The sequence below is a fragment of the Pinus tabuliformis genome, chromosome 2_1 (genome assembly GCF_031772625.1).
Source record: "Pinus tabuliformis cultivar Carrire ecotype Pingquan chromosome 2_1, CPIR1, whole genome shotgun sequence".
NCBI classification, from domain to species: domain Eukaryota; kingdom Viridiplantae; phylum Streptophyta; class Pinopsida; order Pinales; family Pinaceae; genus Pinus; species Pinus tabuliformis.
The window spans coordinates 184,431,728-184,554,495 of record NC_142299.1 but is presented as its reverse complement, the minus strand read 5'-3'; the positions used below and the strand labels follow the sequence as shown (position 1 = coordinate 184,554,495).

The 122,768-nt window shown below is 37.8% G+C and overlaps 1 protein-coding gene and 1 pseudogene across 4 annotated transcripts; both read left to right on the top strand.

Moving 5' to 3' along the window:
* The first annotated feature begins 33,724 nt into the window (after positions 1 to 33,724).
* On the top strand, positions 33,725 to 38,588 carry LOC149199340 (protein EDS1B-like). 4 transcript variants are annotated; one of them, XM_089402393.1, is made up of 5 exons: positions 33,725 to 33,933; positions 34,155 to 34,206; positions 34,317 to 34,641; positions 34,824 to 35,600; positions 37,447 to 38,588. In XM_089402393.1, the coding sequence occupies exons 3-5, from the start codon at positions 34,321 to 34,323 to the stop codon at positions 38,179 to 38,181; spliced, it is 1,833 nt and encodes a 610-aa protein (XP_089258519.1). In that variant the 5' UTR covers positions 33,725 to 33,933; positions 34,155 to 34,206; positions 34,317 to 34,320; the 3' UTR covers positions 38,182 to 38,588. The 4 variants fall into 4 exon arrangements, with proteins under 4 accessions (XP_089258519.1, XP_089258517.1, XP_089258518.1 ...); XM_089402391.1 differs by having other exon boundaries at positions 34,141 to 34,206; XM_089402392.1 differs by having other exon boundaries at positions 33,725 to 34,072.
* A 6,855-nt stretch (positions 38,589 to 45,443) lies between these two features.
* Positions 45,444 to 103,597, top strand: LOC149199339 (protein EDS1B-like; annotated as a pseudogene).
* The last annotated feature ends 19,171 nt before the right edge of the window (positions 103,598 to 122,768 follow it).

Below are 122,768 nucleotides of genomic sequence, written 5' to 3'. Positions count from 1 at the left end.
GAGCATGACCAAAGGACTAACAACTAAGAGCTAATCAATAAATGACACTCTGATCCAACAACAGAGAAATGAGTTGAGATTCATATGGGGTGTTTGAAGTGTAATGATGTTGACGCAAATCAACTTTACCACTCCAATACACATGTTCACTCATGATTGGTAGAAGACGTTAAAATGTATTTTAAAAACACCTTAAAAAGGTCTGATACCACGTATGGTATCATGTCACATCAAGCTGACCAACATGTTTTCAACCAACCGACATGTTACTCGAGTAGTTGGGGAAATAAAAAACACTTATGAATGATTAAGTAAAAGTGAATAAGAAGTGACAAGTGTAATTTTCAATGTGGAAATTAATAAGCGTTAATTTTTATTTATTTTTTAAAAGTCACCAACCTTTCATTCTACTTTATGTAAATATTACCTGATAATCAAGAGAAAATATTTGAGGATGAATTGGGAAATCATTTCAATTTATTGATAGAAAAATAAAAGATCATTTTTTTGTCCAAGCTATTACCAGTGGATCCAAGCATGCATGAGTTAAAGTTCCCTTTAAGGTCATCTTTATTTAATGAATTGTTGATTAAAGTTGTAGCTATGATATGCACATTACCAAATATTTTACTACTCTTAAATACCATGCATTTCCAACCCAACTGTGCAACAAGAACATCTCAAACTATGCATCAATGAATACAATAAGGGCTGCAATATCTAGTCAATACTATGAAATAATAAGCTATATCTACTTACATGGGAACATCAATGTATAAGTCCATAAAAACTCAAATTTCCCTTGATACCTTTTGTCACTATTAGTGTGAAAAATCCACTGAAAACAAAGAAATTGTTGAAGAGAGATATTTGTAAGAATACCTTTTTCTCTGTTTCTTCTGCATCATTCTATTTTGATTTCAAAGTGTTCTGCTCATCCTGACTTAGCGGATTTACAAAATTCATTTCCAAAACTGGCACTCGGGACTTCTGCTGAACCGACTGTTCAGTATTCAGTCCACTTCCAGGTGTTTGAAATTTCCCTGGCATATTTCCAGGAACAACACCATGCATACCCGACCAAGAAACCATGACTGCATGCAGTTCTAAGCCTATGTTATGTTAAAGTGCCATACCCAAGTTCACTTTTAATGGACCACAACCAACCAAAAAAATTAACCAAACAAACAAATATTCTTCCAGTGAATGGTACAACTATAAAAAATATGATAAACAATTACCAACTTTGAAGAAATCAAAATATAATTGCATCTATTTAGAAAAACAACTGATGCACAAACTTGTATTTACAAGACTTGAATACAAAATGAAATGAAAGTGTGAATTTCAACCACAGGTATTTTTTTAGAAAACTGTAGTAAAAATGAAAAATACCTGGGTTATGCTGCCAAGGCATTCCACTGAATGCAACTGAACATTGTGTAGTAGTTTTCACTTCAGCTCCAGACTTCAGTGCTTCATCAATCTGGATACCAGGAAGAAGCATTGGAGGAAGGGGACAACCTTCTCTATATCGTTCCATCAAATAGAGTGCAATGCAGAACTCCCTTAGAGAAAGCATAATGTCCCCATCCTAGTGAGACAAATCCCAAACCTGCTTTAAAGCCTCTACATGATGCACCCAAAAGAACACCAGAAATTAAAGTTAGGATAGTGTGATGGAAATGTCAGACAAAATTTCCTTCAAAGTCTCCATTAAAGATAGATCTTTATAGATATGTCAATGATAACATGGATTTCAATCCTCAAATGATGGAACCAGAATATCTAATGGCTAGCTATTATGATAACATTATTGATTGAAACATCATAAAACACATAATGAAATGAGCATTAAGAAATTCACAGGCCCACTAATTTATTCTTTCATACAAAATTGAGAACCTTTAGAAAAGTTTCGTGTGTCCACCAACATGTCTATATCAACCTTCAAAAATGTTACATTAAATTCAAATTTTAATAAGCCAACAACCATGAAGATATTGCGTAAACTCACATAACGACTTAATTAATCCAACACTTCAGTCAAATGACATAGAAATAATCATCAATTTTATATTCTCATTTGTCTCTTCAATACCTCTTGGAAGCTTCCAGCTCAGGAAAAGATCATGAGCTTGTTCACCAATGATTTTTCCATCCCTCTCGATGTCCACCTCAGAGAAAACCTTGGTATACTTTTGAGCATCAGACTGCATCATCCTTGGCCAAGACAGTTGGGCATTTCCTCCCAGGCTTGAAGTTGTTGCACCAACTCCAATAGATACCGACACAATTGATGTGCTTTGTGATTTATCTAGCTGATTCTGCTTAGCGAGAGTTGGAGCAGGTGCAACTGATGTTGGTAAAGAGCCATAGAAGATGAAGCATTGTTGACTGAATACAGAGGCTGGGAAGCTACAATCTATTTATATTGAGAGGGGGTAGCATAAAAACATCTCCACCGAAAATTGAATCTTAAGAAAAACCATTCCATCAACAGACAAGCCTTTAACATCATTTAGTCCTGCAGACAAGCTGGATTTTAATTTTTATGTTATCTTGCAGGGGTTTTGATGGTACTGATGGAATTAACCCTCCTTGAAAAATGGACATAATGATATTGAAACTAACTCCCATGGTCTACTCAGGAGTGGAAGTGGAAAATATTTGCTCAACTTTTCATGAATTTTACCAACTACACCACATCGGTCAATAGAAATACATCTTCAAATTCATAGTCATCTTCTTCGCTCCTAAGTGTCCTAAAATCTTGGATTTATGATCCCAATGCAATAACTGCAAATAAGTGATCTTCCCAAGAAACACAAAAAGAGGTTAACTTGTACCGAAATCCATCCTTTAGTAGGTAGTCAACGAACTCTTCATCAAGCAGTTTATCACAAGTTCTGCAAGACTACATAAACACACACAAAGTTTGGACATTGCCTAAATATTGTCAAGACTCAATCCGAATGTTGGTGGTTGCAATAAGAAATATGCCACTGTTTGTGCTTCCTTTCGAGTGCTTAATCACTATATTGAATTGCTGCAAATAAGTAATAACTAAGCATTGCTTTTGCAGTGAACCATCATCACCGTGTTGAAATCTCAATAGTCTTATCCCAAAGATACTTTTGTTCTTTCAATAAAAGAAGAACAGAATAAAAGATGAGATAGAAAACTAGATTATTTTTGGTACTATAAACAACATAAATTCATACCAGTGACAACTATTGTTGCGTCTTTTTCTCTGCAAGTTTAAAAGCCTTTGCGTATGTAGCTATTGTATTTTTCTATTTGCTTGCTTGTTTTTTCTTTGTTTCAAACCACTGACATGCATTTGCATGGGCTGAAAGTGCCAAGTCAGCTTCAACCTATAGAAATGTTAGGTCAAACAAGTGTCGATGTTCAAAAAATAAAGTATAGAATTAATATTACAATTTTAAAATGTAGATGCCATATCCAGTTTCTAAACACCATGACTATTTGCATGTTTCACTGATTTGATTACTTTCTATCAGAGTGTTCCTATAATGTGGTCATCCCTAGATTTGAAACTTGATAAAATCTCAAATTAACGAAGAAAGGAGAACAAAATTGACTTCGAGAGCACCCTCTTACATCACACAAGTTGAAATATTATTTATCTAAAATCTAAACCCAACAGATGTAATAATTCTAGTGCTTAGTTCTGTGAACTATATAGTTGTTATCACCTTCGCACATCCTAAGGTCCTCTAACCTCAAATATCTCATTAAGTACAAGAAGCCTAAATTAACAACCATTTGGTGAAAATAACAACATATACACATCAATTATGACGATACATCACCCCTCCTAGAATAACATTGCTACTATACAATACAAATAAAGGATTTCCTTCAATTTAATAGAATCTTTCTTGGTTCCATATGTAACAACAAAATGTCATCCCAAATTGAAGGAAATCCTTGATTTGTACTATATAGCAACAAAATTGAGGAAAAAAATAGGAAGCCTACAATTTCTTTCTTTGGAATCAATGATAACGATGTTAGATATTTATCTGAGTTGTATCCTTATCAATAGATTGAGTTTCAAAGGGATTGAAGTATTTATGATTTTATCTAAAGCCAAATGATTAAGGCAAGAAGGATTGGGAATGGTTTATTGCACAAGGTAGAAAGGAGGCTCCCTGTTTCACATAACTGTGGTTGTCCAAGGATGTCAAGATTATATTAGTAAAATCAAGAAAGATTGGGAATGGTTTATTGCACAAGGTAGAAAGGAGGCTCTCTGTTTGACATAACTGTGGTTGTCCAAGGATGTCAAGGTTATATTAGTAAAATCAATGATTGATGACAACAACTTTTATATGAAAAGGTGAATGGAGTACTGGAGGAGAACTAGTTATATGTTCTTATGGTGAGTTCCTTGCGAACCAACACGGGGCATAGGAGCTTAGCAAGACTTTCCACTATGCGTGGCTCTTACTGTCTATTGTGTTGGTAGCATGGGAGCTGCCAGAAGATAGTCAATTCCCTTCGGTCGCACCAAACCTACCAGCTGCAACGAAGTACGCTTCGGTATGGCTAGCCAAGGATTTGGAGCGCATCAAGGACAACAATATCTTCTGGATCTTGATGGAGATGAACATCCGCATGGCCATCAATCACAAACTGCAGTTGTCACCTACGGTGTTTGCCAACCTGCAAGGCTACGTGAAGTTTAAGGCAGATTTTCACCATGTGTCCATTAGGGCATGGAAGGACCCTGCGCAGACATGGTACGACTTACCTTACTTGGAAATAGACAATGCAATTGATGCAGTGCTTGATCGTTGGCTAGTAGAATGACGCACTACATCAGACTTGGCGGTGGGGGCGAGCAAGTCTGTCGCACAGCAAAAGAAGGAGGAGGCCAAGATCAAGATGGCATAGAAGAAGGAGGTCACTGACAAGGCCCAGGCAGAGGGCGATGCCACTCAGCAGACGAAGAAGAAAATAGGTGGCATAGAGTGGGCTTCTAACAAAGGCACGAGGTCACCTTCGCTCGAGAAGTCTAAGTTTCGGGTCTTAGCATAGGTAGAGGCTCTGTAGCTGAGTGCGTAGAGGCCTAGGGTGGAAGTCCAAAACTGAGTGTGCGGACCCCTGCAGCTGTGTGCGCAGGGTGAATAGAGTCTGTAATAGTCTGAAGATATCAATAAAGAGAAGTATTCTACAAATTTTGTGTATCTATTTCTTGTTAATGCATCTAGTTATATTGTGTTTTGGGTTTAATATATAATGTTCATGTGATGCGCAAATGTATGTGACTGTATTAGTTAATCAAACGCAAGTAAGAATATTTGTTTACGCAGCGGTAACTGTGATCATTTAATAATATAAGTAAGACTCTTAAGATAACTTGGGAATCTGTACAATACATTGTCGTAGTAGCAAAGTACCTATACCACAGGTTAGGGCTATGTGAAGGTCAATCGTATCCTTTCGCAGAGGTACCGAAGGGCGGAATAAAGGGCTAGACGGACAGAGCCCTAGAACTTGGTGACTTGTGCGAAAGTAGGAACAAAAGGTGTAAACAAACATCATGACCATCTCAGGGTCTGGAAACTTGGTTCCAGCATCCCCCCATACTGCTTCGAGTGATACTTCAGTCTACGCTCCACGGGTTGATGCTGAAAGTGCCAGTAGTGTAGGAATTTTTTTGGCTAACTAACGCTGAAATTGGGTCAGGCCCCACGCAACCAACAAAGGATAAGAGGTTTGAATGGACAGAGGAGTGTGAAACCAGTTTTGATTAGCTCAAGCAATTGCTGACACATGCACCAGTGTTAAATATTGAAGATCCAGATAAAGAGTTTGTAGTATGTATAAATTCTCGCAAGAGAGGACTTGGTGTAGTCCTTATGCAATATGGATAGGTGGAATTCTATGAGTCATAGAAACTTAATGAGCATGAGAAAAACTACCTGACATGTGATCTTGAGTTAGTAGTGATTATACATGCATTGAAGATGTGGAGGCACTATCTTCTTGGCAGAAGGTTTGTATTGATGAGTGATCATAGTGGTTCTACATGTCCTCGATTTACAAACCTTTGACAAGGTACAACCCTTCACGTTCACTTTTATTTCCTTTAAAAAAAATTAAACTAAATTATCGAGGATAAATTATGATGTAGTTCCAACACATCCATAATTACAAAGATAAGCTGGGGTCGTGGCCTTTGTTCAACTCACCCAAAATGGCACCATTCTTGACTATACGTCAAAACCAACTATTGTCGCAATTCCCTTTGCCCAATAAATATTAATGTCAATGAACCCCTGACTCCCTACTACTAAGAGGGCCCTGATACCAGGTTGGAGTCGATTCAAGGCTCACAAGGTCTATAAAATGTGAAGGGTCCATACCAACCTTGACTATGATCCCACCACATTAACTCTTGGTGCATAAATTGAAAATCCTACCTTAAGCATATTTTCTCGCTATTGAATTTCATTCTTAATAATGTGCTTAGTATTTGTAGAAAAGCCTCATCCTCGGAGCTAAGAAACACAAGGTTCCGCTTATCTGTTCTATTATATAACCACCATTATTCTAGTCAGCACACTCACTATTTTTCATTGATTTAAAAGGGACTAGCTTACATTATTAATTCACCTTACAAAAATTATGTTATTACAAAACTTTGATCCAAGGAATTTGAACTTCAAAACCTAACTTAAATCCAATGAAGTGACAAAAATTCGGCATACAGTAAATTACTCAAGGCAATAAACAAGAAAACAATTGGTTCCCTCCTTCTGGCCTTCGTGCCCGCGAAGCCTCTTAACACACACACACATGTATATAGACAACATTTAGCCAAACATTTTGTTTAATAGATTATACACATGACAACAACGACAACCTTTCTAATTTGGATAACAAAACCTTTTTCTAGAAGGGAATATTAACAAACAGAAAACTTGTCCCACAAAAGAGACACATCTATTAATAGTAAAATAAATAAACTTTCCTAGTCCCTCTGAGGACAAATTAACAAAACCAACTGTGATATATTTACAGACTTTTGATGTCAAGACAAGGAGTGGAGTGATGCTCCTGCATCAGTTTCCCAGAGAAAATCTTGTGTCTATTCTGTGTGATTTTATTTTGTTGTTCTCTATTTTCTGCATAACTTTTATTTGCATGCATGCACTATTTACAATGAAATGTACAAATATAGAAATCTAAGAAAATTGTAATAGTGTAGAATTTCATGTTTTAAATATATTATTAGATATGTTGTGATGAATTGCCGAGTGGAGAATCCATGACAATTTGTGGATCATTGTTGGAGTATCTCTAGAGAAAAATATGTTGAAATATGGCAACAAGAATATTCCAATTTAATTTGTCCTTGAATTAAATTGTGAATTAAAATCGAATTTAGTCTTAACAGCTACTTGGAAATAATTAATTAATTTATTTTAAATTAATTAGTTGGAGAAATTCAAGTTAGAAGTCCCTCTGAAGTCATGCAAGAGTTATCCCTTAAATTAAAGAGAAATGATTGAGTTAAATATTTGAGTTGAAATTAGTTAAATCAGTGTATTGAGTTAAGTCCAATTAAATTAGTTCCAAACTGTTTGAGGAACTAATAGTGAGTTAACAGTCAGTTGATGCATTAATGCACTCAACTAGTGCTACTCCAGTTAACTGAAGATTCCCTCATCAGAAACTCATGCATGTCTATTTTGAGAAAGACCTAGTTGAGATAAATGTTCAAGGAAAATGTACTATCAGTTGCATTTGTTTTCTCATGGAGAAAACACATGCATGTAGTCAAGGATTTATCCTTGAGGATTGTGAATTTTTGAAGAAGGGTTTTCCACTTGGTAACTGGGAATCATCCACAAAGAACAGTGCAAGGAAATAGGAGCTTGGAGGGCAGAGAGGAAGGATGGAGAGAAGCCAATATTGCCTGTGAACATCTGTGAGGATTGTACTGAGAGCTAGCTAGCTGTGAGAGCTAAGGATTTCCACCATGTATGATAATACAATAGTGTGGGGTTTTTAGCTGAGGCTTTCCCCAAAGTATTTTCATGTGTGTTGTGCCATTGATATTTCTTCTTCGGGTTATATTGTTCAGCTCGATCTTTAAGCTAATGGAAATTGATAGTAGAAGTAGGTTACAGTATTCTGCTTTGATTTATATTGCATTATCGGGTTAACATACCATCAAATTTTCTACATGGTATCAGACTTGGATTTTTAGAAATGTTCTACATGGTATTAGAGCTATGAACAATATATTGAGAAGAGAATTTGAAGTTTGAAGTTCGGGGTTGCAGGTGCAAATTGAATTCATGTCATACTTCAAGGTTGGCCAATGGCGATCTCTGGCTTCAGACTCGAGTATGCCTTGGAAGGTAGCTCGAATTACATAGCATGGAAAGATAGAATGGAGGCTCTATTAGAAGACAATGGCTTGAAGGAATTCATTGATCAAGAAATCCCAAAGCCAGCTTCAACTAATGCACAAGAATTGGCTGAGTGGAAGAAGTGTGTGGCAAAGGCGAGACAGATCATACTTGAGGGAGTTCAAGACCATATTGTCTCGAGTCTCCATGGGAAGGATACTCCATTTTCAATGTGGAATACATTGAAGGACCTCTACGAGAACAATAGCGACTAGAGGAAATTGGCACTCAAGGATAAGCTTCGAAGAATCAAGATGGAGAAGGGCGATACTATTTCCACATATTTGAACAAGCTCACCACCTATAGAGATGAGCTTGGAAGTGTGGGAATAACTACTGCCAATGATGATATGGTGAGCGTCGCTCTCCTTGGCCTTCGAAAGAGTTGGAATAGATACCAGGACTCTGTGAATGGAAGGGAGAAACTGTCATATTAGGAACGACTATGGTCAAATATTATGCAGGAGGAGATTAGGAGGAGCACACGAGATGGTTCTTCATCCAAGAATGATGATGAAGAAAATATGGCCTTAGCAAGGCAAGGAAAGGGAAGGGGAAGGCTTCCCATTTCAAATCGAATTCTTCTCATGGAGGGAAGAAGGGTGACATGTCTAAAGTAAGATGCTTTAATTGTCACAAGATGGGACATTATGCGACTAATTTCCCATCGAAGAAATCCAAGAAGGGATCCTTAGAAGGATTGGAAGGTGAGGCATTAGCCTCTTAGCTCGAAATGGACTTTACCCTCATCGCATGCATGGTGTCATCGATGGTGGGTTGTGTTTGGTATCTTGACATTGGAGCCTCATTCCACATGACCGGTGAAAAAAATTTATTCAGTGCCTTGGAGGAGAAAGACTTCAAGATGTGCATAGAGATGGGTGACGATGGAAGGTATAGTGTTTCAGGAGTGGGCTCTATTGCTTTTTAGAGGGAGCATGGAGCTCCTCTCACCTTGATAGATGTGATGTATGTTCCTGGACGGAAGAAGAACTTGGTATCAATCATGATGTTGGAGGACAAAGGCTACGATGTTGTCTTCCGTAAAGGAAAGGCATTCCTAAGACATATAGCCACGGGTCAGACCAAGAGGATAAGGAATCGGGTGAAGAATCTTTATAAACTAGAGGTAGATGATTGTGCAACATTGAGTACGAAAGAAAAATTGGTGCAAATCCAAGACATTGGCGAGTTGTGGCACATGTGGTTGGGCCATTTTCATCATGGGGCTTTGAAGATAACGCAACAAATATCTATAGGACTTCCCAAAGGTAAACTTGAGCAAGTTGACACATGCAAAGGTTGTACCTTAGGAAAGTACACCAAGTCTTCCTTTCATGATCGAGATAGTTGAGCAGAGGCTATCTTAGAGCGAGTTCATACTGATTTGTGTGGACCATTATCAACGGCATCCACAGTGAAGCAAAGGTATTATGTGATTTTCATTAATGACTATTCTCGTAAATGCTGGACTTATTTCATGCAGAAGAAGGACCAAACCTTCACAAATTTTTGTGAGTTCAAAGCTTTGGTCAAGAAAGACTCAAGGAAGAAGATCAAGACCTTGAGAAGTGACAACGATGGAGAATATGTCTCTCAAGAGTTTCAGGACTTCTGTGCAACAGAAGGAATTAAACGAGAGTTGACAACACCTCATAACCCATAGCAGAATGGAGTGGTCAAGAGGAAGAACATAACTATTGTAGGGGAAACACAGGCAATGATGCATGACCAAGGCCTACCACTTAACTTGTGGGCTGAGGCATGCAACACAATGGTCTATTTGCATAATAGAAGCCTGCATCGCATAGTTGGGATGAAGACACCAGAGGAAGCCTTCTCCGGTAAGAGACTAGATGTGGGTCACTTTTGGATCTTCAGCTCATCGGTATATTTCTATGTGACAAAGGATGCACGAAAGAAGCTTGAGCCAACAACAGAGCTGGGGATATTTGTGGGGTACACTGATACACCTCAAAACTATCGGGTGTACTTGCCTGCCAATCGGAGGATAGTGGTTCGCAGAGATATCAAGTTTGATGAGCAAAAGGCCATGCGAGTTTTCGTTGAGAGGGATCTCCAACTATAAGTTATGGAAGAACTGTTGGTTCCTAAGGAGGAGGAGCCTCAAACTGATGTGGAGCAGCCACGTGCAGAGGTTCCAAGAGTGGAGATAGCCACTCAAGCAGAGTCTTCTAGAGATAGACGGAAGCACACAATAGAAGCTGACAGATTGTTGGAGGATGTGAGAGATAATGTGGGAGCACCATATTCTTAGCACAGACAGAGGAGGTCACCTGAGAGGTGCACTTAATACATGGCCCTTGCTGGGGAATGTGTTGAGACCAAGCCATCTTCCTTTGATGAAGCAGTTCAACAACTGATTTGGGTTGATGCTATGATGGAGGAGTATGACTCCATAGTTCGTAACAGTGTTTGGGACGTGGTTTCGAGATTAGAGAACAAGTCAGTTGTGAGTTCCCGTTGGCTTTACAAGGTAAAGAAAGCTGCTGATGGTAGTGTGGAGAAGCATAAGGCAAGATTTGTTTCCTGTGGAATTTCACAAATCATGTTGCTGTAGTATATTTCGACAAAGGAGGAAGATGCTGAAATTTTGACAAAGGCATTGTCAAAGTGTAAATTTGAGTTCCATAGAGATAGGATCGGGGTGGCAGATAATCCCTTTATTGTTGAGAGGGAGTGTTGAAATATGGTAACAAGAATATTCCAATTTAATTTATCTTTGAACAAAATTTTGAATTAAAATCGAATTTAGTCTTAACAGCTACTTGGAAATAATTTATTTATTTATTTTAAATTAATTAGTTGGAGAAATTCAAGTTAGAAGTCCTTTTGAAGTCATGCAAGATTTATCCCTTAAATTAAGGAGATGAGATTGAGTTATATTTGATTTGTAATTAGTTAACTCAGTTTACTGAGTTAAGTCCAGTTAAATTAGTTCAAACAATTTGAGGAACTAATAGTGATTTAATAGTTAGTTGATGCATTAATGCACTCAACTAGTGCTACTCCAGTTAACTAAAGATTTCCTCATCAGAAACTCATGCATGTCTATTCTAAGAAAGATCCAGTTGAGATAAATGTTCAAGGACAATGTACTATCAGTTTCATGTGTTTTCTAAGTTTTAAATATAAAAATTATTCATATTTGTATACTAAATTGGCATATAGAAATCTAGTTGTTGAGGGGTATTCCATCTTGGTCATTAACACGATGACAAAGTTAAACCATGGAACCAAATGGGACAAGCTCTGCCATAGTTGGCGAACTGCTAGACTAATCCAAGGAATAGGAGAGATGATTCATAAGTTTCATTACATAATGGTCAATCATTTTAGATGAGGGAGAAATAAAGCAGTGGACTTCCCAACCAATTGGGGATGCAGTAACCAAAATGACCCTGTGGAAAAAATTTGGCCAATTCAAACCTAGGATGAATGGTACCGGGCCCTATAAGAAATCATGTTGTATGATCATAGACAAAGTTTTCAGCATGGCCAATCAGTGGGCCAAACCCCCGATCGATGTGTGAGCTAACAGATTATCACATTAGGATGGAGTTAATGGTTAGTACTACAAGGTATAGAACACAGGCCCCCACATGCTCGAGGAGATGGGTGTGGTGTTCCTTTGCAAGATGGAAATCATTGCATATAGGAGAGGTGGCAACAGGAGGAAGGGAAGTGTTGGATTTTGTAATTGCCCCAGAGAGAAGTCTAGTGAGTATCAGAGCGATTGTGGACAAGGAGATTGAAGCAGCGAGATGATTCTATGGCACCACGAGCAAAAAAAAATCCATCGACTGCACGTGAAGGATTATGGTTTACCTCACTATACAGGACTAGGCTAGAGAGACCATGGCACGACTTGCAAAAACCCAAGGCCGTAGTAAGAAACCTCGTGCGACAAGGCAAGACACTGAACCTAGACCTTCAAGTGGTCGAGAGGGTCAAAATTCTGTTGAATAGTTAATTAGTGAGGTGACAATTGCTTACTGAGAGGGAACCAATGAATAAATTCGAAATTTGTTAGAAGAATGGGAAGTAGAAGTGAAGCAGGAGAGTGAGACGGATACAGAATTGGAGGACTGGAGAGTCCTTGTCCCAGACCCTGGAAATACAAGAGGCATAATCACCCAATTCAAGCAGACCCTCTACTTATACTGGCTGATGAAAATCCTGCTAGGAAAGCCAATGGAGAAAATCTCGGTAGGCATGACAGTCATAGTTCAAGAAATGACAAATTACAAGCATGAATTTCAGAAGGCACAGTTCCAACTGCATAAACAAGATGTCCACCTTGGTCGAATTGAACAACGCTTGCCATGTATCTTGGTCTAGACACAGTTTCCTGGTACGAATGCCAAATATCCAACACCGATGGAATCAACATCAGCTAAACAACATGATTAGCATGCCTACTTTCTAATATTTTTGTTTATATATGCAGATAGATTTTAAATTTGTCTATGCAATTATATATGTATGTAGAACTCTAGAGTATGGAAGTGAACAAGAATCTGAAACTTATATTTCTTGGATAGAGAGACTTAAGATTTTTTTTTACTAGATGACATATAATGCAGATAGGTGGCCAACAAACTTGGTTTCCATATTGGTCAAGTCAAGGCCACCTAACTAGTTCTATGTGGTGTAAATTTTCTCTATAATTAATGAAAAATGAGGATCTACCAAGCTTAACAAAAAAAAATTGTATACTAAATTAGAAAATACAAATTTTGAAATTAACATTTCCATTCATATTAATATTAAAATAAGAAAGATTATTATCAAATATGAAAAAAACTCTTTGTTATTAAAAGACTTTGAAGAAGTTCAATGCGTCTTAAAAGCATGATTTACTTTCTTTTCCATTTTACGTCAACTATATTTGTTGATATGGAATGTTGTATGAGTTTCTCTCAAAGTATGGAGTGTATTTTCCATTTGCAAACTATTGAAATTAATATTAATATTTTTAGTTGTGCCATGGGGTTTTAGGACGTGAGGGCTTCTCTCGAGCCTTGTTGGCCCCTTGCATAAAAGTGAATAAGCTCCTGGAGGCACTGTTGCCTTATTGCAGAGTGTAGGGGGCTTTATGTGTTCTACAACAATGCAACTAAAATGTGTCCCAACAACCCCTTGATAACTATTGTAAACCCTCTGGTGAAGCTGAGTTCCTATAGGCCATTTGGGCATTATGTATTCTTGTCCATGATTAGTGGGATTTGGACTAGTAATCCTACAATAATATGGATTTGCAATTTTCTTGGTTTTGTTATCACAACTGAATTATTAATGGAGGGTGCTCAGAAACTTTGTCTTATACACAAGCATGGGGTTTTTTCACTCTTAAATATAAAATATTATTTATCTCTCAAATAAAATTCTACTGGAATTAATGTTACACATATTAAATTTCATAGAGCAGTTTTCTTATAAAACAATAAAGTACATTAGTTAAAGTATGTAACATTTTTCATATAAATGTTATAGTTTTTAAGGATAATGATCATTTAACTTATTTATCTGAATTAAAGTCTCCGTTGCAGTTCATTGTCAACAGCGGAAGCCAAAATAACCTCATTTCTGCAGAGGTCGTGAAGGGGTTGTGCCTAAAGACTACAACACATCCACAACTGTACACCATTGAGTGGATTCGCCAAGGATGAGATCTTCGCATTAGCCAATAGTACTTCCTTCCCTATAGCATCAAGCCCTTCACGTAAGAGGTACTGTGTGATGTTGCTCCTCTTGAAGTTTGTGATGTATTTTTAAGACAACCATAGTTGTGGAAGCGGCATGTTGTATATGAGTCTAGACCTCGCTCTGTGAATATTACATTGGCCAACAAGTTGTATAGGACACCTGAGGTAGATCTGCTTGCCACCATCTCATTGATCACTGCAAAGCAGTGTAGTAAGATCATTTCCCAGACCAGGAAATTTGTTTTCCTTGTGATTTTCCCTCAGGGAAAGGATAAGGTTGTGGCCACGACTTGTAAAGGACTAATATAACTAATGTGATGATAGACAAGACACTAACAACCAGGGATGGCCGACTGAAAAATAGGTCAAGAGACACTGCAGAGAGGTGGAATCAGGTTTACTTCCCTTGAACAAAAGCACGACTCAATGATGACCATGTGGTAGCATATGATGACTCTGTATAAGTTCGTCATGTATGAAGCACGAACGAACTCTCCATATGATTGGAAAAGATAACCAATTGCAGGAGAACTGACTCTATAAAAAGGTTAAGGTGTACCTAAGTCAATCAAAATCCCATTGAAATGGAGGAGATTCTTTGTTCAAGTGCTTTGTTCAAGGGCGACACGACTGACTCTAGCTGCCAATCAGTACAAGGGGAGGAACTATTTCCATCCCTTCTACATCTTTATTTGGGTATACTGCTAGCACATCCTTGTTTGGGTCTACTTCCATTCCGTCGACGAGTGGAAGTTCCCAAGCACATGCATCCAGTTTTGGATTCTTCCCTTTTGGAATGCCCTCTCAAGGTATTCCTTCAGTTCCATTAAGTGTACCATTAACATGCCCCTCTCCTTCAAAAAGTGTTGTCCTCAATGCTTGAGTAGTTCTTGATGCTTCTGTATAAAATTCTTGTCCTTCCATGTGAAAATTTCAATAGGTAAGTTCTTCCATTTGATAAGATTCTTTGAAATTGATCGATTTCGTAGTTGTCAACTTCTCGGTTCTGTAAATGCTTCAGGTTCCAATATGCTTTTTCCTTTCCTTGTCAAGTTCTGGCAATATTGTTGGAACTGGGATATTTAGAGACTTTTGAATGAGTTCCCACACTACTTCACCATTCTTCCATTCATACCTTCCTTTGTTTATCAAATTTGGTTGGATAGTTGTACCAACCTCTACCATTTCTGCAACCATATGTTCAATTTCACTCCTTTGGGCATATGGATATATATAAGGCTTGACGTTTGGAGGAACACATCCTGGAATAAAATGAATAGCATGATCATGATCACGAATACGTGGGAGACCTTTGGGAGTCTCAAATACTTTGGAATGATTGTCCAAGACTTTTTGGAGATCTGGAGAAATACATGATTTTGATGTGCGAATAGTTAGTGAACATAATTGTGCAATTACATCTAGTTGTTCTTTCTTTAGAAGCTTTTTCATTCTGTCAGAGTTGATTATATTTCTTGGTTTCCCTGTGATACCCCTTAATTTAACTTCCTTTCCTTCCGAAGAAAATTTCATAAAAAGTTCTTGAAAATTAGAAGTTGTTGTACCCAAGGATTATAGCCATTGGAATCCTAGTACAACATCAACACCACCCATTGGAACAGAAAACATTGGGCTATTCAATAAATATTCTCCCATGGATAGCTTGATATTATGGCACTTTCTAGAGCAATTTATGGTTCCTCCACTTACAACCATCACTTGACACTCTGGTGTTTGTTATAGACATATTTCGGCACTGCAAGCCCAAACTCATATGTCCATAAAATAAGGACTCCTTAAGTCCCTAAAAGTGTTGCTTCATACCCTAAAGGATCATGGTCAACTGATTACATCATTTCCCAGAAGTTCCACCTGAAAAACTACTTAGAATTGGCCAAAACTAGACCATACAGACTGCTCCATGGGCAAGGTGCGATGCATACTGACTGCATAACTGGCTAGGTACGATGCATACTCAAATGGTCTTCTGTGGGGTGTGATGAGCAAGAATAGACAAATGGCAGAGACAGTTTGCAAAGTGGATGATCATGGAATCTTCCAGAAACTTCTCTTGTGACACTTGCCTCTCTGAATTCTTCCAGGGATGAGTAAGAGATCATGAAATCTCGAAGTGGAACCAAGAACTATCAGTGGAATGACACTAATCAAAAACCCAGAGCTGACTCACACTCTTGCAAGACATCTATAAATGGATTCCTCATCTGAGAGATCTAGAGGCTGGAATTTTGTATTTTGTAAGGAAGTGTTGTTGGTTTGGTGAGAAGAGACATTGCATTGTTGGGTGATTTTCTTGTTCATGAGGTGAAGAGGGCTTCTAAAACTAGCAGGATGATGCTGGATTAGACAGTTGGGTTGTAATCCTCTCTTACATTACTATTAATAAAGTTCTTTGAGTTTTCTTCCATATAATATTGTATTTGTGAATCTTATTGTTTATGAATGCAATTTTATGGTCAATGTGTTTCTGATTCTACATTGTTTATGATGTTATATATAGATATGATTTGATAGTTTGCTGTTACCTTGACTCTACAGGTACTCTTTAAAGTGGGACAAGTAAGAGAGGAGTAGCAAATTCTATCAGGAAAAGGAGAAATCAAGACAAGATCAAAGTGGAAGATCCAGGTTGGTCCTCTTTTCTTCTCTTCCATCTATCACACTTAAAGGAACTCTTGAAAATCTTTCATTGTTTGTTTATAAGATAGCTACCCATCTTAGTGGGACTAGCAGCTCAAATCGACACTAGTTTTCCCCGAAACAAAATGGTGACTCCACTGGGGAATTAATAGTTTGTTTTGTTTGCTTTATAAACTACAGACGGAGCCTGAAGTTAGCTAGCTAGCCTTTGAAAAGCTTTTGCTATGCAATTGTGCAGTAGATAAACGTTGCTTCAGTCAATCTCCGGGTTGGTTTATGAACTGAACATCTAAATTACAAAGAATTCTAAGTGCCCTTGTGGTAGCTCAGAACCTCATCAGATCCTACCCTTATGCTTTGTGTTTACTATCCATCATTACTCAGCCTAAATCACTGAACTCAGCTACAAATTTTGAGCAAAAACCAAGCTCAGTTTCACTCCTTGGCCCATCGCACTGTCTGTAACTGTGCAACCTGGATGCATCGCACCTCCCGTGTGTTGCAGGTGAGATGCATCCTTGTTTCCCTGTGTTGCAAGTGCGATGATTGAGTGATACTGTTTTCTTCTCTGAAATTTTGTTTTTCCTCCTTGTTTTCAGTTTTATTCAGTAGTTTTATTGTTCATGATTAGTACCTTCTTGTTGAAAGCATCCTCCTTCACATTATTTCAACGTCCATCATTAAGGAATTGTAAATGTTTTTGTGTATTTGTCAATCATTTATAGTTTTCCTTTGTCGAAAGTGTGTTATAGCTCCAAATCCCACTCTTATGATTTGTGATGCTGCACTCATGGCCCAGGGCAACCCTTCCTTCCAGACCTGGTCCACAAATTTAAAAAACAATGTTTTATTCCCTATACGCGACTTTGCCCTGAGTTACACGCGTGTACACGCGGGTTTGTCATATCCAACCCGCGTATATCTATTAAAACATTTAAAAAATATATAATTTCCTCTTTTTCGGGCGGTGATCGCGGGTTTACCTGCTGGATCACCGGTTAGTGCCCGTAGCCCAACTGTTCCCAACCAACTCCTAACTAAACAACTACTTTGGAGAGGGTATACAAAGACATCAATGGGAAGGCCAAGGGGAGAGAGAAGAGAGCAAGATCATAATGCTGAGATTTTTCCCTTAGATCAGGTCTGAAGTCCCTAGTGCTTTCTGCACTTCCCCCATCTTGCATAGGAAACCCTTGTTTCCATGTATATTGGTGATCATTCATCCTTGATACCATCTTTGGAGTAGGACTTGGAAGGAGCTCTTGACGGAGGCTTGAGGCTGGAACGAATCCGGGAGGAAGCATGCTTGGAGCCTGCTGAAGGTGTTCAGGTGATATCTTTCCGATATTTGTACTTTATTTGCCTTTATTTATAAAGAAACACGTCTTTGTTCCCGAATAATCTTTCTTTATGCTTATGAAATTCTTGTGTTGAATTCTTGTAAAAGTGGTTACTTAAAGATTTTTATAACTAACTTTATAGCATGAAGATGATTTATACATAAATATTTGTACTAGTACTGTTGCGTTCTTTGGTTTGTTTGTCTTGCAGGTCAAAGAAAGAAGAAGGGAACTCCAAGGAGGGTTTGCACCCTAACGGTCTTCTCGAGCGTAGGACCATAGGTATGTGCCCTAAACCTTAAAGATTTGCTTAAAAGTAAAGATGATGGCTGTGTGTGTGTTTCTTTAAAATAGCAATTTTCAGTCTGGTAGAGTCTTAGCCCAAAGGACCCTAGGGGTACTTTCCCTTAAACCAAAGTGGCCTAATCGAATTGTCTTTTTTGATGCAAGTGTCGTAATTGTCATTCTGAATTAAAAGAAGAGTGTCGTAAAGTCTTCCTCTTCTAAATAGTTGATTGTACTTTTGTCATTTGTACTTGATTTGAAATTATTAGTATTTGAAGTGTCGAAAATATTTTTCAATTCGAAGTCGAAAAGTGTCATCTTAGTCTTCCTTTTGTTTTGAAAAGAAAATTGTTAGTACTGTCGCTTTGAAAGAAAATAGTTCAGATCTGTACTTAGCTTTCTTTTTGGCATTCACACATTAAGAAAGCGGAAAACAAATACATGCATGTGCATTTGCAAATTTTAACTGCATGCGAAATTTGATTTAGGAAAGTGCATTTAGTGTGTGCTCTATGCTCTCTATTGAAAGAAAAATCATTATCTTCTTTCCTTTGTAGCTAGGATTTTCATTGCTAAAAGAACATAAATGAGTACTGTTTATCATTTTAGATTGCATATTTAGGAATTTCACATCTACATCACACGGAGAACCTTGAAAGACAACCTTCTAAGCAAGATCAACTCTAAAATAAACCTCAATGAACATAAAAATGCTTTGGAGCCTAACGCAACACATCTAGAAGTCTAGGCTAGAGACGTGTTCCAACATCGTAAAACCTAGTAACTATTGTTTTCATCGAAGGTTGGGTGATTCCTCCGCTTTGATATGACAAGTGCCAGTACGGACTTGTGCTCCCCGTACCGTCGAGTATATATTGGGAGACTATACTAGGCTGATATCCTTTATCCTTAGGAAGTCGTGTCTGCCGCCATATCAATCGTAATTCACTGAACACAACATTTGGGAAGATTGATTGTCGTACATAAGTCCTTGGTAATTTCTCTATCATTTATCACCAAGTCAAAGTGTATTTAAAATTTATTTTAATCAGAATAACATCCATGTTCCTACGTTGATCTGAGGTTGAGATAATGGAGTCTACCAATCAAGGAATCCCCCTTGGAGGGAATCCTAGTCCTTTCTCCTCTTGGGGAGATATTGGTTCTCCATATATGGCTACATTGTCTCTTCCAGGAATAACAATTGGCCTTCCAGTATGGCTTTTCTCGACCTCTGTCATTCAAAACACCGCAATTCCTCAACAATCTAATTAGAAACCAGATGATACTGAAGTTACCCCATCGCATTGTACTTCGTTTGTTTCTCCTTCCCCTTCTTCCTCTCCACTTGGTGAAACTAGTGACACTAAAAACCAAGTAACTAAGAAGAAAAAGAAAGGGAAGGAGAAGAAGAATAAGCCAGCTAAACAAGGGAACGCTAATGCATAATCTGGTGAAAATCCGCACACTTAAGTTTCCAAACCAAAAAGTCCATGCATAATTTGCAAGGAGAGACATTACCATCGAGATTTCCCTTGCATCTTGTGAATCTTTAGAGAATGGTCTCCCCGTTTGCACCATTCGGTGTCATCAACCCCTGACAGTCAGGTTGACAGTACACCATCAACTAGTGAAAATGAAGTCAATCGACAGAAAGGAAAAGTTAGAGTTCCATGTAGGTTATGTGAGGGTAATCATACTATTCACCATTATCCTTTTCTGGATGAAGCCAAAAGAATTTTGGATAACCATCCTGCTTTACCGTAGCAACTTCCACCTGGATACAAGAAACTCTTGCCAAGTCCTTCACTAGTTGAAAACCTGATTGACATAACTCAATTGTCGATCAAATCACCTATCATTGAAAGTGAACCTTCTGAGTCCATACCGGATCAAAGTCAACTGGTTGAGATGGCAGTCAACCCAGTCTTGCCTTCAAAAAATCCGCCTTCAGATGATATAGTTTCCAAAGAGGATGAGAACGACACCGTTCAAGTTATTTTTGTCGATATAGAGTCTAATGAACTTGGGGGCAATCTGCCCATTCCTTCACAACAAGAAGAGACCCCCCTAGTTCATGAAACTTACTCAGACATTTATCAAGTACCTCCTCCAAGCAGTCTAGTCATTTTCTTTGATTGGATTCAACTAGCGAAACCTCGCCTTCCATCTAATGTACCATTCCAAATCATAGTACAAGTTTACAAAATGATCGTGTTTGGAACTATCATAGATGAAGGGGCTTCAGTGAGTATCCTTTCCTCAACTTCTTGGAAAGCGCTTGGTTTGCCATCACTTTTGCCTGAAATACAAAATTTGTCAGGCTTCAACAAAGGAACCAGTTGACCATTAGGGATCCTTCCAAAGTTGCCTATAACTTTGAGAAAGAAAACCGTTCATTTGAATGTGATGGTAGTCCAAGATCCACTAGATTACAATCTACTCCTTAGACATGATTATATATATAGCATGGAAGCCATTGTTTCCACATTCTTTCGAGTGATATATTTGCCACATGAAGGTAGACTGGTACAGCTTGTCGACCAACTTTCATTTCCTGGTTCAAACACAACTATAAATCAACCATCATCCCTAAATGGTCTCTTCACATCAACAATGTCTCTTCAACCTTCATCCCATCCACCTAATTACCACGAGTAGTTCAGTGAGTGTGATCAAGGTTAGGGGGCATGCACCCTAGCTTGCTTTAGCAGACGAACCCAGAGGAAAAGAGAGATTTTCTTGAAAGGTTACAATACTTGGATCGAATAACATTCCTGTATAGGTAATGTGATCAGTCTAACATGATTATTTCCTTTGTAAAATTGTGAATGGAAGCTCACAACATTCACCTTCATACGTTATGTGATTGGAAGCTCACAACAATCACCTTCATCTATTTTGATGGACAAAGCAAAGGAAGAGTTTTTGTCGGCTGACAGAAACAATCCTGCCTAACCACAGGAAATTCCATTTGGTAACCTAGAAACTCTCCTTTTACTGAAGACCTGGGGGCATGCAAACCTTTGCATGCAAGTGAAAAGCGACCTTTGATTTTCTTAGTTTGTAGGTTCTTAACCCTTTAACCCTGTAGCTCGGTCATTTCTAGCTTACATAAAAAGGTCATGAGCACATGTTATAGTAGTGATCAAGCTCATTAAAAAGAGACATTATCAAAAGATTGGTAGGAGCAATGTTCCCGCAAGGTTCAAGCTTGTTAAAAAGTCAACCTGCACTGAGCACATGTTGGCACAAGGTTCAAGCTCATTAAAAGTTAAGCCGCCTTTGGTAAATAACCTTTGTGATCGCTTTGCTATTTGCCATTTTTGAACTTTGGTTGTGTTCCTTTAGTCACCACCATTTCATTCGGTCGACCATACGCTTCCACTTGATTGTTTACCCTTTTGAGGAACATTTGTGAGGAGTGATTCTGATTGCCACCCTCTTCACACTGCCATGTTTTGAGAAGTTCCAAACTTACCTGGAACCAACTGCTACCCAGAAATACCACTCGTTCCTAAAAAACAAGCCTCTTTTAAACTCTTTTTAGACTCGTTAAATATAAAAAGATTGTCGAGCTATTGGCCTTTCCAGCTCATTAAAGTAAGGGGAATGCCATCCCTCTCATATATTTTAATCTTTTTGGACTTGAGAGATTATTAAACAAAAATATCAAGTGCTTGTCTTTGTCGGCTCGTTAAAACTATGGATGATATGTTGCTGGTTGGAAATGACAAAGAAATTATTCAAGACTTGAAGACCCAATTGTCCTCCAAATTCGACATGAAATACCTTGGAGCTGCAAACTACATTTTGCACATGGAAATTAAAAGAGAAAGGGCAAAGAGGAAGCTCTGGTAAAACCAGAGGAAGTATGTTGAGATAATACTACAGAGGTTTAATATGCAGGATAGTAAACTGGTGAAGGTTCTAATTCCTATAGGTGTAAAGTTATCTGCTGAACTGTGTCCCAAGACACAAGAAGAAGAAGAGGACATGTCCCGTGTTCCATATGCAAGTGTAGTTGGTAGCTTGATGTATGAAATGGTCTGTACTAGACTAGACATTGCACATGCAGTGGGAGTATTGAGTAGGTTTATGTCAAAACCAGGGAATGATCACTGAACAACAGTGAAGCGGGTTTTCAAGTATTTGCGTGGCACTAGTGATTATAGTTTGTGCTACCAAGGAAGATCGGGATTAGATAAAGTGTTGGATATTCGTGGCTTTGTTGATGCAGACTGGGCCGGAGATCTGGATCAGAGAAGATCTACAAGTGGGTATGTGTTTAGCCTATTTGGAGGTGCAGTCAGTTGCATGAGTAAGAAACAATCTGTAGTGGCACTATCAACTATAGAGGCAGAATACATGGAAGCCACTCTTGTAAGAAAGGAAGCATTTTAGTTGCAGAGATTGTGTTCAAGTATGGGGTTAGTACAGGGAGCTATAAGGATAGACTGTGATAGCCAAAGTGAAATTTTCTTGGCAAAGAACCCTGCTTACCATTCGAAGACAAAGCACATTGATGTTTAGTATCACTTTGTGAGGGATATGATAGAAGACAAAAAGGTGTTGCTGGTAAAGGTGGACACTTTGAATAATACTGCAGATGCATTGAAAAAATCTGTGAGCTCTGAGAAGTTCTCTTGGTGTAGAGAAATAATGGGCGTTGTAGGGCTGGATAAATGACTAAACTCTCTTGTGGCCCCCTGTGGAAAGAAAACAACAAGTGGAAGAATGTTGGGTTGTGTTATATTCTTTCCATGACTAGCCTACGTAGTTTACGGGGGGATTAGATGGGGGGCAGAGCCCCCCCTTGATTGCACTGATTACACAGTGGGTAGCCCCCCTCTACAGGGTTCGGGGTAGCACCCTAGGGAAAAAAAATTTTGGACCCTATATTAGGTTGGGTGGACCTACCTATGGTTTTGTGCATGGTTTTCGCACATGGCTTTGGACATGATGGTTTTCGGTCCATGGTATTGGATGCTTCAACATGTATAAATATGTATTGTAACATTGAAAGGAACATAATGAAAAATCAAGTTGGTAGTCCAAGTTTGGGATCCTAGGGAAAATCTCTGTGTATATGTGTTTTATGTGTTATTCTCTTGCATTGTTTATTTCCTATGTTTTAGAATTTTTATGCAGGTAATTTCTGTACGGGGTTAAAACCTAAATTTGAGCACAAAATAAGAAAGGGTGCAGAGCCGAGACATTGGTGATTTATGGTACAGTTGATTGGGCCATTTGCATCATGGGGCTTTGAAGATATTGCAAAAAATCTCTACTGGTCTTCCCAAAGGTACACCTAAGCAAGTTGATACATGCAAGGAGTGTACTTTGGGAAAATACACCAAGTCTTCTGTTCACGAAAGAGACAATCGAGCAGAGACTATTCTAGAGCGAGTCCATTCAGATGTGTGTGGACCATTCTCAAAAACATCCACGGCTAAACACAGGTATTACATTATATTTTTTGATGACTATTCTCGTAAATGTTGGATATTTTTCATGTAGAAAAAGGATCAAACTTTCACAAAGTTTTGTGAGTTTAAATCATTGGTGGAGAAAGAGTCGGGAAATAAGGTTAAATATCTATGGAGTGATAACGATGGTGAGTATGTCTCAAATGAGTTTAACAACGTCTGTGCAGTAGAAGGGATTAAACGGGAGTTGATGGAACCTAATAACCCTCAATAGAATAGGGTGACCAAGAGGAAGAACAGAAGCATAGAAGGGGCAACAAGGGTGATGTTGCATGATCAAGGCCTTCCACTAGACTTGTGGGTTGAGGCATGCAACACAATGGTTTATGTTCAAAATTGTAGCCCACATCAGATACTTGAGATGAAGACACCAGAGGAGGATTATTTCGATAAGAGGCTAGATGTTGGTCACTTTAGGATTTTTGGGTCATCGGTATATTTCCATGTGACGAAAGATGTCGGAAGAAGGTTGAGCCTATAACATAGTTGGGGATATTTGTGGGGTACATTGATACACCTCACAAATATCGGGTGTACTTTCCTACCAACAGGATGACAATGGTTCGCAGGGATGTCAGATTTGATGAGGACGAGGCCATGTGAGGTTCCCTTAAGAGGGAGCTTGAGCTACATGTGGATGAGGAGATTTTAGATCCTAAGGTTTAGGAGCCTCATATTGATGTGGAGCAACCACATGTATAGGATCTGGGAGTGGAGACATCCACTAAGGTAGAGTCTTCTAAAGATGGAAGAAAGAGCATGAGAGAGGCTGAGAGATTGTTGGATGATGCACGGGGTAATGTGGGAGCACCCACTTCTCAGCGTAGGTAGAGGAGGTCACTTGAGAGGTACACTAGATACATGACTCTTATGGGTGAATGTGTTGTGACAAAGCCATCTTCCTTTAAGGAAGTAGTGCAGTAGCCTGTTTGGGTTGATGCCATGGTGGAGGAGTATGACTCCATAGTTCATAACAGTGTTTAGGATGTGGTCTTGAGACCGAAGGACAAGTCAGTGGTGAGATCTCGTTGGATTTACAAGGTAAAGCAAGCTATAGATGGTAGTGTGGAGAAGCATAAGGTTAGATTTGTGGCCCGTGGATTTTCACAGGTAGAGGGGATTGATTATGATGAGACCTTTGCTCTTGTTGCAAGGTACTCGTCAATCAGATCTATATTGGCACTATCAGCACAGATGGGTTGGAAGATACATCAAATGGATGTGAATACAACCTTCCTTAATGGCATAATTGAGGAAGAGGTGTACATAGAGCAGCCTGAAGGTTTTCAGACCCTCGACCATGATTCACATGTGTGCTAGCTCAAGAGAGTTTTGTATGGGATGAAGCAAGAACCCTGTGCTTGGTACACCAGGATAGATAGCTACTTCACCAGGTTGGGCTTCCCGAAGAGTGAAGTGGATGCAAATATGTACCACATAATGGTGGAAGGTAAAATTTTGATCATTGTACTTTATGTTGATGATTTCATACTGACAGGTGATGATCAGTTGATCAAGTTGAGATGAAGGACATGGGGCTCGGAGATAGCGAGTTGTTTGTGTCTCAGGGAAAGTATGCCAATGAGATACTCAGGAGATTCCGCGTAGAGACTCCTATAGTAGGTAACTGGAGGAAGGAGGATGCTACTTCAGGGGAAGCAATGGAAACTACTATTTACAAGAAGCTTTTGGGTTCACTCATGTACTTGGTGAACACACGGACGTATATGTGCTATGTAGTTAACCAGATTAGAAAAGCGATGGTTAGGCCTACCAAGTTGTATTGGAAGGTGAAAAAGCATGTATTGAGATACCTCAGGGGCTCTTCTCAGTATGGACTATGGTATAAACGGATAGAGGGAGTGAAGCTTCAAGGCTTCACCGATGCAGATTGGGTAGGGAGTCCATCCAACAAGAAGAGCACATAATGAGGGATCTTTAGTATTAGGTCAAAGGTAGTTTCCTGGTACAACAAGAAATAGAGACCAGTTGCACTCAGTTCAGTAGAGGTAGAGTACATGGCTACGAGTCAGGAAACATGTGAGGGCATCTAAATGAGGAAGATTCTGGTTGGTTTGTTTGGTCAGCATATGGATCCAACTATGATTTACTGTGATAATCAGAGTTGTATCAAACTCTATGAAAATCCAGGTTTTCATGATCGGTTCAAACATATTGATATATGATATCATCATATCAGAGATTGTGTATTGAGGCGGATTATGTTGTTAGAGTATATTCCCGCGGAGGAGCAAGATGTTGACATTTTGATAAAGGTATTGTCAAGATGTAAATTCGAGTTTCACAAAGACAGGATCAGGGTAACTGATAATCCCTTTCTTGTTGAGAGGGAGTGTTGAGAAATGGCAACAAGAAATTCCAGTTTAATTTTTCCTTGAATTAAACTAAGAATTAAAATCAAATTCTATTCTCATAACAACTTGTAAATAGTTAATTAAGTTTCATTAACTTAGGAATTTCGAGTTGGAATTACTTTTGTAGTCATGTATATGTTATCCCTAAGTTTTAGGGGTCTAGTATGAGTTTAAATTGAGTTGGAAATTAGATCACTCATTTACTAAGTTAATTTCAGTTAAATTAGTTCCAAACTGTTTGAGGAACTAATAGAGAGTTAACATTCAGTTGGTGCACTTGTGCATCCACAAGTGTCACTTTAGTTAACTGAGGATTCCCTCATTAGTAACTCATGCACGTCATTTCTGAGAAAGACCGAGTTGAGATTAGAGTGCAGGGACAATGTACTATCAGTTGTATTATTTACTGGAGTGTAAATTTCATGCATGCATAAGAGATTGATCCTATGTTTGGATCCTATAGTTTTGGAAGCATGAATTCCCTTTATATATGGGCTATTCATCCTAGGAATTATGCAAGATATTAGGGCCTTGGAGAGCTACAAAATTGGCTAAGTGTTGGCCAAGAGTTAGCTTGTGACCTGAGATAGTTGAGCATACTTGTGAGGAATTGTTCTAGTAATAACAAGCTTTGTATCTTCACTCATATTTATGATATATGCAATATAGATAGTGGGGCTTTAAGTAGTGGCTTTCCCCATATATGTCTTGTGTTATGTGCCATTGATTTATCTTCTTCTTGTTCATATTGTTTTAATAGATCTATCGCCTTCCGTTGGTTGAAAGTAGAAGTAGATTCTTGTCCTGTGCTTTAGTACATTGCATGAGCTTATGAATCTACAAGTTTTTCTACAAGGAGTAGGTTAAGGGATGGAAGTTAAGATCCAACAAGTTAGGGAGGAAAGTTATATCTTAACAACCTAGAGGAGATTCCATCCACGAGGCACCCACGAGACTTCTAGAATAGAAGATTCTCATATTCTTTTTAGTTTTACCTTTGTTAAAACAATACTGCACCCCATGAACTGGAAAATGTGCAACAATGTCACAATACATCAGGTGTTTACAATGAACCAACCTAGTAGTGTCGCAATTAATAACGGTCCAACCTAGAACATCCTTTAAAATTAGGGGTTTTAAAGGCATTTTCACAAGATTATTATCTTCCTAAGTAAGTTTTCTCTTCTATCTTCTTCAGGGATTAATGGAAATTATGTTTCAGATGACCAAGGATAGGGGTATAACATTAATTTCTATGAATGCAACAAAATAATGTGTAACATATACCTATCAAAATTTGAATATATGTTGTGGCAGCTACCTCTATGGTTGTTCCATGTATAAGTGTCATTGATGGTTTTGAGTTTGATCAAACAAGAAGAAGCCAAGACATCTTGGAAGAGGTCAGATCCTGCTTCTAGCTTTCTAACACAACCCTTTTTTCTAAATATTTTTTCAAATTGAAATACCTCTCTAGGATACAAGATGCTGGGGAGATGAGAAGACTAAGATTCTTGATGGAGTTAAGAAAATGCATCTTATCTTTGGGCAATGAAGGGTCATATATTTTTGGAAGAAAATAAGTTTCTCACAAATCTGTGAGATGAAATTATATAACGAGAATTCCAAAAAAAAGAAAATATGTGAATTATGGATACCTCTTGAGAGTTCCAAATGATAACAAGACCTAACAATTAACCTTAGGCATCAAGAGCTATTGATTGACATCCTCAACCCCATTTGTCTATCAACTTGCATACAACTTCACAGGAAGTTATAATTTCCTGAAACATCAAGAAGGTTGGATGTTCCATGAGCCACTTTTCTTTGAGAACCATTTGCTTTCCCTTGCATTTGAGGCCTCCAATATTCTTTGATATTATCTTCATGGGGGAGATGAGTTGAGGGATAAACTTCTGAGATCAAATTTGTTCTACTTGAGTTGACAAGAATGCCACCTAGTTCTTCCAAATTTTGTTGATTTCTATTATAATATTTTTTCTTTTCATCCTTGTGTTGCTTTGTAGTCTTTTTCATAGGTTAGACATGAAACCCTAAAAGACTGGCACCAATTTTTCCTATTGAAACTTTTTGGGCTTAAATCCTTGATTTAGTAATGACTGTGCCTCGTATTTTGACTTAATGCTCTCAAAGGGAGATTGAGTCTTTATCTTTTCATCCCTTAGTAATTCTTGGGAGGTAGAGAGTGTCCAAATCCATTTCTTTTATTCCCTCATTATTGTGTGGTTACTTAGAATCTTTCCATGAGGTTTCTTAACGATCCAGATTCAGGGGTTTTGAGGAGGTAACTAGGGGAACCTTAGAGGATTCTTTGGGGTTACTAGTATCATGGATGTCTATTTGTAGGGGGGTGGGGTTTGGAGGAGGGGATGGGGATTCAATATTTTCAAGTGGTTCAAAGTTGTTTTTAGTAATAGGGTGTTTCCCAGATTTTGTTTATGGGAGTGGAGGCTTGGGTCAACAACAACAATTAGTCAGTCTAGAGAAGCCATCCTAAACTATAGATTGGCCTTAATGGAATGGTCTCGGGAACTAGCATGCATCAATTTCTATAGATATGCCTATATTTTGACATCTACATCAGTGGAACAAAATGTGTTCATAGTCCAAGGTTTGCTTCTAGATTTTGTCTTGATGGTAGAAATTAATCGACTTGAGAAATGGCTCTAGGATATTCATAGTTATGCATATGAAAGCGTAAGACATGTATATTTCTTGTTTATAGGCTTTTGAGACTTTGAAAAAATGGCCCAAATAATTTATGATGCTTGCTAATATTTCTTCGTCCCAAAATTCTCAAGGCAAGGAGTACATGCAGATCCAAATCAGGGCTACCGTAAAAAAATCTTTTTCAGGAACACATCTCTCCATCCAAAACCTAAGATATAATATTCCAAAGTTGAATAAGTATGGGTAATTTTTTAAAATCCTCATGGAATCATCCACATTGGCAAAGATTTTGGTGTAAAATCCTTTTTCCCAAACTCCAATTTGATCTGTCCTTTTGGATTCCTCTTGTGATGAATCTAGTAGGTGAGATATTTTTTCGAGGGCCACATGCCCAAGAATTTGTTTATTAAAAAATTATTTCTGATGTGTTGAATGTACTCAATTTGATTTGAATGCACCTCAAAATTTTGATTTGTGTCTTCTTTTGGAAGGAAACTTCTTGGAGGTCTTTAGCTAGTTGAAGCTTACCTTGAGGATCCTTGTTGCAAATATAAACTTCGATTTTTTGAAACCTCATCAAGTGAGCAGTAGTTTATTGAATGAAGCAATGGTCCCCTACAATAAATTTTCTATAGAGGGAGCTCCACTCTCTCCTACAACGTTGACCATGGCAACAAGAATTGCAGATGGTGTGAGTGGCGGGGAAGTCAACAAAAATGTAAGGAATGGTATTTTTCCTAAATGAAAGTAATGGTAACATTTGGTAGATAATGAATTTAATTAATCTTAAGGAAAGGTTGATTTTAGGTTTTCCGGGATGAAGCCTTAGGATATGGAGAATTTAATAAATAATTCCATTCATAAATAATTGTTGAAATTCCCATAAACTAAGTATTTTTCATAGTTAACTATACAATTTCCCATGGTTTAATGCTTCAATGCATGATAATCTTCATGAATTATGACATTTTCATTTCTAAGTAATGCTCCAAACCCCAATACTAATACTTCCTCCACTACTTAATATATAATTTCATTAATTTTAATTTCCTTCTAATCATCAGGAATTTTTAGGAATTTTAATGCTTGGCTTAGGATTAGGACAAACGCCAAGACTAGTTAGTATGTTCATTATTATAATTTCTACTTAGATCTAATAGATGGTTGGAGTGGTTTTCAAGGCATGGATATCTAATCACAATGAAATTGTTGTTCAAATAGAGGTAAAAATATAAGAATGCAATATAAATTTTCAAAATAAGAGTGCAATATAAAGTTTCAATATCTTCTATGTTTGTGGTTTTGATGAAAATATTATACTTCAAATATTATAATATCATTTCAAGAGTAGCTTAATATTTGAACCTACATTAGATAAGAGCTAATAGATTTGAAGTTTCATTAAAATAATTATTTTTTATGCCAATAATATTAACGTATTTTGCATATTATATATATTACTATTGTGGTTTATTATATTATATTAATGTAATTTAATAGTAAGAGATAATATTAAGGGTCATAATATTAATTATTTTGCACATTTAATTAGGCATTTAGATTTCTAGATAAAGTATGATGATTTGGTGAGGCTTCATAGCAAATAAATGACACAATGAATTAACAATATAAATGAAATCAACCTAGCGTTATTTCACCAATCTCCCTTTGTTAGCTAATTAACATGAGCATTAAAATTGAAATATGATAAATGAATAAAACTCATCCAGAGGAATGCTATTGTGGACCCGCTAAATCCAAATTACATGAAGATGTGAGTTGAAGCATGTCTTGAAGAGAGTGTTGCATTTTTCAAATGACTCTACACATGTAGTTCCATTTATTTAGAAAGTGAATTGAATCCAATCTCCAGATAATGCAGTTAATAATACCAATATAGTAACGTTATGGATCTGGGTGCCCTCTCGAATCATGATGCCCATAATTCCTCCCATGCCAACACAATCTAGAGCATTAATGGATGGGGTTGGGTGGTGATTCTCCTCTATAAACCTTGTAGATCACATTCAATGCAAAGGGGGAAGTCATGTTCAGACAAGGAATTGACATTCATACCTTCCTTGGAACATGGATTCAGATGTTATACCTCATAGGGACATTCATTCATGCACACAAACTGCTCTACGGATGATTGGTCTCTATTGCATTTAAATAGTAACAAAGGTTGAGGAGCTTGGCACATAGGGCATAGTTCTTTTTAACTAAACACTATGGTCCATGAACATGGACACACCAAGGGAGGAGGGCGAGAAGGGACCGATAGTCTCACTCTCCATTGCATGGCCAAGGGGTGGAACAATTGAATGAAGATTTTCCACAACATATTAGATGATTGGCTGCAACCATGGAAGCACAGACATTCAATAACACTTTTAATGGTCACTGGGCAATTAGGAACTTGCTTGGTTGTCATTTGAGGGATTAGAAAGAGGTGCTATGTTTCATGGCAAACATAACTACGAACATTCATTTCCATCTAGTCTAGGATCAGTCAACCCTGAGGGTCCTATCAAGCATTCTTGGAATTCGATTCCCTCCTCCACCCCCTCCTCTAGCTTCCTCTAATTCACTAGATAATTTAGATAATGTAAACTCTATCCATCAAGGAAAGAATCCTCCTAGCTTTGAACATCCAGGGTCTTAGAAAAAGAAGGAAAACCAACCAGGTAGTCTCGACTCTTCCGACCATGTGGAGAAGGAGCAAAATTCTTCCAACAAGACAATCATTGTAGACAATTTGAAAGAAAAGACATTGTAGTAGGAGGCCAACACCAACACAAATGGAATGTTTGTTGAGTGGGAATGACCTTCATAGTTACCAAAAGGCTATGATGACCCATTACAGTATCTCTATTAGCCTGACCAGGCTCGCTAAGAATCTCCAACGAAGGCATTCTCAGCCTTTGCTACTTTTCTATTTTTCTTGTGGTCGTTTGTTGTCGTTGGCTACCTAATTTTTGTTACTCTTATTTTTCCTATGATTATATGATGTCAAAAATTAGTCTTAGGACTCTAAGAGATACCATCTGGTTTCCCACTTAAGGGTAGATGGTCCCTCCCAAGCATGCTTTAGGATGAGAAGGTTTTTGTATCTAGAACATACTCATCTTGAACATAGTCCACTCATGCTTATCCATGCATGTACTGTATGTAAACTTTTGATAATCTAATGAAATTTTGCTTGCTTACAAAAAAACTACTAACATAGCAATGAATTTTTCAAAAGTGACACTTTAAATTCAATTAGAAGGTTTGATACAACATATGCCCTAAACATGTTAAAAATTAGCTTGGCCATGAACTGAATCATCCAACATATGAGAGCGAAAAGGTCATAAGGATGTTCTTAGATGAAATAACAAAAATTAAAGGTTAGAGTTGAACTAAATGAAATAGATAGCTATAGAATTGTTGCAAAATATGACAGTGTAAAATTAGGTTTGGAGAGCTAAATACAGATTTCACACCAATTCTCATCTAGACATGTGAGAAAAAATTAGATAAAAATATATTGATAAAAAGAACTTACAAAGAACAATAAAATGATTAAATGGACATAATGATATAATATAATTGAGCACAATCACACAAATGTCATGAATGATATAAACTACAGATTCACTTCTAATATCACTAGAATTAGTTAATATTTCTAATGAAAAGAAAGTCATCTATATAAGATCTTAGGAATGAAATTTATATTTAAATATATTTAATTGTTTTTATAAATTAATATATTTTTTTGGAATGCTATTTGGTGAAGTAATCATTCTAATTACAAATTTTGACATGATTATTAATAACATTATAAGAGAAAAATATTCACTTTTAAAAAATAATAATGAAATTTATGAAAATAAATAAAAAATAGGTACACATTGTTTATAAACATTTGGCAATATTTCATAAATTTGTAATTGAAATAACATTTACATTATTTGTAAAAAATATATTATTATTATGATAAAAATAAGATAAATAATAACTATAAGACAAATAACAAATACTAACAGCTTTGCAATAATACTTTTTTTTCCCATAAACTAAAATATTTGAAATCATTATCCTTATTTCCAGGAAATTCTTTCTGTTTCCATAATTTATTTGAAATCATTATCCTTATTTCCAGGAAATTCTTTCTGTTTGCATAATTTTTTTATGTTTAAAAGGAAAAAAGAAAATCTTTGACCGTATGGCCGCATAAGGGATAGGGTAACTCCTATTTCATAGACCATAGAAAAGTAATGCTCCCTGACATGTAAGGCAGATAGCTTTAGCCCTCTCTCCAGCCTTCTATCTCGATTTGCGTGCTGTCACTTTCTCTCTAACCTGCTATCTCGATTCGCGTGGTGTCACTCAGAAAGAGAAAACTATCTACCTTGCATATCAGGAAACATTTACTTTCTATGGTCTATGAAATAGGAGTCGCCTAAGCAATACAGCATACAATCCCTGTAGCATTGTGACTCATCTAAATATAAAATGGTTTCAGATTCTCCTATCATTTCCGCGACGGTTCTAATTAATGCAAAGTGATGTGGGTGTTCAAAGGTTTTTGGAAATTTAGAGGAAAAAAAAGATGCTTTCAAATCCCTAGTAATTTAAAATTTTAAATGTCCCATCAGGAGAAATCAGCGATTCGATTCTATCACATTTTGACGTTGCTTAATAAATCCGGTAGCCTAGTGAGTCTTGCACCGGAGTTTCCTGGGAGTTCACTTTTATAGAACCCAAATTTGACACGGCAAATTTGCTTGTCAGTTTTTTGCATACCCTCAATGTTTGGTCCCCTCATAAATACCCATTCTCCTCTCCCTGACGGCCATTAAAGTGCGGGAGGAGGAATATACATCTCACTGCGTTCGTTGCAGGGCTTCCACTTGAGAGTTGAGGTATGATACTCTTCAGACAAATGTATTGCTACATTAATTAGCTGACTGCTCCTCTGGTTTTCTGGACTGAGTCTTGCAGTGGAGTTTCCTGGGCATTCAGTTTTGTAGAACCCAAATTTTACACGGCAAATTTGCTTCTGTCAGTTTTCTACACCCTCAATAGTTAGTTTTCTTATAAAATAAGCACTTAGCTCCTTTCCCTCACAGCCATTGAAGTGCAGGAGCAGGAATATATATCTCACAGCGTTCATTGCAGGGTCTTCCAGATTTGAGGTATAATAATACTCTTCAGCTTTTGTTGTTATTGTTGGACAAATGTATTGCAAGATTCCTTAGCTGACTGCTCCAGTCGTTCGTTGGATTGTGTGTGTATATAATGTCAGAATAATGGCTGGATCAGTTTCTGTTTTCTCGGACGCCATGCTATTGGCTGCCTGCAAGTTATCTTGCAGTGTTTACATGAATGAAGGCCGTGATGAGCCCTCGTATGTGAGGTCTGACATGGGCGATACAGTTGTCTTTGCTTTCCGTGGCTCTCTTGAACCCCATGTCGTCACATCCACAGCAACCAAATTCGGAGAATGTCAAATTCATGATATTGGCTGTCTGGAGTGGATGAAAGATGGGAATAACCAGCCAGCATTAGTCCATGAGGGTTCTCTCACTCAATTCTTGCCCATTTGGAACAAATCTCCTCTTCAAGAAGAGGTTCTTCCATTTCCAGTTCTTTTATTGGAAATTCCGTACAATATTTGCGTTAGCGGAAGCATAAATACATAGATCACCTTAAACCAAAAGCCTAGCTTTCTTTTGGGGTTAAGTGGATCTATGCTAGCCTGAGAAGATTGGCCTTTCATGGATTCATTTTGTAATTTTGATTGTTGTTGCAGGTACGCCTAGCATATGGAAAGGGGAAGACCGTGGTGTTCACTGGTCACTCCATGGGAGGGGCTATTGCCTCTTTGGCCACGCTATGCATCTTGGATAAACAGCTGCAGCCCGGCAACCCTAAATCTATTTTCTGCATCACGTTTGGCTTCCCTCTGGTTGGCGATGAAGTTGTAGCACGAGCAGTTCGTCGAAAGAGTTGGGCGGATCAGTTCTGCCATGTGGTTTTAAGATGTGATGTCTTCTCTAGAATTTTGTTGGCCCCTTGCATGTCTGTGCGTCAGTCCTTGAAGGCAATGTTGCCGTATTTGGAGAGATCAATGGAAAGTGCGGGTGACTTTATTGGATCCACTGACACACCTATGGAAGAAGCCCTCCCAGAGGGCATTGCTGAGTTTGTCGGCACTGTACTCCAGCATTGTTCGGCTGTTGTAAATTACAGCAGCGCAGCGAAAATGAGTCCTAACAACCCCTTGCTAGCTTCTGTAAAACCTCTGGTGAAGCTGAGTCCCTATAGGCCATTTGGGCATTATGTATTCTTGTCCAGGACCGGTGGGATTTGGACGAAAAATCACTTTGCTGTATTGCCCATCCTGTATTATGCCCTGCAAACATTAGATGCTAATTCAGAGCACTTCATGTTGGAGCACGTTCTTTATAACCATGTCTTACCCAATGCTTTGCAAAACACAGTGAAGCTGGAGCTTTCGGATCTTCCTTTGTCAGACGCCGGCTCAAGAATGGCAACAGAAATGGAAGCTCTTGGGCTTGGAATTCAGGTAAGCCTTGTTGCATTCAATTTTTTTTCCCTTTAGTATCAATATAAAATAGTAACAACCCTATGATTTAAAATAGTAACAACCTTATGATTTAAAATAGTAATAATCTAGTCTGGGTAGCTCACTTGGTAATGGTAATTTTAGATATTTGAAATTATTGAAATTCAAAAGACTTTGGTAATGGTAATTTTAGATGGGTGAAATTGTTGAAGTTCAATAGATTCTGGTTCGAATCCCCTTAATCTTATTGTTGTGACTCTGGTTACCATGGAAAAGACCAATCATAGCCCAGAAATAAAACAAATCATAATCCTAAAAATTTAGTAATAGTTATGTCAAGCCAGCTACTAGATTCCTCCAGATTTAATAATAATAATATTAATTTACAGTTATCATTACAACTTAAAATAATAACTCCAATTTGCAAGCCAAACAAAATAACTTAATACAGTAACTCTCCAGTTTCCAAGCCTGATTTAAACCGCTATGATTTAAAATAGTAATAATCTTACTGTTCTGATTCCAACTGAGCTCATTAGAAGAGGCTGACATGCAAGTATTTAAAGTTCTTTAGGCTTTGTTAATAACCAAATTCTATTTTTAATGGATAAATTGAATTCAGTAAAACGGTTGTATTTTGTTTATTATATATGTTTTATTTATAATATTTTTTACTTTATTTAGCATGGAAAAGATGTTGTGTGTGAAGATTTAAATTAAAGTAATAAAATAAGAACTGATTTTTTATGGTATTGATTTATGTTATGAGTGTAGAATATAAATTTTTTTATTTGATAAAATTTAGATCCAAAATTAAAATGATTCACTATGAATTTTAATTTATGAAAAATGATTTGATAAATCCAGATTCAAAATTAAGATAACTCACTATTAATTTATGAAAGATGATTTACTAAAAATAGAAATATTACTTTTTTTACTATTAAGCGATAAGATTTTAAGATTTAAAAATTAAAATGAAGTGGAATTTGGGATATTGACTGTCATATAAAATAGGGGCATCTTTATCTCAATTGCGGATTCCTCATCGGACAAACATGGAAGCAACCATGTCCATCCAATTACCAAATATTCAAGAAATTGGCAATCGAGATAAACTCAAAAATAAAACAATAGTAATCGTATTTCTTCAATCAACTATAGATCTCCATACTAAGAATCCAGAGTGGCTCTCTAGCATATTCTGCTCCCTTTTCATTTGATTTAGTTTGGGTCACTTTTCAACATATTGTTGTACATTGTGTTAAGTTTCCATTTGATTTAGTTTGGGCTAGCTTCACAAAGTATTGGTGTACATTGGGCTTAACTTGTCTGAAATCAAGTTTACTATAGATTTTTCGGCGTAAATTATATGGCATTTCATTTGTCCACGCGTTTCGAACCAATCAGTGTGGTTTATAGTCAGGGCAAGTTGAATGAACAGATCTAGCTTTGCATATTAAATAAATAAAGCAGAACATCCAACGGGTAAATCTCATGACCTGGTCATTTATCTATTTAATAGGCAAAGCGAGATAACGGGTAAATCTCATGACCTGGTCATGAGATTTACCCGTTGGATGTTCTGCGTTATCTATTTAATAGGCAAAGCGAGATCTGTTCATTCAACTTTCCCTGAGATGAACCACACTGGTTGGTTCGAAACGCATGAAATGCCATGTGATTTACTCCCAAAAATCTATCGTAAACTTGATATAGATCACAGAAGCCTCAATTCAACAATTGTCTGAAATCATTTTATAATTATTATTGTTTTGAATGATTACAAGTAGTGTTATTGTATCTATTTCCAATATCCATATAAATGGGAAAAATATCTGTGCAGAATTGTCAAGCTAGACTTGCCCTGAACGCAGCAGAACAATTTCTGAAACAGCAGAGGGAGAACGTGTCTAAAGTGGAGAATGAATATCCAGCAAAGATGGAAATCGCTGTGAAAGCACTTGAAGATTATCGCAGCTCGTGTTTCAGAAATGGCACTGGATATTTGGACGCTTTCAAAAACAAACAGCGACGTGATCTAGACTTCCACGCAAATCTCAGGAGGCTGGAGCTTGCCGGCTGGTGGGACGAGATCATACTGAACATGTTTGATAAGGACGAATTACCCGATGATTTTCAGTGCAGTGAAGAGTGGCTAAGACGTGGCACTCACTACAGGCTACTGGTTGAGCCACTGGACATCGCAAATTATTATAGACTGGGAAAAAACGAGGACTCAGGATTCTACGGAAGGCCTCGTCGTTATAAAACTCTTGAAAATTGGTTGGAAGACAATGAAGAAAATAAGCAACTGCAACCACCCACGATGCTCACTCAGGACTCGTGTCTTTGGGCTTATGTGGAAGAAATTGCATGCTTAATGCATAAGAAGATTTATAACGATGAAAAAAGAACAGAATTGGAGAATCGTGTGAAGCCTTTGATTGAATCCCATGGTTTGTGCATGGAAGATCTTTGGACTGGCGAATCCACCTTCAAAAAAGTGGTCAATTGGTTGTGGCAGAACATGACTCCAGTGCAGCAAGAAACCTCTCCCTTCCGTTCTATTATTTATTAGAGCCCGCAGACAGCCCAGAAGAATTGATTGAATGATGAATGGTACATCTCGATACTAATAATTGGGAGTGGCCCTATGCCATTCTGCTTCGGCCCTATGCCATTCTGCTTCTGCTTCTTTTTCATTTGATTTAGTTTTGGGTCACTTGTGGAGTAGCCTTGTAGATTTTGTTGGGCTTTTCCATTTGATTTAGTACTGGGTTTTTTGTGGAGTGCTGGGCTTTTCTATTTGTTTCAGTTGTGTAGTATGGTAGTAGATTGGGCCTCCTCTACTTTACCATTTGTTTTAGTTTTGGAGTATTGTAGTAAATTGGGCCTAGACTCTATAAGTATTATTGGCACTGATTTGGTTTGATTTATTATATCTGTTTTTGATATTTATATAAATAAAATTATTTTTATGGAAAATATTGGATGAAGTTCACATTTTATTTTTATTTTTGAAGTTTATATTTTTTTTATTAATAATTAAGTGTATATAAATATTTATTTTGAATGAGGGTTTAATTATTGGTAAGAAGGTTGAAATTTATTTTCAAGTTTTTATGTCTTTTTCCATTCTAATTAAAATCATTAACTAAAACAAATGTCACGTAAAAAAAATGCTATATAAATTGATTTATTTATAACTTAAAAATCTATATAATAAAGAGGAGGAAAGTCTACATGGTTAAATTTTTTATTAAATGTTATATATATATATATATATATATGTTTTTTAATCATTAATAATAATAATAACTTTAAATCAAATAATAATTCAACTAATTTTCATGATTTTTAAAATTTTCCCATTTGAGATATATGATAAAATATCTCTTTTATTATTTGAGATATATGATAGATTTTCCTACTATATAAAGAAAAACGTTTTGATGTTTATTATTTAGATATTTATAGTGATTTAACTTATATAACTAGACTGGTTTTTATGTTTATGGAGTAATATTAAATTAAATGAAAACCATCAAATGACCAATTTTCAATAAGGATTTCCATTGTGAATGTGGTACTCTAATCAAGTTAGTTATATTTAAATTAAAGGGTTGTAATTTTTTTCTTGTAACTTTGCATCTAATCCATCATTTGTTGACATAATGCCCCCAACATTGTTGGAATTAGTAATTCCTACTTGTCTCAGTTGTGGTTCTTTCTATTTAGAGGAGTTTGTTCCTATTTTGTTTCCTATATTTGTCAGTGGTTGAGATATTCTCTCAACCAACAGATTATGTGTCCAATATAGTTTCCCTATCTTGAGACAATGCTTCATATATTTATTTGTAACATTATTTGATTAATGGAAGATATAGATTTTCTTATGGAAATCTAGCTTATGTGAGAGTTTGTGGTGTAGAGTCATGATGATGGTGTATTGTTTCACATACATTTATTAGTAAGAAAGTCTAGGATGTTTTGTAGTGGTCCTTGTAAAGTATGTACTTGATAACTCTATGAGATGGAGTGTGAAATGTAACCCTGATGAGTCATATGTATCCCCATAAAGTTCGTGGCAATCTTAAAACCACTTTGTAATTGTAGGTTTGTGGTCAGTCGGAAAGTATCCCCATAAAGTTCGTTGCAATCTTAAAACCACTTTGTAGTTATAGGTTTGTGGTCAGCCGGAAAACATTTTGCAGTATCGGTTGTGGTAAGCCAAAAACCATGTGTAAGAGTGAAGTGGACAATGATTCTTGTAGGCATGGTTTAGGGTCAGCAGACAAAACCCTTGGCATGGTTGAGGATGAACCGAGATAACCCTAGGCATGGTTGAGTCGGGTCTTTGGTGTGCCTTGGTGGCTGTGTTGAGCCTAGGTGGTTGAGTTGAGTTGTGGTTGTTGAGAGCCCTTGGTGGCATGATTGAAGGTGATCCGATAAAACCTAGAGCATGGTTATGGGTAATCCGCTAAAACCCATGATGATGATATTAGGGGGAGATTTGCAAGTACAGCTAATTTTATGCAGTTATAATGGTTGACAGACCCATGTATGCGAAGGGAATCCTAGTAGACTAGTAGTTGCAACAGTTAGCACCCATGCATTCTAGTGGATGGTTGCTCCTTTATATGGACATCAACATATTCTTTTGCTATGTTTGACCACAACTAGATTTTGCAGATTGATATCGAGACAAGTACTCATCAAGGGGGTGTGTTGGAATATGTAATTCCTACTTGTCTCAGTTGTGATTCTTTCTATCTAGAGGAGTATGTTCCTATTTTGTTTCCTATATTTGTGTGTGACTTAGATATTCTCTCAACCAATAGATTGGGTGTCCAAGATAGTTTCCCTATCTTGAGACAACACTTCATATATATTTATTTGTAACATTATTTGATTAATGGAAGATATAGATTTCCTTATGGAAATTTAACAAACATTACGAGGGATTTTAATAACTACTCTAGGACTTCTCCTTCTCAAGTGCTCAAGTGTCCAATTCTACAGAGAATGGAGTTTATCTGTTTTCGCACACTAATCCAGGTGGATATTGGTGGCCACCTGCCTATTCCACTTAGACCCTCACCATTGTTTCTTTCAGTTTTTCAGTTTCGTTAATTGTAGCATAGTGTTGACACCTAATCATCAGGATTAGGTGAACAACTGTAATTGATGTAAATAAATAATAGAAAAGATGAAGAGTCACTAGGAGATGAAATGAACAGTCTCTCCCTCATGTATATAATAAAGACCAACCTGAATGAATATCATGAATTGTTTTGAGGAGTTACCTCTTGGTCTGACATGGTATCAGAGCTAGCGCCATTTTTGGCTTCCCTCTGCTTTGTAACTCCCTATTCTGCCTATGCAGACTGACATCTCTCTCACTGTTATTCTGCTGATTCTACCTAGCCTGTCAGCTCTAACCCTACCTCCCATTCAAGAATAGAGTCGACTCCTAATTTTGAAACAGTTTCATTCACTGTGCACTGCTTGTCGATGAAATGGGCACTTCTTATCGATGAAATCGAGACTCCCGCCACAACCACTCTTGCCTCTGCCTTTAGATGGCCTCTGTAAGCATTGTGAATTTGCCATTGGGAAAATGACCACAACCATCACCGCATATCCCCGCAACAGGAAAAAGGACTATTCATTTCACGATTACATTGCGCTAGTACATGAGCGAACTCTTCCTTACCTAAAGACTCTACAGCGTTTGCATCAAGCATGACAATTTCGTTGCAAGAATGGCACCAAAAGCCTTCTTCCGTGCAAGAATTTCAAAGGAAATCGGATATTCTTTAGTGAAGCACGTTCTTCTAAAAGTCTGAGCTAGCAGATCATCAAAATCTGAATTGGGAAAACCGCCAGTTGTGACGTACTTTGAAAAAGTCTCAGCAACATTAGGCTTTCCACCCGAAGCTTTTGTGCTAGGGGTCTTCATTTCATCATTGCTCAGTTGATATGCAATGGCCTCCCTTGGAGATTGTATTGGAGGCAGTGGCACCGGGTCCCAACACGACTTAATACCAACCTTTGTGGCCATTAAGCCATTCAATTGATATGTTATTTCAATTGATACGCTACTCCAATGCTATTGTTGTCCAGAGCCTATGGGTGAGAGCCTCCTCTCCTGTGCAAATGGTATAATTATTTTTAGTGATTGTGAGTTGTTTCATTGTATATGTGTATGACATTGAATATTAGAGTTGGTGAATGGTGAATGCTATTATGCTGAATGATATTGTGGGGTATGGTATATTACAATTTTGTACAGTGTGTTGGTCGCTCTAATTGTTTTCACAATTCGAGCTCCACATAAATTGTCAACCCGAGAAGGTCTTTTTATTCCAAAGGTAATAGCGCACTGGATATGCTCAATTTCAAAAGCAGCTCGATGTCGTAGTAAAAGAAAGACACACATTCATCAATCTATCAATTTACAGTCTACTTAATTAACGCCGAAGTCAATTAAATTATAGCAGAAACGATTTCTCTGTTACAGCAAAGGAAAATAAATCTATAAGGGAAGAAATCATTCAACCATAGCAGGAACAGGACCCTATTCCTTGGTGGGAACTTCAGCACCTGCTGCCTGGCACTAATCACACTGTAAAAGAAGTAGCCTCAAGAGGTCAAGACCCTATTCCCAGGAACAGGAACCTTCAGCACTTGTCCTCTTGTTTCTAATCACACTGCAGGTAAAAGAAAGCAATCAATGGGAGCAAGACCCTATCCCTTCGTGCAGGGATTTTTAGCACATGCTCTCATCATCCACTCGTGCATTCAATACATGTAGCGCTAAGAAACAGAGTATCGCAAACCATGTAACTAGTGTTTCAGCAACAGAATTAAAGAAAATACAAATACATAAAGAAATAAACAACTACAGAAACAAAAGGGGTGGATCTTGTGAGGAAGGCGGGCCCTTTCCTTCTCACAAGATTCCCCAGGAGAAAGAATTAAACTGGAACGCTCAAAACAAGTCTTTATTCATCTGTCAAGAAACTGATACATTACAAAAAGGAGACTAGCTCCTGTCTCACACAATGCTGTTCTATGAATTACAGTTCGATCCCCTCTAATGATGATGTCTCCTCTTTTTAAAGAGGAGACATCATTTACAATTTACACAAGAGCGAATATCTCGACTCTGTTCAAAACAATACTATTCTGTTCTTTCTTAAAAAGAGATAATGTTACAACCGAGACAACAGAAGTGCTATCTTCAAGGTAATCCAGGTAACCGTATCTTCGGGCTGCTGCTATTATCCACAAAAAGTTCTTCCAGAATCGCAAATTACGCATAACGGGATTTGCGTGCTTGACGGCTGTTTCAGCAACTGAGTTAGCTGTTTCAGCATCGGGACTAGCTGTTTCAGCAACGGGACCAGCTGTTTCAGCAACGGAGTCCGCTGTTTCAGCAACGAAGTCAGCTGTTTCAGCAACGGCCGCTCGTTCCCAACAAGGCATATAACTTATCTGCGATCTTTGACTTGTGTTAGCAACAATGCACTTCAATAATTGATAAAATATAAGAGTATTATGGAATTAAATGTAAGACAGATTAACCATATAATAAAGAAGAGGTTTCTATATACCTTGGGATAAAGTGAATGAAAAAGACATTGAGGTTCATGGTTTTAAGAGTAAAGTGATGTCAAAATATATGGCAAAAATGGTACATAGTGGAGTCCTAACATCCCCCCCAGCTAAAAATGTTGCATGTCCTCAGGCAACCCCTCGTCTGAATCAGAGTCTGAGTACTGAGACTGAGCATGAAAATTACTCAAGCAGTAGCTGGAGAAGGTGGCATCTGTAGGAGCTCTGAATCCGTTGTTGTTCTGCAAATGTTTCCATGCCAAGGCTTCATCTCTGTTAGTCAACTGATACTGACACTGATATTTTTCTGAAGGTAGCCATAAGATTGGAAAACGGAAATGATACCCGATCCAATTTACTCCACAATGTTGAATGCAATTAATATACTTAGGGACCCTGGATAATGCAGCTTGAAGATTGAGAGGGTTAAAAGGATGATAATCCTGTCTTTCCTTACATGACTGTTCCCAAAACATAGTATTGGCCTTTAATGCAGCAGGGCTCTTCATTCTAATGTGCTCTTGACACTTAAAAAGAATTGAAGCCTGTAATTCCTGTATGTGCTCGTTCATTCCTGGCTTCTGCAAGAATTCATAATACTCTGCTACAAACATAGCTGGGCCTACAGGCTCTGGTCTAATCCACAGGAGTTTATTCTCCTCATTATGACTGCTTGCAGTGAACGCAGTCTGCCAAGTGAGCTGGTTAGACAGAAATGAAGCAAATGCCCTAATTTGTATATCGCCTGTAATTGGAATAAGATTAACTCTCCTATCCTCAGGAATGGCCTCATTATGAAGGTAGAGTTCGCACAGCAGATGCTGGTCACTTTCAGGGGCCTCCTTAAAGGTCTCAACAAATTTCTCTGAAGTCAGTAATTCATGTGGTCTGCCATATGCTATTGATTTTATTTGAAAATAAACTAGTCGTTCAGTAAGAAAGAGAGAGTAATTTACAGAGGGTTTACGTGTAACCATCAACTTCCGCACCAATGAAAACATCAAGGCTATCCGTTCCTTAGACTGTCTGGCTTCCTTCTTATATTCCCTGTGCTCTTGCAGTATTTGTTCCCAGCTATCCCAGTTAGTATATACATAGCTCTGCCATTGCAACTTATGCTGTCGTAATACTATATCCTGTTCTTCAGCATGTTTCTTCTTCCATCTGTTCAGTTGTTCCAATGGGTCCCATGGCGGAGTCTGTGTCTTTTTAACAGAAGTAGTGGGTTGGGACACTAATTCCTCTGTCTGTATGGCTGCCTCAGAGGTAATGCGTTGGGGCATTGTTTCTTCTGTCGGAATAGCTGCATCAGTAGTAGTGTGCTGGGGCAGTGTTTCTTCTGTCGGAATAGCTGCATCAGTAGTAGTATGCTGGGGCAGTGTTTCTTCTGTCGGAATAGCTGCATCAGTAGTAGTGTGCTGGGGCAGTGTTTCTTCTGTCGGAATAGCTGCATCAGTAGTAGTATGCTGGGGCAGTGTTTCTTCTGTCGGAATAGCTGCATCAATAGTAGAGTGCTGGGGCAGTGTTTCTTCTGTCGGAATGGCTGCATCAGTCCACAAAGGATGAGATATCTCTGGTTTGATTTCTTCTTCTTCTTGCACCATAGGGGGTCCTACTGGTTCTTGTGGAGCAGTAGGGCATTCCTCTTGTATTCCCTCTGTCATAATTGTTTCAGGGAGTGGAATTTCAACTACTTTATAGCCTGCATTTTGATAAATGGTGCCACACTCCTTGCACATATATTCCATACATGGCTCCCTGTTTTGCATTGAGGCTACATGTGCTAATGTATGGAGATTGAGTTCTTTTTCAAAAGCCTCTCGGGCCATGGCTAATTCAGCTCTGTAAGCTTCTACTTCAGACTTCAGGAACTCATTTTCCTGCAGTAGAGATGTCATAGTGTGTGGACCTTGTATGCTGATTGTTTCTGTTGGAATATTTTGTTGATGCACGGTGGTAGCTGGTTGTTGCACCACAATGGGTGGTTCCTGTGTTTCATCCACCGTGCCAGGAATGGATTCTTGTTCTCCAGTGACTAGATCTGATACCACACTGGGTAATCCTTGTGTTTCATCGGGAATGAATTCTTGTTCCTCAGCAACTAGTTCTGATACTACACTGGGTAGTCCTTGTGTTTCATCAGGAATGAATTCTTGTTCCTCAGCAACTAGTTCTGATACCATAGTGGGTAGACCTTGTGTTTCATCCATCGGGCCAGACATGGACTCTTGTGCCTCAGTGACTAGTTCTGGTACCACAGTGGGTGGTTCTTGTGTTTCATCCACTGGGTTAGGAATGGATTCCTGTGTCTCAGTCTCCGGTTCTGGTATTTCAGTCACTGGGCATTTCCCATTATCATCCTGCTTGTTGTATTCCTGTGCCTCAGTGACTGGTTCTTGTGGAGCAGTCACTGGGCATTTCCCACTATTATCCTGCTTGGTGTATTCTTGTGCCTCAGTGACTGGTTCTTGTGTTTCAGTCACTGGGCAAGTGACTGGTTCTTGTGGAGCAGTCACTTCTTGACCCACAAACAATGTCATATTATCCCGAGGCACTGGTTTTTGTGTGACAGTGCCTTCGGACGAGACAGGTTGGGAAGTTTGGGATGGGGATAAGGGTTTTAATAGAATAGTGGCAGGGTTAGGGAAAATGGAAGTGGATTTTGTCTCAACAGTCTTTGTCCTCTTCCTTTTTGATAGGAAGGCAGTAAAATCACTGCCTTTCCTCTTTTTCGAAAGGGAGGGCTTTTTCTTGGGGACAGGGTTTTCCGGAGGGGTAAGAATTTGGGATGTAGACCTTGTCCGTGGTCTGGAGCTTGTGACTGCTGGGGTTTTCCTCTTTTTCTTAACAGGTGAAGAAGGGGGTGTTAGAGAGTCGTCACTAGGGACAGGAATAGTAGAGGGTGTTAGCTCTGCTAACCGAGGCGAGCTCGGGGTTGGGTTGACTGGGGAATGCGGGGTTTCCTCCTGTTGTTCTTCATGAGGAATCTCTGGAATGTCATGAGGATTTTCAGACGGTTGGGACGTTTTCTCTTGCTGAGGAATTTCGACCGGCTGGGGAATTTCAGGTGGGGCTTGCAAAGGGACTTCGGGTAATTGGGGAATTTCTGGTGGGGCTTGCAGAGGGACTTCAGGTAATTGGGGAATTTCTGGTGGGGCTTGCAGAGGGACTTCAGGTGGGGCCTGCGGAGGGACTTCAGGTAGGGCCTGCAGAGGGGGATTTTGCTGAGCAAAACCCCTCTGTATTAGCAGCTGGCATAAGCGGTGATGGGTAAGGGATGACATTGGAGATTTGGCTCGTTTACAATAATACGACATGTTTTTAATACAACCAAGCAGATAATAAGGGATATTGATGAGTCTTCCATTCCTCAAATGATTCAGCAAAACAAAGTCATGATTGTACACTACCTGATAACGCCCCTCACATGTTAGGTAGTGTTTGACGAATTCTGCTACTGATGGCCATGGTTGAGGAAGTGAGTGCAGACTGACCCCGCGGCCTCTGGGTTCCACTTGCTCGTCCGGGCGCAGGAATTCTTGCTGCGCGTTAAGAACGACCTGCTTCCTGCTAAACCAGCGAATGCCCTCAGCTGGCAACCCTGATACCTGAACTATGTCATCCTCTGTCACTGAAATGCGAACCCCTCGGACCACTGAGAAATTGTCTTCAAGGTTTTGTGCAAACTCTAATACTTCTTCTGCGTTAAATTCTCCCAACCTTTCAAAATATGCTGTCCACCCCGCTTGTTGGAAGATCTGATACACTTCAGGGAACAACTGAAGAAGACTTATGGAGCCGGGCTCATTTCTAATGGCCGTCCCTCCCATGGCTGAAGCTTTGAGTTTTCCGCAGAGGCACAATACAGTATTCTCAGACCCTGATCGGACTAGTTGTTGCAACAAAGGCTGCGTAGTCTAAATGACGGCAAAAATGGATATGATAACCGGCGGCAGGTTGGTTCATGCGAAATAATTATTCCATTTTCGGAATTCCCCCCCCTACGTATGGTGTAATAATGATTGGACGTGGAAGGATATGCAATCATTATGAAATGAAATCCTCTCTTTTAATATGATTTAACCGAATTACATTAAAACCATATACCTTATACTTTACCTTTGATTAATAATTCGAAGTGTCGGTTGCAATAGCTTTAATGATCATAGAAGGGTCTGTGGATTGTTAGACGAAGGTGTAATTGAGTCTGGTATATGCCAAATATCGTGAAGAACCAGGAAGCTTTTATGAGAGCAAGGAGGGATACTGCTTTGATGATAACCAATTGCTGAGACTGTTGTTTAAGCAACTGAAGAATGAACGATACCTTGCTGAAACAGGTGTTTCAGCAATCGGGGGAAATCAATAATGCATTGCTGAAACAGGTGTTTCAGCAACGGAGGAAATCAATGATATGTTGCTGAGACAGGTGTTTCAGCAACGGAAAAAGCTGGTGTTACGTTGCTGAAACAGGTGTTTCAGCAACGGGAAAAATCAGAGAATTGGGATGACTGACTTAGGTCTGTGAATGGTAAGGGATTATTTCAGCAGTAAGGGGTGGGAAATACTGACTGAAGGAGGATATTTCAGGAATGGTGGGAGTGATAGAAATAATGTAAGTATGGGGGGATATAGCTTTTAGGAAAGGGGGTAAAATGATGGGAAGAAGCTTCTTGATTTAAAGCTTCAGATCTTCTCATGATGAATCTGTCCTCCTTATTGCTTTTCCAAAATCTGCAAAAATTCAATTGTAATATGCCAATCCTTGACAGGGATTATTAGTGCTAAATCTAATCTAATACTAAAAATACAGTGCAGAAAATTAAGTGCTGTGAGGAGCAGAAGACTCCCCTAGAAAAAGATAATGAATATCAGTCATGCAAGCAGTCTTGAAATCCTCTTTAGAAATAGGGCGCTCATATAAACGGAGCCTATGGCCATTGACTAGTAGAGGTGTTTTAGCAACATCAATTGTTACAAGTCTTACCGTTCCGTTTGGAAAGACATCATCTACTTCATATGGTCCAAGCCAACGTGTACGTAGCTTTCCCTGAAAATTTTCAAACCGAGAGTCATACAGCAAGGCCCAATTACCTTTTTGGAACTGCTTGTGTTTGATAATTTTGTCATGCCACTTCATCCTTTGTTGCTGAATCATGTTTGTTTGGTGAATGGCATCCAATCTCTTTTCATCCAACTCCAAAAGCTGCTGCAATCTAGCTGTCTGCACATCATTCAAATCAAGATTAACAACTAAGGCAGTCTTTAAAGTTTTAATTTCAAATTCCACAGGAAAAATAGCATTTTTACCATAAACCAATTCATAGGGAGAAAAACCTGTAGTGTTTCTCCAAGTAGTCCTGTAAGCCCATAATGCCTCAGGGAGCCTTTGGGACCAATCCTTTCGGTTGTCCTTCACTGTTTTAGTTAGAATGGCCTCTAAAACTTTGTTTGTGCTTTCCACCTGCCCATTGGCCTGGGGGTGGTATGGTGTAGTCATTCTATGTTGAATATGATATTTGTGAAGGGTAGATTTAAAACCATGAGAATTGAATGGAGGTCCTCCATCAGTAACTAGCTCTCTGGGAATTCCAAATCTAGTGAAAATGTCTTCAAACAAGAAGGCCAGAACAGCCTCTTCATTGGCTCTAATAAGTGCTTTGGCCTCCACCCACTTAGTCATATAGTCTGTACAGACTAATATATAGGTCCTTTGATTGGATGGAGGGTTAATGGGTCCTATGAAGTCCAAGGCCCATCTTTCAAATGGTTCAGAAACTACCTGGGGGTTTAATGGCATTTGGTCTCTATGATTGGGTTGACCCATTCTCTGGCAACTGTCACAAGCCCTTACATATTTCTTTGCATCCTTAAATAATGAGGGCCAATAGTAACCCATCCTCAGAATTTTATGCGCTGTTCTTTTATCAGCAAAATGGCCTCCACAAGGGCCATCATGACAAGCTTTCAATATGTCATACACTTCATCTTCTCTAATGCATCTTCGGATCTCCTGATCAAGCCCAGTATAGAAGAGACATCCGCTTATCCAACTGTACCTGGCACTTTGTTGAACAATTCTTCTCTTTTCTCTATATGACAGGTGTGCTGGTAGTTTTCCTGCAACCAAGTAATTAGCAATATCTGCATACCATGGAGAATGAGCAGAAACTGCAAACAAATATTCGTCAGGAAAACTATCATCTACTGGAATGTCATTGTCAGTTTTTAACCGTGAAAGAAAATCAGCCACCACATTTTCCTTACCAGGCCGATCTACAATTGTAATATCAAATTCCTGCAATAGTAATAGCCATCTGGTAACTCTAGCATTTGTGACAGATTTGTTCATTAAGTATTTAATAGCTGAATGATCCGTGTGCACAAAAGTAGGATAACCAGTAATATAGTGTCTGAATTTATTAATGGCATAGATTACTGCAAGGAACTCTTTCTCGGTAACTGTATAGTTAAGCTCAGCAGAGGTCATATTCTTACTGATAAAGTATATAGCATAAGGAAGATAATTTTCCTCTTGTCCCAAGACCGCTCCAATAGCAACATCTGAAGCATCAGAGGATATGTGAAATGGAAGATTCCAGTCAGGCCCCCTCAAAATAGGAGCAGTAGACAGCTGATGCTTCAGTTCTTCAAAAGCTTTTTGACAAGAATTAGTCCACTTGAATTCAGAATTTTTCATAAGCAATACAAACAATGGAGAAGCTATTTTAGAGAAATCTTTAATAAATCTCCTATAATAACCAGCATGTCCTAGAAAACTTCTCACATCAGTTTGAGTTTTAGGAACAGAAAGATTCTGAATGACTAATATTTTAGATGGATCCACCTGAATACCTAGAGCTGAAATAAAATGTCCAAGCACTATTCCCTCACTCATCATCATATGGCATTTTTCGGTACTTAAGGAGAGGTGAGCTTGTATACATCTTTCAAGTACTTTCTCAAGGTTTTGTAATGCCTCTTCGAAAGACACACCATAAGGGGTGAAATCATCCATAAATATTTCCATACAATCATTCAGCATATCAGAAAAAATTCCTATAACAGCTCTTTGAAAAGTTGCTGGTGCATTGCACAACCCAAATGGAAGAACTCTATAGGCGAAAGTTCCCCAGGGGCTGGTGAAAGTGGTCTTGTCTTGATCTTGGGGTGCAATTCTTATCTGATTATACCCACTGAATCCATCTAAAAAGGAAAAGAATTTCTTCCCTGCAAGACTGTCCAACACCTGATCAATGAAGGGTAAGGGAAAGTGATCTTTTTGAGTAGCCTTGTTTAAAGCTCTATAGTCGACACATACCCTCCATTTCCCGTTTTTCTTAGGAACAATTACTAATGGGGAAACCCATTCACTGTCAGATATGGGGTATATAAATCCTGCGTTAAGCAATTTTTGAAGTTCTTCTTTAATGTAAATTCTATGAGTACATAATTCAGAAGAAATACCTTTCATGTCCGTGTAATCCCAGGCGAATGCCTCCTTATATTCGTGTAATAACTTCATTAGTTGCTGTGTTTCAGCATCTGTTAGATCAGGATTTATGTTTAATGTCTTACCGGGTTCAATTTCAACTGCTATGCTCTTAGATGGGGTCGTGGTTAAAGTTTGAGATGAATCTTCAGGTTCAATCTTTTCTTGTACATCCGTTTCAAAAATTGCAGTTAATTGATTGTGTGTTTCAGCAATAACAGAAGAAGGTTCACAAATAAAATTATTGATTATCTCATCCTCTGTATTGTCTTTAAGAGTTAAAGCTTGTCCTATAGTTAGAATCGGCTGAACAGCATTATCATCATAATCCATCCATATAGAATCTTCATTATTAACTATTGGCGTAGCGTGAGGATAAAGAGTCAACTGTTTTGTTTCATAACCATTAGAAATCGTCATTGAACCAGATCTGCAACTAATAAATGCATCAGCTGTGGCCAGCCATGGCCTTCCTAGAATTAAGGGATGTCCCCCCAGCTTTGTTTTGGTCTGCAATACAACGAAATCAGTTGGATATTTCCAGGATTCAACTGAAATAAGCAGATCTTCAACAATTCCTTCTGGTTTAATTGTGGAACGGTCAACTAACTCTAAAATGGTGGGTGTATCTCTGATTGTGTTATTCAGCTGTAACAATTGTGAAGTTTCCAGAGTCATTATATTAATTGCTGCACCTAAGTCTACCAAAACTCGGGGAATCACTGCTTTACCAATCTGAACTGTAACAGTAGGATGGCCAGGATCACCATATTTTACAGGAGGGGCTTTTCCGGACATTAATGTAGACAAGTCTCCCATCACATGTACTGTAAGGGGATCCTTGGTTTTCCTACCAGGTTTCTTAACACAAATATCCCTTAATGTTTTGGCATAAATTGGTACATCTCTTAATGCTTGTAAAAGTGGAATTTTAATATACAAATTTTGCAATTCCCCCATAAAATTAAAAGCACGTGTTTCAGCTGTTTTGGTTAAAACCAAACGCTCGGGGAATGGCGGTTCTGTTAATTCAACGTTTTTGTTAGGAGGTGGTTGAGCTTCTTTTTGTTTTTTGGTTTCATTTTTATCTGAATCAGTTATGTCATCAATAATAGGCTCTACTATTCTTCCAGATCTCAAATGAGTATCATTACATTGCATAGACTGATTCTGAATATCAATGACTTGCACAGCCTTATTATTGGGGTTAGGATTTGGTTGTGCAGGTAGTTGGGGTCTCATTTAGTTGTTTGGTGGGGCATTTGATGGCAGAGAAAGTGATTGTTGGAATTGAGGCATTTGATTTGGGTATGGGAGTGATTGACTATTCCAACTTGGGTTCCAAGGATTGAAAGGAGGTGGTTGCTGTGGAGGCCAAGGAGTCCACATTGAAGGGTCAACAACGGGAGGGTTTTGCATTTGCATGGGTGGGAAATTCATTTGATTGAAAAGTGGATATTGCATTTGGTTGAAGGGGGGGTAGCTTGTTTGGCCAAAAGCAGAATAATTGTTCCAACGATTAAATGGCATACCAGAGTTCGTACCTTGCCCTTTAGGTTGCCATTGTCTTCTTTGAGTTAGCAGGTAGACTGCTTCAGCTTCTTCCTCCGTTGGCTGCAACGCTGCTTTTACTCCTGGTAGAGATGGATACTGTTCTGTCTCATGATCTTTCTCACAAAGGGTGCAAACTGGTACTTTATCTCTTGGACACTCCCTTAGTGGATGTTTGTCTCTACATTTCGGGCAATAGACAGCCAGAGTTGCTTCTGCTTCAGCCTGCTTCTTCTTAACCTGCAAAGTGTCAATCTGCGAAGCAAAGGAACTTAGCATTTCAGTTTTAAATTCTTCAAGTAAATTACCTATTTCTGCTCTTGTCGCTCCTCCATTGGCTGATTTATGCACCCTTGAATAGGTGGAATCTCTTATTCTGTTTCTTGCAGCTCCCCTAGAGCACCTTTTAGCAAGTTCACAAATCTCATCATATGATTCTTTAGATATATCTCCCTTAGCAAGCATATTTAACATATTTAAGCAATCATCCCTTAAACCTCTAAGTAATATTGTTTTACGAATTTCCTTACTTATATCCGGATGATCAGATCTCTGTGTGTTGTACTGCAATCTTTCTATGTAGTCCTCCAGACTCTCATCCAATTTTTGTGCCATATTGAATAGTTCATCCTTCTTCTCTCTCGTCCGACAGTAGTCTTGATATTTAAGCAGAAATCTTTGTTTCATCTGTTCCCACGTTGTGATTACCTGACTTCCAAGGCTCATGAACCATCTTAGGGCATTCCCTTTTAAGGTGGCTGGAAACAGTTTCAACTTTTGAGCATTAGTAACATAATCATAACTTCTGCATAAAATATCAAATTCAAAAAGAAATTCGTCAGGATCCTCAGTGGATAAACCGTGAAAGTTAGGTAGAGCAGACAATGGGATATTTTTCATTGTTCCTGCGGGGAGATCACTGATGGGAAATCCCAAGGTAGAGAGGGAATTTTCATCCTTTCTTTCCTCTTCAGGACCTGCATGTCCTCCTCCGAAGAGGAATGCATCATTGTTATCTTCCATCGTTGGCCCTCCTACTGCACTTTCTCGATCGTCAGAATTCTCTATTGGTTCTTCAATGTTTTCTACCGGTCGTCCAACGCTTTCTACTATTTCCTCAATGTGTTCCACTGATCTGCTAATACTTTCCTCTGACTCTTCAGCACTGACTGCTGGTTCTTCTGTATTTTCAGGACCCACAACTTCCTCTGTTCTGTAATCTGACTGAGGGGAACGCTGAAATTTTGATTTCCGAGAACTTAACCTTTGTGATGATTCAGCCTTTGATACAATCTCGTCAATAAACGTTTTTCGTCCTCCCCAGCCTTTGCCACCTGCGCAGTTATTTTTCTTCTGGTTTCCTCGTCCTCTCATGCAATCTGCACATTAAAAGAAAACAAATGAATGCTTGTTGAAATCTATAATTACCTTCCCCGGCAACGGCGCCAAAATGTTGGTCGCTCTAATTGTTTTCACAATTCGAGCTCCACATAAATTGTCAACCCGAGAAGGTCTTTTTATTCCAAAGGTAATAGCGCACTGGATATGCTCAATTTCAAAAGCAGCTCGATGTCGTAGTAAAAGAAAGACACACATTCATCAATCTATCAATTTACAGTCTACTTAATTAACGCCGAAGTCAATTAAATTATAGCAGAAACGATTTCTCTGTTACAACAAAGGAAAATAAATCTATAAGGGAAGAAATCATTCAACCATAGCAGGAACAGGACCCTATTCCTTGGTGGGAACTTCAGCACCTGCTGCCTGGCACTAATCACACTGTAAAAGAAGTAGCCTCAAGAGGTCAAGACCCTATTCCCAGGAACAGGAACCTTCAGCACTTGTCCTCTTGTTTCTAATCACACTGCAGGTAAAAGAAAGCAATCAATGGGAGCAAGACCCTATCCCTTCGTGCAGGGATCTTCAGCACATGCTCTCATCATCCACTCGTGCATTCAATACATGTAGCGCTAAGAAACAGAGTATCGCAAACCATGTAACTAGTGTTTCAGCAACAGAATTAAAGAAAATACAAATACATAAAGAAATAAACAACTACAGAAACAAAAGGGGTGGATCTTGTGAGGAAGGCGGGCCCTTTCCTTCTCACAAGATTCCCCAGGAGAAAGAATTAAACTGGAACGCTCAAAACAAGTCTTTATTCATCTGTCAAGAAACTGATACATTACAAAAAGGAGACTAGCTCCTGTCTCACACAATGCTGTTCTATGAATTACAGTTCGATCCCCTCTAATGATGATGTCTCCTCTTTTTAAAGAGGAGACATCATTTACAATTTACACAAGAGCGAATATCTCGATTCTGTTCAAAACAAGACTATTCTGTTCTTTCTTAAAAAGAGATACTGTTACAACCGAGACAACAGAAGTGCTATCTTCAAGGTAATCCAGGTAACCGTATCTTCGGGCTGCTGCTATTATCCACAAAAAGTTCTTCCAGAATCGCAAATTACGCATAACGGGATTTGCGTGCTTGACGGCTGTTTCAGCAACTGAGTTAGCTGTTTCAGCATCGGGACCAGCTGTTTCAGCAACGGGACCAGCTGTTTCAGCAACGGAGTCGGCTGTTTCAGCAACGAAGTCAGCTGTTTCAGCAACGGCCGCTCGTTCCCAACAAGGCATATAACTTATCTGCGATCTTTGACTTGTGTTAGCAACAATGCACTTCAATAATTGATAAAATATAAGAGTATTATGGAATTAAATGTAAGACAGATTAACCATATAATAAAGAAGAGGTTTCTATATACCTTGGGATAAAGTGAATGAAAAAGACATTGAGGTTCATGGTTTTAAGAGTAAAGTGATGTCAAAATATATGGCAAAAATGGTACATAGTGGAGTCCTAACACAGTGATACCTCTGTCTCCATATATTAGAATCAATTTTTTTTAGGAGTAAAATTTTGCAACAAAAGTATTTTTTTCCCACAGTACATAGATTTTACAATGCATTCAATCGTATCTATTGTGGGAGTAGTTCTCACTGGCAAGGAGAACTATCCTAAGTGGCCCTGGAAGATAAAACACACCCTCATTTTCAGTGAGTTGTGGAAAGGAGTGTGTGTTGGAGATGGAGACAAAGAGCTAGAATAGCCTACCTCAGATAAGGAGTTCGCCATTTGGGAAAATAAGAACAACAAAGCCTATGCATTAATTGCAGCATCTGTAAGTGAAGAGGTGGGTCGACATATTTCACCATTTTCAAATTCTTTCAAAACCTTACAAAAGCTGAAAGAACTCTATGACTCACACTCTACACTTGAAGTTGTTCAACTCACTATTAAACTCTTCACTCTTGAATTACAAAATAATAATCATCTTGCTCTTGCATCCGAAGTAAAATCTATAATGCATGATATCAAAGCCACTAAGGTTGAATTGGATATTCCTCTTATCACTTTTCTCAAGGCACTTTATCCTACTTACTCCAATTATCTTGAGTTATTGCAAGAAAATGGAAATCTCAAAGATATTACCTTTGACTCTCTTGTGAAAAAATTTACTGAAAGAGAGAAAGCTTTTGGAAAGAAGACAACCCCTAAATCTTCTAAAGAGGTTGTGTGCCTTGCTCATAAAGAAAAGAATCTTGCCCAAGATTCTTCCAAAAGAAGAGGTGGTCGAAGAGGAAGAGGAAGATATTTCAGAGGTAGAGGGGCAGACACTGTCAAGGAGAAAATTCAGATTTGCATTGCATACGCTGCAAAAGAAATGGATCACATGATGCGTCCACATGCAAGTTACCTTGGTACAAAATTGAGTAGCAAATAAACCAACCCAAAGGTAAAACTAATGACACAGACAAAGGTAAAGCACCTAAATCCACTCATTATGTTGTGGCACAATGTAATATTGGAGTAAATGAAGACTTATTTAATGCTTCACTTGCTTCTTGGAAAAATGATTGGTTGCTTGATTCAGGAGCAACTTGCCACATGACTCATAGAAAAGATTTTTTTGAAGAATTTACTGACAATGTTGATGGAGCAGTATAATTTGCAGACCAATCAAAACTCAAGCCATCAGGGCTTGGCACAATCAGGCTTAAATTGCCTAGTCTTCCGGACTTTCTTCTACATCATGTTCTATATCTCCCACAGTTGAAGAGAAACTTGCTATCTTTGGTCCACATCCACTAGCAAGGTCACTCTATTCATATGTTTGATGGCAAGCTTGAGGTGAGAAAAGCATCTGACCACTCACTTGTCATGAGGGGTATGGAAGAAGAAAGGCTTCTCAAGCTGCAGGGAACCTCTACTCGTGCACAACATTTCTCATACAATTCTCATTATGAAGAAGGTACACTTCCATCAAGTTTATTATAGCATGCTAGATTTGGACATTTGAACTATGATAGCCTCCACTTGTTGAATAAAAATGGTGTTACTAGTTTGCTTACAATTCCTAAGAAACTTAAGCAATGTGATGCTTGCATTCTAGGAAAGCATAGCAAACAGTGTTTTCATGATTCACATTCAAGAGCACCTAGAAAACTTGAACTCATTCATTCAGATTTATGTGGTCCAATGCATGTTCCTTCTGCAAATGGAAATAAATATATCATGAAATTTATTGATGACTACACCAGAATGTGTTGGGTTTATTTATTGAAGAACAAATCTGATGCTTTTCAAACATTCAAGAACTTTCATACATGGATTGAAAATGATGCACAGTCTCATATTGGCTCTATTCGCACTGACAAGGAACAATGAAAGCTACGTTGCATCCATAAAGAAGGAATTGAAGAAAGGTTTTGAAATGACTGATTTGGGCTATGTTCATTACTATCTTGGTATTAAAGTAACTCAACATCGGAAGTCCATATTCCTTTCTCAAAAGAAGTACATCGGAGATCTGTTGAACAGGTTTGGCATGACAGAATGCAATCCTCTTACTACTCCAATGGAACAAAACTTAAAGCTCACATCCATTGAAGGAAAAGAATTTGAGGATGCAACAAAGTATAGACAGCTTATAGGAAGTCTCAACTACCTAACTACTACCAGGCCAGACATTTCATTTGCTATTGGAATCCTCTCCAGGTTTATGAAAAAGCCTTATGAGGGACATTGGTCTGCCGCAAAAAGAGTTCTAAGGTACTTGAAGGGAACTCAAGATTTTGGAATCAAGTATACACAGGTGGGCAACTTCAGCTTGATTGGATACTCTGATTCAGACTTCGATGGAGACAAATAAACTGGGGTATCTACTTCAGGTTATGCTATGAGTCTTGGATCATGAACTGTCTCCTGGAGATCATGTAAACAATCAGTTCCAGCAGATTCCGCAATAGAGGCAGAATATGTGGCAGCAGCTGAGGCAACAAAAGAAATTGTGTGGCTCAGGAAAATTCTTGAAGATTTGTTGGTAAAACAAGTACAATCGACTCCACTCATGATTGACAATACCTCGGCAATAAAGTTGGCCAAGAACCCAAAGTTCCATGATCGAACGGAGTACATCAATACTAGATATCATTTGGTTCGACATCATGTTGAGGCCAAAACAATCCATCTCCACCATTGTTCCACTAATGAGCAAATTGCAGACATCTTCACCAAAGCGCTTGGAAGAGAAAATCTTGAAAGATTCAGAATGATGCTTGGACTCACCAACATCCCTTCAGATTAAGGGGGGGATGTTGACACCTAGTCATCAAGATTGGGTGAACAACTGTAATTGATGTAAATAAATAATAGAAAAGATGAAGAGCCATCGGGAGATGAGATGAATAGTCTCTCCCTCATGTATATAATAAAGACCAACCTGAATGAATATCATGAATTGTTTTGAGGAGTTACCTCCTGTTCTGAGACATAGTTTACTATATTGGCAGTTTTTCAGGTCCTAAACTTCCGGAGCCAATTTGAGGCCCTAAACGATGTTTTTTTGGCAAAATTCCTCAATGATTACATGGTTAATCACACCAGCAATTGTAGTCCTCAGAGAGATCTTTCCAACAAGGTATCATACGCATCAAACAAAGATAATATGACCAAGTTACAACCCCAGGATGTTGGTTGCCCAACTTACCCCAACAGGGCCCATAAACTCTTAGTGTTACATCTCCTCGGGTTATGGTTTTGGTTGTTTAGGGTTTTCTCTTATTGTTCAATAATATAAAATTAGGGTTCTTGTTTATTTACATCCAAGTCGCAATACTCTTCTCTCTCAATAATCTCTCATTCTTATTCTATTCTATCTGATTTGTCCTAATGATGGACCCCCTTTGGGGTTCGAAACGTTGGCAGAATGAACTAAAAACTGTGGATAATCCAGATCATGAATCAAAAAACTTCCACAGAAGCCTAAAATCTAAAATAGAAAGGCCCTTGAACCTCATTGTAACATAGTTCAGAGGCATGTAGCTGCCACATCTCTTCTCAGAGATAAGCTACCATCGCCCGAGCTATCTTATTTCCATTCTTTTTGTAAGCATAGTTCAATATTTTTCTATTAATGAGATGAAGTGTTTTTCTACTGCATCTCTATGTTGATGAGTATATCTGTAAGTTGTTGCATTCTTATTTAAGTTTGGATCAGTGGTAACAGAGAAGTCTACTCTTTCTCTGTTTTTCTTTGGATGTCCCCAACGAGATCAGGGTATAAGGATTTAGGGCTCGATAAGGGTATAAGGATTTAGGATCAGCCTTGCAAAACCCAACAACCTCCCATGGTGGAAGAAAAGAAAGATAAGGGGGTAGTATATCCTTTAAAAATGTTGCTCGAAGAATCCCTCGAGTGATAGAGGGATGCGATGATGGATAAATTTGCCAAGATCCTTCAACTGCTACCCACAGGTGATATATCTTCATCCAACAACCACTATGGAGGTGCCACTCCTTTTAAGGTACAATATAACTTCGATATTCCCATATTTGAAGGCCTCATAGAGGAAGACGCTGTAGATAAATGGTTAAATCTATTGGAAGGATATTTTTCAGTTCATGACTTTTCCAAACGGGAAAATATTACGTTTACACTTCTCAAAGCTGCCCCACACATCAAGGCCTAGTGGAAAACCTATTATGAACAAAAGGACGAGAGTGAACCCTCGCTATTTTCAGCTACACCCACTTGGAATTATTTCTGAGATGCCATCAAGGAACAATATTACCTTGTCAGGAGCTAAGAAGATAAATACATAAAATGGACCACACTATGGTAGGGAAGGGACCAAGATGTGTCTGAGTTCACAAATATTTTCCATACTCTTTTCACGAAGCGGGTATCAAGGATACTGAGCGGCATTTGGTGCTCAAGTACCATGACTGTCTACACATGTACATCCATGATGAGATGGAGTTCCTAGATATTTCCTCGCTCGGAACAACGTATTGGTACACTGTAAAGATTGAGAAGAAGTTTAAACTGAAGAAGTAGGACTTTTGATCTGTGAATCCAAAGCAAAGAAAAGGCACCCCCAAACCATAGAACAAGGGACCAAGCTAATGCAGGGCTACCTAGGACAACCCACTGAAGCCAAAGATAAAGAACAACACCACGAAGATGAAGAAGGATACGAGAAAATGGTGTGAGTTCCATAAGAGCTCCACTCACAATACAAGTGAGTGTCACACCAAGCAGTCACTGATGGCCAAGCTGAAGGCTTCCGAATCAGATGCAAGTTCCAACTCTGAATCAAAACCCGATAAGGGGACTGACAAAGGGAAGAAAATCATTAATGTGGAGCCCAGTGCCATCGTGGCCACCACAAAGATCCAAAAACTTGAGCCTAAAGATCCAGAGGAGGGGGAATGCCTCTTCCACTCATAGATGTGGGTGAAGGGTTCTCTACTGCAGTTCATTGTCAGCAGTAGGAGCCAAAAGAACCTCATTTCAGCAGAAGTCGTGAAGCGGTTAGGCCTAAAGACTACATTACATCCACAGCTGTACACCATCAAGTGGCTTCACCAAGGACAAGATCTTCGCGTCAACTAGCAGTGTCGCCTTCCGTATAGCATCAAGCCCTTCACGGATGAGGTATTGTGTGACATTTCTCCTCTTGAAGTTTCTGATGTATTGTTAGGAAAACCATAAATGTGGAAGCGACATGTTGTATATGAGTTTAGACCTCGCTCTATGATTATTACTTTAGATAATAAGTTGTACAGTATACCAAAGTTGGTGCCACCTACAACTATCTCTTTGATCACTGCAAAGCAATGCAGTAAGATCATTTCCCATGCCATGAAATTTTTTTTCCTTATGATTCACCCCAAAGGCAAGAAGAAGGTTGTGGCCACAGCTTCCAGACAGGGCTCCTCTACATAGCAGCAACAGATGGAGAAGGTCGTGGAGGAGTACAGGGACACTTTCACCTCACCCACACGAGTACCTCTGCACTGTGAGGTCAAGCACTCCATCAATCTGACCCTGGGCGCGCCGCTGTGCAATGGACCAATCTATCGACGCTTTATTCTAAAGAACGATGAGATCAGGAGGCAGATTCAGGAACTACTGCAAAAAGGGCACATAAGGCCAAGATCATCACCCTGTGGGAGCCCGATTGTATTGGTACAGAAAAAGGATGGGACCTAGAGGCTCTGTATTGGCTATCGGGCGCTGGACAAGATCATTGTCTAGAATAGGTACCCAATCCTGCGGATTGATGACCTTCTGGACCAGCTCAAGGGGGCCAAATATTTCAACAAAATTGACTTGAAATCAGGTAATCACCAGGTGCTTATCGAACCCTCTAATGTGTGGAAGGGTTGCCTTCAAATCCAAGGAGGGACTTTTTGAATGGTTGGTTGATCCAAAATGGATTCAGCATAGCCTCCAAATCAAAGGTATTCAAATACAGGTGAAAATGGAATAATGTTGAAGTGCTCATGAATACAAAGCCAACGGTGAAAATAACATGCAAATCCAAGTTCGGATAAGGAAAATAGAGGCAATTAAAGATTCATGTCAAAAGTCAATGCCTATGTCAGTAGGACATGTGGCAACCCAGGAAAGAGTCACAGGTTCTTGATGATGTCAGCGTAGAAGATGATGTGGCAGTCTGCGATTGGTTCATACCACAGGCGATGGGGATCAATGATCAAGAGCAGAGATCATCCGATCAAAGGAGATCAACGCATATCGCGTCGAAACATGCAAGTAGGTTATCCTGGAAAACGGACATGATAAAGTTATGAAAAAGAAGCTAAACTCTTTGAGTTCTAACAGGAGAGAGGTAAATGGTTTATCATGTACCTTCAAGGCAGGAAGCAGTTTTCGACCAAGAGCACGTGATTCCACTCAGCACTCAACACATAGCCTCTCGAAAACCACTTTCTCGCGTGCCTTCGGAGAATTAGTAAACGTGCTAGTTGGAGTGTGAGACAGCGCGACAGCCGTCGGATCCCACAGGACAGATCAATGGTGTGGAACATCCAGATCAGTTAATGAGCAAGACACAATAGCCGTCAGATGGTCTATTCTCGAGATCAATGCCGGGGAAAGGTCAGACAGTCGAGGTCCACCCCGTGCTTGCCGGTCATTTCATTTATAGTTTGTTTCCATTATAAACATATTGTTACACATTTATTGCAATTTGTAACTATATGTGTTATATAAACACCATAACACAAAAGAGTTGAGTGTGTTGTGAACCGTTCCAGGGGGTCTGGAGGTCATGGTGACCAAGTACGGTCGAATTTATACTCGTTTCAACTCAAAGATTCGAGCTAAACACAACAGTGAGATCCATTTACTAGGTTGATACTTCATTTTTAAGCTCACACCTGTAACAACTATTTAAAGAACATAATAAAGAGGTCAGCATTGGAAGCTAAAGGACGAGGAGACGTAGCCAAGAAGTCTGGTGAACTCCTTTATCAATTTTGGTTGTGTTGATGTGTTTGATTGTGTTTTTATAATTGTTTAAGTGTTTACGTTATTTGCAACCTTACTGATCCATTGCATTAAGTAACATAGGAAACTTCACACATAGTCTGTAATACCTTTTTCAATTTCGGATCAGGTGGTATCGGAGCTAAAGGCTTTCTATAGGTTTTAACCCCGTATAGAAATTACCTGCATACAAATTTTAAAACACATAAAATAAACAATGCGAGAGCATAACACATAAAACACATATATACACAAAGATTTTCCCCTGGATCCCAAAACCGAGACTACCAGCTTGATTTTTCATTATGTTCCTTTCAATATTACAATACATATTTATACATGCCGAAGCATCCAATACCATGGACCAAAAACCATCGCATCCAAAACCATTGACTAAAAACCATCGCGTCCAAAAAAATGTGTGAAAATGATGCACAAAATCATAGGTGGGTCTGCCCAACCTAACATAGGGTCCAAAACCAAAATTTTCCAGGGCGTTGGCCTGGACCCCATAAAGTGGGGTTACGGGTGCCCCTCAAATCCCCTGTGACCTCCTCCCCTCTAACCCCCGGTGAACTACATGGGCTAGTCGTGGAAAGAATATAACACAACCCAACATTCTCCCACTTGTTGTTTTCTTTCCACAGGGGGCCACAAGAGAGCTTAGTCATTTATCCAGCCCTACTGCCCATTGTTTCTCTACACTAAGAGAACTTTTCAGAGCTCACAGATTTTGTCAATGCATCTGCAATATTCTTAAAAGTGTCCACCTTTACCAACAACACCTTTTTGTCTTCTATCATATCCCTCACAAAGTGATACTGAACATCAATGTGTTTTGTCTTTGAATGATATGCAGGGTTCTTTGCCAAGAAAATTGCACTTTGGCAATCACAGTCTATCCTTATAGCTTCCTGTACTAACCCCACACTTGATCACAATCTCTGCAACCAAACTGCTTCCTTGCTTGCATGAGTGGCTGCCATGTATTCTACCTCTGTAGTTGATAGTGCCACTACAGATTGTTTCTTACTCATTCAACTAACTATACCTCCAAATAGGTTAAACACATACCCACTTGTAGATCTTCTCTAATCCAAATCTCCAGCCCAGTCTGCATCAACAAAGCCATGGATATCCAAAACTCTGTCCAATCCTGGTCTTCCTTGGTAGCACAAACCATAATCACTAGTGCCACACAAATACCTGAAAACCCGCTTCACTGCTGTTCAATACTCCTTCCCTGGTTTTGGCATAAACCTGCTCAATACTCCCACTGCATGTGCAATGTCTGGTCTAGTACAGACCATTGCATACATCAAGCTACCGACTAAACTTGCATATGGAACATGGGACATGTCCTCTTCCTCTTCTTGTGTCTTGGGACATTGTTCAGCAGATAACCTCACACCTACATGAATAGCAACCTTCACCGGTTTACTATCTTGCATATTAAACCTCTCAATATTGTCTCGACATACTTCCTCTGGTTTAACCAGAGTTTCCTCTTTGCCCAATCTCTTTGAATTTCCATGCCCAAAATATAGTTTGCAGCACCAAGATCTTTCATGTTGAATTTGGAGGACAATTGGGTCTTTAAATCATGGATAACTTCTTTGTCATTTCCAACCAGCAACATATCATCCACATACAAGACCAAATAAATAACACGGTCACCAATTAATTTAAAATACACACAACGATCTGCTTTACTTATGGTGAAGTCAAGTCCCCATATAAATGTATCAAATTTCTGATACCACATCCTTGGTGACTGTTTTAACCCATACAGGGACTTCTTTAACTTGCATACTAGTTCTTTCTTACCCTTCACCGCAAAACCTTCAAATTGCTTCATGTAGATCTCCTCTTCCAGATCCCCGTGAAGAAATGCTATCTTCACATCCATCTGTTCTACCTCAAAATCAAAAGCAGCAGCAATAGATAAAAGTAATCTAATATAAGTTACCTTGGCAACAGGAGAAAAAATATCACCAAAATCAATTCCCGGCACCTGGGAATAACCTTTTGCTACCAACTGAGCTTTGTATTTCTCCACTTTTCCTTCTGCATTTGTCTTCTTTCTGAACACCGATTTGCTGCCAATGGGTTTCCTTCCAGCCGACAACTCCACCAGATCCCAGGCCTCATTTTTGTGCAAAGATGCCATTTCATCAAACATGGCCTCTTTCTAGAGTTTTCCTTCCTCTGAATCCACTACTTCTTTCACAGTTCTGGGATCATAATCAGTAACAGACAAAGAAAAATTTGAACAAAAAGTAGATGGACTATACCTTTCTGGCTGCCTTCCTTCTCGAACTGATCTTCTCATAGCCGTAGTTTGTGGCTCTTCATCTTCTGATTCCTCCTCTGTTGTAGAGTCTGATTCTTCCTCCTTTAGCTCAAACTCTATCTTCTCAGGTTCCTTTGGTTGGACTTCATGTTTAATAACATCTTTCACCTCTTTGAACACCACATCTCGACTGTACACAACCTTCCTTGTTACTGCGTTCCAAAGCTTATAACCCTTTAAACCATCCTTATACCCAATAAAGATACACTTTTCAGATTTACTATCCAACTTGCTTCGTTTCTCCTTTGGAACATGTACATATGCATCACATCCAAATACCCTTAGATGTGAAAGAGACGGTTTCCTACTGGTCCATACCTCTTGTGGAGTCTTATCCTCCAGTGTTGATGAAGGTGACCTATTGACCAGGTAACATGTAGTATCAACCACCTCTTCCTAGAATTCCTGTCCTAACCCGGCACCACTGAGCATGCTTCTTGCCCTTTCCATCAACGTCTTGTTCATTCTTTCTGCAACTCCATTTTTCTGAGGTGTATATGGAGTAGTATTTTGTCGTGATATACCAAACTTCTTACAGAATTCTTCAAATTCCTTGATGCAAAACTCTCCACCATTATCTGTCCTCAGCACCTTTATCTTTTTCTCTGTCTGATTTTCCACGAGAGCCTTAAATTCTTTAAACCTGTCAAAGACTTCAGATTTCTTCTTAAGGAAATATATCCATATATTCCTTGAGAAGTCATCTATTAAATGATATATAGTACACAGACTTACCCAGTGATGGAACCTTCACAGGTCCAAACACATCACTGTGCACAAGCTCTAATATCTATTTCGCCCTCTTACTACCAGAGGGGAAACTCACCCGATTATGCTTCCCATATACAAAATTTTCACAGAAATCAAAATCCAGAGAGCTATTACTCATACCTTCTACCATACCTTTACCATGAAGTATTCGAAGGCCCTTCTCTCCAATATGTCCAAGCCTTTGATGCCACAGCATGGTCTTTTCTCCAGAGAGCACTAGATTTTCTACTCCACTTTTAAGAACAACAGAACTGTTGCACCCATCAATAACAGTGCTACCTTGAAGCTTGTGTAGAGTTCCAATCTGAACTCCCTGCATCAATACCAGTGCTTCCCAAACCATTTTGCAGGTATCCTTCTCGAACACTATTTTTACACCTGCATCATCTAGCTTGCTTACAGAAATCATATTTCTGGCTAATGCAGGAATATACAGAACACCCAGAAGTGTTATAACCCTTTCACCTTGCAATTTCAACTTTACTTTTCCACGACCAACGATTCTAGCCTTCCTTCATCCCGCAAGAAGACATCACCACCATCATATTTCTCATACTCACAGAACCACTCTCTATGGGGAATGAAGTGAAAGGATGCACCTGAGTCAATCAACCATGCCTTATGATCTACATGTGTACTTGAAGAAGCCAAGTACACATCCCCACCTTCATCTGAGGTGGTTTTCGCCTCTGCAGAAGGAGCATCATCAGATTCCTTTCCTTTATCAGGAGCTTTATATTTACAGTTCCTTTTGTAGTGCCCTTCCTTTCCGCATTTCCAGCACACCACTTATTATAAAACTAACTCACAAAAAGATAGAAAAGATAGATCAGCACCTTAGAATTCAGCCTCTTCGAGGGGGAAACCTCCTTTACATTAAACAAATGAACAATTTTTGGATGATACAAATGACAAGACCTCCTTTCTATATATAGGAGTCTAAGGGGTCATAATATAATCAGAGCCGAAATAACAATAATAATGTAAGGGAACAATAATAGCAATAGTGGGCTTCTATGGGGCACAAAAATAACAATATGGGGACTACATGGGCACAAAAATATAATAAGCGGGTTGTAATAATAACAATAAGGAGTTACACTAGTAGTATAGGGGCCTAACATGCCCCTCTCCTTCAAAAAGTGTTGTCCTCAACACTGGAGTAGTTCTTGATGCTTCTACATAAAATTCTTGTCCTCCCATGTGGAATCTTCAGCGGGTAAGTTCTTCCACTTGATGAGATACTCTAAAATTGATCGATTTTGTAGCTGTCGGGTTCTGGCAATATTGTTTGAATTGGGATCTTTTGCAACTTTTGGATGAGTGGCCACACTTCTTTTTCCTTCTTCCATTCATCCCTTGCTTCGTTTATCCAATATGGTTGGATAATAGAAATAGCACAAAACAATGCTTCCACATCCTCATCCTTTCTTGAGAGTGCATCTGCAACAAAAAATTTCTTCCCTTTTCTATAGATGATGTCAAAGTCATAACCCAACATATTTGTGACCCATTTTTCTGTTCTTCTAAAGATAATATTTGTTCTAAAAAGTATTTAAGACTATCATGATCCATTTTTACCTTGAAGTGCATTCCCATTGGGTAAGGTCACCATTTCTTAAGTGCATGTAGTATTGCCAACATTTCCTTCTCATAAATAGCTTGCTTGAGATGTAACCATAAAAATACCCAATCACCTACATCAAAGCATTTTTCACTGCGATGTTGATCTACCTGGTTTTTCATTCGATTTTGCACCAAAGTGGTGTTATCCTTTAAAAGTTGGAAAACTTGTTGTTGATGCTCGATGTGATCGTTCACTACTTGAACCTTTTTGTTCTTGATATTTCCTTCTATCTTGAGAGTTTGAGAAGTGGTAATTTCTTCCAATGCTTTACAAGATATGGTCGGATTCATTTCTTGATGCTCGATTTGATCTTTCACTTCTTGAACATTTTTCTTCTTGATATGTCCTATCTTGATAGTTTGAGAAGTAGTAATTCCAGCCAATGCATTACAAGATATGGTTGGATTCATTTCTTCTTTCTTGATGTGATATTTCACTTCTTGAACCTTTTTCTTCTTGATATGTCATTCTATCTTGAGAGTTTGAGTGGTAATTCTTGCCAATGCTTTACAAGATATGGTTGGATTCATTTCTTCTTTCTCTAGGGTTGGGTCCTGGCATATATCCTCTTCTTTTGATGTTTCTTGATCCTTTTCTTCCTCCTCTTCATACTCTATGTTAAATAATTTCTTCTTAACACACTTATGACCTTTAGTGCATTTTCTATCACAATTGTAACAAATCCCTTTTTCTCTTTTTTCTTCCAATTGTTCTGGTGTAAGCCTTGTAGGTTGTGGAAGGCTAGGAGAAGAAACACTTCCATAATTATAGTCATCAGTAGTGGGATTCCTTGTTTTCATAATTTCTCTTTCAATTTTTCTTGCCAACTCGAATCCCTCCTCCAATGAATCAGGTTCCCAAAAACAAACCTCATGTTGAACGTTATCCTTTAAAGTCCCTATGAAGACATCAATACTTTGCATCTTTGGAATATAATTTACCCTTCTATTCAATTTTTGAAAGTCTTCAATGTGCTCTTCCATTGAACCCTTTTTTTTGAGATTTATCAATTTGCAAAAGAAGGAGTTTCTCTTATCCTCATAATGTGCTATCATTTCCTCCGTGAAAATTGACCACGTGACAAGTGGTTTACGAGAACAAAACCCTTTATACCATAAAAATTTATTCAGTTCTAAATAATTAGATGCAATACATACCTTTTGTAACAATGGTACACCATGTAGATCAAACTATTTCTCCATTTTTAGTATCCAATTTACCAGATCCTTGGCATCAGACTTCCTCATCTCGCTTTTTCTTGATTTTAGGAGCTTGATCTTGAAACGATTGTAACTCTGTAATTTCAGATCTTCTAGTTCTGAAATCGCAACTTGCAGTAGCCCTTTGCGTCCTCTTTCCAATCCCACCAGTTTGATCCAAATTGGATTCTCCAAGGAAGAGTTATGCCAAATCTCCCATGGTAACCTGATTATAGACCTTTTCAGAAGAGCGAAATTGTATGAAGTTCCATGTGTCATTGTTTTGACCTTAGGATCTCAAAAATATACACAGGAAACTACAGTCCATCCTCTTTTTGTAACTTCTTATGAAATTTCAATTTGATGCTCAAAACAAAAGTTATGACGATTTTCCCCAGGTCACCTGTTTGGAATGTAATTCGGGGGTCTGCAAAAACCCTAACATCCTTACTAAGACTATATCTCTGAAAATGTAGCGAGACAGGATCTAAAATTTGGAGCCAAGGTTCAGACCGATTTCATCTTGAATGAGGTTTTTTCATAGCTTCTGAAACTTCGTAGCGAAATAGTTATAGTAAAAATCCCACGATGACCTGTTTGGAGAAGTGAAACCCTAGAATCCACAGCTCTAATACCAAATGTTATTAAACCAGCTCAGAAAAAGACAGAAAATATAGTTGAACACCTTAGAATTCAGCCTCTTCGAGGGGGCAACCTCCTTTATATTACACAAATGAACAATTCTTGAATGATACAAATGACAAGACCTCCTTTCTATATATAGGAGTCTAAGGGGTCATAATATAATCAGAGCCGACATAACAATAATAATGTAAGGGCACAATAATACCGATAGTGGGCTTCTATGGGGCACAATAATAACAATATGGGGACTACATGGGCACAAAAATATAATAAGGGGGTTTTACTAATAACAATATGGGGTTACACTAGTAGTACAGGGGCCTAACACCACCTTTATAAGTTTTTCTGGAGATTTAGATCTCCCTCTAGATTTAGATCTCCCACTTGATGACTTATTTTTGTTTCTGTTTTGGGACCGTTCTCGTACAGACAAGGCATCACCATTCTAGCTCTCTGTATTTTTCCATCTCATCTCCTCCGTCAGTAAGGATGAGACTATTTCATCAAACTTCAAGGCAATTGCATTACTACCTATTGCAATAACCAGACTATCCCATGAATCTGGTAGAGAACACAACAAACTGATGCACTTATCTTCATCTGAAATTTTAATATCAACAGATAATAATTGACTTACCACAGTATTAAATGTGTTTAGATGTTCTGTGACCGAGTCTCCATCTTTTCTCCTCAGGTTATACAATCTTTTCCGCAGGAACAATTTATTCACCAGAGACTTAGATTGGTACAATGTCCCTAACTTGTCCCACAAAGCCTTCGCCATAGCTTCCCCTGATACATTCAACAATACTGAATCTAAGACACACAATCATATTGTGCTCATTGCCTTCCGATCCAACTTCTTCCATTCTTCATCAAACACTCCCGTTGGTTTAGTACCTGGATCTATCACGATCCACTGATCTTTATCCACCAACAGATCCTCCATCTTTAGTTTCCACAACTCAAAACTTTGACCATTAAATTTCTTAATCTTTGTCTTTCCATTGTCGCCATATTCTTTTACCAACAGAATCGATCTCGCAGATCTCCCACTGAACAGGGTCTACCACAGGCCCAAGCGAAACCCCTCAGCAAAAAATGCGTCCCCTTGAAGCCAAAACAGCTCTTATACCACATGTAGGTTTTAAACCGTACAAAAATTACCTGCATACAAATTCTAAAACATAGAAAATAAACAATGCGAGAGCATAACACAGAAAACACATATATACACAGAGATTTTCCCCTAGATCCCAAAATCGAGACTACCAGCTTGATTTTTCATTATGTTCCTTTCAATGTTACAATACATATTTATACATGCCGAAGCATCCAATACCATGGATCGAAAAACCATCGCGTCCAAAACCATGGACTGAAAACCATCGCATCCAAAAACATGTGCAAAAATCATGCACAAAATCATAGGTGGGTCCGCCCAACCTAACATAGGGTCCAAAACCAAAATTTTCCAAGGCGCTGCCCCAGACCCCATAAAGTGGGGTTACGGGTGCCCCTCAAACCCCCTGTGACCTACCCCCCTCTAACCCCCAGTTAACTACGTGGGTGAGTTATCAAAATAATATAACACAACCCAAGATTTTTAAGTTTCGACAAGTTTGTGTGGAGATTTGAATGCTTACTAGGTTGAATCTTAGACAAGGTGAAGGTGAACTTATTGAGGTGAATCCAAAGATTGGAAGGGCCTTTTCACGAAGAAGGATGGCAAATGAAACTCCACTTAGGTCAAAATCCTAGTTCTTGGATAGTTTTATGATGATATGTGCCATGGTGGAAAAATGTATCATGAGTTTAAAAAAAGGCAAAGGTGAAGGTACTTCATCACCTAAACCAGACAAAGGAGTAGAGGAACCTTTTCTTTTTTCCCTCCAGAGAAATAAGATAAAGAAAAAGGAGAAAAGCCCCCTCCATCTCCTCCATCATCACTATCATTATCATCATCGTCGTCTTCTTCTCATAAAACTAGTTCTTCTACTAAGAAAAAGAAAGCCTCTTTGATCAAATTAGATGTAAAATTTGATTTGCCAATTTATGCTGAAGAACTTAATGTTGAAAATCTTGATAATTGGATAAGGCAAATTGATGTATATTGTAGGGTGTAGAAAGTTGATTCAGAAAGGAAGAAGATCCAGCTGGCTAGCCTTCGACTTGGAGGAACCGCACTTGTGTGGTGGGAAGGCAAGACACAAGAAAATCTCCAAAAGCATGGTAAAATCATTTCAACTTGGAATGAATTTGTTTTTTCCATTAAAAAGCAATTTTATCCTTTGTCTTATATGCAGCGAGCAATGATGAGTTAGCAAACACTATGTCAATTGAAGGGTCAAAGTGTTCAGAGTTATACTCAAGAATTTCATTAGAGAGCTTTAACATTAGGCATATCATTGGACTCACCAGAGACATTGTTAAAATATATAGGTGTTCTTTATAGTTATTTGAAGCATACTATACTTATGTTTAATCCCACTAGCTTAGATGATGTATCAGTTCAAGCAACTCATCTGGAGGCTAGAGGTAAAAATGTAACCCCAGATGTTGGGAAATCATCCAAATCTATTGAGAACAAGAAGAAAGGCAAGAAGAATTTGAAATGGAAGGAAAGGAAAACAAACACTGTGGAGAAGGATAAACCTTCATGTGCTCATTGTAAGAAGGAAGGACACGATGAGGCACACTACTGGTCTTTGCATCCAGAATTGAAGCCTAAGAAGTTCGGGAGTAAGAGTGAAATAATGTTGCTACTATTCAGAAGGACTTTGGATCAGATTCAAGTGATGAAACAATGGTTACAACTACAGGTATAAAAGGTAAAGATTCTGAAGCATCTACAAGTAATTCTTTGCATTCTGTTGATAATGAAAGTTATGAGAGGAAAAGGAATGAGATATTTCATATTAGAGTCATTTCCAAGCACACTAAAATTGATAATTTATTTGATAGTGGGTTACAAGTTAATTTGATTTATGAAACAATTGTAAAGAAGTTGGGTCTAGAAACAAAACCTCATAAAAAGCCATATCCATTAGGTTGGGAGTGTGATAAAACAAAACTACAAGTTACGAAAGAATGTAAACTCATTTCGCTATTGGGTCAACATTTTTAGATGAGGTTGAGTTAGATGTAGTCCCATTAGACATATGTGGAATTGTATTAGGAATTCCATACTTGTAAGATAGAAAATCTATCTTCTATCGAGCTAAAATAAGTATCAACTCACTAAGGATGGAATTGAATATATTGTGAGGGCTCATAAACTCAAAGATAACTTCGCTCTCATAAATTCAGGACAAATGAAAAGAATTGTGAAGTCAAGTAAGAAATTTTTACTAATGATTGTAAAAGCAAAGGATCTTGATAAATCCGATGCATTCCAAGGATGTAATCCCAAATAGAAAGTATATCTAGTTAGAGTTGTTTCCAATTATGATATTATGTTTCAAGAGCCTAAAGGGCTTCCACCCAAGCAAGAGATAGCACATGAAATTTATTTGTAGCAAGACGCTCCACTACCTAACATTGGAATGTACAGGTTATCATCTCGAGAGAATGCAGAGCTAAAGAAGCAGGTACATGAGTTGCTTGATAAAGGGTTTATTCGACCAAGCACATCACCGTGTGGATCACCTATTGTGTTGGTGTGAAAGAAAGACAGTTCATGGAGAATGTGCATTGATTTTAGAAAACAAAATAAAATCACAATAAAGAATCGTTATCCTCTTCCTTGTATTGATGATTTATTAAATCAGTTAAAAGATGTAGTTTACTTCTCTAAATTAGACTTGCGAAGCGGCTACCATCAAATCAGAGTTGTAGAACAGGATGTATGGAAAACTGCTTTAAAGATGAAGCAAGGACTCTATGAATAGTTGGTTATGCCTTTTGGCTTAACTAACGCTCCTGCTACATTTATGTGAGTCATGGATGATGTATTTAGACCATTTATTGATGATTTTGCAATAGTCTATTTAGATGATTTTCTTGTTTTTAGTAGGACATGGGATGAACATGTAAAGCAAATTTTAGATGTTTTAAAAAGAGAAAATCTCTATGTGAAACTATCAAAATGTGAATTTGGCAGAACATCTTTGAAATATTTTGGTTATATTGTAGGGGGTGGTGAATTGAATATAGATCTCTCTAAGGTTGAATTCATAGTAAACTGGCCTAAACCCAATACTGCTACAGAAGTTGGAATTTTATTAAGGACAAAACAATACTAGAGAAAGTATATTGCTAACTTTTTGTTGATTGCAGCTCCTTTACATGCTTTGACAAGTGTGAAACAGGTGTTTCAGTGGGGAGGAAAATAGCAGAAAGCCTTCAACACATTGAAAGAAAGGATTAGTACAATGCCAGTATTAGCACTGCCAGACATTCAACATCCATTTGAGATCAAGACGGATGTGAGTGAATATGCCATGGGGGCAGTGTTTATGCAGCACAGAAAGCGTATATGCTTTCATTCTGAGACATTTACATCAGTAGTAGTTAACTATCCTACATATGATAAAAAAAAATATGCATTAGTTCATAGTGTTAAAAAGTGGAAACATTACATAATGGGTAAAGAAACAATCATACACACAGATCATCAACCACTTCAATATTTACACTCACAAACTAAATTGCAACAATCAAGACATTACAGGTGGATGGGTTTTCTACAACAATTTCATCTTTTTATCAGATATAAGAAGGGCATACATAATAAGGTTGCAGACATGTTATCAAGACCAATTATAAATGCATCCACAATACTTAAGCATAATTCAATAATTCATGAAAGTTACATTGAACAATATGCTCAAGACACATATTTTAAGGATGTATATGCAAGTTTAAGTCATGCCAAGCAGGTAGAATAATTGGATTATTATATAAAGGACAAATTCTTATATCATTTGGGAATGTTATGCATTCCACAAACTGAAAGAGTTAACATAATTCAAGAAGCACATACTTCTCTCATATCAGGTCATTTTGGTGTAAGTAAAATAGTTGCACAATTACAAAGGTTCTATTATTGGCCACGAATGATTGAGACAGTTTCTATATATATATATATATATATATATATATATATATATATATATATCAAAGGATGTACTATGTGTGCTACAAGCAAGCCAAGTAATAGAAAATTAGGCTTGTATACTCCACTTCCAATTCCTTTTCGTCCTTGGGAAAGTGTTTCCATGGATTTTGTTGGGGGATTGCCAAAGTCTAGAAAGGGTCATGATTATTTGTATGTAGTTGTGGATAGGTTCAGTAAGATGTGTATTTTGATACCATGTAATAAACAGGTCACAGCTGAACAAACTGCAAAGTTGTTCTTTCAAAATGTGTGGGTTCATTTTGGGTTACCCACTTCTATTTTATTTGATTGAGATTCTCGATTTGTTGGGAAATTTTGGTCAAGCCTATGGGAGTTAATGGACACAAGGTTAAAGAAGAGCACGAAATTTCATCCAAAAACAAATGGTCAGACAGAAGTGGTCAACAGGACAGTGATATAGTTGCTTCGAGGATATTGCAACAAGCATCATAAACTTTGGGATGAGCATTTGTGTCATGTGCAACATGCTTATAACCGTGCAAAACATTCTTCTACTCAAAGATCTCATTTTGAGACTTGTTTTGGTTTTATAGCAAAGTCTCCCTTGGATTTTGTCTTTAGTAAATACATAGCAGTTGATGGGCACAGTGATGTGGACAAAGCAACCAAGTTCATTGAACAAATCCAGGAAATTCACTAGGAAATACAACAACAACTGGAAAGAAGCCAAGAAAAGTATAAGGCGCGACATGACAAACATAGAGTCGAGCATATTTTTCAAGTTGGTGATCAAGTTTGGTTGTACATCAGCAAAGAAATACTGCAAGGCGAAGGTAAAAAGTTGAAACCAATTAGATATGGTCCTTTCTAAATACTTGATAAAATTGGTGAAAATGCTTTCCGCCTTGATCTACCAGCTTATATGAAAATCTATTCAGTCGTTAATGTTGAAAAGTTGAGGTTGTATGAACCTTCATTGATTGAAGATCTCGAATATCAAGGTCCGCTACCTTCCATTGAGGATCTGTTGTCCAAGTATCTCAATGAGTTATAGAATGACATAGTTCTTGATAGGAGGATAAGAACTTCGCAACGAGGGAACAATGAGTATCTTTGAGTCGAATCAAAGGTAAAAATCCAAGTAAAGCATGATGGATAGATATTGGAAAAGTGAAGGAACTTTATCCTCACTTACTCGATATTAAAACCAACTTTTGGTGGACCAAAAGCTTCTAGTGGGGAGGAGTGATCCAAAATGGATTCAGCGTAGCGTCTAGATCAAAAGTATTCAAATACAGTTGAACATGGAATAATGCTGAAGTGCTCATGAATATGAAGCCAACGGTGCAAACAACATGCAAATCCAAGTTCAGATAAGGAAAATAGAGCCAATTAAAGATTTAGGTCAAAATTCAATACCTACGTCAGCAAGACATGTGGCAACCCGAGAAAGAGTCACAGGTTCTTGATGATGTCAGCACAGAAGATGATGTGGTAGTCTGTGGTTCATACCACAGGCGATGGGGATCAACGATCTAGAGCAGAGATCGCTTAATGAAAGGAGATCGACGCATATCGCATTGAAACATGCAGGTAGGTCATCCTGGAAAACAAACACAATAAAGTTATGAAAAAGAAGTTAAACTCTTTGAGTTTTGACAGGAGAGAGGTAAATGGTTTATTACGTGCCTTCAAGGCAGGAAGCGGTTTTTGACCAAGAGCACATGATTCAACTCAGCGCTCGACACGTAGCCTCCCAGAAACCACTTTCTCACATGCCTTCAGAGAATTAGTAAACATACTAGTTGGAGTGCGAGACCGCACGACAACCGTTGGATCCCACAAGATAGATCAACGATGCAGAATGTCCAGATTAGTTGATGAGCGAGATGTGATAGCTGTCAGATGGTCGGTTCTTGAGATCAGTGCCAGGGAAAGGCTGGATGGTCGGGGTCCACCCCGCACCCGTCGATCCTTTCGTTTATAGTTTGTTTCTATTATAAGCGTATTGTTGCATGTTTATTGCAATTTGTAACTATACGTGTTATATAAACACCATAACACAGAAAAGTTGAGGAGTGCATTGTGAACTGTTCCAGGGGGTCTAGAGATTAGGGTGACCAAGTACGGTCGAGTGTATACTCGTTTCAACTCGAAGATTTGAGCTAAACACAGTGGTGATATCCATTTACTAGGTTGAGACTTTATTTTTGAGCTCAAACCTGTAACAACTATTTGAAGAACATAATAAAGAGGTCAGCACTGGAAGCTAAAGGACCAGGAGATGTAGCCAGGAAGTCTGGTGAACTCCTTTATCAATTTTGGTTGTGATTATGTGTTTGATTATGTTTTTATAATTGTTTAAGCGTTTATGTTATTTGCAACCTTATCGATCCATTGCATTAAGTAACATAGGAAACTTCACACATAGTCTATAATATCTTTTGCAACCTTCATGAGACTGATGGACGAAATCTTGTGGCCCTTCACCAATGCATTCATGGTGGTGTATTTATATGACATCTTGATCTTCAGCTAGAGTTGGGAAGAGAAACTCCACCATATTCGACAAGTCCTTCAAACCCTTTGACAACACAAGTTGTGTGCTAACTCGGAGAAATGTACCTTTGGCCTGACCCAAGTTGAATATTTGCAGTACATCATTAATGATAAAGCTGTACATGTGGACCCATCCAAGATGTAAGTCATTCGGGATGGGCCAGCCCCAACCACTCTCATGGAGCTCCGCAGCTTTTTGGGGCTTGCCAATTTTTACCATAGGTTCATGTTGGGGTTTTCTCATATCACTTGGCCTTTAACTCAAGTCACCAAGGGCGGAGCAAAAGCCAAGTTCTTTTGGTCAGAAACCCAACAATGGACATTCTCCGGGTTGAAGAATCGCCTCTGTTTTGCACCACTGCTCACATTACGAGACCTGCAACAACCATTTGAGATTGAGACAGATGCCTCCGACTATGCTATTGGTGCAGTTCTTACTCAACATGGGCATCTGGTGGCTTACCATAGTGAGACACTTTCGGACACAGTCTGAAAGTACCCAACTTACAACAAAGAATTGTATTCCATTGTGTAGGCTTGTTTAAAATGGAAGAATTACATTCTGGGTAAGGAAACGGTCATCCACACAGACCACCGGCCTCTATAGTTCATACAGACATAAGGGAAGTTGCAGAAGGATTGTCATCATAAATGGTCCACCTATCTACAATAGTTCCATTTGAACATTAAGTATAAGAAGGACAATACCAATAATGTCACTGATTGCCTCATGCGACCACTGGTCATGGCGCTAATCACTGTGCTTAGCTACTATGGGCACGAGACATTGGGGTGGTTGAATCTTTACAAGAGTGATCCAGAATTCGACAACATATACCAAACACTCCTAGAAGGGAAGAATGTTCCAAATTGTTGGAAATAATACTGAGAGGGGTGGTGAATCAGTATTATCTAATTCTTTTTCAATATATTTATACTTTGAATTATTGTATGTCAGTACCATAAAATAATGAGCATGAAGAAGAAAAATATATAGTCACACCAAAGAACACCAGACATAAGGTGGAAACACAATGTGGGTGAAAACCACCTGCTGCAATATGTCTCTATATTCTTTAAATTAGAAACTCCTTTTACAATGATTTTGTACTGGTGTAGTCCTTTACCAGTACGCAAGCTGCAACCTGCAGAGAGCTACAACTCTCTCTCCTGGAAGGGAGTTACAACCCCCTACTTCTTTTCTTTCAAGGACCACTTTTCATAAATTTTCAGACTGGATCCATGAACATCAATTAATCATCAAGTATATCTGCATCAAAACAATCTCCTTTTCCCAATTAGCACTGAATCAAGTAAACACTTCTCTGACAGCTGTACCCAGAACACAGTAACAGTAACCACACACCGAATTCTGAACCCAGAATACTGCAGCAATAGACATAGGCAGCTAGATCATAATTTAAAGATATATGCTACTTCAACAACCTGAAACCTGCGTGCAGATCTATAAAGGATAATTCCTTCTTTCAAATATTCAGACACTAATTAACCCAGATTGTCAGATTTATAGATCAAGCATGCGCCTCATATAACATATCAAAATCATACAAAGATACTATTATTCAAGCATAAAGATTATGACCCATCAATAGAACTCATCCTTCTTTATGCGCTAAGGTTCCTCCTTCATTCAGATCCAGATCTGCACCATAACCCAATCACAAATATTTCATATCTATCACTTATTAGATATTCAATTCATTCGATGATGCTTTGCCAAATGATCTTCTTCCTCTTATATAGTCTTAGGCCTTTCACAATACCACGGTCCAAAACCATAATAACACAATACCACGGACCCAATACTTGGGATCAACACTTTTGGATGCAATACCACAGACCAAAACCATAGGATCAAAAACTATCGGACTAATACCATGAACCAACCATGAAAGTGTGTGAGATCAACACTTTTGGATGCAATACCACGGACCAAAACCATAGGATCAAAAACTATCGGACTAATACCATGAACCAACCATGAAAGTGCATGAGATCAACACTTTTGGATGCAATACCACGGACCAAAACCATAGCATCAAAAACTGTTGGAATAATACCATGAGCCAACCATGAAAGTGCGTGAACTTTTCTCTTCATGAAAAGAACTTTTCTGTGCATGAAAGTGCGTGAACTTTTCTCTACATGAAATAAACTTTTCTCTGCATAAAAGTGCGTGAAATTTTCTTTACATGAAATAAACTTTTCTCTGCATAAAAGTGTGTGAAATTTTCTCTACATGAAATAAATTTTCTCTGCATAAAAGTGCGTGAACTTTTCTCTACATGAAAGAAACTTTTATCTGCATAAAAGTGCGTGAACCTTTCTCTACATGAAATAAACTTTTCTCTGCATAAAAGTGCGTGAACTTTTCTGCACTATAATTTATCATCTGAGATGAGTGGGTTGCCATCAAGTACAACATATGTATCATAATGCCAACAATCTCCCCCTTTGGACTTGATGGCAACAACAACCAATCACTCTCCCCCTTTGACATCAAGGGCAAAGGGCAAACCGAGATAATATCTTTCCTAGAGAAACATTATGCTTCCCATACTCCCCTTGAGTATCTGCTGACATCTCTGAAAGAGCTCCCCCTTTGTATATTCCAAGGTGAACCACTCTGTCCATGCTTCCTCTGAGTACATGCTGAAGTCTCTGCTCTATTGAAGTGTGATGTTCACGCTCCCCCTGACTATAAGCAAGGTCAATAACTGATAGCAGCAGCATCTGATAATCACCATAAATGACCATGAAAGAGATAGAGACATATTGTAGCAATATTCCTTCTGTCCTTCCTCCATAATGCCAACAATGCATTATATGCTCCCCCTGAACTTGTGCCATTCGATCTTTGACCAATCCGCAACTCAGCAAATGTACGCATATACCCCAGATGAACCTTGCGTACAACCAAAAATCAGAAGAGAGTCAACAACAAGATGATACATCAACAACCCCCAGCTTTTGCCTAAGGTATTCAAAGGTCTCCCTGGGCAATGGTTTGGTGAGTATATCAACAACTTGTTCCTTAGAAGGAACATACTCCAACTTGACCTTTTGTTCAAGCACTTGTTCTCGGAGAAAGTGATATTTGATTGGTATGTGCTTGGTCTTTGAATGCATGACTGGGTTCTTTGAAATGCTGATTGCACTTGTATTATCACATAAGATGGAGATAGGTGGTGTACAAGTGATTTGAAAATCTTGCAAGGTCTGCATCATCCAAAGGAGTTGAGTGCAACAAGATGCAGCAGCCACATATTCTGCTTCAGTTGTAGACAAAGCAATTGAACTCTGTTTCTTGCTGAACCAAGATACTAATCGGGAACCCATAAAGAATGCACCACCACTTGTGCTCTTCCTGTCATCCACGCTTCCGGCCCAATCCGCATCTATATAAGCATGAAGTGTGAGATCTGTATCTCTAGGATACCATAAGCCATAGTTTTGAGTCCCTTGAATATATTTGAAGATTCTCTTCAATGCCTGAAGATGAGTTTCCTTTGGATTTTCCTTAAATCTTCCAACTATTCCCACTGCATGCATGATGTCTGGTCGGGTACCTGTCAAATAAAGTAGACTTCCAATCATAGATCTGTAAGTTGGTTGATGCACTGCTGCTGATTCATCATTTGCACTGAGGTTACATCTTGTGACCATGGGTGTACATACTGGTTTTGCTTCTTCCATACCATATTTCTTCAAAATCTGCTTGAGATACTTGGTTTGAGACAAGAAGATCCCTCCTTCATTTTGTTGGATTTGCAAACCAAGAAAATATGTCAATTCTCCAAGCAAGAACATTTCGAATTCTTTCTGCATCACCAAGGCAAAGCTTTGACTCATAGATTCTTCATTGCTGCCAAAGATAATGTCATCTACATACACAACAAGTATTAGCAATTTGTCATTTTCAATTTTTATATAAAGATTGCTAGCTGCTGATCCTTTTGAAAAACCTTATTGATGAAGATATTTGTCCAAATGATAGTACCAAGCCCTTGGAGCTTGTTTAAGACCATAGAGAGCCTTTTTCAATCTGCATACAAGATTTGGATCATTTCCAAGAATGAAACCATCTGGCTGCTCAATGTATACTTCTTCTTCTAAGTCTCCATTCAGAAAGGCTGATTTCACGTCCATTTGAAATACTTTGAACTTTTGAAAGCTTGAGAGAGCAAGGAACATTCAGATGGCCTCAAGTCTTGCAACAGGAGCAAAAGTTTCTTCAAAATCTATTCCTTCTTGCTGCGCATACCCTTTACAAACAAGTTTGGCCTTGTTTCTAATTACTTCCCCATTTTCATTCAACTTATTTTTGAAGACCCATTTTGTCCCTATAACATTCTTATCCTTTGATCTAGGAACCAACTCCCAAGTGTTGTTCTTTTCGATCTACTCAAGTTCTTCATCCATTGCTTTGACCCAACATTCATCTTTGCATGCCTCTTTTACATTTTGTGGTTCAGTGGATGAGAGTAATGCCAAATAGCTTGAAGCTTCTACAATTGTTCTTCTTGTTTGTACACCTGCTTCTTTTTGCCCCAAAATCTGAGATTCTAGATGATTCTTCTGAACGTACCTGGATGGAGTCTTCTCTTCTACCCTTATCTGTTCCTCTGGTGCTTCTTGAGGTTCTTCTTCTTCATCATTCTGTCTTTGAGGGTAGTCTTCATCTTCTTCGATATTTTCATGATTTACTTGCCTAGGAATGTATCCTTTTTCTTCAACCACTACATCAATGCTGTCAACAATTCTTCCAAGTCTTTTATTGTAGCACTTATATGCTTTGCTGTGTGGAGAATAAAAAAGAAGAATGCATTCATCTGCTCTAGGTTCAAGTTTGCCAAGTTGCTCATCAGTATTCTTAATATAACATTTTCTCCCAAAGATTTTGAAGTGTTTTACCGAAGGAGTCTCACCATACCAGAGTTCATGAGGAGTTTGAGTGTTGTTCACTCAGACATTTGTTTTATTGAGAATAACAACCGCAGCATATGCAGCTTCACCCCAGAAAGTTGCGGGAGTTCCGGACTCATCAAGCATAGCACGGGCCATTTGTTGGACTGTTCTGTTCATCCTTTCCACCACTCCATTTTGCTGAGGAGTTCTAGCTGTAGAGAATTCCCTTCTTATCCCATGTTCTTCACAGAAATCGAAAAATTCATTTTAGGTAAACTCCCCACCTCTGTCGGACCTGAGGCACTTAATTTTGTAACTTGATTCATTTTCAACCAAGGCTTTAAAGGATTTGAATTTTTCGAATGCTTCGTCTTTGTGCTTCAAAAGTCCTAACCAAACAAACCTGGAGAAATCGTCAATGAATAATATCAAGTATTCTTCTCCTCGAGGTGACCTCGTCCTGAAAGGACCACATACATCTGTATGGACTAGTTCAAGAGGCCTGCTGGCTGATCCTTCCTTCTCCAGGAAGTTGGTTCTGGTTTGCTTACCAAACTGACATGATTTAGTGTTGTCTGGAATTTTGATATCTGGAAGACCACGAACTACCTGCTATTTGCATGCCTTCCTTATTTGTGAAAAGCTTAGATGCCCCAACCTCCGGTGCCATAACCAATGTTCATCATCCTTGCTCAAATAGCATTGTTGTTGTCCTTCTTCAAATATGTATAGATTATTTGGAGTTCTTCTACCTTTGATCACTGATTTCCCTATATCAAGATCACGAACGCTACATCCATTTGATCGAAATATTACCTCGGTTCCTTGATCGCACATCTAACTGACACTCAGAAGGTTATGCTTCAAGCCATCAACATACAAAACATTTCCAGCTTTGACCTTTTCTTTTAACTGAGCTGTGCATTTTCCTTTTATAGCTGCTGGAGTATCATTTCCAAAAGAAACTTTCTTTCCCTTTTCTAAAGCAGAATATGATTCAAGTTTTTCTTTATCACCTGTCATATGCTTCGAACATCCACTGTCGATGTACCATAGATTTTCCTGTCCCTCTGCATAAAAGGCTATCCCACATCTTTCTGATTGTGGTTCCTTTATTCTCCATGTTCTGGTGCTTGAGGCTTGTTCCTTTGTCTGCTGAAATCTGCTCCTGCATTCAGAATCTTCATGACTGAAGTTATTACAAATAGAACATTCAATTTCATTTTCAAGAACCAAAAAGTTGTTATAGGTCCTTTTTGTAATCCCAGTCATACTTCTTTGTTTTTTAGCTTCTCTAGTCATGATTGTTTTATGTGCAACACGTTGAACTGCTTTGTGACCAAAGTTATGGCAAGAGAAACATTGGCCATTGAAGAAACTTTTGCCGTTATCAAATCTACCGCCCAAATGATTGTAATTCTTATTGTCATCCATTCTTGAAGCAAATTGAGAAGATTTTACCTGTGGCTGGTTGTAGCTTTTGTTCACCCTTAATACAGATTGCCTCTGGTTTACCTGGTAGTCTTTGTTAGTTCTTGATGTAATTCGTCCCTGCTTTACCTGGTGATCTCCATTATGCTTTTGCTCATTCCTTCTTGCTGCATCAAGATAACTCTTTGAGGTAGATGCTTGAGATGTTTCTCCATTATACCCCAGACCTGTCTTGTTTAGCGGAGAACGTTTTACATTGATGATCTCATCCAGAGTTTCAGATCCTTTGACAAACTTAAGATTAATAGTCTTTGTTTTCTCAATTTCTTTTCTAAGGCCAACAATTTCACATTCTAACTTTTCAAGAAATTTTTCTTTTTCATCAATTTGAAATTGTAGAGTATCAATGATCACATTCTTTTCTTCTATACATGTCTTGAGTCTAGAAATCTCTTCATAAAAACTATCCACATCTATAGCATCCATGTAATCATCATCTTCAAAGGCCATTAAAAGTTTATAGTCATTACCTCGTTCATCTTCATCACTATTTGATAGACCATCACTGTCTTCATGAGTGTAGTAGCTTTTCTTATTTGCATTTTGTTTCTTGTTGCATCTAATAGGTTCCTTTCCCTTGTCGATCTTATCCTTATGAGGAAATTTGGCAGAATAGTGACATAATCTTCCACAAGCAAAGCATTTGAAGGGTAACTTACCTCTGAACCGTCCAACACCCCGTTGAAGATTTCTGAAAAAATTTGATTCTTCTTCTTCTTCTGACCCATGTCCTGACTCATAGTACTCTCCTTTACCTGAAGCCTTGAAGGCAGCTTCTTTCCTGTCAGATGGACCTCCTTTTCTCATTTCATAAGCAGTTAGAATTCCATGTAGTTGTGACATTTTAAGATGTTGTAGATTCTCCTTTTCTTCTATAGCAGAAACTTTAGATTCAAACCTAGGTGACAAAGATCTTAGAACTTTTTCAACCACAACAGCCTCTTTTATTTCTTCACCCAAATTTTTCATACAATTAACAATCTCATCCACACGAAGAAAATAGTTAGCCACACTTTCATCATTATACATCTTGAGATTTTCATATTGAATCCTGAGGGTTTGAAGTTTTGCACGTTTTACCTGATCATCTCCTTCATAGCTCAGAACAATCTTGTCCCATATTTCTTTTGCGGATTTATACTGCATAACTTTCACAAATTCTGATTGAGATAGACATCCTAGAAGAGTATTGGCTGCCTTTGCATTTGTTTCATATTTCTTCTTCTCAGCTGGATCTGTAGGAGTAGCTGATGGAAAAGTATACCCTGTTTCTACGATGTCCCAGACTTCTGTACCCAAAGATTGAAGATAGGCAGTAACTCTTACCTTCCAATACACGAAGTTTGTCCCATCAAAAATCGGTGGCCTGATTGATGCTTCCCTCTCGTAGTTGCTCATGATGATAGATCTTCCTTCAAGCGATCAAGCTCCTTCAGAAGGACCTGCTCTGATACCAATTGTTGGAAATAATACTGAGAGGGGGGGTGAATCAGTATTATCTAATTCTTTTTCAATATATTTATACTTTGAATTATTGTATGTCAGTACCATAAAGTAATGAGCACAAACAAGAAAAACAGATAGTCATACCAAAGAACACCAGATATAAGGTGGAAACCCAATGTGGGTGAAAACCACCTGCTGCAATATGTCTCTATATTCTTTCAATTAGAAACTCCTTTTACAATGATTTTGTACTGGTGCAGTCCTTTACCAGTACGCAGGCTGCAACCTGCAGAGAGCTACAACTCTCTCTCCTGGAAGGGAGTTACAACCCCCTACTTCTTTTCTTTCAAGGACCACTTTTCATAAATTTTCAGACTGGATCCATGAACATCAATCAATCATCAAGTATATCTGCATCAAAAAATCTCCTTTTCCCAATTAGCACTGAATCAAGTAAACACTTCTCTGACAGCTGTACCCAGAACACAGTAACAGTAACCACACACCAAATTCTGAACCCAGAATACTGCAGCAATAGACAGAGGCAGCTAGATCATAATTTAAAGATATACGCTACTTCAACAACTTGAAACCTGTGTGCAGATCTATAAAGGATAATTCCTTCTTTCAAATATTCAGACACTAATTAACCCAGATTGTCAGATTTATAGATCAAGCATGTGCCTCATATAACAGATCAAAATCATACAAAGATACTATTATTCAAGCATAAAGATTATGACCCATCAATAGAACTTATCCTTCTTTATGCGCTAAGGTTCCTCCTTCATTCAAATCCAGATCTGCACCATAACCCAATCACAAATATTTCAGATCTAGCACTTATTAGATATTCAATTCATTCGATGATGCTTTGCCAAATGATCTTCTTCCTCTTATATAGTCTTAGGCCTTTCACAATACCATGGTCCAAAACCATAATAACACAATACCACGGACCCAATACTTGGGATCAACACTTTTGGATGCAATACCACAGACCAAAACCATAGGATCAAAAACTGTCGGACTAATACCATGAACCAACCATGAAAGTGCGTGAGATCAACACTTTTGGATGCAATACCACGGACCAAAACCATAGGATAAAAAACTATCGGACTAATACCATGAACCAACCATGAAAGTGCATGAGATCAACACTTTTGGATGCAATACCACGGACCAAAACCATAGCATCAAAAACTGTCGGACTAATACCATGAGCCAACCATGAAAGTGCGTGAACTTTTCTCTTCATGAAATGAACTTTTCTCTGCATGAAAGTGCGTGAAATTTTCTCTACATGAAATAAACTTTTCTCTGCATAAAAGTGCGTGAAATTTTCTCTACATGAAATAAACTTTTCTCTGCATAAAAGTGCGTGAACGTTTCTCTACATGAAATAAAATTTTCTCTGCATAAAAGTGCGTGAACTTTTCTCTACATGAAAGAAACTTTTATCTGCATAAAAGTGCGTGAACTTTTCTCTACATGAAATAAACTTTTCTCTGCATAAAAGTGCGTGAACTTGTCTGCACTATAATTTATCATCTGAGATGAGTGGGTTGCCATCAAGTACAACATATGTATCATAATGCCAACACAAATCTTCACCTTTAGGATGCACTGTTATGCCATTTTGGACACATATGTGTTCCTTCAAGTGAGCATGCCAAGATGGTTTGGCAGGCACACTACAGTCGGGTCGTTGGACATTTCAAAGTAGAGAAAATCGTGGCGGTATTGCAGAAGTATTTTTATTGGCCGAAACTTTGTTAGGATGTTGGGAAGTACATTTGATCTTTCACTGCCTACACCATTTCCAAACCAACCATCAAGAAGTAAGGCCTGTATACTCCTTTACCTACTCCTAGTCGACCTTAGGAATCTGTCTCCATGGATTATATGCCAGGCCTTCCATCTATTAAGCACAACAAAAATTGTGTTTTCATGGTCGTCGACAGATTCTGTAAGATGGCCATCATGGTGGCCTGCAAGAAGAGTATCATAGCAGAGGCCACTGTTAAGCTCTTCTTTGAGTGAGTGTGGGTACACTTTGGGATCCACAGTCCATTATCTCAGATCCGGACATCAGATTCCTAAGTGCATTTTGGTCAAGTCTTTGGTCGATGCTAGATACAAAACTCACTAAGTCCATAGCTTTCCATCCCCAAATTGATGGCGAAACAGAGGTTGTCAACAAGATGATCGTACACATTCTGCACATGTACAACTTGAAGCATCCACGCACATGGGATGAAAGTCTCCCCTATGTCCAACATAGCTACAACAAAGCTCTCCACAGTTCAACATGCCACAACCTCTTTCAAGTAGGGCTGGGATTTCAGCCATTATGCCCCATTGATGTGGCCATACCATTTGTAGCCACTCAGGTAGATTCGACTCACCTGTAGTCCGAAGCCGAAAAAGATAACAACTTCATTGATCGCATTCAACACATCTGTTAATAAGTCCATGATATATTGGATAGATCCAATGCTAAGTACAAACAGCGACATGATCAACAACGAGTGCCGCACAAATTCCAAGTGGGTAACAAATTTTGGCTACATTTGCAGAAGGAGCGCCTTGTTGGACCCCACCACAAGCTTTCCCTGCTCTGATATGGGCCATACACCATCACCAAGGTCGTTGGGGACAATTCCTTCGAGCTAAAAATCCCACTGTTCCTTGGTCTGCACCCAGTGTTCAATGTAGATCGCCCTCGGCCATAATTTCCACCATTGTTGGACACATCTGACATTGCAGAACAACTCACACCAATGGAGTCAACCCGGACTGCATGAAACAAGCCACAACTGATCAGAGCATGGACACACAGATCAAGAACACTCAACAACATAGGATACAACTATATTGAGTTGTCAAAGCAGGTGAAATCCTTCACCAAGGAAAATGGCTCATCAAGGACCAAGTTCAACAGAAGTTTCCTCATCTCATGGGGGAAATCAACGTAATGGGGACCATTGCTTCCTAAGGGGGAGGACTAATCCAGGTGGATATTGGTGGCCACCCGCCTATTCCACTTGGACCCTCACCATTGTTTCTTTCAGTTTTTCAGTTTCCTTAATTGTAGCGCAGTTTACTATTTTTGGCAGTTTTTCAGGTCCTAAAATTCCGGAGCTATTTTGAGGCCCTAAACAACGTTCTTTTGGCAAATAATTGCCGGTGATTCGATAGTTAATGATGTCAGTAGTTGTAATCCTCGGAGAGATCTTTCCAACGAGGTATCATATGCGTCAAACAGAGATAATATGATCAAGTTACGACCCCAGGAAGTTGCCCAATTAACAACAACGGGGCCCATAAACTCTTGGTGTTACATCTCCTCTGGTTAGGGTTTTGGTTGTTTAGTATTTTCTCTTATTGTTCAATAATAAAAAGGCCCTTGAGCCACCACATCTCTTCTGAGAGATAAGCTACCATCGCTCGGGCTATCTTATTTCCATTATGTTTGTAAGCATAGTTTAGTATTTTTCTATTAATGAAATGTGGTGTTTTTTTGTTGCATATCTGTGCTAATGAGTATATATATAAGTTGTTTTGTTCCTGTTTAAGCTCAGATCACACACCTAGACCACAATCCCTGATATTCTCCCTCATATCATACTAGAAGACAATGAAAGCCTGAAGGACTAAGATTGAAATGCTCAATATTTCTCCAAATGCACGGACTAGTTCCAACTTCCCTTAAAAACATGAAACAATAGAAGCATGGGCTTACCACCTGCCTCATTCTTGTGAAACATAGTTCTTTTGATTTCCAACTCCCACACTGCACATGATCAAAGAAATGTTCTCCATGCCAAAAGCTTAACCTTGACCACCCTTCAAGAAAGTTGTGAATCCTATCTGGACTTTCCAATTATGGACATTTCCATCCACATAACATAATGGTATATCTCCCATGCCCTGAAATGAACAGAATCGCTTCCAAATGTACGACAGAAGTCTTTGCACCAGAGAAACAATAAAATGGATAAAAAATTGCTACATATGCATGTGGTTAAGAATTTCGCATAGTACAAAAACCTGCTATGATTGCCTAAAATACCTTAGAAAACAAAATTCAAACTACATTCCTTTTTCATGATGATGTTTGTGAGGGGGAAACACTTGCCACAACGATGTGCCTTAATTTTTACCTTGTTCGGATTATGAGAGGGCTTTCTGGTGAGTCTGTAAGGGAGAAAGCCTTTCCACAATTCCATGCCTTAATTTGTAACTTGTCTGAATTGGGTTTTATGTACCTTCTGTGAATTATGAAAGGGTTTTATGGTTTGACTCACCAAGATTTGAACCTTGAATTTCATGATTTACATAATCACCAATTAAATTGTATCTCATAGATTTTTTTTTTTTTTCGTGGAAAAATCATAATTTTCTATTAATTATAAAAAGTTACATATGTAGATGCACATAGTGCATTATTTTATTGTCCCAAGTTGCACCACTAAAAATGCTAGTGCCCATGTAATCCAATAATGTCACTGATTGCCTCATGCGACCACCGGTCATGGCGCTAATCACTGTGCTTAGCTACTATGGGCACGAGACATTGGGGTGGTCGCATCTTTACAAGAGTGATCCAGAATTCGACAACATAACCAGACACTCCTAGAAGGGAAGAAAGTTCCAAATCTTCACCTTTAGGATGCACTATTATGCCATTTAGGACACATATGTGTTCCTTCAAGTGAGCATGCCAAGATGGTTTGGCAGGCACATTACAGTCGGGTCGTTGGACATTTCAAAGTAGAGAAAACCGTGGCGGTATTGCAGAAGTATTTTTATTGGCCGAAACTTTGTCAGGATGTTGGGAAGTACATTTGATCTTGCACTGCCTACACCATTTCCAAACCAACCATCAAGAAGTAAGGCCTGTATACTCCTTTACCTACTCCTAGTCGACCTTGGGAATCTGTCTCCATGGATTATATGCCAGGCCTTCCATCTATTAAGCACAACAAAAATTGTGTTTTCATGGTCGTTGACAGATTCTGTAAGATGGCCATCATGGTGGCCTGCAAGAAGAGTATCATAGCAGAGGCCACTGCTAAGCTCTTCTTTGAGTGAGTGTGGGTACACTTTGGGATCCACAGTCCATTATCTCAGATCGGGACATCAGATTCCTAAGTGCATTTTGGTCAAGTCTTTGGTCGATGCTGGATACAAAACTCACTAAGTCCATAGCTTTCCATCCCCAAATTGATGGCAAAATAGAGGTTGTCAACAAGATGATCGTACACATTCTGCACATGTACAACTTGAAGCATCCACGCACATGGGATGAAAGTCTCCCCTATGTCCAACATAGCTACAACAAAGCTCTCCACAGTTCAACATGCCACAACCTCTTTCAAGTAGGGCTGGGATTTCAGCCATTATGCCCCATTGATGTGGCCATACCATTTGTAGCCACTCAGGTAGATTCGGCTCACCTGTAGTCCGAAGTCGAAACAGATAACAACTTCATTGATCGCATTCAACACATCTGTTAATAATTCCATGATATATTGGATAGATCCAATGCTAAGTACAAACAGCGACATGATCAACATCGAGTGCCGCACAAATTCCAAGTGGGTGACAAAGTTTGGCTACATTTGCAGAAGGAGTGCCTTGTTGGACCCCACCACAAGCTTTCCCTGCTCTGATATGGGCCATGCACCATCACCAAGGTCGTTGGGGACAATTCCTTCGAGCTAAAATTCCCACCATTCCTTGGTCTGCACCCAGTGTTCAATGTAGATCGCCCTCGGCCATACTTTCCACCATTGTTGGACACATCTGACATTGCAGAACAACTCACACCAATGGAGTCAACCCGGACTGCATGAAACAAGCCACAACTGATCAGAGCATGGACACACAGATCAAGAACACTCAACAACATAGGATACAACTATATTGAGTTGTCAAAGCAGGTGAAATCCTTCACCAAGGAAAATGGCTCATCAAGGACCAAGTTCAACAGAAGTTTACTCATCTCATGGGGGAAATCAACGCAATGGGGACCATTGCTTCCTAAGGGGGGAGGACTAATCCAGGTGGATATTGGTGGCCACCCGCCTATTCCACTTGGACCCTCACCATTGTTTCTTTCAATTTTTCAGTTTCCTTAATTGTAGCACAGTGTACTATTTTTGGCAGTTTTTCAGGTCCTAAAATTCCGGAGCTATTTTGAGGCCCTAAACAACGTTCTTTTGGCAAATAATTGCCAGTGATTTGATAGTTAATGATGTCAGCAGTTGTAATCCTCGGAGAGATCTTTCCAACGAGGTATCATATGCGTCAAACAAAGATAATATGATCAAGTTACAACCCCAGGAAGTTGCCCAACTAACAACAACGGGGCCCATAAACTCTTGGTGTTACATCTCCTCTGGTTAGGGTTTTGGTTGTTTAGTCTTTTCTCTTATCGTTCAATAATAGAAAGGCCCTTGAGCCACCACATCTCTTCTGAGAGATAAGCTACCATCGCCCGGGCTATCTTATTTCCATTATGTTTGTAAGCATAGTTTAGTATTTTTCTATTAATGAAATGTGGTGTTTTTTTGTTGCATATCTGTGCTAATGAGTATATCTATAAGTTGTTTTGTTCCTGTTTAAGCTCAGATCACACACCTAGACCACAATCCCTGATATTCTCCCTCATATCATACTAGAAGACAATGAAAGCCTGAAGGACTAAGATTGAAATGCTCAATATTTCTCCAAATGCACGGACTAGTTCCAACTTCCCTTAAAAACATGAAACAATAGAAGCATGGGCTTACCACCTGCCTCATTCTTGTGAAACATAGTTCTTTTGATTTCCAACTCCCACACTGCACATGATCAAAGAAATGTTCTCCATGCCAAAAGCTTAACCTTGACCACCCTTCAAGAAAGTTGTGAATCCTATCTGGACTTTCCAATTGTGGACATTTCCATCCACATAACATAATGGTATATCTCCCATGACCTGAAATGAACAGAATCGCTTCCAAATGTACGACAGAAGTCTTTGCACCAGAGAAACAATAAAATGGATAAAAAATTGCTACATATGCATGTGGTTAAGAATTTCGCATAGTACAAAAACTTACTATGATTGCCTAAAATACCTTAGAAAACAAAATTCAAACTACATTCCTTTTTCATGGTGATGTTTGTGAGGGGGAAACACTTGCCACAACGACGTGCCTTAATTTTTACCTTGTTCAGATTATGAGAGGGCTTTCTAGTGAGTTTGTAAGGGAGAAAGCCTTTCCACAATTCCATGCCTTAATTTGTAACTTGTCTGAATTGGGTTTTATGTACCTTCTGTGAATTATGAAAGGGTTTTATGGTTTGACTCACCAAGATTTGAACCTTGAATTTCATGATTTACATAATCACCAATTAAATTGTATCTCATAGATTTTTTTTTTATTTTTTTCGTGGAAAAATCATAATTTTCTATTAATTATAAAAAGTTACATATGTAGATGCACATAGTGCATTATTTTATTGTCCCAAGTTGCACCACTAAAAAACCTAGTGCCCATGTAATCCAAAACAAAAACCTAAAAAATAAAAAATAAGATTGGGGCTAAGCAAAAGATCTTAGTCACCCTTTTCTCCCTTTCTTCTTTTCTTCTTTTCACCATTAGTTGGTTCTCAGAAGTGGTTGTTACAATAATTAGTTGGTTCTCTTTTGTGTGCCTCATGAGTCTGAGCTCCCAGATGTATAAGGACATTTGAATCATCCCATCTCTCTCCTCCGACATTTCTTGACTTGGGTATCCTTCTACTCTTGGATTTTGAAAAATTCCTCTATAATATAAGTATTTTCCATACTTAAATACACTCTCTTCCATAATTAAATATACTCTTTCCCATTGTCTAATGTTTCAACACATGATACTCTCTATGAAATATGAGATTTTCATTTTTTCTCCAAAATCCAATACTACCTCTTCTTCCATGATTTAATATATAATTTCACTAATTTTAAAATTCTTATTATTATCGAGAATTCTTATGTTTGTTCTAGGATTAATGACTCATCTCAAGGCTAGTTAGTATGCTCATAATTGGGATTTATACTCCAATTTAATATTGAGCTTGAGTGAATAAAATACATGGATATCTATAATCACAATAAAATTGTGGATGTCAAACCTAAGTAAAAATATAAGAATGTAATATACAGTTTTAGTATTTTCTGTTTTCTTTGTTTGTAGTTACAATAAAATATTAAACTTCAATCGACTATTACTAAAGTAGCTTTATATTTTAATCTATATTAGTAGATATATAATTTCTTTAAAAACACTATTTTTTATGAAATAATATCAAAGTATTTGGCATATTATATATTATTATTGTAGTTTTATTATATTATACTAATGAAATACAATGATTAGAGATAATATTGAATATTACTACATTAATTAGATTTTAGTTTTATTTAATCATTTAGATCTCTAAATTAAGTATGATGATTTGATTAGGATTTACAACAAATAGACACAATGAATTAACAATATAAATCAAACTAGCCTAATGTTATTTCGCTTGTTAGCTAATTAACATTAGAATTGACACTGAAATATGATAAATGAATAAAACTCATAGATAGAAATGTTGTTGTAGGTGTTAAAGGTACTTAAGATGAAGATATGAGTTGTAACATATCTTAAAGAGAGTGTTACATTTTGCAAATGAACCACTACATGTAGCTTCATTTCTTTAGAATGTGACTTGAACCAAATCCCTAAATAATATAATTAATAATACTAATAAAACAATGAATTTTTCAATAATGACACCCTAAGTTCGATTAGAATGGTTAATGCAACACATCTCAACCATGTTGAAAATTCACTTGGCCATGAAATAAAGCATTCAACATATAAGAGTGAGAAAATGCACAAGGATGTTCTAGGATGAAATAACAAACCCTGAAGGTTGGAGTCAAACTAAAAAAATAGATGACTATAGATTTGTTGCAAAAGATAAGAAAAACAGTAAAAAGGTTTGGAAAACTAGATAAAAATTTCCTACAAATACCCATTTGAACATGTAACAAAAATAACTGAAAGAATGAATAATAAAACATAATTCATAAAAAGCAGTATAGCAATAAAGAAAAATAAAATGGAAAAAACAATACAATATGATTCAGCATAATCATAAAAATATCATAAATAATATAAATGAAAAAGGTAGATTCGCTAATGATATATGGGTGCAGTGACTTAATTTATATTTCAATTATTTCAATGAAAAGAAAAGAATAAACCATAATAGAATCTATATTCAAATATAAAGTGTTTTTATATATTTAAATATTTTTTAGATATTTATTTTGTGAATTAATTATTTTAATTTAAAAAATTAATGTAATTATTAAATTAAAAAGATGATTTCATTTCAATAGAATAAAATAAAAATATTAAAAAGATAATTATAAAAACACATTTTTAAAAATTAATATGTTTTAAAAAAATACATAAATTATATCTAAATTTACATTTCCTTGACGATAAAGGCTTTCGGAAATTGAGAGGGAAAAATGACGTTCACCGCCTTTTGTGAATTTATCGTTTAAAAGGTCAAGCATTCAGCGATTCTGTCGGGTTGGTTTTCACGAAACCCTAACCTTACGAGGAAGTAAAACTCTTTGAAGGCATTCAACGCGTTTGAAAAGCATAATTTCCATTTTACGTACCGTCTCTTGATGTTGAATATTGTATGACTTTTTGTTAAAGTAGGGAGTCCATTTTCTTTAATATGTAAATTATGTTTTTTAAATTGTAGTTAAAATTATCTTATGTTAATTTAAATGGTATATAATTTAATTATCCCTTTTAAAAACTAAAATAATGTTGGCAATTTTTAAAATTCAAAACTCCTATATCGAACATTTCTTCTTTCGCTTGCTTTTTTAATTTAAATATTCATTTTAACAAAAAAAAACTTCCATAAATTAAAGAAGACTTTAAATAATATTTTATTTGTGATTTCAAGTTTATGTGAACCATGATGTAGGAGTATTACTTTAAGCTACTTATTTGGTTTAAAATCTCAATAGAGCCATGCAAATATTAGTAGGGGATTTTATTTTGTTGTATATAAATCAATCTAGATTCATTTAACTCCGGATTTATCATGTGCTAAGAGGGATCAAATCTTTTGAGGTGGAATTTGAGGAAAGGTTTGCACCTTGAGGGATTTGATCCCTCATGACGCATGATAGATCTAGAGTTATATGGATCTAGGGTGATTCCAATTGAGGGCAACAATGACACCTTTTTAGATTATCAATATTATGTATATGTTTGAGATAAACTTCATACTTTGAAATTTACATTATGTTTTCTTTGTTTGACATGACTATATCATTATCTTCTTTAATTTTTTTTGTTGCTTGCCTTGAACGGTTTGTACCTTTGCACTTGGATGCTTTGAGTGGTTTGTGCGCTTATGCGTTTGGATTTGGATGGTAATGTTTGTTAATGTTACAATTGTTGTGTTATATTTCTATGTGTATGTAATTGTTTCTTAGTAATTAGTTGGTGATGAAGAAGGGAGACAATCTTGTCAATAGTTTGCAAGAGGATTGATATTGCACATATATTTTATTTAATTTTAGGTATCACAACTTTTGACAATTAATATTTCTTAATAGTGTCACTCCGAGTATTACTATACATATTCTGAAGAGTAGTTTTAATAATTTAGTGCATCAAGATTACTCTTGAAATCATTTGTTTCATTGTTAAAGTTTGAAATAATGTATTTCAAACATCACCCAATGCAATGAGTGCTAAGTGGACTATTCAAAAATCATGAGGAATTAATCAGTTACAACTACCTCTCATGGAAATGGTCATAGATGAATGACTTACTTAATGCAGTTGAATCCCAAAAATGATATCTAATATAATGAACTGCGAAACCCCCCAATACTTAATTCAAAAGAGTGAAGGGAACTCTACTTGAATTGTTCATGAGGCACAATACTTCCTAAGGTCTTGCAAATGGGGTAGCATGCTAAGTGGGCTTGATTGTGGGGAAAACTCCATAGTTAAGCGCGCTTGAGGCAGAGGCGATCTGGGATGGGTGACCTCCCGGGAAGTCCTGGTTACCGGGTGCAAGCACCGGAAGTGATGATTGACGCTATGTGATTCATTTCACTAGTTTCAATCCAACTTCTTCACACCTATGAGTATCACCCGATGCAATGTGTGCTAAGTGGACTATTCAAAAATCATGAGGAATTAGTCAGTTACGACTACCTCTCATGGAAATGGTCATAAATGAATGATTTACTTAACGCAGTTGAATCCCAAAAATGATATCTAATATAATACACTGTGAAAATCCCCAATACTTAATTCAAAAGAATGAAGGGAACTCTGCTTGAATGGTTCATGAGGCACAATACTTACTAAGGTTTTGCAAATGGGGTGGCAACCTAAATGGGCTTGATTGTGGGGAAAAATCCACAGTTAAGTGCGCTTGAGGCAGAGGCGATCTGGGATGGGTGACCTCCTGGGTCCTGGTTACCGGGTGCAAGCCCCGGAAGTGATGATTGGTGTTATGTGATTCATTTCACTAGTTTCAATCCCACTTCTTCACCCTTGTGAGCATCACCTGATGGAATGAGTGGTAAGTGGACTATTAAAAAATCATGAGAAATTAGTCAGTTATGACTACCTCTCATGGAAATGGTCATAGGTGAATGACTTACTTAACATAGTGGAATCCCAAAAATGGTATCTAATAATTTATTTCCTTCAAAATATTTTGAAGGTTTTTTTTTATCTATAGTTTGTTTTGCAAAAGTCAAGAAATAATTTAATTTTGATTTTTTTTAATGAGTGATCAGATTTACAAAATATTTACATTATTTATTGGTTTTTTCATCTTTTCATATCAATTATATGAAAATGATAGTTGATATTGTAAACCATTCAATTCTTTAACTCAGACTATTGTAGTAAACAACATACCTTGTCTCTCTTACTCTCCAATATTAATAGGTTGAATTATTATAACACAAAAATCAATGCAAATGTCAATCATTTTTTTGTGCTTACATTAAAAGTAATGCACATTGTTAATCCAATCACTTTAAGTTAATGTACCATCATACATTGAGTTGCATCAGATTAGAAATCGTCATTTACACTGAAATCAATGCATCTAATGCACACAATTAAATAATATTAGAAACAATCTACACTAGTATCAATGAATCTAATGCAAGTAATCAAATAAGATTAGAAATCAACATCTACCCTAAAATCAATGCATTTTGTGCAATCAATCAAATAAGATTATAAATTAACATCTACACTGAAATCAATGCATCTAGATCAAGCAATCAAATATGATTAGAAATCATCATCTACACTAAAATCAATGCATCTAGTGCAAGCAATCAAATATGATTACAAATCACCATCTACATTGAAATCAATGGATCTAGTGCAAGCAATCAAATAGGATTAGAAATCACAATCTACACCAAAATCAATCCATCTAGTTCAAGTAATCAAATAGAATTAGAAATCACCATCTACATTGAAATCAATGCATATAGTTTATCTTCTTCAATGCAAGCAATCAAATAGGATTAGAAATCACCATCTACAGTGAAATTAATGCATCTAGTGCAAGAATTCTTCTTCACTCTCTCCCCCCTCCATCTATAGCTATATCTCCCTCCAACTCTCCTTCTTTGTCTTTCTATATCACCCCCCAAACACACATGCTTTCTCTCTCCATATCTATCTATCTCTCCCCTCTCTCTATCTCTCTCTTCTTCCCTCTCTTCACATTCCATCTATATATCTATCTCTCTTTGTATCTATGTATCATCCCCAAGACATACACACTCTTTCTCCATATTTATGTATCTCTCCTTCCATCTTCCTCTCCCTCTCTCTCTTTCTTCCCCTTCTCTCCCTCTCTCCCCCCTTATATCCCTCTTCCCCCTTGCTCTCATCTCTCTCTCTCTCTCCATCTCCCTTATTACTCCCTCTCTCAGTCCACCTTTTTCTCTATGTCTTTCTTCTTACCTCCCTCTTTCTCTCCCTTCCTCTCTCCTTCTCTCTCTCACATCCAATCTCTCTTCCTTCCTCTCTCTCCCTTTCTCTCATACCTTCCTCTATCTCTCCCCCTTATCTCTTTGTCTTTGTCTCTCTCTCTCTCTCTATCTGCACTCCAACTCTATCACTATCTCTCCTTCTCTCCACTTCTTCTCTCTATCTCTCCTTCTATGTCTCTTTATCTCACCCCCAAACATATAATCTCTCTCTCCATCTCTCCCTTATCACTCCCCTCCCCCTCTCTCTCTCCATTTTTCTCTCTCTCCCTTCCTCTCACTCCTTTTGTCTCTCCACCTCTATCACTCTATCTCTATTATGCCCTCCCATATATATGTAGAGTTAATATATATCATGATATATTAATATATATTGTATTAATCCTAAGTTATTAAATTTATGTATTAATATTATAATATATTAATATTAATATTAGATTTAATGATATTTTTTACATGGAATCATAGCAAAATTTTCAGATATTAACTTTGAAGTGGAAATATTTATGTCTTTAGAGATTTTAATATATCCATAGGATATAGTTTTACTCTCAAAGACTCATTTTACAAATATTTAATTAAAAAAAATATTGAGATATTTTGGAACAATATTTTCATTCTTTGTGTTGAAATAATCTTTTTACTTTATTTTACCAAATGATATTGACTTTAGTAAAAGGTAAAAATGTTTAAAATTTTACCTAATTTGGAATTTTAATGTGGTAATTTTGTTTGTTGAAGGTAAATTTATGATTCATTCAAATTCGAAGTATATGATAAAATAACTATTAAACAAATAAGATAACTGTATTACAATACAATTATCTTATTAGTTTAATAGTTATTTTCAACTTTGATGACAGATGCTCAGGCTTACACATCATACTAGGCTGTAGAATGCACCTCTCGGCACAATAAAAAATTTGAAAATTGTAGTGAGAATCTAAGTTATTATCAATTAGTAGAATGAAATGTTAAGTTGTTTTAACGGTTGGCCCATCAGGACTTTACCAATGTAACAAGCGTAGAGTTACGAATCTGGCAATTTAAGCAATTTAAGTTTACTAGACAAAATTTCTCTTTGATTGTAGAGATTTTTCTGAGAAATGTTATTGTATATAAAAGTGTGTGTACAGTGAGTCACTTCAGGTGAGATATGAGAAAGAAGTCCAAAAAATAAAGAAGATCTCGGTCAATGAGCCATCATTCTTCCTCTATAAAATATCCCTTTCAAAGCTAATAAAAATGACATTGTTTTGCATTTTTTCTCTGTCCAGTTGCGTGTTAAATTCATGTCAGTAAGAGTATTTCTTTTCTGCTAAGAACATAAATGTCCTGAGAGTATAGTGGCGACGAAATTGGGTAATTCACGTTGAAAGTGAATGCGGAGGCTGAAATAGTGTCATTAGAGGACTAATACCTTTGCATCTAGAAAGTGGAAATTGTGCGTGGATGTGAGTATCCTAGTCATTGATCACCAAAGGGATTAATGTTTTCAATCCACCATTGGAGAGATCGAATTAGCAAACTCCTCGTGGAAAATAATTTTTGAAATTAGTAAGTGTATGATTAATGAGGGCCTATGCTTTATTTCTTATGAGTCTAATGTCCTTATGAGTTACTTGTACGCCTCATCAATAAAAGAGGCAACCGCTATAACGAATCTAAGAAATTAAGGGATCTAATGCCCAACACGAAGATTAAAGGATTAAGAGTCAAAACAATACCGGTAGGGTGTTTGTTTTCACATGGCTTTGTCACAGAGTCGCCTTAGTCGGGGTAATATCCATTCGGCCTAGTTAACCTTCAAAAGAGTGTAGCCTGGAGCTTGATTGACACTCTCGAAAGGAAGTAGAATCCTAACCCGGACCTTTGGCAGGACTTAATCGACTTATGGATAAGTTGAGGTGTGCAGAGAAAGTTGCAGGGAAGAGAGGGTCAAACCTCTGACCTCAGGTCTGGGCCGACTTCTGACCTGCTTGGAGTGGGTCCCTAGTATACATTTTAATTTGGTTAGAGTCTGGCAAGGAAAGAGGGTTCGAAATAATTCGGCGAAAAGGAAAAAGAGGTGAGGGATCCATCTAAATTAGAAATCACGCCACCAATCTCAAGAGAAGAAATCTAAGAAGTAGAGGAAGGCAAACAAAGGGTATTTGAGGGGAAAGAGTCCAAAACACTACTTCCACTGCGTCAAGTGGTATCAAAGCCACAAAATATAGGAGGGTTCTTGCAAATAGAGAACATTGTAGTAGCAAGGTGATCTCGGTGGATGTTTTTCATAGATAAAGGAATGAGCTAGTGGATCTTGCAGCTAAGAAAGGGGAGAAGACGCGAGAGGATAAAGTTAATGATTGTTTTGTTTATTTAAATTATCACTGAGAGTTTGTCTATTTTTCAAAGACAGGGTTAAAAAAAAAATGCAAGGCACAAAGGAAGCGACAAAGGATTGCATAAAGCAAAGGAAGGAATCTGAGCTAGTTGCAGAACTGGAAATAGATAGACAGTACCATCAAGAGGCAGAACTGAGAGAATTGGGTTTGAGGTATCTCAGAAGTGGAGAAAGAGACAAGTATAATTGGTTTTATGTTTTATAATTGGTTAGAAAATTTGTGAGTGCAATTGATATAGGAAGAGATGTTGTAAGCATGAGAAAAATCACTCAGAAGAAGAAAGTGATACAGTTTGAGTAGTAAACCAGTTTTGTCCCAGAGGCTGGGGTAGAAATTAACCTTTGTAACATAAAGGCAATATAGAGAGAAAAAATCTAGCGAAGGTTGGAAGGAAGAGAGGGACAAAGGAAGTCATCAAGGATAAGAGAAAAAGAGAAGTTCTCCAGAGGTGAGTAGAGGAGCAACAACCGGAGGTGAGCAGAGGAGCAACAATCAGAAAGGAGCAAGAAGTGCTCAAGAGTTGTTTTCAGAGGAGGGAACAACAGGAACATCAATAGCCAAGTTCAAGTGAGGTGTTCATGTAACATGTCATCCTAGTCTAGCTTCTTCAGAGTATAAGGCTCGGTAGTTTCAAATTTTTATTCTAAAAATAAGTGTGGTTACAATTTAATTGTCAATGCTAATTCGAAAATATTAAACGAAATCGCTGATAGATTAGATGGTTGCGTTAGTTATTGTTATCACAACTTGAGATTAGAGTTTAAAGATTTAGGGATCTGAAATAGATGGTTTAAAGTTTTTCTTTAAAAAGTTTTGAAAGCACTGACAATTAATTTGTCAGCGCTGGTTTAAAAACAAAATAAGAGAGTCGCTGAGAAATCAAATGACAACGATATGCTCATATGCTAAATCTAAGGCACTTTCAAATTAATGATCAGTGCAACCTTTCATCCATAAAAGATGGAATTGTAAAATCAGTTGGTAGCATAGCCTATTATCATCTGGTAGGTGGCGCTGACAAATCAAATGGGAGCGCTATGCTACTTTGGGCATAGATTCTAAACAAATGAAATTTTGAAAAGCAAGAGTGGTTTATGTTGGGAACAGACTCATTTAAGAAAAAAAAAAAAAAATCTTGGGTTTTACATAGGTGTAATGGTTTTGAATATTCGAAGGAATATTTGCAGCCAATTTTTCAAGAGTTTTGCAACTCAGTATTTTAACTGTTTTAAAAAAGCATTTTCCGGACAACTGGATATTAATTTTTGAAAACCAAAAGAGGTTTGTGGAGGGAACAAACCAATTTAAAAAAACATCTTTCATTTGTATTAAACCTATCATGGTTTGAGAGATTATAATGTATCTTTGAGGCCTAATTTTCTGGATGTTTCGAAATTATGTTTCTGGATCAGTTCTTCCATGTGGTTTTAGGATGTGATGTCTTTTCTAGAATCTTGTTGGTCCCTTGCATGTCATTCCTTGGAGGCAATGCTGCCATATTTGGAGAGATCATGAAATGTGCGGGTGACTTTATAGGTTCCACTGACACACCTATGGAAGCAGCCCTCCCAGAGGGCATTGCTGAGTTTGTCGGCACTGTACTCCAGCATTGTTCGGCTGCTGTAAAATTACAGTAGCCCAGCCAAAATGAGTCCCAACAACCCCTTGATATCTTGTGTAAAACCTCTGGTGAAGTTAAGTACCTATAGGCCATTTGGTCATCATGTATTCTTGTCCAGAAAAATCACTTTGATGTGTTGCCCATCCTGTATTATGCCCTGCAAACATCAGATGCTAATTCAGAGCACTTCATGTTAGGGCACGTTCTTTATAACCATGTATTACCAAATGCTCTGCAAAACACAGTGAAGTTGGAGCTTTCGGATCTTCCTGTGTCAGAAGCTGGCTCAAGAATGGCAACACAAATGGAAGCTCTTGGGCTTGGAATTCAGGTAAGCCTTGTTGCATTCAATTTTTTTTCCCTCTAGTATCTAACATAAAATAGTAATAACTTTCTCGTTTAAAATAGTAATAATCTAGTCCAGGGGCAGCTCACTTGGAAATGGTAATTGGTAATGGCAATTTTAGATATGTGAAATTGTTGAAATTTGATATATTTAGGTTCAAATCCCTTGTTGCAACTCTGGTTACAGGGACAAGGACATACCATTGCGACTCTGGTTACGGGGAAAAGTACCGATCATAGCTCGGGGAAGAGGACAAATCATAACCCCAGAAATTTACTAATAGTTATTTCAGACAAGTTTCTCTGAATTAAAAAAAATATCAGTACAACTTAAAATAGTAACTCCAGTTTCCACAACTTAAAATAATAACTCCAATTTCCAAACCTGATAAAATAACTTGAAATAATAACTCCAGCCCAGTTTCCAAGCCTGATAAAATAACTTAAAATAGTAACTCCAGTTTCCAAGCCTGATTTAAACCGCCATGATTCAAAATAGTAATAATCTTACTGTTATGATTCCAACAGAACTCATTAGGAGAGGCTGATATGCAAGTATTTAAAGCTCCTTAGGCTTTGTTAATATCCCAATTGAATTCTTAATGGATAAGTTGAATTTAGTAAAACGGTTGTATTTTGTTTATTATATATTTTTTTATTTATGGTATTTTTCATTTTATTTAGTGTGGAAAATATGTTGCGTGGAAAAGATGTTGTGGTGCCTGTGGGATCTAAATAAAAATAATAAAAGTAATTATTGATTTTCATAGTATGAGTGTAGAATATAAATTTTTTTCACTACATCCAAAAGTAAGGTAACTCACTACTAATTTATGAAAAATGATTATTAAAAATAAAAACATTATTTTTTTTACTGTTAAATGATAAGATTTTAAGATTTAAAAATTAAAATAACTTGGAATTCGGGTAAGCCTTGTTGCACTCATTTGACCGAGTAATATAAAAGAGTAATAATCCTATTTATTCAATCAATGATAGATCTTCATACTAAGAATTCAAAGTGGCTCTCTAACATTCTGCTCCCTTTTCATTTGATTTTGTTTGGCTCACTTTTCAACGTATTGTTGTACATTGTGTTAGGTTTTCCATTTGAATTCGTTTGGGCTAGCTTCACAAAGTATTGGTGTACATTGCGCTTAATTTGTCTGAAATCATCTTACAAGTATTGATGTACATTGCGCTTAATTTGTCTGAAATCATTTTACAATTATTATTGTTACTGACTTGATTTGATTACTACGGTTACAAGTAGTGTTATTATATTTGTTTCCAATATCCATGTAAGTGGGAAAAAAATCGTGCAGAATGGTCAAGCTAGACTTGCCCTAAACGCAGCAGAGCAATTTCTGAAGCAGCAGAGGGAGAACGTGTCCAAATTGGAGAATGAATATCCAGCAAAGATGGAAAATGCTATGAAAGAACTTGAAGATTATCACAACTCGTGTTTCAGAAATGACACTGGATATTTGGATGCTTTCAAAAACAAACAACGACGTGATTTAGACTTCCACGCAAATCTCAAGAGGCTGGAGCTTGGCGGCTGGTGGGACGAGATCATACTGAACATGTTTGATAAAGATGAATTCCCTGATGATTTCCAGCGCAGTGAAGAGTGGATAAGAGGTGGCACTCACTACAGGTCACTGGTTGAGCCACTGGAGATCGCTAATTATTATAGTCTGGGAAAAAACAAGGACTTAGGATCCCATGGAAGGCCTCTGTCATTACAAAACTCTTGAAAAGTGGTTGGAAGACAATGAAGAGAATAAGCAACTGCAACCACCCACGATGCTCACTCACGACTCGTGTCCTTGGGCTTATGTGGAAGAAATTGCATGCTTAATGCAAAATAACAATTGTAATGATGAAAAAAGAACATAACTCGAGAATCCTAAAGAGGCTCCACATGGAGTGATGACATCAGCATGACATTATATGAGAGGTGGTAGTTTTTGTAACTATGGTCTATTTGTTTGGTAGAAAAGTTTTGATTTAATGAAAGGGGCTCTTGTGAGTTGGCACATGGTAGAAGGAACTAAAAGAACCAAGGGTGAGAGCTATACACAATGAGATAGTTCCCGATAAAAGCATAAAGGTCCTAGAACCTAAGCGCTAAGTGGATGGTCACAAGCCTGGTCATATGAGAAAGAAAATGACCAAGCAGTTAAGCATGTAGGGGTTAAAGGCATCATAGTGGCATGATTTTGTAACATTCTTTTTATATAAGTTACGATGTGTTATAGCTCTCAGACTACAGTACATAAAGTTAAAGGATGAAGGGGTCGATAGCCAAAGAGTAAATGCAAGACAAAGGATTTGGTTAATGGAGTTTATGGCATCTACAGAGATCACTTGGTCAAGGAAATGAGGACAACGTTTCTCAGAGAAAATATTTTTGGACTAGTTTTTCATGTTGGAAGAAAGCCATCTCTTATATTTTGTTCACACCTTGCAAACATAAATGAGGAATAGGGAAGTCATGTTGAAGTATAGTCAAATAATGCGAAACCATGAATAAGTATGGGGAATCTCATTGGAGTGCATACGTGGACTGAGATTAAATTCTCAACATGAAAAGTCTCACAGAAAGTTGGTGAAGCGTGCAGGAGCCCATTCTTATGTTTAATGCAACGACATAATTCAAGCATCAGCCGCTAACACAGGATAAAGGAGTCATACAGAAGTACACCCAGGCAGTGTGAAACATGTAGCACGAGCAATATTGAGCAGAGGAAGCATATAACAGTGTGCGATAAAGGAAATGTGAGAGTGAAACACAACCCAGGACTATCATTGAGAATATGGGGGAATACATTAGTGTTGTGTATGTGTTGTAGAGAGTGGTGCAGAAAGTGAGTAACTTAACCAAGCATTGAACTGAAGAAAAGTACTACAAAGATCTTGTGAGATAAAAGGTCGAGAGAAGAGTGCTACTGTAGAGAGAATAGAGGATAGAGTGTCGCAGTGTGAGCTCGAGAGAGCATGTGGAACGCCAGAGGACTAAGAGTAGAAGTGTGATACTGCAGTGAACTACATAAATATTTCTCTGTATATGTATTTTCCCTTGTTTTTAGTTTGAAAATTGTATGAAAAGTATAACAACGGTAAGAGTAGATGGTGGCTTGCATTCATAAGAGTTTGATGCCTCCTAGCAAGTAGGTGCTTGCTATCCTAAGGGGTTCGGTACCTCCTATGAGTGGGTGCTCACAAATAAATTGATATAATTAAGTAGGTGCTTAATTTACATCATAACAACAAACAAATTGGTTTCTTTTTCACTTTGGGTTTCCACGTAAAAATACCTATGTCAATATGTGTATGTTCCTCATGTGATGGATTGTATATACATGTGAATGCCTCATCTTGTTGATTCATTTGTATTATCTATGAATTATCTCACAAGAAACTGACAATAGAGGAAGGAATTAAATATTTATTCATAAAAAGTTCTAAGAATGTCACAATTACTAATTCACCCCGCAAGTAATTCCTTATTTCAACAATTACAAAGGAGCTACAGAACCTATAGGTTGTTGCTATAGGATTGACACAACATGCTTCATGATAAAGACAAGCTGCTACAATATCACTTCTAAATGCTACAAGAAAGTCCAGAGAGTTGCATAAAGCCTTATTTTGAGAATATTTATCACTAAAACACTATAATTCAAATGAAAAGCATCAAAATAAAAGTAATTACACATTTCTCCTTGCCCTTTTTGGATAAAAATTTTGTATAACTTTTCATTTTTTCAATAGTACATCCTATAGCAATGTTAGGTCCCTATACTACTATTTTAACCCCTTATTATTATTGTTAGTGTATCACCTTATTATTATTATTGTGCCTATGCAATCCCCATATTGTTATTATTGTGTCCCATAGAAGCCCACTATTGTTATTTTTGTGCATTTACATTATTATTGTTATGTAAGCTCTGATTATATTGTGACCCTTAGACTCCTATATATAAAAAGGAGGTATTGTCATTTGTATTATTCAAGAATTATTCATTTATGTAATATAAAGGAGGTTTCCCCTTTGAAGAGGATATTTTTTAAGTCATTGATCTATCTTTTTGTGAGATGGTTAAATAACATTTGGTATCAGAGCTTTGGATTCTAGGGTCTCGCTGCTACAAACAGGGCATCGTGTCATGTTTGCTATAAAAAAAATTATACAAGGGTTCAGAAGCTGAATTTTTTCCCACAAGGAGCTGAACTCCTGATGAACTTCCTATAAAAATTTCAGATCTTGGTTCGTTATATTTTTGGAAATACGTTACGAAGAAGTTAGGGTTCGTGCATGCTCCAGACTTTCGTCTCAAATAGGTGACCTTAGGAAAATCATCATATTTTCCTCTACGAGCATTGGATTTGAATTTCGCAAAAAATAGCCGAAAGTGAACAGACTGTAGTATCATACATATTCTTTTAATTTCTTAAGGTCAAAACAGTGACACGTGGCACTCCGTACAAGTTCTCTCTATTGAACCAATCCATAATCAGGTCATCGTGGGAGATTGTATATAACTTTACCTTGAAGAATCCAAATTTTGTTTGACTTATGGCATTTGAAAGAAGACTTAGAGGGATACAAAAGGAAGTAATTTTAGGCCTTCAAGATACGAAATTACAAATATACAACAAATTCAATATTGAGCTTTTACAAAGCCAAAAAATGGTGTGTATTTTTTTTTTTTTAAATGGCATACGTTTTGCTTGAAAACTTAGTTTGAAGTGATTCAACGGTCATATTGTATCTCATGAGGGTTTTAAGGTAGACCCTAAAAAAATTAAAGCCATTAAGGAATGGAAAATCCCCACAACCATAAAGTGTTGGGTGTGTGTTGTATTCTTTCCATGAATAGCCCCAAGCGCAGGGGGTTCACGGGGGGGAGAAAGTCCCCCCTATTTGTTGTGTCGGGTGCAACAGAGGGGTCACAGGGGGTGCGACAGCCCCCCCTGTAAGGGGGTTTGCAGGGGGGTAGCGCCCTGAATGTTTTTTTTGGAACCTATATTAGGTGAGCGGACATACCTATGGTTTTGTGCATAGATTTCGCACATGGTTTTTGGCATGATGGTTTTCTTCCCATGGTATTTTGTAGATCCGTTCAAGGGAACTATGGTTATGTTCTAATCCAGGGTTAATTTATTGGGGTTTGTGGATGCTTCAGCATGTATATATATGTATTGTAACATTGAAAGGAATATAATGAAAACATCAATCTGGTAGTCCTGGGTTTGGGATCTAAGGTAAAATATCTGTGTATATCTATTTTATGTTTTATGCTCTCGCCAATATTTATTTTTTGGTTTTAGAATTGGTATGCAGGTAATTTATGTACAAGGTTAAAACCTAAATTCGGTATCCGAGTTGTTTCGGCTTCAAGGGGACACTTTTGCTGCTGAGACGTTTTCCTCGAGCCTGTGGTAGGCCTTGTGGTTGGAAAAATTATAGAATTATAATTTGACAGACATAAATTATCAAGCAAGGGTAGGTAAGCTTGTGAGATGCTGCACAAAATATATGCACGCTAATACCTTAAGTGCTTTCTAATTAAACAATTCATACACACAACTCTAGTGTCTCGTTTCTGCATCAACACTTGGTAGAAAAGACTATTGAGTGGATCCAATCATCCCTCTACAACTCTTGATATTGCTGATGTTGATCAGAAAAGATAAAAGACCAAACAGACAGTCATAAAAATCAAGAAGCTAAAACCTGATTAAATGATTCCAAACACATTTATCAAATAAACTTCTTCATCCAACCATTTCACATATGCTGCTAAAATTTAGAAAATAGAAACATTAGATGTGCAAATAACTTATTGATGCATAAAATTCAAAAGAAACACAAACACTGTAACTAATGGATTTGTGAGAAAAGGGGCCCTGCCTTACTCATAACCCCTCTATTGTTAAAGGAGTTTAGACCAAGAGATCAGCAAAACATATAACTTACTATTAATCTGAAAAGTATTATAGAGGTGTACAAGTCTGATATGTTCAACCAACCATCCCCTTGCAAATGAAACATGATGAAATTTATACAAGTTCAAAGGCATATGTTTTCTTGAATTAGGAAAACTACTATGATGTAACTACTTGCTATCAATAACTAAACAGAAGGACAAAATAACTTTGTTGAGTTTGATCAATCATTGAAAGCATGGATCAAATTAACTTCGTTACATCGTTGGAGCTTTTTTCCAATATGGCCATCGAGAAGAGGATTGAAGATCTAGTTGGTTTCAATGATGAATTCAAGGTAGCCAATAGGACAATGTCCATGTAGGTAGATTTCCTCATAAAACCCATGTTCCTGCTCTTCTTCAAACTAAGTGGAACATATCCAACCACTGATTTTGCTGCAGGAAATCTGGGTGGTTATAGGAAATCTGCATCTATAGGAAATCGAGGAGTGTCTGCAGGAAATCGGTGACCACGGCTATCTGCAGGAAATCACGGAGCTGCTTCAAATCATGACTAATCTGCATAAGATTTTGATTAGTCAAACTTGATAATTCGATTAGGAAACGATTAACTTCAAGAAATACTTAAGAACAAGGTAAAATAATACTTTTTAAGATAATTTTCATATCGTGAGCACACAACACCCTTTTGGTCAAAACTTAGGTAATATAGGTGAAATAGGAGTAGTTAGGAATAAAAAAGAGTTCAAAAAGGGGGCAGCAAGGTCTTAGGAGGCTATCAAAAAGTGAGAAAAATGGGACTCAACATCTCCCCCACACCTAGCTTCTTGCATGTCCCTTATGCAAGCAAAAATGTTGCATCCTTAGGAAAAAAATCAGTCTATGCCCTGTGTTGCAGCTACTACAACCAAGTGGTCTAATTGGGCTCTGCTGGACTCTTCCCTAACTAGATTCTGATACTCCTCATTCTTTTTCTGCAGGTGATCAATTTGGGCCTATTTCTTCTTCATAATCTGAGCTTCCTTTTGATGCCACTCATCATACTCCTTTTGCATGCGTAGGCTATTTTCCCTCAGGGTTTCATTCTCCTTTTGAAGGACCCGCTTAGACAAAGTAAGTTCAACAATGGTTTCCTCCAATTCCTTCTGGGATTGTTTCTTCTTAGAAGTTCCCTCTCCGTCATGCTGTCCTTGAGAGGATTGGGGCAAACTCAGTTCCTCTCCAACTGTTTTCTCTCTTCTTTCCTACAGTTGTGAATTCTAAAAAGACGTGGCCTCCACTTCTTCTCTATTAATAAATTTAGTTGACTCCACCTTCCCTTTCCTTTTGGACAAGTCTCGGGACCTCTTACTCTTTTTATCTGTTTTAATGGGCGGTACCCCTCCCTCTTCATTTTCCTCTATTGCTAGCTTCGTAGCCTGGGTTCTTATAAAGCACTTGACAGGGGTAGAAGGGCCTTTCAACTTGGATTTGTTCCCTACGGTCTCCCGAGTCACAACCACATCCTCTTCTATCAACGAACCATGGATTAAGGGTTTCCTTTTTAGATTTTCTACAGGCTCTTCCTCCTTAGGTTCCAACAAACTAGGGTCCTTCTCATCCTCCAGGAGGTAATTCTCTAACAAGAATTCTTCCCATGTTTTATTCTTCTTCCGCAGAACCTCTGTCATGTAATTTTTATCAACCCATGGTGATAGAGGTTTTCCTCTATGTGGGCTTCCCTTGCCTTGGTAGCAGTGGACATTTTCATTAGGGACATTCTTAAATAGTAGGGAAAATTAAAAGGCATGTCTTGGAAGTGGCCGAGAAGACACATATGAAACAAAAATGCTAGCTAAAAGTGACCTTCACAGGTTATGTATTTCTGCAGGAAAAACAAAAGGTGTCGATACTTACTTCTAAGGAAATCCTGTGGGATTCCCTTGCTCCAATAAGGATTTGCATGTTCTTTCCGGAGGAAGGGTGTGCAAATTTCTTTGTTAAACCGTTGATTCTTGAACCAACACTCCCCTTCTTGTGGGATGTCACAAGCTTGAGCTACTAGCTCCTTTGTCAACCTAAATTGAACATTCCCCACCTGCGCTTTGTTGACATTTAAATTCAGATCAAAGGAATTTGTTACCTCCGAATTATGCCTAATAATTTTAGAAATAGAGGAAGCCATCCTGCCTTCTCCAGTCTTGCTTTACTTTGGGGGTCGGTGTCCAACAGTGCGGGACCCTGAGGTTCAAACTTGACAGCAAAACACATGTTCGACATAGCTAGGGATGGGAGAGAACAAAGTTGATTCAGCTCACAGAGATGCCTCTAAGACTTAGCGCAAAAAAAAAACTCGACAACGATAGTTTAAATTTGGAAGTATTCAGGAAATATGGCAATTTTCGAAAAATGTAGGACGTGATCATGATTTTCATCATGATCCATCCTACAGGATAAATCTTGAAAAGATAGCCGAAGGACGTGTCAGAGCAATGATGGTCGGGAATGGAACTCGATTTATGACATAACGGCTCGTAGCCACCTTCTTCCGCAAGGGTTACCATGACTTACATTTATGAAAAATTTAAGAATTAAAGTATCATTACCTTTTACCTTAAGCATCTTGTCGCTAATCGTACCTTACCGACCTTACCTTTCAACGGTCCAGTACTTAGATGATGACTAATCTTGGTCTTGAAATGATAACCCACCTTGAAATCACATCATATGCACAATTGTATAGTTCATGGTCTCTATTAATAATGAAAATGACTAGTACTTTTTCAGATTATTTTGGAATAATGTTCTGTCTGTTCTTTGTTCTTCAGGAAATTAGTGGTGTTGCTGCAGGAAATGGAACCACAATTGCTAAACTTCTGTAAGAAACTGTTTCTTCCCCTTTTTGTACAATTCATTGCACATGAATGGAGGTGCTGATGTCGAATGTGAAATGATCTCATTGGATTAACAACCATTAAAGCGAGTTGTTAACCAATGCGAGGCCCATCACCATTAATGAGAGTGAGGACCAAGGTACATTTGATGCATCCTATCAGGTGTGAATTTATGAGTTGTTGTCGAACCCCCTGTAGGATCCAGTAGTCAAGGAGCCATAATGAATCCCCATTGCTACTGGCGAGATAGCCTGTCATTAAGGCATACAAGCTTCAAGGCATCACAAGACTCTGATCTTGCACCCAGATAATTTGCTGATGTTGATGGGCCAAGATTGTTGGAAGGAGGGCCTTAAGAAATCCCACATCAGTCCAACATGAGCAAACCAAAAATTAACTGAAGACATAATTTATTGAGAGGATCCCAAAGGATCTATTGACCTGTGATTTTAACGAGCCCAAGGCAGTCCATGCTCACCATATTTCAATTTTAGAGAGTTTGAAATACTGAGAAAGAAGACTCCAAGGGGCTCCTTTTCCGTAAATAGTCCATTGGGCCCGGAAAAAGGAATAAACCTGTACCCAATAGACATTCCTCTCATAGTTTACTGAGCACGAGAAGGAACAAAGTAAGCTCAGTTTATTATGGTAGAAAATCAAGAAGAGGTAGTGAAAGGAATGACTTCCTTCTCCACCATTTCCAACTCCTTCTTCACAATCTCTTCCACAAATTCCTCCTTAGATTGGGGCTTTTGATATAGCTTGAGTCTGTGCCCATTCACCAAGAAGGTAACATTTCCATCATCAATTGTTTTAACCCGAATAGATCCATTATCAAAAACTTTCTCAACTTCATAGGGACCCAACCAATGTGTGTCGAATTTCGCTTTAAAATTCTTAAATTTCAAATCAAACAACGATGTCGAGTCTCCCTCTTTGAACTACTTTTTCTTAATGTATCTATCATTCCATTTAGCCTGTTGTTGTTGGATCATATTGGTATTGATGAAAAGCATTTTGCCTAATCTCATCCAGCTCATTAAGCTGTAGGATTCTATTTACTTTGCCTCATTAAGGTTTATACCCAAATATGCTTCCATCTTAAAAGTTTTGATTTGAAATTCAATTGGTAGTAACACTTGTTTTCCATACACTAACTCATACGGAGAGAAGCCACTTGTATTCCTCCATGTGATCCGATAGGCCCATAATGCCTCAAGAAGTCGATCAACCAAATCCTTCTTATGTAATTGCACCGTCTTAGTGAGGATTGTCTCCAACACCTTATTTGTTGATTCCACCTACCCATTGGCCTGTGGATGGTAAGGGGTGGACTTCTGATGAGTAATCTGATATTTCTGTACAATTCCCTGCATAATCTTTGACACAAACTGAGTACCCTGATCAGTAACAATTTCTCGGGGTACCCCAAATCTTACAAAAACATCAAAAAAAATAAATTCTACCACTGCTTTCTTCATTGCTCTAGGTAGTGCTCTTGCTTCCACCCACTTCATCACATAATCAGTACAAACCAAAATATACTTCTTACCTTTGGACATAGGATTGATGGGACCTACAAAATCAAGAGCCCACCTCTCGAATGGTTCTATGAGAACTTGTGGCTGCAAAGGCATTTCATTCGATTGGACAGGTTGCCCTATTCTCTGGAAGCTATCACATTTATGCACATACTCCTGTGCATCTTTAAAAAGACTCGGCCAATTGTACCCGAAGCAAAGGATCTTATAGGTTGTCTACTTATCTACAAAATTTCCTCCACATGGTTCATCATGACAAGATATCAAGATATCATACATCTCGTCCTCATTGACACACCTGTGAATAGTCAAGTCAGGTCCAGTGAAAAAGAGGTCTCCTTTTACCCAATAGTAATTAACATTTTTCTAATAATTATTTTCTTTTGACTAGATGAAAACTAGGGGGCAACTTTCTTGCAGCGAGGTAGTTGGCCATATTTCCAAACCAAGGTTTTTTAACAGAGATAGAAAACAAATTTTCATCGGGAAATTTATCATTAATAGGAAAATCCTCACCTGCATGGTTAAGCCTAGATAGGAAATCAGCTACCTGATTTTCTTTTCCAAGCCTGTCCAATACCGTGACATCAAATTTCCTGCAGCAACAAAATAAACCTAGTAATCATGCCATTAGTGACTGATTTTTTCATGAGATATCGAATAGAAAAATGATTAGTATGTACAAAAACTTCATAACCAGTGATGTAATGTCTAAACTTATTAATAGCATAAATTACAACAAGGAATTCTTTCTCAGTTACGGTGTAATTCAATTATGCAGGAGTTAATTTTTTACTAACAAAATAAATAGCATGGGTTATGAGATTTTTCTTTTAGCCCAATACCGCTCCTATAGATGAATCAGAGGCATTAGTGGAAATATGAAAGGGCAATTTCCAATATGGGCCTCTCAAGACGGTGCTGAAGAAATTTTTTCCTTGAGTGCATTGAATGCAGCTTGACACTCACCACTCTAATGAAATTCATATTCTTTAGTAAATAATTTAAACAATGGCGAAGCTATCTTTTTAAAATTATCAACAAACCTTCTGTAGTAACCTGCATGTCCAAGGAAACTTCGAACTCCCTTTTGACTAGTTGGTGGGGATAAATTTTCAATTACTTCAATCTTAGTTGGATCAACTTTAATTCCTGCAACAGAAACATGATGACCCAAAACAATACCTTCAGTCATAATCATGAAACATTTTTCATTACTCAATGAAAGATTAGTTTCTCTACATCTCTGCAAAACTCTCCTAAGATTATGTAGAGCTTCTTCAAAAGTATCACCCATTACTATAAAATCGTCCATGTAAACCTCTATGCAATCATGCAAAAGATCAGAGAAAATACCAAGTATCACCCTTTGAAATGTGGTTGGTGCGTTGCATAAACCAAATGGTAGTACCTTATATGCATAGGTTCCCTAGGGACATGTGAATGTTGTCTTCTCCTGGTCCTCTAGAGCTATCCTAATTTGGTTGTACCCACTAACCTGACGCAGCAAAGCGGCATCTTACCCACAGTATGCATATAAAATTGCATGTCACCTATGTCCTAAGATTAATCACCTGATGCATGGTGAAAACCTTCACAATTCAAGGTTTAATTCTCTTAATTAAATGCTTAAGCGGAAATGTTTAATTTGACTATCCATAGTCTAACCTTTAATTAACCTTTGAGTAGAACCTTATTCAACCCTTCATAATCTTTGGTTAATTCTTATTATGAGTGCATATTAGCCATACCCTTTTAACTTTGGTTTTAATCACCCACGCTTATCAAACTTACCATGGTCTTAAATACTTTTGTTAAAACTCAACTTAACCCAAATTACATTAAACCTGCATATTTCTATTATAATTCCCATATAATAGAAATACTTCATAAACCATACTTAACCTTACCTTTCCGCCCTTCTTCAAACATTTGCACATATATCGATGCTCTCCTTATCACGTTCAACATCCACCGTTGATCTCATTCCTTCAATCCAATGGCTACCGTGTTGTCTGCTTACTTCTTCAGATTGACTCTTTAACGCATTAAATCTCCACCGTATATGTAGGTTTTAACCCCGTACAAAAATTACCTGCATACAAATTCTAAAACACCAAAAATAAACAATGCGAGAGAATAACACATAAAATACATATACACAGAGATTTTTCCCTAGATCCCAAAACTGAAACTACCAGCTTGATTTTTCATTATGTTCCTTTCAATGTTATAATACATATTTATACATGCTGAAGCATCCAATACCATGGACCGAAAACCATTGCGTCCAATACCATGGACCAAAAACCATCACGTCCAAAAACATGTGCAAAAAACATGCACAAAACCATAGGTGGGTCCGCCCAAACTAACATAGGGTCCAAAACCAAAATTTTTAACCCCCTGTGACCTCCCCCCCTCTAACCCCGGTTAACTACATGGGCTTAGTTGTGGAAAAAATATAACACAACCCAACAGTATATTCCTCCTACCTCAATCCAATGGTGATTGTGTAATCTCGCACATATTACATGCATGACTGATATTCGACTGGGAGGACGTGAGAAAAGTGGTTTTCTCTCTCCACCATGTGCTACGTGTCGCTCACTTAGGATAATTGAGTGAACTTGTAGAAATACCATTTACCGCTTTGTGGGCACACGAGAAACTGCTCACCGCTTGCGTAGACCACTCTGTCCTTCCGCTAACACGTGGCTTAATCTCCGCCGCTCAGCTTCTTGACTTTATTCTGTGCGACTTAATCTTAGCCGTCTATCGCACACAAGCTCATCCATTGATTTGACTAATCCAATGGTTCTTGTGCTCAGTCACTTCATTTCTTTGTGCCTTTCCTTTCTTCGTCTTTATGCGACTTCTCAGTGTTCTGGTTTATTTGCTCGAATCGCCTATATTATTTTTCATGCACCTATCCTTTTTGAACTTGTTCAATCACTTTTGATGACTGCACTCCTCCTCTGTGCAATGTCCTCTCTCTGTTCTTTTGTGGTTTAGGCGTTCTCTAGCTTTCTGGTCTTTGGTTGCTCTACAACGCAACTTCCTCCTAAACTTAGGTCTGTGTACTCTTAAATGCTATCACTCCTGGGCTTCCACTTTGATCCTTCAATCATATTCAATGATCCAACACGATCCTTCATCCTCTTCTCTGCATTCTGCTTTAATTCCACCTGCATATATTTACTATGTAGAAACTCTAATTCACACACAATTTATCATTCGATTACTCAATCCACACTTACACAATTCAAAATTAATTCTCTGTATATATATAAACGAATGATTACATAATGAATTCCTTCTCTCTGGCCTGATTTTCTAATCAACGGCCTTTTCCTTCTCTCTGCCCGTAGGCTTACAAAAAAATCTAACTCACTAACTAACTAACTAGCTAACTCTTTTTATGCCTTTTAGGCTTACATTTATACAAAAGGATTCTATAACCAATTCCTGGTTTAGATCCATAACCTTCTCAACAAAATCCTAAAATCTCTTCTTTGTCCCTAAGGGTCCTCTCTAGTTCTACAAAATAATGAAACCAATTCCTATTCTAAGATTTACAATTAATTCCCAAATCTCTCAATCTCTCAAATATCCTAATTCTCTCGTGTTCTCCAACATTTGAGAACATTTACAAAATGCCTCACAATATCTAATTAATTCCTATTCTTAATATCTCTCATTAAAATCACTCAAAAACCTTAATAATTACATTAATTTAATACTCAGGAAACCAACTTCCTTAAAACACAAGACCCCCTATGTCTACTAAAATACAATGATATTTCTAAGCCGAATGCTCCTCCATCAGACTCCCAAGGTAGAAAACATTCATGATCTCCTGATCATGTGTTATCATATGTTGATAGAAAAACCTCTAGGGTCCCAAAATTTAGTTTATAGTTGTCTGAATGCTCTGCACCTTTGCTATTGTTGTATGTCTACTATCTTCTATTTCATCTTCCTCTCCTTGTCAATCAGTTTCAAGTTCTAATTGATCACTCTTCCTATTGTTGTCGATCTTCTCCATCTGGATTGTTTCATCATTAACTACCATAGTTCTTCAATCTCTATCTCCAACATATCCTTGGGCTGGTACATACTTTGCCATGTACTGCTAACTCTTTCTCTTTGCTTCAGGTTGTTGTTGTTGTCCACTAACTCTTCAAACTGCTGTTCATTATCTTCTCTTTGAAGTTGTCGCATTTTTACTACTGCCCTTTCATCCTTACCCTCTTTCTCTTTCTACATTGAATCCCGACTTTCCAGCATTCTTTCCAACAACATAATATCTTTGTACCATGGATTAAATACTTCCACATAATCTTCCTCTTCCATATTTACTTTGTTGTTCATCTGTGCCAAATTTCCTCTAGCATCTGCAACAAAATGTGCACTCACAAAAAAATTATTAAAATAAAAAACATAAGGCCTCAGTGCTTCTTCTTCCTTTGTCAACATTTCAGTATGCTGCTATGATTTTTCCTCCTCTATCAGCACATCAGTATGCTAATTCAACCTCTTTAAGGAATTCTCTAAAGTACTCTCAAGATTGTTAGCAAATCTCTCTTCCACACCATCTGCTTCAATGTTGTTTCTCTGCCCTTGTCTACTATAATGAACTCCTTCTTTAGCAATCACACTGTCATACTCTGAGTTTTCCAACAAATATTATAGCAATTCAGTTTCTCTGTGACACTTCATAAGCACTTCATCATCACTTATAATTCCTATATTTGTACATAAATTCTCAGTTTGAAAATTACAAGGTTCAATAGTCTCAACTGTTGCTTCACATATCAGCTCTTCAGACTGAATTTCATCTCTTCCTTTCACAAGAAATTGTTCCTGTGTTGTAACAACTTCAAACATCAATGCATTACTAAAGTCTTTTTGTTGTAATGATTCATTATTTTTCCCATTTAAGAGACATTATCCATCCTTCTTTACTTCAGAGTATTTATCTTTTGAAAGATACTCTTCCATACTTTTGATAGTCTTAAGAGATTTCTTATCCTCTGCAAAACTTGTAATCACATCAAAATTATTAGATTCAAATATACAAGGTTTTACATCCTCCTGTTGATCCGAATTTGTCCAACAGTTCAGAAAATCATCAATAATTCCTTCCTCAGCAAAGTAAACTTCTTTTTGTCTTGAATTCTCAAGATCTTCCATAGATCTCCAGTCTTCATCTTCACCCAGAACTTCACCCTGTTCTGCTTCACAAATGGAAACATCCATTTCCAACTCAGCTTCTCTGAGTTCTTCCACCAGCCACTTCACTTGCTTCTGTTGTAGCCTTCTCTATAACTTAAGACCACTTCACTGCCTTTTTCCTCAAGACCCACCCTTGTCTTTGGTTTTCCTCTAGTATCATCCTTAATACATTGAGTTGTTATTTTAACTCCACAATCTTTTTGTCAACCTCCTCTTGACTCATTCTCTTGCCATTTGCCTTGGCATCCTCCTTCTTCACCTTTCTTCTGCTGTGTTCTTCCTCAAAACCTTTACTATGACTATCAGTAGTCATTTTCTCCTTTATATTCATGAGCTCCTTTCTCACTTACTATGAGCTATACTAAAGCCTCTGCAACAGCAAGTCCTCCCTGCTGCCACTTACCTCACTAAGATTTCCTCTATACTTGGTCTTTTGGCAAGCACTGGCTCTCTATCTCTGGAACCTCTTTGAGCACTTCTCTCTGCTCCTTCTAGGCTTCAACTCATCTGCACCTTTTAAGAAAACAAATTTCCTCTTGTATTTCAATCACAAATGAAATACTAGGTTCTGGCCACCTCTTATTTCACTCAGAAAGTCTTACCAGTTTTCTTCATCCCTTAGAAATTCTACTCACATCCTCTGTGGAATTTCTTTTATGATCTTTCTGCGAGCTACAACAAGACCTCTACAATAACAAGTCTCCTTCTTGCTACACATGCCTCACTAAGCTTCTCTCCTCTGAGCTCAGTATTTTGGCATCTCTCTGGTTCTTTCCTCTGGAACCAATTGATCACTTCTTGCTCTAGGTCGCTGCAAACCTTCCCACCTTCTTATGCTTCTACCTGTGCAACAATATAAAGACCACAAACTCTCCAATATTCAGACCAAATTAAAACAAAAACATATCATCTCACCTTCAAGATCTATGCATGATCTTGTTCTACCATTCACCTGCACTTTGAATGGATTGTTCTCTGTTTCTTCGCATATACAAATTCTGTTACACTTTATCTTTGTGTGCCTACTGTTTGTCAGATTTAAAATCTGGTCTCCTCTTGCCTGCATACACACCTTCAAAACATAACTTTGTTCTAAGTTTCTCAAAGAACTTTTAGACACAGAATCTCCTTATTCTTCTCTGATACCAAAAATAATGCAGCCTAGTTGCATCTTACCCATAGTATGCATATAAAATTGCATGTCACCTATGTCCCAAGATTAATCACCTAATCCATGGTGAAAACCTTCACAATTCAAGGTTTAATGCTCTTAATTAAATTCTTAAGCAAAAATGTTTCATTTAACTACCATAGTCTAATCTTTAATTAACCTTTGAGCGGAACCTTATTCAACCCTTCATAATATTTGGTTAATTCTTATTACCCTTGCATATTAGCCATACCATTTTAACTCTGGTTTTAATCACCCGTGCTTATCAAATTTACCATAGTCTTAAATACTTTGGTTAAAATTAAACTTAACCCAAATTACATTAAACCCGCATATTTCTATTATAATTCCCATATAATAGAAATACTTCATAAACCATACTTAACCTTACCTTTGCACCCTTCTTCAAACCTTTGCACATATATCGATTCTCTCCTTATCGCGTTCAACCTCCACCGTTGATTTCATTCCTTCAATCCAACGGCTATCGTGTCGTCCGCTTACTTCTTCCTATTGACTCTCTAACACATTAAATCTCCACCTTATATTCCTCCTACCTCAATCCAACGGTGATCACGCAATCTCATGCAGATTACATGCACGACCGATATTTGGACTGAGAGCACATGAGAAAAGAATTTTTCTCTCTCCACCGTGTACTACGTTTCGCTCACTTAGGCTAATCACGTGAACTCGTAGAAATACCATATACCGCTTTGAGGGAGCGCGAGAAACTACTTACCACTTGTGTAGACCACTCCATCCTTCCGCTAACACATGGCTTAATCTCCATTGCTCAACTTCTTGACTTTATTCTGCACGACTTAATCTTAGCTGTTTATCGCAAACAAGCTCGTCTGTTGATCTGACTGATCCAAAGGTTCCTATGCTTGGTCACTTCATTTATTCATGCCTTTCCATCTTCGTCTTTATGCGACTTCTCAGTGTTATGGTTTATTCGCCTGACTCACTTATATTATTCTTCATGCACCTATCCTTTCTGAAATTGTTCAATCACTTCCGACCACTGCACGCCTCCTCTGTGCACTGCCCTCTCTTTGTTCTTCTGTGTTTTAGGTGTTCTCCAGGTTTTTGGTCTTTGGTTGTTTTGCAACACAAATTCCTCCTAAACTTACTTCTGTGTACTCTTAAACGTTTTCAGTCTTGGGCTTCCACTTTGATCCTTCAATCTTATTCAACGATCCAACACTATCCTTCATCCTCTTCTCTGTGTTCTTCTTTAATTCCACCTACATACATATACTATGTAGAAACTCTAATTCACACACAATTTATCGTTCGATTACTCAATCAACACTTACACAATTAGAATTAATTATGTGTATATATAAACAAATGATTACATAATGAATTCCTTCTCTCTAGCCTGATTTTCTAATTAGTGGCCTTTTCCTTCCCTTTTCCCGTAGGCTTACAGTTAAACTCTAACTCACTAACTAACTAACTAGCTAACTCTTTCTATGCCTTTCAGGCTTACATTTATACAAAAGGATTCTATAACCAATTCCTGGTTTAGATCCATAACCTTCTAAAAAAATCCTAAAATCTCTTCTTTATCCCTAAGGATCCTCTCTAGTTCCACAAAATCCCAATTCCTAATCCAAGATTTACAATTGATTCCCAAATCTCTCAATCTCTCAACTATCCTATTCTCTCCTGTTCTCCAACATTCGAGAACATTTACAATATGCCTCACAATATCTAATTAATTCCTATTCTTAATATCTCTTATTAAAACCACTCAAAAACCTTAATAATTACATTAATTTAATACTCAGGAAACCAACTTCCTTAAAACACAAGACCCCCTATGTCTACTAAAATACAATGATATTTTTGAGCCGAATGCTCTTGCATCAGAACCCATCAAGGAAAGAAAAATACCTCTTCCCTGCTAGAGTGTCCAGCACTTGGTCTATAAAAGGCAAAGGAAAGTGATCTTTTAATATATCTTTATTTAGTTCCCTGTAATCCACACACACTTTCCATTTACCATTATTTTTAGGGATGATAAACAATGTGGATGCCCACTCGTTGTCTAAAATAGGATAAATGCACCCTACATTTAACAATTTCTACAACTCATTTTTTACAATTTTCCTCAAAGCAGGGTTCATTCTCCTTTGTGGTTGTCTCACAGGCTTGGCATTTCCCTCTTTGTATATATCATGAATGCATGTATTCGGGTGAATACCCCTCATGTCTATGTATTCCCAAGAAAATGTATCTGGAAATTCTTTCAACGTCTGAATTAATTGCTCCTCTTTTTCAGAAGTCAAGGCAGAATTGATATTTAGGGTTCTTCTAGAATAAATTTCAATTACCTTTTGAGTGGCGAAGAAATAGTATAACCAATGCACATGCAAGTACATATTAAAACTGAAGTCGACTTTTTTGAAGATGCATTGAGTTTTTTTCTTCCATTTAGTTCCCTTGACTCGGTATTTGTTTATTTGTTTAGGGACCCTTTCCATTGTACAGATGATATCTATCCAGATGAAGATATGGAAATGAATAATAGCCAACGAATTCCCATTATTGTGCAATTTCACATCGATCAGAATGTCCACGATTCCTTCTGTTTCATCTTATGCAAAAACCCACATAAAATTCGCCAATTTCTGTAACCAGACAATAACCTCATCAATAACTCTACCATTTAGAGGTGTTCCCACTAAATTTCTCATCAGCAAATGCGATTTGACAAACGAAGATATCTAAAAAACAAAGGCCTGTAGACATTTGAATGACTTACATCGTGCAAAATGGATCCAAAATATGGATGAAGTTTTGGATTTCTTAAATGGTTGTGGTGTGACCACCCTTGTCCAACTTCGAAAGTTGATTCTTTGTAACCCTCTTCTCCTCTTGTTAAGATCAGAAAGCAACCTGAAGTTTAAGCTCATCATCCATAGGACTATAATGAATGAAGACGATATCTCCAAACTAGTTATTAGTAATTCACGAATATTTAATACTACAGAGGATAAGCTTAAATCTATGATTTCATTTTTAAAGATTGGATGTTGATGGTAAAGAATTATCACATTTAGTGGTGAAGCAACCACTTTTGTTGACAACTTTAGAGGAAAAAGTTATTGAGTCATTTAAATAGGCTGACAATCTCCAGTTTAAGCAGGGATCAAAGCCCTTTTGTAACTACAATGCGTGTGTTCTTGGGAGCTAGGAAAGAAAAATGGAACAAAAACTGTGCTGTTTGAACAGTTTCGGTTTCTGGAAAGAAAATTTTCGAAATTATGTAGTCGAGAGCCACAGATTCTGGGGCTTTTATAGAAAAAATTGAGACAAAATGTAGATTTTTTTTTTGGCCAACTCTATGGCACTTCCATTGGCTAATGTTGTGAAATATCCAAATCTATTTTTGTTTAGCTTGGTGAAGGGGATAATTCTTCGTTACAGAGTCATGGACGCATGTAAGTCTTGCAGGCATTTTTGGCTTGACAGAAAACGCTTTCTTGGAGAAATACGTTAATAAGAACGCTGAATCTTCATATATGTGGGATATTTACAAGGGTGGGAAAGCTGGATAGTTGATCATTGATGAGGAGACAGATAGTGACCGTGTCTCAATCAAAGGGATTCATGGAATTTCTGAAAGTTTGAGAGGATCTTCAAGATGAATTTTCCTCTGCATGAATTGATCAAATGTACATGATCCTAAAGACTCAAACTCTCTTGATCCATGGACATATAACATGCACATTACTGACACTTGACTGACAACTGAATTTAATTTTCTGAACAACTCAAACTACTAACTCCTCTTAACTCATGCATGCCGGTAGTTATCTCCACAATTCCATGACACTTGATTGGCAGCTGAATTCAATTTTCTGAACAAATCAAACTAATAACTAATATTAACTCATTTAATTATCTCCAACAATTCATTAAATTATTGTTCCTATTAATTGATATTGCATTCTTCCAAATCTCCCACAACAATGTCCCAAGGGTCTCAATGCAGAAATGAGGTGCCTTTCATACTCATCTTGGAAATACTACTTTCAAATTACTGGAGTTTGAACATGGTGACCAAAGCTGAAGAATGTTTGATGGTTGGGTTGGGAAATCAAGGACTGATACAGTTTCGGGAGATGTCAGAACGAAAATACGTAAATTCTACAATTATTGTGAATGGATAAGGGAAAATTTACTTGGTCCATAGTCTTTATTCATAAGTTTTTGCGTGTTTGTGATGGTACAAGGGATGGTTAGAGAGGTCATCTAGCTAGCTAAATCATT

What these genes read in the sequence shown, in the direction of transcription:
- LOC149199340 (XM_089402393.1), top strand. Translation starts at nt 34,321, where the DNA reads ATGGCTGGATCAGTTTCTGTTTTCTCGGACGCCATGCTATTGGCTGCC. An exon ending in AATCTCCTCTTCAAGAAGAG is followed by an intron (nt 34,642 to 34,823) that starts GTTCTTCCATTT and finishes TTGTTGTTGCAG; the next exon opens with GTACGCCTAGCATATGGAAA. An exon ending in CTCTTGGGCTTGGAATTCAG is followed by an intron (nt 35,601 to 37,446) that starts GTAAGCCTTGTT and finishes ATATCTGTGCAG; the next exon opens with AATTGTCAAGCTAGACTTGC.